A 144,179-nucleotide genomic window follows, 5' to 3' on the forward strand; every position below is an offset into this window, starting at 1 on the left:
GAAGAAGCCGGATGTCTCATTCTTCTGGGTGTTTAGTTGCAAATGCTACATCTACAAGAAGCAGCAATACCTAGGGAAGTTTCAAAGACATTGTGATATTGGCTTTCTTGTTGGTTACTCATCAAAGTCCAAAGCATATCGAGTATTTAATCATGCCACCAGCTTGGTTGAAGAAACATATGATGTGGAATTTGATGAATCTAATGGCTCCTAGGGAGCACATGAGAATCTTGATGATGTATGTGATGAACCATTGAGGGAGGCTATGAAGAACATTCCAGTTAGAGACATCAAGCCTAAAGATGATGTATAAGTGATTGATCCACCTTCTTCATCAAATGTGCCACAAGATGGTGAGAAAGATGGGAGAGTACAAAATGAAGATACTCATGTCTCTCATGATCAAATGGTGGCACCAGCTCAAGATGTTGATGCTCCACAACCTCCCCCTGAAGTGGTTGATAGAAGAAATTCACCTCTACTACAAGCTCATTCACAAGATCTCATCATAGGAAGTCCTTCAAAGGGTGTAATGACTTGCTCTCAAAAACTTGCTTCATTTATTAAACATCACTCTTTTATCTCTTGTGTTGAACCTAAGAATGTAGAAGAAGCTCTTCAAGATTCAGATTGGATAAATGCCATGCATGAAAAGTTGAACAACTTCACTCGCAATGAAGATTGGACTCTTGAAGAGCGGCCATAAGGTGCAAGAGTCATTGGTGTTCTGCAATAAGCAAGATGATCAAGGCATTGTAGTGAGGAACAAGGCAAGACTAGTTGCAAAGGGGTTCTCTCAAGTTGAAGGGTTGGATTTTGGAGAGACCTTTGCACCGGTTGCAAGAATTGAAGCCATTCGTATCCTCCTTGCATATGCATCACATCATGAAATGAAATTATATCAAATGGATGTTAAAAGTGCATTTTAAATGACTTCATAAATGAACTAGTCTATGTTGATCAGCCTCCCAGGTTTGAAAACCCTAGATATCCTAATCATGTTTATAGGTTGTCTAAGGCACTACATGGGCTTAAGCAAGCCCCAAGAGCTTGGTATGAACGCCTTAGGGATTTCTTCATTGAGAAGGGCTTCAATATTGGGAAGGTCAACACCACACTATTCACCAAGAAGTTTGATGGAGAAATCTTCATTTGTCAAGTATATGTTGATGATATCATCTTTGGATCATCAAATGAAGATTATTGCAAAGAGTTTGGTGAATTGATGTTGAAGGAGTTCGAGATGTCTATGATTGGAGAGCTTACATTCTTTCTTGGTTTTCAAGTCAAGCAAATGAGAGAAGGGATTTTCATCTCTCAAGAAAAGTATACCAAGGATCTTCTCAAGAGGTTCAATATGGATGAATGTAAGCCAATCAAGACAACAATGCCATCTAATGGACATCTTGACCTAGATGAGGGAGATAAAACGGTTGATCAAACTCTCTATCGCTCTATGATTGGTAGGTTGATATATTTAACCGCATCTAGGACCGACATCATATTTAGTGTGTGTATGTGTGCTAGATTTCAAGCTAATCCTAAGGAAGCTCATTTAGTTGCTGTTAAAAGAATTCTTAGGTACCTTAAGCACACACCAAGCATTGGTCTTTGGTATCCCAAAGGAGCTAGATTTCAACTAGTTGGCTATTCTGATTCGGATTATGCTGGTTACAAAATTGATAGAAAAAGCACATCAGGAGGGTGCCATTTGCTTGGTAGATTACTAGTGTCTTGGTCCTCCAAGAACCAAAATAGTGTGGCTTTGTCCCTCGCCAAAGCGGCAAACATTGCCACGGGTGCTTGTTGTGCACAAATACTTTACATGAAGCAAACTTTGCTAGACTATGGTGTAGTTCTAGAAAAGGTACCTCTTTTGTGTGACAATGAGAGTGTAGTAAAGCTTCCTAATAATCTGGTTCAACACTCTTGCACTAAGCACATAGATATCCATCATCACTTTCTTAGAGATCATGTTGCTAAAAATGATATACCACTAGAAGGTGTAAGGACCGAGGATCAATTGTTGGATATTTTCACTAAACCGCTAGATGAGGCGACATTTTGTCGGTTGAGAAATGAGCTCAATGTGCTTGATTTTAGTAACTTCACTAGAAAATGAGCTTGTGTTGTCCCTTACATTGCATTGTAATATACAACATATTTAATGTTTGGTAATGCATTTAGGGCTTGTCTAACATGGTTAAGATAACCGCCGAAAAGCCTCTAAAGAAGCTTAACCTTGGATCAAACTTGACAAGCAACTAGAATTACTTTCAAGTATTGCATTGCATATGCATGTGTGTTGTTTTGTCGTTTCCTTTCGATTACCCTTTTATTGCCTATTTTCTTAAAAAGAATTATAGCCTAAGGCAAAATACTTTGAAAATTTTGAGGGTTCAAGAGAGGTCACTCACATCAGTCGTAATTAGTGTTTAATTGGGTCTTATTGAAGTTGGGACTTGATTGGGAACAGGCAGAGTGAAGGAACATTGAAGATTTGCTGAAAAAGGGCGACCGGGAGCTGCACCGGACTCTGGACTCCAGCGTCCAGTTAGTTCACAGGAGGTGAACAAAAGCGCAAAGGAGTGACTGAATGCTAAAACAGTACCTTTCCTATGTCCGGTCAGATGGTGGTCCTATGTCCGGTCAAGCGAAGAAGGCGTTGTTAGGATCGACCAGACTCTGGCTATGTCCGGTCAAGGGTAACTGGATGCGTCCGATCACGACTTGAGGGGATTTGGACCTCTCTATAGTCGACCATACTCTGGGTGGCAGCGTCTGGTCATTGCCACCAGAGCGTCTGGTCAATAGAAAACGGGTGGATCTAATACTTCTTTCCTTATCCACACGTGGGGGCCACCATAAATAGTTTTCACACCCGTGCCACCCGTACCATCTTCGCCTGTGCCCTAGCCAAACCTCCACCATCACGCGTGCCTCCGTCGTCGTGTCTCTGCCTGCCCGTGCCACCAGCACACATCGCCTACTCGCATCCATGCCCGTGCCACGCCTTGCTCCACGCCATCACGCACTGCTCGCGCCGTGCCTGTGCCGCCAGCCCTAGTCATCGTGCCGTCTCACCCATGTCGTGCCTTGCTCCATGCCACCACACCATGCAGCAGCGCCAAGTGCCCATGCCCTAGCACCACCATAGAAGCACCTCTGCCTCACCGTGCATTAGCCACGCCAAGTAGACCCATCCACCGTGTCTACATTGCATTGCTCGGCCGCAGCACCACTTTGCATCGTAAACCCCAACCCTAGACATTCAATTGCTGATTCCAGTGGTGCCCCATGATCCATTCCTTTGCTCTCTAGTCGCCGATTCATTAGGTAGCAAGTCATCGCCTCTAATTTCGTATCCATTGCTTGCTTCTTAGGGTTTCACATCTCTAGATGTATATTATTATTATTTATATATCCTATCTATTCTATCGTGCAGTGAGTCAGTGCTTTTTTGGTTCTCTTTGTAGTTTTCAGTGAACTTGGGGCCAAGCCCATGAGTACGGATCAAGGCCAAGCCTCGCGAGTGTTAGTGACAGTTGATTCTTGTCTATGGCAGTAGTTCGTTTCAGCTCCAGCAATGGCACAAGTCAAGAATGCCAGAGGTGGTCCTAGTGATGAGGATCCGAGGCCTCCACCTCGCATGTCTGCTAAGGTGAAAGGCAAGGCAAAGAAGACTACAATGAAGAAGCATAAGTTTGCAGATGCTAATACTGAGAGAGCAGTAGCAGTGGTAGCCACCGCAGAACATGCAGAGAGAGGAGGGGCTCAAAGTGGTGTCCTTATTGTAGACCAGCTATCACCTGCTCAGAGGGCCACCGTCAAGAGGGTTGAGAGTCTTCATGGTAGTCTAGCTAGGACTGTCATACTTGGAGGACAACATGTCACTTTAGAGAAGAGTCATCCTCAGGGGGAGCTAGAGCAGCAGACACAGCCACCAGTGTAGTCAGAGGATACTCAGCAGGCTAAGTAGGCTGAGCAGGCTAAGCAGACCGAGGAGATAGAGCAGGCACCTCAGCCATAGCTATGATGCTCTAGTCGTACTCGTGCTCAGGTGACACCAAGGCCTAAGACACAGAGGAGGGGTTCTCGTCCGCCTCCCAGACCACAGGGTCTGCCTCCGGTGACTCACCTTGACTTGAGGGTAGCCACAACCAAGCAAGTGCAGCAGCTCCGCTTCGTGCAGTTTGAGGACTAGTTTCTGCCAAGACGGGATGAGGGTGCTTCAGAGTACTTCTATACACCACTGTAGGAGGATTCTATCATGCATATCTTAACAGTGGAGTAGCATTCAAATCATAGAGAGTGTGTTCTATTGAGTCACTTGTAGCAGCAGTAGGCGAGCAGATCTGCCCTCACCTCTCATATCTGCTAGGGTTGACAGACCTACTTAGATGGACTGGCTGATATGTTCCATCATGGGTCTGTGAGTTCTACTCTTCACTTTGGATTGACCTAGAGCACAGATTCATACACTTCGCATTCAGAGGTCGTGACTACAAGCTGTCGAGCTCAAGGGTTAGAGAGATCCTTAGGATTCTAGAGTCACCCATTTGCCTTCATGAGGTTTGCTATGGTCAGACAGAGACTCCCAGATGCCCTCACGGTGGTCTTGTGCCTCCTACAGATCTAGTTCGACCATGCTTCATAGAGCCATTCGGCAAGGGGTTGAGCAGGACACCACGGGATCTTACTCCTATAGCTCGGCTTCTTGATGCTATCGTGAGGAGGACCCTGCTCCTAAGGATGGGTTACTATGAGGGATTGACTCGCATTTAGTTATGGTTGGTGAACTCTCTGGTGTAGCAGATAATGTTTGATATTTGGGATGTCATTCTTTCAGAGATGGAGGATACACTTGCAGAGGGTTCCAGAGGTCACCGATAGCTGCCTTATGCTCACTGGATCACATTCTTGATTCACAATGCAGTTACAGTGAAGTCTCCTGAGACGATGGCAGAGTATACTGGTGCCACTACTGAGTTTCCACCATATAACATGACTTAGATGCTCCATCACAGTAGTACGAGGACACCTAGTCAGCCGAGCCATCATCTAGAGGTCCTAGAGACAGCAGCCCAGCAGGATGAGATCATTAGGGGCATTGTAGCGATAGAGGAGGAGTAGCTAGATGCTTAGCAGGAGGGTGTGGTCGAGAGTGACCCCAGTGATAGTTCTAATGATGATTATCAAGTTATTCCTTAGATGCCTCCTCGACCACATGATAGAGAGGCCAGTGGCTCTAGCTCGGCTCCACAGGCACCGCAGACAGACCCTGCTCTTCTAGCTATTCTTGAGTGGATGAGGCAGGATCAGGCATGCTAGGTCTAGGAGACTGCAACTACACTTGCATAGGTTCAGGCCAGATAGGACGAGTTCCAGAGACAGCAGCAGCAGCTCCTGCTGTAGCAGTAGTTACTTGGAATTATGTAGCATGTTATCACTACTATTGGGGTTGCTCTGCCACCGTCTACACCTTAGCTTGGCCATCCTACCACCACTTTAGTGACTCCAGTTGTATAGCCCAATGGGCTTCAGAGTTAGGGACAGCCAGCTACTTAGTTTGCTTCACCTATAGAGCATGTGTCCCAGTAGTTTGTTCGCTAGTGATAGCCTAGGGTCCTCACTTCACACCGGCTTAGAGTTCCTCGGTGCTTATGACTGACACCTCAATTTTTAGGAGCCTCAATGCTACTTTCAACGAGCTTATAGGGCAGCCTACACCACCAGAGTTGTGAGTCCCTATATCTTCCATAGTTGCTCTAGTTACTAGGACTATAGAGATGCTCCCATCACCTGTTGCATCATTAGAACCACCTGCTATAGTGATACCTGCAGAGTCATAGGCCGCGCCAGTCCTAGAGAAGACCCAGACCACTTTAGCTTCACTTCTAGCGATAGAGGATCAGACAGCTCAAAGCTCCGGATCAGAGGATGATGCTACATAGTTCAGATCACTCACCACACCTTAGCGCCTAACTCGTCTGCTCCTACTCCGCCGACCGACCCTTAGGTTTTGGTGTTTGATGCCAAAGGGGGAGAGGGATCGAGTATGTTAGATCTAGGGGGAGCACTATATCTAGGGGGAGCTTATGATTTATTACTTTTGGCTTTTTATGTGTGATACATTATTATGCATTCACGTTTACTTTCATGCATTGAACTACATACGTGTGATTGTGATACTTATGTGATATGTGACATGTGTGCTCTCTACTTTGATCTATATATATGTCATGTCACTTCATTATGCTCATTTGCTTTGCTTCTGCATTTTACTCCAATTCAAATGAGATTTATTTCTTGTACTCGTGCTTATTTCATATCTATTGAGGACACCATGTTGGCTTGGGTCATATAAGCATGTCTAACTCCTTTGCTCTTATTGTCAAAAGCTTATATGAATCAAGCATGTTGAAAACCTCATCTCTTATACATACTCGAGGTTGTATTGTCATCAAATCACCAAAAAGGGGGAGATTGAAAGCATCTAGGCCCCTAGTTGGGTTTCGGTGATTAATGATAATATGAGATTACTATGACTAACATGTGTTTTGTAGAGGTAATTAAGTTAGGTTATGGTAATAGCAATTAATTGGGCAATCATGGTTGTCATACCCCTACGATGGATATCATTTCGGTTTTTAAAGGATGGACTAGTTCTAAATATCGTTTGGTGTTGAAGAGACACTTAGAGTAGTTTAGGACTTTGTTTTTCCTTTGGCCGTAGGTATGGACCAGTAGCTTGACCTAGGTGAGTCTAGTGGGTTAGGTGTGGTGCACACTTGTCAAATCTAGCACTAGGTAGCTCAGGAGTTGCCCTAAGATCAATTGGAGCAAACTTTATTCACATATGATTTTGAGTTGGAAGTGAATGGAGGGTCAAATGACTGACCGGACGCTGGTCTGGTTGTGATCGGATGCTAAAGGGTGAGTCCGGTTAGTTTGTTTGATCAACTGGAGTCGTCTGGTTGCGACCGAACGTTGAGTGAAAAGTGACCGGACGCTGGGTTCCTGCGTTCGGTCAACTCTAGAGAGGTTCCAGAGAGGGAGTTTCCTGATCGGATGTGTCCGGTCAGGATTTGGTTACTGACCGGACTCTGGGTGCCAGCATCCGGTCAACATCAGTAAGGTTCTAGAGAGCAGTTTTCATGATCGGATGTGTCTGGTCAGTGTTGACCGGACGCAGATTAGAGTCTGATCATAACTTAACAGCTCTATGGTAGGGATAACTGACTGGAGAGTCCGGTCACCTTGACCGGAGCATCCGGTCATCCCACAGAGTGCTAACTCAACCTCCTAATGGTTTGTTTTGAATGAGGGGGTATAAATACTTTCTCTATTCATCCAAGGGAGGTCTCTTGCCCATTTGTTCAGCTAAGAAACACCCTTGAGAGTGCTAAGGAGAGCAACAGCCTAGTGAGGTGAGTGAGATTTGAGAATCCAAGATTAAAGCCTCATTAGTGCAAGGAGCGTAGCAAGTGTGCATCCACCCTTCTCATTAGGTTTGTTGTGGTCAAGTGAGAGTTCATGCTTGTTACTCTTGGTGATCGCCATCACCTAGACGGCTTGGTGGTGATCATCCGGCGGAGCTTGTGGGTGACCCAACTCAAGTTGTGAGCGGTTGTGGGCGATTCACCGCGATGGAGTGTTGAAGGACCAGCCTATAGAGAGCACTTGATTCTTGCGCGAATCAAGGGGGAGCTACACCCTTGCGTGGGTGCTAAAACGAGGACTAGTGGGGAGTTGTGACTCTCCGATACCTCGGCAAAATATCGCTGCGTTCCTTCTCCTCTCTTTACTTTAAGCATTTACATTTGAGCAATTCATTTCTTGTCTTTACATTCTTAGAATTGCCATGCTAGAGTAGGATTGGAATATAGGGTACAAAACTTTTATGCGGTAGAACAATAGGAACACATTCTAGACACAAAGGGTGAAGTGGGCTAAGCGTAGGGTTTAATTATTGCAAAGAATTTTAGAATTAGCCTAATTCACCCCCCCTCTTGGGCATCTTGATCTTTTTAGCCCACACTGATTCCTTAGGCTTCTGGAAAACCTGTTTCTCCTGGTACACCTTCTTCTTAGGCTTAGTTTGACCAGGAGAAGAATTGGTAGTCTTTCCATTTTTACGGGGCGTGGCACTACCGCCCTTCACCATGGCACTGCTGCTCGGGGACACTACACTGCCACAGTCTGTGTAGGCTGATTTGTACCAATTTTGCCCTTTCTCTCAAACTGCACACACTCATAGCCATTCACTATCCTTCTTCCATTTATCTTGGCTCCTTTTGTGTGTCCAAGCCCATGCTTGATTGAGGGATGTCTTTCTTGTTTGAATTGTGGCCCTTTTGATTCATCATTCTTCTTGTCATTGGATTGGATCTCACCCATCCATCTTTTTCTAATGATTTCATTGAGCCTAGCAATCTCCTTTCTCATAGTCTCCATGTTTGCAAGGTTAGTGGAATAGGCATTCAAATCAAGATTAAAACATTTTCCATAACCTTGAGTAGTGGAGGGAGTAGAGGTTTCCTTTGCCTTAGGGAGATGTGAGTTGCTATCCCAAAGAATGACATGTTGCATCTCGAGTTCTTTGTGCTTTTCATCCAAGTCACAATACTTTTTCTTAAGAGCTTTATTTGCTTTCTTTGTAATAGCATGGTCCTCTTGCTCTTTGGCCAAAGCCTTGCGTAAGGATTCCACCTCACTTCTCTTTAATGCAAGCACTTCTTTGCTAGCAATGTAGAGATCCTCTTATTGGATAAGAGTCTCTTCTCTAGATTCTAGCTTAGCTTGGACACTCTCTAAATTCTTCATTAGCTTAGTGATGAATAATTTGGTCTTTCCATCCAAATTTTTAGTTATCATGTTTATTTCTTCATCACTAGATTCATCATCACTAGAGCTATCACTAATATCACTACTAGAGATATCACTAGGAGGTGGAGGAGATTTGGCCTTCGATTTGGATTTTACCTTCTCACCCTTTGCCATGAGATAAATGTGAGGGGAGTAGTAGTCATCGTTGGACATGTTGTTGAAGAGCCTTGGTGTAGGGGATTACTTGTGAACAGCAACGGTTGGAACATTCTCATTCTCCTCACTTGTGCTCTCTCTAGTTGAGTCCCATTCATACCCAATATGAGCCTCTCCCATGTACTTCTTGCTCTTTCAATGGTCGGCCTTCTCTTCTTTTTTGTCCTTCTTGTATTTGTTGTCTTTGATCTCATATGGACACTTGGCAATGAAGTGATCGGTGCTTCCATAATTGTAGCATGTCATCTTTTTCTTGTTTGGAAAGATTATCTTCACTACCTTGTAGCCTTGCTTCTTTAGCGCCTTATGAAATCTCTTCATAAAGAGAGCAACATCATCAATCTTCTCATATTGATCATCATCATTTTCACTTTCACTTGAAGATGATGTGGTCTCTACTCTTTCTTGAACTTGCTTGCTTGTTTTGGGCTTGCTAGTTGAAGCTTGTTGGTTGATCTTGGACTTGCTTGTAGAGCCTTGCTTGCTTGATTTGTTGGCCTTGAGAGCTACATCTTTGATCTTGATGCCCTCTAGCTTTGCTTGTAATTCTCCAAGTTTCTTCCTCTCATTTGCTTCTTCTCTTTGCATGTCAAAGGTCAAGATCCTTCCAAGTACATCATTTGATGTGAAGTACTCAAATTTCTTCTTGTCTCTAATTAGAGTCACTACGATCTCATTTCTAGGTGAATAAGTCTCCAACATAATCTTGACAAGTTAATGATCATCTAGCTCATCACAACCATAGCCTCTAATCTTGCCCACCATTGTCATCAACCTATCAAACATCTCTCGTGGTCCCTCTCCATCCAAGATTATAAACCGATTGAGCTTTGACATCAACAAGTCAATTCTTGCATTTCTCACTTTGTCAACCCCTTCATGCGCTAGGTGCAAATTTTCCTATATTTGCTTGGCAACATCAACTCCAATCACTCTATTGTACTCATCACCATCCAAGGCACTAAGCAACACACTGGTGGCTTGACCATTGAGGCGAATGATTCTCATCTCTTCTAGTGTTGGGTTCTTGGGATCAACCGGTGACTCAAATCTATTGCAAATAATCTCCCAAATGCCAGGGTGAAGACCTATAAGATAGGCTCTCATCAAGTGCTTCCACTTAGCAAAGTTAGTCCCATTAAAATAAGGAAACTTGCCCATGGCCACATCGATAAAAGACCTCCAATCATGGTTAGAGGATACAGCGGCATATTTGTTGTTGTCGGCCTTGCCCTTTCCTTTCTTCTCCTTCTTGTTCCCCTTCGACACTTGGTATGACTCATCATCATCTCCATCTTTGGAACTACTTGAAATGCTTGATGATGCACTTGTTGCCTTCTCTTCGTCTTCCTTCTTCTTCCTACCTTCTCTTCTTTTTCTTCTTGCTTCTCTCTTGAGCCTTCTTTCTTCTTTCCTTTGCTTCTTCTCCTCTAACCACTGCTTCTCCTTCTTCTTTCTTGCTTCTCTTTTTAGCTTTCTTGCCTCCTTCCTTCTCTCATTCTCATTAAGAGCTCTTTTGACATTGGTAGCCTTAAGATGTGGTGGCGTGGTGTTGCTTGCTATCGATGCACTTCGCTCGCTGCTGTCCATGTTGACATCCACCCGCTTCATGCCACTAGTTTCTCCTCTAGGCTCCATACCTCACGTGGTGAAGCATATATGAGGTAACCCGCTCTGATACCACTTGTAGGATCTCTAGTTGACCTAGAGGGGTGAATAGGCATGTCAAAATAAACACTCAAACTTTTATCAAATTCACCCTGTGGCACTGCCGCTCTAGAGGGTGGCACTACCGGACTATGGCACTGCCAGACCAGAACAGCGGCATTGCCGCACCTACAGATAACTTCAAGTCATAATTTAAAATCAGTGAATGGAAGCTTAGATCAGAGAAACTTCTTAGCCTACTACAGGTATGATAGTCACAGATCAAGAGTTAGAAGTTGTAGGAACACCACACATAAATAGATCGACTAGAAACCCTAGAAAACACCTCAACCAACAATATGAAATGTAAGTAATGTAAATCAAGCATAAGTGACACAATGATTTATCCCGTGGTTCGGCTCACCACCAAGGCTTGCCTACCTCTATGTTGTTGAGATTAGCCACTGAGGCTTAGGGCTTTTCAACCCTTCCTCGTTCTCAACTTAAGAGACTTGACTCTTAAGATGAGGGGTGAGTTTACTAGCTTTAAGAGATAGTTACAAATCTTCTGGGGCTATCACACAAGTTGGCAAGCTCTACGGGAGACGCTCTAGCCAGCTAGGAGCTAAGCTCCAAGAGTAACAAACACAACTGTCGGCCAAAACATGAACCAAGTGCTCTTTTGAGTTAAGGAATCAATAGAGCTGCTCTCTAATCGAGTTTTGGACCCTTTTCTCTCAAGAATTGATGGAGAAATCAATAGATTTGCTTGAGGGCTCAAGGTCACTAATGGAGGAAGAGAGAGAGGCTCCTTTTTGTTTTGGATGAGCTAGAGTGAGGAAGAAGAGGTAGAGAGCCATTGGAGAGGAAGGGGAAGGGTATAAATATCCCTAGCCCCCAACGGTCACTTAAGTCGTGGCAGTGCCACACTGCGGCAGTGTCTCTCTTCAAATGCGGCAGTGTCACACCACGCAAGACAACAAGGGTAAGAGTGAAGTGTAGACTGTCTTAGTTGTGAATCTGAGGATGCATGTGTATGTTTGAGCACTTGGTAGCACATATTAGCTTAAGCATTGTGTCCCCATTTATAGTACGGCTTTTCCTATACTCAAATTCAAAATATAAAAGAATTTAAACCTCCTTTGAGTTTGAAGCCATCTACATTTGTAATTGGGGGCTCTTCCATTTCGTGTAGCATCCACGAACATGAATTCTCTGCTTGTCATCTCGATAAATCTCATTAGTTCTCCTTTGAGTTTGAAGCCATCTACATTTATAATTGGGGGCTCTTCCATTTCGTGTAGCATCCACGAACATGAATTCTCTGCTTGTCATCTCGATAAATCTCATTAGTTCTCTAATTGCGTGGTCATTATCATAAAAACCCACAATTATGGCTTGATTGCACTTTCACAATGTTTCATCTATTTTTTAGACGTATGTTACAAGTGTGTTTATTTTGATGTTGCATATGTCTCACACATATATTGCAAGTGTTTGATCTGGATGTTGACTATGTTTTGCAATGGTTTTGAGGTATTTTTGTAAATGCTTCATATGCATGTTCCAAGTATTCCATCTGTCTTGAGATGTATGTTGCAAGTGTTATATTTGGATGTTTCAAAAGTAGATCGAGTGTTGCATCTTGCTCCTTCCTCGCCTTCGGCTGCCTCGCCTCGGTGTCTCCACCTTCTCTCAGTGTCAGTTGGGCATCTAAGCCAGAGGCCAGGCGGGCTCCACCCCCTCCCCTTCTTCTCAATGTTGGTGGTGCGTCGTGGGATGGCGGCGCGGTGGGGACGAGCCGCCACGAGTGCACGCTGGGGTAGGGGGGTCCGTTATGTGGGGAAGGGATAGGTGTGCTTGTTTCTTCTGAGTTCGGACGGCTCATGTTCCTTAAATCGAATGGGCCCGAGCTACGTCCGGACACGTCCTCGGACCGGGTGTCCGAGCGCTACTCGTCCTGTGAATGAATTGAATTGGACATGTGTTACAATTATGCGTTAAGAAGGTGGCCCGGATTGAGCATGCGCAAAGGATTGTGCTTGAAGTCTAAATTATATTGATCATATCTTAATATTACTAAACCTATTTGGAAATAAATGCATGATTGTTCAGGCAATGTTGCTTCTTCCCAGCATGTTTGTCACCGCAATTCACGATTTCTATCTTTTGCACTTGCTAGATTCTTGCGTGTCGACCGTGTCGTCTAACGTCAAGGATTGATCCGATCCATGCCATCCATCTGCCACCTGTACACTTGGGCCCAGCCCACTGGATCGAAACCGATAGAAAAAAGAAGAGTTAAATGCATCGTAGTTCCATTAAATTTTGGTGGTGTGTTATCTAGTTCCATTAACTTTTAAACTATATTTTTGAGTCCATTAACTTTTGGTGGTGTATCATCCAGGTCCATTAACTTTTAAACTGTATTTTTTGGTACATTAACTTTTGGTGGTGCGTCATCCAGGTCCATCAACTTTCAAATTATATTTTTGAGTCCCTAAACTTTTTAACTGGTTCACCGTAGGTCCATACCCCTTCGTTTAGTGAATAGATATGATATGACACGCCAAATAAGTAGCCACCGTGGAGTAGGTGATGAGTCCATAGCTCCTCAACATGTTCATGAAGACTTCTCTAGCAATAATTCAAATGTAGCAGCTGTAATTCATTAATATCATCTGGTCTTAAATTTAGGACTATTATTTTTAAGAATAAATATATTGTGAATATAGAGAAATTTACAACTGTTGAACTATCATCAAAGATATTTCATAGAGGTACCTTATTATAGTGTGGAAAGGAGGAGAAAATAAAGTCAACAAAATACATCAGTATTAATTCTAAAGAGGTGAAGATCATCAATGGAATTTTCCCAACGTGATTAGCATCCTTGTCGTAGTATTTTATTATTTCTATATATTAGTTTTCTATCAAGTTGTGATACACGATCTTTTATCTTGCATCTAGCTTTTAGTGTCTACGTGCACCTGTGTACGTGAATTAAATTGGTGGCTGCGTTTGACGTGCCATGCATGTTAGCTGAATCAAAGACTCAGGGTCAATCGGTCCTAGTTGGGTTTCCGAGTTTTGTTTGGGTTAGGTGGCCGCGTGCCTATACCAATAGCCTTCGACCTTGTACCGGATAGATTAGACTGGATTTTATCGTGGAGTTTATTCTTCGTCGAGCCGCCACTTGAGAAACCCTAGATGGTGATCCCATCAGGTTCATCGTATTGAAGATTATCTTTGGACGATGATCTCGTCCTGTACTCTATGGTGGCTGTTTTTTGACGTGTCATATCAGATCTGTTCGTTAAACAAAGGGGTATGGACCTACGATGAACTAGTTAAAAAGTTTAGAACCCGAAAATGCAATTTAAAAGTTGATGAAACTGAATGACACATCACCAAAATTTAATAGACTAAAAAATATATTTTAAAAGTTGATGAACCTGAATGACACGTCATCAAAAATTAATAGACCCAAACATATAATTTAAAAGTTGACCTACGTAACACGTCACCAAAAGTTAATGAACCTGCATTTAACTCAAGAAAAGAAAACAAAATATAGTTGCAAAAGCATCGCCCGGAATCAAACCGCACCACGTCGTAACTCACGCTCACGCAAACACGACAAGCGGAGGAAAAGAGGGCGGAGCACCAAAGCGAAGCAGCAGTTGCGGTTGCGGCGGCGGCGGCGGCAGTGGCAGTGGCGACGGCGATGGCGATGACCGCGAAGCGAGGCCCAAGCGGCGATGAGATGCGCTGCTCTGGTCACCGCGCGCGCGCCCGCCGCGTCGAGGAAGGAGAGACGGACCATCCTTCCGCCGCGGAGCTCGGAGCCAGCCTCTCCACCAGGGATCAGGTGCGTGCGTGCGTGCGGTGTGCGCCTGCGCGCGCGCGTGTTTTGCAATGTCGCCTCCTACCTTGCGTGAATAAGGACTCGCTCGAGCGATTAAGGTCTCGTATCGTTTGCTTTGGTACGGCAGTGCTTATGCGTGTTAGGGTATTGTGTGGGCTGCACGAGATTGAAGAAATGAGGAGGCGGCTGCGGGAGTTGGAGAAACTCGAGTTTGAGATACCACCCGCCCCATCGCATGGTAATTCGTTTTGCTAATAAACACACCATCTCTGTTTGCCTTGTTGGTGTAAGTTGACCACTGAAGTAAACTGCGGGTACCGGAATTTTATTTATTTATTTATTTTTGCCAGACATCATGCTAATTTAACCATTTTAGTGGTCTGTGACTGAATTTTTGGTGTGGTTTGTTTGCCAGAGCATGTAGTTTGTTCTGGTGCTATGTAGTTGGCTTCAGTTTACTGCCTATAAGTGACTACCTTATTCTATTTTTAGCCTGTTTGAGGAGATGTTGTGTTATGTGGTTGCAGTAAGAGCGGTGGATGATGCATATCGGCATTCTCATGTGTTGTGTGGATTGACGAACATTGTCTTTTTGCCTCCATCATTTGTTATGTTGGTCAGTGGTAGTATTTTGTACTGAAATACATAATGGTTGATATATTGTGATCAAAGCATGATTAGTATTGTTACAATTCAGCAAGTAAGCTTGGTTACTTATCGAATGCTTGTGCTACAGCTAATCATTACTTTGAGTGGCTGTCATAAGTGATCAGCCAGACTGTCGGCGATGCTTTTTGCAACCACATTCTGGCATTGAACATCTCAATTGTGTTACAATGTTGTTCATGTGGTCAATTATTGCATTTCTAGATAGAGTAATCGGCGACATCAGGCCTAAGCTGCATTTTGATGTTTGCATAGTGTTACTTGCAGAAGCGGAACCAACAACTTTGATTAGGGGGGGCCGGACAAACATAATGACACATCGTATGTGTGATAAATATGTACATAAGTGTACATTTCAACATATTTTTCTATGCTTCTACATATGTAGTTAGTGTTCATAACAAAAAATCACAACATTATGATAAAATACGAGTTAAAATGGGCTAAATATGCTTTGTATTGTATTATTAATAAAGGTATTTAAAAAAATCACTGTTTGCGCGCGGGGGGGGGGGGGGGGGGGGGGGGGCCTGGTTCCGCCTCTGGTTACTTGAGTCTAGGATTGAATTATGAGCCCTGTACTACTAGGAAATATGTGTGAGCTCAGAACTGCTAGCAAAGAGAGTCCCATCTTAATCCATTATGGCTCTTGCAGCCAAACTTTTTATTTGATACAGAGTTCAGTGCATACTCTCATGAGGTTACACTGAAAAAAAAAAGAAAAATGCCATTTGGCGGAGGTGGTTTGATCATTGCGCAAGAGGCGAGTGCGCCATAAGTGCTGCTCTGCATGCTTGGAGGAGGCAACTGATGGATGGTTCTTTGTTCTTGAAGACTACTTCATTCTGGATCTTCCAAAGCTGCCTACAGCATAGAAGGACGAGGCATGCAGCATGTTTTAGCAGCATGCATTGGGTATCTGGTTCCTGCTAACAGCATTTTAAGTAAACACTGAAAAAGATTATTGTGATGTATTTTGTCCCTTAGCTACAGTTTATTGATGTGATAGTTGATATTTCCATCAGATGAACTATATATGGTTTTTCTCTCATGTGGGCATGGGCACCCTAAGCTACAAGTTTTCTTTTCTGATAATACAAGTATTTTTGCATACAACTATTCTTGCATAGGGCACCACAATGATGCTAATGCTATATGCCTATATTCCATAGAAAGAACAATTTGTACACATAGAGACAATGTGACTAAAGCAAGCAGTAAAGCTTATGCTCAGCTGAATTACTTGCAGACATCTTTTTCACCTCATTAGTACTTCTACAGTTCTACTTCTGAAAATTTATAGGCAGTGAAGACAAACTTTCAGATGATCTTGTTTAGAAAGTGAGTTCTGCAAATATTCTGAAAATAGTATTGTGTATAAAGTATATGCCACATACCATACCTCTGCTTATATATCTACTACTTAATTTGTAAGTCCATCTATATTTTATACAATCATGGGTACTGATTACATAGCTTTGTTGCTGTGCTTGAAGTATCTTTTTCTTGTTACAGGCTTCATAATTTCTGATTGCGAGTATGGTGCAGTAGTTTCATTTTTCTCAGCCCCACTGCTTCAATGGAATACTGCTCCCATTTTCCCACTAAGCTATATAGCTGTTTACCTCTCTTTTTATTTGTTTGTATTTGCATTCACAGAAGATGAATCTGAAACAGCTGTGGCAGCAACAACAGTTGACAAGGCAGAGGTGGATGTTCGCTCCATCTATGTTGGGAATGTGAGTTTTCTTCTCTTGTCCTAGTGCTATTCAAGCATGTCCTAAACACCTGACAAATGTTCTGCAGCTCTTGAGCAATGATTATGTCACTAAAATGAACTCCAGTTGTTGTTGAACTTTGACTGCCTATGTTCTTTAGTTACTGTCACTGTTTCTTCCTGTGGCTGGGGTTTGTGGCATCTTATATAAAAAAAGGGCGTACCCAGTGCAGAGAGCTCCCGCTATGAGGGGTTTGGGGAAGGGTGTCAGTGGCAAGCCTTACCCTCGCCTGTGCAATGCGAGGAGACCGCGACTCGAACCCGGGACCTTCCAGTCACAGGCGGTAAGAGACTACCGCTTGCACCAGGCCCGCCCTTCTTGTGGCATCTTATATGTTTTGAAAAAAAAATACTTGTCCCTTAAAAATGCATTAAAATCGGCAACATGTAGTTCTTAGTTTGCTACAATTGTGGGTATGATGTAAACCATGTGCCACCTTGCTTCAGGTTGATTATGCTTGCTTGCCGGAGGAAGTTCAGCAGCATTTTCAGCATTGTGGAACTATCAACAGGGTGACAATCTTGACAGACAGCTTTGGTCAACCCAAAGGGTTTGCTTATGTGGAGTTTGATGAAGTTGAGGCTGTCCAGAATGCTCTCCTTTTGAATGAAACAGAACTTCATGGTCGTCCTTTGAAGGTCCAAAGGACTTGGTTTCAACTTTCTAACATTTATTTTGTCAATTTTTGTCTAATCTTCATTCTGCATGTAGGTTTGTCCAAAAAGAACCAACATTCCAGGAATGAAGCAATCTAGGGGAAGGCACTCAGTTCATCCTTTCTATCCATCGTATGGGTAAGGAGTTTTTCTTCATGAAGATACATTAGACGTGGATGTGGAAAGATGGTAAACATGGAAGCGCTATTTTGATTAGTTGCAATCAATACATTATCACTTTTTGAGGTACTTGAGCTTCTCTACCATTGAATCTGGGCCAAATGACTAGGACTGTCATTTGTGGCATCTCAAACTTAACACCCCCCCCCCCCCCCCCCCCCCCCCCCCCGCCTCTCTCCCTACCTCTCATCTTTTAGAGCTCACATTTATGAAACACCATATCCATTTGTGTGTGAAAATCATGCCTTATGAGTCATCCTGGGGAAAACATGACTGAAAAGTTCGAAGAAGTTGACCTGAATCCTGGGGAAAGCATGACTAAAATGTTTTTAGTGAAGTTGACCTGGGAAAGCAAGCCTTATGATTTATGAAATGTGGATGGTTTCCTGATTCATCCTGAATGTTATTTCTAATGTTTGTTTTATTTGCTCTGCAGGAAGGTACCAAGATTCAGGAGGTTCCTGGGGTACAGCTACAGCCCTTACTACTAATCCTACTGGGTTGATGTGATTCACTGAGCCACTCAGTTTTCTAAAGCTAGCAAATGTCCCCAACATATCGTGGTACAGAACTATAGTTCCAGTATTGTGCATCCTGAATAGGCAGGGCCCGGAAGACTCAGGCCTTACATAGTTTTTTCGTTGTCGTAGCTCCCTTGAAGACCGACCTGTAATAACATGTTGACAACCTTCTACCTTAGAAAACGGTGTGTTCGCTTATGCTGAAATGTCGTGAGAGGAAAACACTGTTCCGTGGCTGAAAAGTAGTGTTGTATAAGCTCAAGCGAACAGATGTTGGACCGTACTTTTTGTTGAGAGCCCTCTGTTTGATCAGGAAGTTGCAATGGAGTCTATTTTCTGATATCCAATGCACGTGATGTATGCCTTTTGGTTTTAAGTTAGGTTCCCTTTTGAACGTTGATTTCTTTTTTTTTTCTGTTTTCTGTGTTTTTCAATTCATGTGTTCCAAATGGGCTGTTAATCCAAATGTTCTATTGTTCTATATGCCCCGTTTGGCTTGTAGAAACTGACTGAAAACACTGTTCTACCTAAATTGTTGTTACTGTTCCAGCTGAAAGCCAAACGGGGCCTATCGACGGCTGTGTTGCACTACGTACTTACTGAGTTAAATGGGTGCAAATTTGCTCTCTTTTTTTCACCTTCAGGATTTTAAAGGTTCTGTCCACGTGTGCTTAGATACGTCGAATACTTCTGAGCTTAAATATTTCTACGTCGAATACTCGTGTGCTTAGATATTTCATATTTCCAGGGTTCCTACGTCGAATACTTCTGAGCTTCTTACTTTCTGGGATTTCAAACTTCCTTTTCTGAAGTGAGATTTCGGATTTCATATGCCCGAAAGCTGCGCTACATCAGCAATAAGCTTTCTGATTTGCGGTTTGCCATCGTAATGCTTCTCTGTTTCTACGGCTGTGCTTCGCTTGTGACAGATCTGAGGCATTTCCTTAGCCATATGGAATGGCATTCATGCAACACAGTGTCAACTAGATGCACGCTTCAAAGCCTGATACAAGCTGTAGAATTCCCGTTAGCGCTGCATCTTAGGAAACATTCCTGACTGACTGCAACATGTAGTATTGCAGCTCACAAAATAGGGTGAACCTCAGTGAAATATAGAGATTCCATATGCTTGCTCACCGAATATCTCGAATGCAGCGTTAAACTAATCTAGCAACTGGACGGTCACAACAACAAGAGTCTAGCAAGCAAACTCAGCAACAAAATTGACAACGAGCAGATGCCATTTGAACAAAGCTGCAGTGTTTCAACATAACAGCAGCAGCTCATCATAAATTCATAATTCATAACACGAGTAATTCACTGATTACACCTGAGACTTTCTAATTTCTAATTAAAACCTCGTCCTTCCCCCTTACCATATCCCTACACCTACATCCTTTGCCCCAAACCCCTTGCTCGGTTCAATTCACCATCCATACACAATAAGATTAAATTGCTACTAACATCATCATAGTCAACAACTGCTAGCATGCACAGCAGTTAACACAGAGCGAGCAAGCATGCACACAAGGTTCACAGAGCAGCCGGGCTACATGGATCGATCAGTCCTCTTCCATTGCGGCAGAGGAAGGGGAGACCCTGGCCTTCATGTTCTGCTGCTGCTTACCGAGGAAGGCCTCCAGGAAGAGCTGCTGGGCGTCGAGCATCGTCTGGGTGCGCTTCATCTCCGACTCCATCCGTTCCTTCTCCATCTGCAGCGAGAGCTCCAGCCTGCGCTCCTCCATACGCAGGAACCCCTCCCCGACCTCCCGCAGTGCGGCAGCCACCTCCGCCATGGCCTCTGACTCGGCGTCGTCCTCGCCGCCGCCGCCCCTCTCCGGCTTCACAGCTGCCACGGCGGCGGGCTTCGTGCGGGAGGCCTTGGGGATGGTGAAGCGCAGCCCGCTCCCGGCCCCGCCGTTAGAGATGAGCCCGTGCAGGCTCCTGCTCCGCACAGCCTCCTCGGAGGAGGAAGGGGAGGACACGGGGGAAGGCGGGGACGCCGGCGGGGCGGGGCCCATGGTCTTGATCTTGACGATGGCGTTGGGGCTCGGGTCCGGCACGCCGCCACCGGCGAGGTCGTGCAGGAGCGGGAAGAATGGCCACTTGGGCCTCTTGGACCGCCCCGCGGCGCGCGACCGCTCAGCGCGGTATCGCTTCCGAAGCTTCTCGATCTTGTGGCGGCACTGCACGCCGGACTTGTGCGCGGCGGTGGGGAACCGCCCGCAGCGCGCGGTGACGGTGTTGGCCACGGCGTCCCAGTCCGCGGCCCGCAGGTTGCCCTTCCGCAGCGCCACCCACCTGTCGCGGTACGCCTCGATGAGCGCGAGGGTCTCCTCGTGCGTCCAGCACGGCGGCGGCAGCCTCCGGCTGGAGCCCCCGCCCCCGAGCCCTATGCCTCCCCCCGAGGAGGCCGCTGCCGCCGCCGCAGCCGCCGCCGCGGCGACGGGCGCGGCCAGAGGGGGCAGGTCGGGAGATGAGACGGCGTCGTCCCTGGCCGCGTCGGAGGACGAGGATGACATGGCCGGTCAGCTGCGGCGGCGGCAGGCGGCTAGGGTTTGGTGGTGGTGCTGGTGGAGATGCGGAACGGAGGCGGAGGTGGGGAACCGGTCATAAAAGGAGGAGGAGGCGGGGCAGGGCGGGGCGGTGCGGTGGTGGGCCGCGGGCGTGGGCGTGGGCCGCGCCCCCGCGGTGAAATGACCGGCTGGGGAGGGCATCGCCCACCGCTGCGGCCGCGTGGGCGGGCGGAGCGGAGCGGTGGTTTTGCTTGCGGGGTTTGCCGCAGAGTCGCGTACTCGCGGCGCGCGGCGGATGGATGAGGTGAGGGGCTGACCGGCTGAGGGCATGAGGCCACGAGGGAAGGGGGCGCGATGGAACGGCACCAGGCCACGGGAGTACGGCGTCGCATCGTGCGGAGCCCGTCCCGTGGTGGCCGTGGGCGCGGGAGCCCACCTCCGCTGCTCCGCAGCCGCGCGGCGTGGCCGTGTGCCGTGTTGGATCGGGATGGGTGGTTTGGGTGGGTGGCGAGTGGCGAGGGCGGCTATAGATGGCCAACGGGCCTGCCCGGCTCGGCTCGGCATGGGCCTGTGCCAGGCATGGCTCGATGAGGGTCGGGCCGGTACGGCACGTTGTGCCTCTCGGGCCGTGCCAAAGCAGGCCTCGTGCCTGGCCAGCAGCTCAAGCACGGTCTGTCGGGCCGATTTTTAGGCTGTGCTGGCCCGAAAAGCACGGTCCGCGCCATGGGTCGGGCTAGCCCGCAGCCCGAAACAGGTGAGAAAGAGAGGGGGGAAGGGGAGGGTGCCGCTCGAGCTGGATCAGGTGGAGGAGGCCGACGTCATCGAGCTTGATCTGAAGGAGGCGAGGAGGAGCGGCTCGAGGCCTTCACTGCGCTCGACGCATGTGTGCTCGACGCCACCGCTCCGGAAGAGGCGGCCGGTGGAAGCGAGATCGGCCAGTGGTGTGTGGGGCGATACGACTGGAAGAGACGCCTGCGTGCTCCACGGTGTTGAGGAGACGCCACCGCGAGGATGGTGTGAAGGAGGCGGCTAGTGCTGCCGGGTACGGGGCCGTGACGCACGAGCGGAGCCGGGGGGGCGAGGAGTCGCACGACGTGACTCATGACCGCGACCGCAAGAATCCAAAGGGTGTGCGGCATGCCGCGTGCAGGGATAGGAGAGTGAGAGATGAAGTTAGGGTTAGGGAATACGAGGGGGAGTGGTTGGGTTGTTAGCAGGCTGCAGTAGTGCGGTTGGCTGTTAGCAGGTTGTGGTAGTCACCGGACCAACTTTGTGCCTACCTATAATTTTAGTCCAGGCCGAGGCGCCCAGCGTGCTTGAGTAGTGGCCTAGACACGACCCTAGGCATCGGGCCGGGCTGGCCCGAGCCCGTGAAACACCGTGTCGTGTCATGCTCGTGTCGGATCAAAATAGCAGACTTCGTGCCTTGCTAATGGGGTGCGGGCTGCATAGACATCTATAGTGCCGGCCGCCCTGCCTTTTTCCCTCGGCTCTACGTGGCCTCGGCCTGATCTTTATTCTTTTCGAAAAATCCAGCCAGGTGCGTTGTTCAGTTCACGTGAGTGCGTGACGAAGTGGGTGCCGGCCACGTGCCTATGCCAATCGATCTGTAGCCTGTTCGGGAGGCCGTAAACGATCGTGGATTATTTACTGCTGGCTAGTTTGGTGTGAGAGAAAAACACTGTTCTCGGCTGGAAATTTACGATCGTTTACGAGCAAACGAACATGCTGCTAATCAGCATCAGGAACCCGCGGGCCGCAGCCCGCAGCAATACAGTAAACAATCACTCATAACAGTGTTCATTCCCTAAAAAAACTCAATAACAGTGTTCATGTAAGTTAGTACTATAGATTACTTATATATGATAAATCTATATCTAATTCTACTCCATCGATTTTAAAATAAGTGTTATTCTCACTTCTTAAAAAGTCAATTATTTTTAGCTTTAACCAAAGTACATATAAGAAAATACTAATATTTACAGTGCATAATTAATATCACTAGCAAATACGCTCGTGTGTTGGAACAGAACGTACACCTTGCTGTACCACCCCTGAAACACACGACTTATAGCTTGGAAATTTATATAATGGCTGCATCATTTGTTTCGATGTATACGGGGGAATTGGACTCGTACCATTGCTTGCCATGCCTTGCAATCATACTTCGTATGGAGTAGTCCTAAATTTGAGTAGGATGGCTAGTTGTCTAATGCGGGTATTTATTACCCACGAGTAAGAGGTCGTAGATAGTATATACCCACACCCGCACCTGCTTACGCGACTGGTAGACGATTTCGCCCCATAAAATACCTGTGGGTACGTAAAACTATTTATGCTCATCTATTTTTTATTGGGTAAAATTCATCGAGTATTCGGTACCTTTGTCGTCTCTAGCTATAGTTGTTGCCGTTGCAAGTCACTACCCCGCGCTAGGCCACTAGGTCCAGTCGCCTGTCGGGCCATCGCTAGCCGCTCGCACTGGCCACTGGTGCTAGCGTGCTATGTGCCTGGAAGCGCGGCGCTGGTTGCCTAGGTCTGGTCACCGCGTCGTTGGGGCTTCAAATCGAAGGAGAACATGAGATTAGAGAAGGACAATTGCATTCCGGCAGGTTGGTGCAACAACTAGGTGGTGATTTTCAAATTGCCAATTCTAATCCAAAAATCCCCATGAAGCCATGAATGAATGATTATGTGCCTTTGTCCATTTATGTAGAAGGACTACATGAATTTGGAGCACCACAAAAATAGATACACAAAAGGTAAAATTTCAAATTCTCAATTCCTGAATAAAAAATAATCATTATCTCAAAGTAGGGCAAGTGGTATGTTGTCAATTTTTTCATTAATCAATTGTATTTTATAAGACTACATTACTAAGATTTTTAAACTCCAAACTGATGTGTAGGTTCAAATTTACATACTATTGTAAACGAAGATACGAGAAGCGAAGGCAAACCAAACCACCATTCACTATGGCTAGGTATTTTTCACCACATTCATGTGTTTTATCAATTATGTTGTAAATTTAATCATAGAATTGAAATATTGTCGAAATGTATGTGTTTATGAGCTAGTTTTGTTACCTATCAATATTAAACCGGTATCAATGGTATTTTGACTCAGTACATGTGCTACATACAAAGTAATACTAGGAATAAAATTGACCAGCTCCGTCACTGATCCACGTACATTAAACTTAGAGCATCCTCTCTTTGGACTACTATAAACTCCATCTAGATATGCTACTCCCATCCATCAAACTTGAGGTCATTTTACAAAATATAGTTAAAAAAAGTCAAGAAAAATAGTCAAATTGAAAAGAAAAACACTCGCACTAAAACTGTTGGAGGCCACTTCTCCGGCTTTTCTTCTGCCTCAACTGACGTGCCCGCTCTCTTTCTGGTGCGGCAATTGGGCGACCGCTGACGCCCCTACGCCAGGTGCCCGGGTCGTCGTCGGTGTCTTCGTCACTTTCTTCGCCGGCGGCAAACCGCCAACAGGTATGCGCACCCTTTCTCTTCCGTTCTTGCTGTGCGAAACCGGGCACCCGAACCCTAACTTAAGCTATTTGGCTTTATATTTATTCGGATCTGATCTAATTACAAATCCTTTTGCAAGAATTACTGGCTTTACTGGGTCTGCCCTGGTTCAACTGATCGAACCCCCATGACCGACGTCGAGTCCAACCCTGGCGCAGGGGGGAAGCCGCCGCTTTACAAGGATCCTGACAATGGGAGTCAGCGGTTCCTACTCGAGTTGGAGTTCGTGCAGTGCCTCGCCAACCCTACCTACATCCACTGTACTGTACTCCTCCGTCTCTTGTTTCATCTCACCTCGTTAGGATTAACTAATCTGATGTTGCACGCATCCATGGAACTAATATAATGTTAAATGAGGACGTGTTGCTGCATCGGGTGGTGACTGCTAGTAACTAGCAATCCATTGCAACGGACAGAAAAATTTCGTAGTAGTGTGCGTTTCTCAGTTAGTTCCTGCTTGAGAAAGGAGGGATGATTGCTTAGGAATTTTTAGCACTAGCTTAAATCCCATTTCCCCCTATTCAAACTGGCCCTATCTGCTCGGGCCTCATGAGCGATTTCCTATCATTAAGGTATGATTGCTAAGCTAAGGCTGTGATATTGTTAGTAGTATTGCTTGAATTTCATCATTTTTGCGCGCCTCATTGCTCCTTGTTTTTTCCTTGAACTTTCTTGTGCAATGCATATTTGTTTGTACTGCATGGAATATTTGAATGCTCTTTTTTTCCCTAATAGATCTAGCACAGAATAGATATTTCGAGGATGAGGCATTTATCGGGTACCTCAAGTACCAAAAATACTGGCAGCAGTCGGAGTATATGAAATACATAATGTGAGTGAGACCATATTCAGTAGTTTTGTCTGCAACTGAGAAAATTGCTTGCTCATTGTTTTTGCTGATGATGCAGGTATCCACACTGCCTTTTCTTTCTTGAGCTCCTCCTCCAAAATGCCAATTTCCGAAATGCCATGGCACATCCAACAAGCAAGGTGATATTTTGACCTAAAATCAGACATTCACACTTGAGCACCAGTTTTTAGCTTTTGTTTACCGGCTTGCAGCGTCATCCCTCCTTTCAAAACCTAGCTGAAGTTGCTCTGTTGAGCCATATTATTTTGACTTGCTTGCTAGAAACTATGAAAAAAACAGAAAGTCGCACAAACTTGATATTAGTGCTTGTGTAGAATATGGTTGATATATTTATTTGTGTAGGAACTGTTGAAGGAAAGAGCTTTTGCATGGTTTATAAATGTTCATAATTTTACTTTTTGCTATATTATTTTAATTAATTAAGACTACTTGTATGAAACTAGTATAATGCCCGTGCTAACGCCACGGCTTTTGTCATGTGCGGGCGCACATACAGCCGGCGCAGAAGAGCCCGCGACGTCCGTAGGGACGCTGAGCGCGCGGCCATGAGCCAGGAGGGACAGGCGCGCGCGGCCATGAGCCAGGAGGGGCAGGCGAGTGGCTAGGAGGAAAGCTAGGTGGCTGTTGCCTTGTGTGGCTGGTGGTTGTTTCCTTGTTAGGCTGATCCTAGAATTAAGGAGAACTTTCTCCATTTGTTTAGGCCAAGGGCCATATATGCTGTACGTGAGAACCATCTTGGATTAAGCAGAAAAGTTATCCCTAACCTCCCTATCTCTCTACAAGCCGACGGCTGAGGGGCATAACCTCGCCGGCGTGACGGACGGCGGCTACGAACTGCGCAGCCGAGGTCCGGCCAGTCAGGGGTTTGAGGCCCTTGACAACCTGGTATCACGGTCTCGTCGATCCTCACCCACGCGCGCCGATCCCTCGCCCACCACAGCCTCCCCCACGCCGCCATCGCAAAGCTCCACCACAGCCATGGCCGAACCCACCCTCGCCGACTTGCTCGCTGAACTAAAGTCCCTCCGCACCGAGGTGACCTCCCTGAAGTCCGACATGGCGGCCATGAAGGACAAGTCCGCGTCGACCTCGGACAACGACGGCGGCCGTCGCCCGAACGATTTGCGAGATCAAGATCCGTTCTTCAAGCACAAAAAGTGGGATTTTCCCCGCTTTGATGGCACGGTAGATCCAATGCTCTTCCTCAACAAATGCGAGTCGTATTTCCGCCACCATCGCACCATGGGGGAGGAACGCGTTCGGACGGCCTCGTACCATCTGGACGACGTCGCCCAGCTGTGGTACAACCAGCTCGAGGAGGAGGACGGCGCACCATCTTGGGGTCGGTTCAAGGACCTCCTCAACGAACGTTTCGGGCCGCCCCTCCGGTCCGCCCCGATGTTCGAGCTCTCCGAGTGCCGCCGCACCGGGACCGTCGAGGAGTACGCCAATCGCTTCCAAGCCCTCCTGCCACGCGCCGGGCGGCTGGCTGAGGCCCAACGGGTCCAGCTCTTCACCGGTGGTCTTCGGCCACCCCTGAGTCATGCGGTGCGCATCCATAACCCCGACACGCTCTCCGCCGCGATGAGTCTGGCGCGTCAGGTGGAGCTCATGGAGCTCGACAGGGCTCCTCCGGCCCAAGCCCGGCCAGGCGCCCGTGGTCTGTTGCCGCCGCCACCGCCTCGTCCGGTCTTGCCTGTGCCGCCACAGCAGCTCGCCCTGCCCGCCCCCCCGGCGGCTGCCGATCCGGGTCATCGCGAGGGCAACCAGCGGCGTCTCTCCACGGCGGAGCAGGCGGAACGTCGTCGCCTTGGCTTATGTTTTAACTGTGACGAGAAATATTCCCGTGGTCATAACAGGTTTTGCAAACGAATCTTCTTCGTCGACGGTGTCGAAATCGAGGACGCCGCCGACCCTGCTGCACCGGGGGACACGGAGGCGCCCTGTTTCTCACTGCAGGCTGTGGCGGGCGTGCCCGTGGCAGACACCATGCAGCTGGCCGTGCAGCTGGGGGCCGCATCGCTCGTCGCGCTCCTGGACTCGGGCAGCACCCACAGCTTCATCTCCGAGGAGGCCGCGCGGCGCTCGGGTCTGCCTCTCCGCCACCATCCCCGTCTCACGGCCATGGTGGCCAACGGCGAGAAGATCACCTGTGCGGGCGTCATCCGCGACGCGCCCCTGCTCATCGCCGGCGCCAGTTTCCCGGCGGAGCTCTTCGTCATGCCCTTGGCCGGGTACGACATCGTCCTGGGCACCAAGTGGCTGGGAGCCTTGGGACCAATCGTATGGGACCTGGCCAACCGGCGCATGTCCTTCCAGCGCGGGGGCTGCACCGTCTCCTGGACGGGCGTGGCTGGGGCGGCCGGCTCGGCTGTACGCGCCCTGGTGGCCGGCGAGACGCTACTGGAGGCCCTCCTCGGCTCGTTCGCAGACGTGTTCGCCACTCCAGCTGGCCTTCCGCCCAAGCGCGCCCACGACCACCGCATCTTGCTGAAGCCCGACGCGCAGCCGGTGGCCGTACGTCCATATCGGTACCCGGCTGCCCATAAGGACGAGCTGGAGCGGCAGTGTGCGGCCATGATGGAGCAGGGGATCGTCCGCCGCAGCGACTCGCCGTTCTCGTCGCCCGTCCTCCTTGTGAAGAAGCCCGACGGCTCATGGCGTTTCTGCGTCGACTACCGCGCCCTGAACGCCATGACCGTCAAGGACGCCTTCCCGATCCCGGTGGTCGACGAGCTGTTGGATGAGCTCAACGGCGCCAAGTTCTTCACCAAGCTCGACTTGAGGTCGGGTTACCACCAGGTCCGCATGCGGCCCGAAGACATCCACAAGACGGCCTTCCGTACGCATGAAGGCTTGTACGAGTTCCTGGTCATGGCGTTCGGCTTGTGCAACGCGCCGGCCACCTTCCAAGCTCTGATGAATGACACCCTCCGGCCGTTTCTCCGCCGTTTCGTCCTGGTATTTTTTGATGATATTTTGGTTTACAGCAGTACGTGGGCTGATCACCTGCGGCACCTGCGCGCGGTCCTCGACGAGCTTCGCCGCCACCAGCTCTTCGTCAAGCGCACCAAATGCTCCTTTGGTGCCACCGCCGTCGCGTACCTCGGCCACGTCATCTCCGCAGCGGGGGTTGCCATGGATCCGGCCAAGGTGCAGGCCATCCACGACTGGCCGACCCCGCGCTCCGCCCGTGCTGTTCGCGGGTTCCTCGGACTAGCGGGATACTACCGCAAGTTCGTGCATAACTACGGCACGGTGGCTGCGCCCCTCACGGCGCTCCTCAAGAAGGATGGCTTCACTTGGGATGAAGCCACGGCAAAGGCGTTCTCAGCGCTCAAGGCAGCGGTCACGTCGGCACCCGTCCTCGCCATGCCCGACTTCGCCAAGATGTTCATCGTCGAGTGCGACGCGTCGACGGCGGGCTTCGGCGCCGTTCTGGTCCAGGAGGGCCACCCGCTGGCCTACTTCAGCCGGCCAGTGGCGCCTCGCCACCGCGCCCTAGCAGCGTATGAACGCGAGCTTATTGGGCTGGTTCAAGCCGTCCGGCATTGGAGGCCCTACCTCTGGGGGCGCCGCTTCCTCGTCAAGACGGATCACTACAGTTTGAAGTATCTCCTCGACCAGCGCCTCGCTACGATTCCGCAGCACCACTGGGTCGGCAAGATCTTGGGCTTCGACTTCGCAGTGGAGTACCGCTCCGGCGCCACGAACACGGTCGCCGACGCTCTCTCCCGCCGTGACGTCGAGGATGGCGAGCTGCTGGCCATCTCCGCGCCCCGTTTCGACTTCATCGAGCGACTTCGCCACGCCCAAGCGACGGACCCCGCGCTGGTCGCTATCCACGACGAGCTCCGAGCAGGCACCCGCGCGGCGCCGTGGGCCATCACCGACGGCTTGGTTGCCCTCGCGGGCCGCCTCTACATCCCCCCGGCGTCGCCGCTTCTACAGGAGATCCTGGCCGCGGTCCACGAGGACGGCCACGAGGGCATCCACCGCACCCTGCACCGCCTCCGACGTGATTTCCATTTTCCCAACATGAAACGTTTGGTGCAGGAGTTTGTGAAGGCATGTGCCACCTGCCAGAAGTACAAGTCAGACCATCTGCGCCCGGCCGGTCTGCTCCAGCCGCTGCCCATTCCTTCCAGCGTGTGGGCGGATGTCGGCATTGATTTCATTGAGGCGCTGCCCAAGGTGCAGGGCAAGACGGTCATCCTCTCCGTCGTCGATCGCTTCAGCAAATACTGCCACTTTCTACCGCTAGCCCACCCGTACACCGCCGAGTCCGTCGCCCAAGCCTTCTTCGGCGACATCGTCCGCCTTCATGGCGTACCGCAGTCCATCGTCTCGGACCGCGACCCGGTGTTCACATCGGCGTTCTGGACTGAGCTCATGCGGCTCACCGGGACCAAGCTCTTCATGTCGTCCGCGTTCCACCCGCAGACGGACGGGCAGACGGAGGCCGCCAACAGGGTGATCGTCATGTACCTCCGCTGCTTTGCCGGTGACCGTCCTCGCCAGTGGCTCCGTTGGCTCCCGTGGGCGGAGTACATCTACAACACGGCCTTCCAGTCGTCGCTGCGGGAGACGCCGTTCCGCGTGGTCTACGGCCGCGAACCGCCGACCATCCGCTCGTATGAGCCCGGCGAGACGCGCGTGGCTGCGGTGGCCCAGGAGATGGAGGAACGTGCAGCCTTCCTGGACGACGTCCGTTACCGTCTCGAGCAGGCCCAGGCGGTCCAAAAGCGTGTTTACGACCAGCATCACCGGCAGGTGGAGTACCAAGTCGATGATTGGGCTCTCCTTCGGCTTAGGCAGCGTCAAGCGGCATCCCTGCCACGTACCACCTCCGGCAAGCTCAAGCCCCGGTTCGTCGGGCCGTACCGCGTGGTGGAGATCATCAACGCCGCGGCTGTTCGGCTCGAGCTGCCTCCGGGGGCACGTCTCCATGATGTGTTTCACGTCGGGGTGCTCAAGAAGTTCGTCGGCACGCCGCCCTCTTCGCCCCCGGCGCTGCCGGCCACCCACAACGGCGCTGTGCTGCCGGTGCCCGACAAGATAGCTGCTGCTCGGCTCGCGCGCGGTGTGCGTCAGGTGCTGGTCCAATGGAAGGATGAACCAGCGGCGTCCGCAAGCTGGGAGGACTTCGACGATTTCCGTCTTCGGTTTCCTGATTTTCAGCTCGAGGACGAGCTGGTCTTCGACGGCGGGAGAGATGTCATGTGCGGGCGCACATACAGCCGGCGCAGAAGAGCCCGCGACGTCCGTAGGGACGCTGAGCGCGCGGCCATGAGCCAGGAGGGACAGGCGCGCGCGGCCATGAGCCAGGAGGGGCAGGCGAGTGGCTAGGAGGAAAGCTAGGTGGCTGTTGCCTTGTGTGGCTGGTGGTTGTTTCCTTGTTAGGCTGATCCTAGAATTAAGGAGAACTTTCTCCATTTGTTTAGGCCAAGGGCCATATATGCTGTACGTGAGAACCATCTTGGATTAAGCAGAAAAGTTATCCCTAACCTCCCTATCTCTCTACAAGCCGACGGCTGAGGGGCATAACCTCGCCGGCGTGACGGACGGCGGCTACGAACTGCGCAGCCGAGGTCCGGCCAGTCAGGGGTTTGAGGCCCTTGACAGCTTTATCTTGGGGATGCACATGAAACAACCTAACAATGAATTTTTTTCATAGTTCAACTTTTCCACAATAGTATATTGCATGTGCTAACGCTATGGTGTTATGATCATAAAACTACATAATGCTCCTGAATCATGACAAAACTACCTAAAGCTCCTGTAGGTTTAGCACTGAAATCTTATATGAATAGTATAATGCCCGTGCTAACGCCACGGCTTTATCTTGGGAATGCACATGAAACAACCTAACAATGAATTTTTTTCATAGTTCAACTTTTCCACAATAGTATATTGCATGTGCTAACGCTATGGTGTTATGATCATAAAACTACATAATGCTCCTGAATCATGACAAAACTACCTAAAGCTCCTGTAGGTTTAGCACTGAAATCTTATATGAATATACAGAAGCCACAGTACCACAAAGAAGAAGTGAACCTGCTGGAAGCCCTAACCTGAGTAGAGGATAACATTCATAGCCCCACACTGCAAGTAATCTACTACTACCAAATAGCAAATTCTTGATCTGCTCCCTGCAGACCAAGACCTTGCCTATATTTTTCATACCTAATAAAGTTAACAGGAACTGCACAGCCCACAACCAAAACAATATTATGATTCAAACTAAGAACTTGAGACTTCAAAATAACCCCTGCCCCCAGTCTAGGATAAACTCCTGCCTAAAATATGACATGACCAATAATTAGCAAGGCCTTCTAATATCTGGTATTCCTTGAGTAAAATCATGGAACAGAAGGCACGCACAACAAAATTTTGGTTAAGTGGCCCAGCATAAGCAAGCTGTGATTAAATTGAATAGACCCTGCTAAGCCTCACAAAAATCAGTGTGTCGCTCCTTCACTGAACCTGATCGATGCATTCTGGTGCTTCTGTTCATGAAACATTATCGTTTCAGAAACAACACAGGAAACAGAAGCTAACCAATCTGCACCAAAACAAAATTCCAGAAACTGGAATTTGGATCACATCCTCACACCATCACGAGAAACCAAACCCAACTTGATCCATCCAGAAGTATTGAAACTTTCTCACAAATTTCGGAATCGAGGAAAAACGGGGAAAAAATACAGTTTTACATTCAAGTTAGCATCCATTGTCTATATTTATTGTTCAAAAAAAATTAAATAGTGCAAAAAATGAGCTAGCATGAAGTTCAAGAACTTCACAAATTGTTAGTTAATTTCCTGATGTAAATAATCCAAGTACTATTGTAGCAAAAACATCTTGTTGCAGTGTCGGCGGCGATTAGTCAGCTGTACAAATGCAATTAAAGACTCATGACTCATCTCTCACTGATGTAGGCTGTTGAAAATTATGGTTCACCGCCACAGAGCATATCTCTTCAGTGCTTTGTACAAATTCTGTGAGCGAGGTGAATCAAAGTCCGTAATGACTGTATGCTCTTATGTAGATCCAGTTTTCAGTAGTGCATTGTTGCAGTCACCAAGGAAACTTTTCGGTAGCAGCTAGTCATTCTGCTTGCCAACCCTTGTGCTAAATTGCATGGTGATTACTAAGCAATATATAGATACTCCTTTCAGAAGACAAAATCCTCTTAGATATTGAAGAAATATAACCACTTTGTTGAGGGTGCAGAGCCCTTCAAATGAGTCACACATGTATGGGAAAGGCAGAGGATAAACTAAAGCACAGCCATAGGGTAAGAATTGATTTTAGACTGATTCGATAATCAACAGTTTCAAGTCCTCTAATAATTGTACATAAATAAATCGTCTACATTATAAAAAAAATATATGAGGAAGCTATTTGATTATCTCTAAATCTGAGTATTTTTTATACATCTAATGAAGTCTTGAACTCCATTAGGTAAGTTGTCTTCACATTTATTTTCCTTCAAAGTCTATGTCCCAAAAATTGTTTTCTGAGTTATAGCCATCGCGTTTGTAATAAATGATTATTTAACATATAAGCATCGTCTACGTGAGAAAACTATTATATATAAAACTAATATAAATATTTATGGTTTTTACCTTTCTTGGTGGCAATTGTAGTTATTCATCTTTCCATGCAGACATGATCTCTTTAAATGTCGGACATCTAAATTTTCAACAGTGTCTGATTTAATATTGAAAGAATCCATATTCTGCAAAACCAACAAAAGCTAAAATTAGTACATTGTAAAACCAAGATATAATGCAATATAATGCTAAGCTCCAAATAAACACCAGCTCCAATTTGAATAGAGAGAACACACATCAATTATAGCCTATCCTATAAAAAAAATTAGACTTGTACATTAGAAATCCATCACAGAAATACATCTTTAATGACATAGAACACACACTAAAATGAACACCTAGAAATTAAAGATCTAAGCATAAACTAATGAAGTCCCCTTACACAACAAACCAATCTAGCAAAATATGAAGCCGTAGGTAAAAGAGGTAGAAATAATCAGAGAAAAAAATATAGCAACAAATCTTACCTAAGAATAGCAAATAGCAGATCCGGATGAAGTTTGGATCCCTGTTGTCATTTCCAATCCAGCGAGACCAAGATTCATAACTGGCAAGATTGACTTCGCTGTCAACAAGGATTATATTAGTTTTGATTGACAAGGAGATTTGTGGGCTATAATATCTAAGGGGAAAACAGGGAAAAGAGAGAAACCTGCATCGAATACATCATGGAAATCGCTGACCCAAGCCGATTCCGTTCTGCCTACAAATTTTCTCACCAACACAGAGCAACGGGAGTGCTGGCGCCGTTCAGAGAGATACTGGAGGCGAAGCCGATTCCGTTCTGTCTTCCAATTTCCTGGACGGAATCCTAGTGCCGCTTGGATAGATCACTGAAGCGCAAAATTCCTGCCGCCGCTACCCATCGACCGCCGCACGCAACAGTGGCTGGCTCGCCACGCCTCCAGCCGCCCAGCTCACGAGGCCCCAGCCCGCCACTGACGGACGCCAGACGTCCTCCCCTGCTCCGCATCAAGGCCCTGTGCTGCTATGCAGCCGTTGCCGCCGCCCGCGTCACATGATTCCACAAGTGCTAGCTGCAGATTGCTCCCAATCTCAACAGAAGGAAATTAGAAAACGAAATCTTTAATTTTTTACTCTGAATAATGGATCTGACCCTGGTGTCCTCTCCTTGCCACGGCCGAGGGACTCGAGCTAGGAACTTGGGACAGGGAGGGCTAGAGTGGGCCGACGGCCAAGGGCGATCCGGTGAGCGCGTGGCCGGCGCAGAGCCACGGCGCGTCGGGTTCGACGCGTGGGGTGCGGCCGGGCTCGCGCGGGCAGGGCTCACAGCCGGCCACCGGAGCTCGTGCGGCCTGGGCTCAGGGCCGGCCATGGCGGACGCGGCCAGAGGAAGAGGCTCGCGCGACGGCCATGGCCCAGTAGGGATTCAGGATCTCCTCCACTGAGAAGACGGCCTGCCCTATCACGCGCGTGTGTGGGAGAGATCACGGCCTCGTCCCCGGCGGCGGCGGCGGCGGCGCCGTCCTGGGGGCGGCGCTCTGCCTCCATCCCTCCATCCAGGCAGCGCGGTGGCAGATCCAGGCCGCCCCGACCTCCTGGCCGCGGCACCATCGCCTCGCCCGCTACTTCTCCTCCAATGCCGTGGAGGCGCTGCCGCCGTCTCCTGACCCCGGCTTGCATTGTTTTTTTTTTGGGAAAAAGCGTGGTGGCTGCGGCAAAAGAAAACCTGAGGCGGGATCGAACCGTGGTCGGGGAACGCGGGCGTTGGCAGCTGGGGCGCGGGGGTTGCTGGTTCCTGGAGATCCATTGAAGGATGATCGTCGGATATGGTCGAGTAAAGAGAGAGAATGGAGGAGAGTTAATCTGGTTCTTACGTTTTTAGGGTGGTGTATTTCTGGGGGCATATACTGGTGTGGACGTAGTTAAGGTCATGACTATAGAGTGGGTAATTGTTGGGTGGATCTAGGATAATTTGAAGTAGTGTATTATAAGGGTAGAGATTAACACCTACCAACTCATTGTTTGACAGGAGCTTGCTCATAGTCAGCAATATTTCTTCTGGAAAAACTACAGGAATAACAGACTGAAGCACATCCTACCACGCCCTCCTCCTGAACCAACTCCTGCACCTGCACCATCACAAGCGCCTGCTACATTGCCCTTACCAGCATCAGTGCCGACACCTGTAGCTCCACCTGTTCCTGCACCAACATCGTCTATGCCACCTGTGGTAGCAGGTGGTGCATCTGCAATGTCTCCTATGCAATTTGTGGGAACTCCAGGCACTAATATGCCGAAGAATGACATGAGAAATGCTATGGGCAACAGAAAGAGGAAGTATGCACCTCCCTTGCAATCATTCAACAATTTGTTTTATGAAGTTATCTGTCCTTGCACTGTTTTCTTTCCTTGCTATTTTGTCTGTGCTATGAAATCATTGGTGAACTATTATTTTCAAAGGACACGATCCAATTCAGTTTGATTTATGGCCACTCTTCCAATATAGATTATGAAGATCCTCGTCTCCACTGCAGTTACTCTTCTTCATTGAAGACAGTGGAGAACAGTTTTACTTTTACTTCTCTGATCTTTGGCCCATTGTTTGAGTAAATTTATCTGAAATTTTGTCAACAATGATATTGATTCAAGCAATATAAATTTTACTTCAGCTTTGTTAAAGATTGTAGTCAATTGAAATGTGGACTTCATGTAACTGCAAGTGACTGCATATTTCCTTTTGCTGCCCTCAGAGCTTAGTCAGGGCTCGGGGTAGTGTGATATGAATGTTCCATAAAACTACTGTCGGGGACCATAGTAAGGGGTCCCCTAAGCGAGAGCCGAAAAAAATCGCTTAGACCCTTTAAAAATCAAAGCCAAAAGACAACTACCGGCAAACCCCCACCTTATCCGAAGCTCGGCTGGACCGATCGGCCCACCTTGAACAGTATCTCGACTCACCCGAGGCCCCGCCCGTAAGGCCTCGGACGAAGTACCGATTCTCCGCCTCACTCGAGGCCTCGCACGTAAGGCCTCAGATGGGGAACCGATTCTCCGCCTCGCTTGAGGCCTTGCGCGTAAGACCTCGGATGGGGTATCGATTCTCCGTCTCGCTCGAGGCCCCGCGCGTAAGGCCTCGGACAGAGAACCGATTCTTTGTCTCGCTTGAGGCCGGCTCGGCGACAACCCTGTCGCCTCCGCCTCGACCGGTTTCCCTGACAGAACGTCATGTCCAACTAGCGCGCCCAACCACTCCCGCGACGTCAGCCGAACGACGGCTCGACACAGCAGAGTGATCGACGAGATAGGAGTCGCATCAGCACCATGCCGTCCGGGACAGGACGGGGCAGGGGTTACCGGCCGCTGTGCTCGGCACTGTGCCCACGACTGACACTCGTACTGCGTTGTGCTACCTAACCCCTACTCCGAGGACAGTGCGGCGTGGGGAGTCAAGTCCGGGTACCTGTAGCCTCGGAATCAGTGTACAGGACCAACTGCTCCCTCCGAGTCTCGGCCATCCGCTTCAGGGGTCTCGACAGCCTCGGGATTCGCACCCGTCGAGCCCCCCACGATGGTTCGGCCTCTGCACCAACTAGGCCTCGGCTCTCTACGTTGTCAACATACAGCGACCGGCACGTCGTCCATAGCGTGTGCCATGCCCTGCGTCAAGCTATCACTGGAGCTCCCACGTCGTACAGGATCGGGCGTGACCGGCGCGTCGCTCCAGTGCATCAAGGACAAGACCGCTCTATCGACCATGCCACCACATTGACAAGCTACAGGGCTCGGACACACCATCTCCGCTCACAAAACGCCATGTGACGAACACATGTATCGTCCCTGTCCTCCCTTTAACTATAAAAGGGAGTGACCAGGGCCGTCTCCAGGGACGAGAGGACGAACTCACGAACACGGACGAACACAGATAGACGCTCACACGCACAGACATAGCCTGAGACACACACAGACAGACGAACGAGTGACTGACGCCACTACGCAGAGACCTGGGGCTAGCTCCCTCTCTCGCCCTACTTGTAACCCCCTACTACGAGCATCTCGGTGCAAGAAATACAAGATCGATCTCTCAGACTAGACGTAGGGCACCTATCGCCTGAACCAGTATAAACCTTGTGTCTCTTTGCATCACCATCCGGGATTAGGGGCACGCAGTACATTTCACTAGTTGGTTGAGGACCCTCCGGGTCCAAAACACCGACAGTTGGCGCGCCAGGTAGGGGCTATACTGCATGTCAGCTTCGTCATCCCAACAAGTTCCGGATGGCAGACCCCGTACGACCAATGCGTCTTGGCACGGTGATCTGGTTCGGGAGCCTAGAGTTCATGTCTTTAGGATCTGAGTACGATATGGTACTTCTCACACCTAGAGCCCCACCAACCGACAACATCACGCACCAGCAGCCCAGGCGCAGACGGCGCTCGAGTCGCCGCTCTCGTCGCGCTCGCCAGGCACAATGTGAGCGGGACCACCCTGACACCACGCAAGCTCAGGGTGACACACCGCGCTCCGTCGGTATCCCATGCTCGGCTGTTGGTATGGGGTCCCTGGTTGGGAACCTGTCCAGCTTAAGCCTAGGCAAGGGAAAGATGCCGATGGCACGCGGTGATGCCCCGTCATCAAGCTCTGCCCCGCCACGTCCTGAGGAGTCGCCTCCGGCGGAGCGGAGCCCGGCGACGGCACCATCCCCGTACCCCTTCGGGTTTGGCAATACCACCGCCACCTACGCTTCTGCCTACGCTTTCACTCACGCGGAGTCCTCAGGACGCCACCAGCGCTTCGCCCTCGACCTCGACGCCACAACCTCGACCCACACCCACGCTAACTCCTCGGAGGAGGATGAGGCGTGGGCCGAAGCGGACTTCTTTGGGCTTCGCGACCCTAAAACCATGCGTCGCTTCATGGCCGCAAGCGACTACTGCTTCGGCTACTCCGACTCCGATGACGAAGGCACCTACGACCCCACTCGTGAGTGCTTCCACATCGGGCTCGGGATGCCGAGAGCGAGCGATGAGGACGAAGGGGCACACAACCGCTCCCCGCTCCGCGAGGGGGCAGGCGACGCCACACCTCCACACGACGAGCTCCTGGTGGTGCGGAACGAGAACCCCGCCCACGAGGAACTTTGATGCCTTGACTTGGAGCAGCTCCGTGAGCTCCAGGCCAAGGTCGAGCAAGACCGACTCCTTCTGCAGCAGCTTCGAGACACCCTCGAGCGAGAGCAGCGTGGTCATGGTGATGGCGGACTAGCCTGGCGGAGGGCTCGCGACGTCAACCACCGCATCAACAACGATGTAGGGGGCGAGCAACCCCCTATCTTCAATTGCGCTAGCCAGAACGTCGCGACAGCGGCGATGCTACTCCGGACTATGCCCGAGCCCTCTACCACGAAGGGGCGACTGGCCCACGGCGAGCTCCGCGAGCTCCGAGACCTCCTTGAGACCACCGCGGTACAACAGGCCGAAAGCTCCGCCTCTAGATGCCATGGAGGCACCCCAGAACTACCTGTGGCATCGCCTCGGCAGGGTAGAGAGGCCTCGGTTCGTCCCGAGCCTGCTTGGGCACCAACGGCCAATAGGCCCCCCTCGGTGCACGATCGCCTTGGCGACCAACGTGAGGCACAAGGCAACCACGATGTGGTCAGCAGGCGACGGCGCCACGACAACGAGGGGCCTACCCGAGGCTACCACCCGCACCGAGGCGGTCGCTACGACAGTGGGGAGGACCGCAGCCCCTCTCTTAGGCCACCTGGTCCTTGAGTCTTTAGCAGGGCCATCCGCGGCGCTCACTTCCCGGCCTAGTTTCGCCAACCGGCCAACCTCATGAAGTACAGCGGTGAGACCAACCCTGAGCTGTGGCTGGCCTATTACCGCCTGGCTTGTCAGCTAGGCGGTGCGGACGATGACCTGCTCATCATCCACAACCTCCCCTTGTTCCTGTCAGACTCGGCGCGAGCCTGGCTCGAACACCTCCCTCCCTCACAGATCCATAACTGGCGTGACTTGGTAAAGGTCTTCGTCGGGAATTTCTAGGGCACATACGTGCGCCCCGGGAACTCCTAGGACCTCAAGAGTTGTCGCCAGGGGCCAGACGAGTCTCTCCGAGACTTCATCCGACGTTTCTCCAAGCAATGCACCGAGTTGCCCAGCAACGGTGACTCGGAAATTGTCCAGGCTTTCCTCTCTGGCACCACCTGCCGAGACTTGGTCCGAGAGTTAGGCCGGAACGTGCCGACCTCGGCTGCCGTGCTCCTCGACATCGCCACCAACTTCGCCTCGGGCAAAGAGGCCGTCGGGGCCATCTTCCCCGACTACGATGCCAAGGGGAAGCAGAGGGACGAGGCCCCCGGGGCCTCAGCTCCCCACCTCCCCAAGAAAAAGAAAAAGGGTCGCCAGAGGAAGCAGGAGGTCCTCAAGGCCGCAGAGCGCAAGAATCCCCGAGGCCCTAGGGGCCCCGGGCTCTTCGACAATATGCTTAAGAAGCCCTGCCCTTGCCACCAGGGCCCGGTGAAGCATACCCTCGAAGAGTGCACCATGCTCCGACGCTACTATGCCAAGCTCGGGCTCCCCTACGACGATGCCAAGAAGAAGGGCGCCGGTGACAGGGACAACGATAAGGACGATGGGTTCCCCGAGGTGCACAATGCCTTCATGATCTTTGGTGGGCCTTCAGCGTGCCTCACGGCACGCCAGCGAAAGAGGGAATGCCGGGAGGTCTTCTCGGTGAAGGTGGCCGCTCCCTGGTACCTCGACTGGTCTCAGGAGGCGATCACCTTTGATCAGGATGATCACCCGGATTATGTCCTGAACCCAGGGCAGTACCCACTCGTCGTCGACCCCATCATCAGCAACACTCGGCTCACCAAGGTGTTGATGGACGGAGGCAGCGGCCTCAACATCCTCTACGCCAACACCCTGGAGCTCGACCAGTCGCAACTCCGGGGTGATGCCGCGCCTTTTCCACGGCATCGTGCCGGGGAAACGCATGCGACCCCTCAGGCGCATCGACTTGCCCGTTTGCTTCAGCACTCCCTCCAACTACCACAAGGAGGTCCTCACCTTCGAGGTGGTCGGGTTCAAGGGGGCCTACCACGCCTTCCTGGGGTGTCCGTGCTACGCCAAGTTCATGGTGATCCCCAACTACACCTACCTCAAGCTCAAGATGTCAGGTCCCAACGGCGTCATCACTGTCGAGTCCACGTACGAGCATGTATACGACTGCGACGTCGAGTGCATCGAGTACGCCGAGGCTCTCGTGGAGGCCGAGACCCTCATCGTCAACCTCGACCAGCTTGGTAGCGAGGCACCTGACTCCAAGCGTCACGCCGGGACTTTCGAGCCCACGGAGGCCGTCAAACTCGTCCCGGTCGACCCCACCTAATCTAACGAACAGGCCCTGAGGATCAGCGCCACCCTCGACATCAAATAGGAAGCCGTGCTCGTCGACTTTCTTTGTGCGAATGCCGATGTATTCGCGTGGAGTCCCTCAGACATGCTGGGCATACCGAGGGAAGTCACCGAGCACGCCTTGGACATCTGGGTCGGCTCCAGACTGGTGAAGCAGCGCCTATGCCGATTCGACGAGGAAAACCGCAGGGCCATCGGCGAGGAGGTACAGAAGCTTTTGGTGGCCGGATTTATCAAGGAAGTGTCCCATCCAGAGTGGTTAGCTAATCCTGTATTAGTCAAGAAGAAAAATGGGAAGTGGAGGATGTGTGTAGACTACACCGGTTTGAATAAAGCCTATCCAAAAGTCCCTTTTCCATTACCTCGAATCGACCAAATCATTGACTCCACTGCGGGATGCGAAACCCTATCTTTCCTTGATGCGTATTCTGGTTACCATCAAATCAAGATGAAAGAGTCCGACCAGCTCACGACTTCTTTTATCACACCATTCGGCATGTACTGCTATGTGACTATGCCATTCAGCCTTAGAAACACAGGGGCCACATACCAGCGGTGCATGACCCAGGTCTTTGGCGAGCACATCGGGCGAACCATCGAGGCCTACGTGGACGACATCGTGGTCAAATCTAGAAAGGCCAGTGATCTCGTCAATGACTTGGAGATAACCTTCAAATGCCTCAGAGAGAAGGGCATCAAGCTCAACCCCGAGAAGTGTGTCTTCGGGGTCCCCTGAGGCATGCTCTTAGGATTCATAGTCTCGGAGCGTGGCATCGAGGCCAACCCGAAGAAGGTCTCGATCATGACCAACATGGGACCAATCCGAGATCTCAAAGGAGTGCAGAGGGTTATGGGATGCCTTGTGGCCCTGAGTCGCTTCATCTCGCGCCTTGGCGAAAAAGGCTTGCCTCTGTACCGCCTCTTGAGGAAATCCGAACGCTTTTCTTGGACCCCCGAGGCCGAAGGAGCTCTCGCCAAACTCAAGGCACTACTCACCAATCCTCTCGTCCTGGTACCGTCGGCCAAGGGTGAGACCCTCTTACTCTACATCGCTGCAACGACCCAAGTGGTCAGCGTGGCCGTAGTAGTCGAGAGGCACGAAGAAGGGCATGCTCTACCCATCCAACGACCTGTTTACTTCATCAGCGAAGTGCTCTCCGAGACCAAAACACGCTACCCCCACATCTAGAAACTGATCTACGCCGTAGTCTTGGCTCGACGCAAGCTGTGTCACTACTTCGAGTCCCACTCGGTGACCGTGGTGTCGTCTTTCCCCCTAGGAGAGATAATCCATAACCGGGAGGCCTCGGGTAGGATAGCCAAGTGGGTCGTCGAACTCATGGGGAAAGCCCTATCTTTTGCGCCTCGGAAAGCAATTAAATCTTAGGTCTTGGCCGATTTTGTGGCTGAGTGGACCGACACCCAACTGCCACCTGCTCAAGTCTAGGCGGAATGCTGGACCATGTACTTCGACGGGTCCCTGATGAAGACCGGGGCAGGCGTGGGTCTGCTCTTCATCTCACCCCTCGGAGTACACATGTGCTACATGGTTCGGCTCCACTTCGCCACCTCCAACAATACAGCTGAGTACGAAGCCCTCGTCAACGGCTTGCAGATCGCCATTGAACTTGGAGTACGGCGTCTCGACGTATGGGGCGATTCGCAGCTCGTCGTCGATCAAGTGATGAAGGATTTGAACTGCCATGACCCCAAAATGGAGGCGTACTGCAAGTTGGTACATCGCCTAGAAGACAAGTGATGGTCTCGAACTCAACCACATCGCGCAAAAATTCAACGAGGCCACGGACGAACTGGCAAAGATGGCATCGGCATGGGCCCTAGTCCCCCCGATCGTCTTCGCCAGAGACCTCCACAAGCCTTCCATCGACTACGCCTCGGCGACGGAAGAGGGCCCACCGGTTGAGCCCACCATAGGGCCCGAGCCCCCCTGTCACTAAGACCCCTTTGGCCGAGCCCGAGGTCATGGAAGTCAACGCGGAGCCTCCCGAGGCCAACTAGGGCACGGATTGGCGAGTCCCGTTCCTTGATTGCCTCGTTCGAGGAGAGCTTCCTGCTGACAGGACCAAAGCCCGATGGCTTGCGCGACGAGCCAAAACTTATGTCCTCAGCAACGGCGAGTTGTATAGGCGAAGCCCATCTAGTGTCCTCCAACGATGCATCACCACCGAGGCAGGCCAAGCCCTACTTTGGGATTTGCACGCGGGAGCCTGCGAGCACCATGCAGCGCCTCGGACGCTCGTCGGAAACGCCTTCCGCCAAGGGTTCTACTGGCCAATGGCGGTTGCTGACGCCACCAAGTTGGTACGCTCCTACGAGGGATGCCAGTACTACACGTGGTAGACGCATCTCCCGGCCCAAGCCCTCCAAACCATCCCCATTACATGGCCATTCACCGTGTGGGGGCTCGACATGGTTGGGCCTCTGCAGAAGGCCCCCGGGGGCTACACCCATTTGCTAGTAGCGATCGATAAGTTCTCCAAGTGGATCGAGGCTCGTCCGATCAATCGAATCAAATCCGAGCAAGCGATGTTGTTTTTCACTAATATCATCCACAGGTTCGGGGTTCCAAACACCATCATCACTGACAACGGGACACAATTCATCGGCCACAAGTTCCTGACGTTCTGCAATGATCACCACATCCGTGTGGCCTGGTCGGCCGTAGGACACCCTAGGACAAACGGCCAAGTAGAACATGCCAACGGCATGATCCTACAGGGCCTCAAGCCAAGAATATACAACCGGTTGAAGAAATTTGGCAAGAAATGGCTTGCCGAACTCCCATCGGTCATCTGGAGTCTCAGGAACACTTCGAGTTGAGCCACGGGGTTCACACCGTTCTTCCTGGTCTATGGGGCCGAGGCCATCCTCCCCACTGACTTGGAGTATGGTTCCTCGAGGCTTCAGGCCTACAACGAGCAAAGCAACCGTACTGCCCGCGAGGACGCCCTCGACCAACTTGAGGAAGCCCGAGATGTTGCGCTACTACATTCGGCCAAGTACCAGCAAGCTCTACGACGCTATCAAGCCCGGCGCATTCGAAGCCAAGACCTGAAGGTAGGTGACCTGGTGCTGAGACTGAGGTAGAGCAACAAGGGCCGCCACAAGCTGACCCCGCCATGGGAAGGGCCGTACATCATCGCCCAAGTGCTGAAGCCCGGGACCTACAAGCTAGCCAATGAGAAGGGCAAAATCCTCACCAACGCTTGGAACATAGAATAGCTACGTCGCTTCTACCCTTAAATTCCCAAGCATTCTATACATTGTTTCTCGAAATACAATAAAGAAGCGTTCTTTAGTTGTTTTAATTTTTGAGAAACCCCCAAGCCCATCAATGGGGGATCGGCGTTACGATAACGCTATAAGGGAGACTCGGCTCTGCCTCTGCAGAGGTGCCCACCACGGGGCTCGAACAAGACTCAGCTCTGCCTCTATAGAACCGAGCCTCCCTCGGGGGCTAGAAGGGGGGACCCCCCCGAAGTCCCATGCACCATTTTTTAATCGTTTTTTGAAAAAATTTCTACGCCAAACTCTCTAGCGTGCCATGACAAATCGATTGTAAAAAACCTAAGGACCGAAAGTCTGTCTCAGGGCCAAAAGGCCGGCCGAGCCGCGAGACGGCTACGCCTCTGGGCTATGGCACTCCCTCACCACCTTTTGCCCGAGGGGCAGCTTAGGCTTCGAGGAAGTTTTTTGCAAGCGATATGTTCAGAGACGAGGCAGAGGGCAAAGGCTCGGAAATGCAGTAAAAAACGATTAAAAAGCGCATACACATGAGTACTTTAAAAAGGCCTCGACGGCCACAAGCGTTACGATACAATAATCTAAATCCTAATCTGTTTACATGGCCCCATTGGCCCAGGTCAGAACTCAGGGTTGCCAGCGTCGGTAGACGGCGTAGGAGGAACCACCTCCTCTTCAAACAGCTTGGCCAGCGCCGTGCCACGGGCCTCAGCCGCCTCTGCCAGCTTCATGACCTCCTCCTCGGCCTCCTCGTCATCCTCAGCCAAGACGTAGCCATCGCTGATGGCCTCGAGGTCGATGCTGGCGTAGTGCGGGAGACGACGGCTAGGGCACGCTTGACGCCCGTGTGCAGCGCCCCTCGGAGTCGCTCGCGCACTTGGCCGCTCAACGTGGTCAAGCGGCTCCCAAGGGAGCTGCCCGACTGGACCCCCTCAACCTCCAGGGACTCGCAGGTGGTATGGGCGGCGCTCTGCAGTGCATTGTGCTCCCCGATCTCGGCCTCGAGCACTGCCTGCACCATGACGGAAGCCTCGACTGCCTGGGTGACCTCCTTCTCCAACCCTGCGCTAAGACAAGCAGGATGGGGTTAAGCGCAAAAGGAAATAAGCCAAACAGGGGCAAAGGCCTACGGGACTCACCCTCAGTTTTCTCTTTCCAGCGCTGGACCACGACTCGAGAGACCTCGGCTTTCTCTTTCCAGCGCTAGACCTCGACCCGAGAGGCCTCGGCCGCCCTAGAAGCCTCCTTCTCCAGCTCTGCATCACATCGGGGGGTTAGGGGTCGAACGCAAGAAAAACAAATAAAACGAGGGGAACAGGACTCACCCTCGGCCTTTTCCTTCAAAGCTAGGGCCTCGACCACCTTGAGGGCCTCGGCCAAGGCACCTTTCGTCAGTAGGTGCGCGCCCTGCTCAGCCCCTAGCTGCCCGGCGACGGCCTTGGCAGAGACCTCTGCTTGTTTGGCCCGAGACCTAAAGGTGTCCCACTCGCCAGCCACCTGGGTCAGCTCCTCCTGTAGCTCCTTGATCCACGCCGCCAAAGGGGTGGCCTGCTCCCAAGCCGTGGCCACCTCGGCCTTCGCATCAGCACAGCGAAGGCGGAGGTCCTCCACCTTCGCGCTCCGCGCCGATAGAAGCTCGTTGGCACCAGCAAGTAGGTCCTTCTGCTGCCGGAGCTGGTCCCAGACGCCCCTCTCCCATCAGAGGAACAATGACTTCCCAAGGGACCGGTCCTCGAGCTCCTGGATAGGCAGAACGGACGTCAAGCGCTGCGAGTGAACTTGGGAAAAAGACAACACCACACGAGAAAAGAAGGCGAGTACCTGGGCGACGCCGGGTAGATCGTCAGCCATGACGGACAGCGCTGTCCGCAGCGACCGCTCCACTAGACGGCGGTATTGCTCGAAAGTGCTCAGGCGCCCCCTCGGCCACATCCTCGAGAGCGAACAGAGGCTCCCCCTCAGGGTCGTCCTGGCTCCGCCACAAGACACACGGGTGATCCCACCCGCGGGGCTCGGGTTGTATCCACACGAGGGCCAAGCTTCCCTCGCCAGAGGTTGGAGCCGGCTGCTCCACGGTGTTGGCCGCCTCGGCATCCGCCACCTCCTTCCCCTGGGAAGTATCATCGGAGGAGATCGAATGGACCTCCACTTCCTGGGCGCTCTCCTACGACGGCGGCGGGCCTTGGACCGGGGGCAGTATTGAAGCTTGCCCCGCCTCCATCTCCGCTTGCTGGGCCGCTGGCTTCGTCGCGCTCACGCTGGCCTCCGCCACCCCGGCCTCGGTGGTCCCAAGAGCTCCGGCCTCCGCCACCTCAGCCTCGGTGGTCCTGGGTGCCCCGGCCTCCGTCGCCTTGGCCTCGGAAGTCCGAGGGGCCTCGGCGACTGAGGGCGCCTTGGCCCTATTTGACTCGCGGGCCTCGGCCTCGTAGGGCGTCGGCTCCTCCTCCTTTGCTTGCTTCGTGGCCGCCTCGGTAGCCTCTCCCTAGGCGATCGGCTCCTTCGGGTCAGCCCTCGCCGACGCCACGCCACGTTGTATGGTGGCTTGCGCCTCCATTGCCCAATGGCTGGTGCTCACCTTGAGCGCCTTACGTGGCGCCAGGGTGGGCACTTCCGCCTTACGCTTCCGGCTGAGGGCAGAGCACTGACAAGGTCAACATGCGACCAAGGAACAACCGGGAGATGCTGCAACTCCGCTGATAAGACACTTACCTCGATCGGGGACACAACCGCCTTGGCATTGTGTCCCTCCACCTCTGCAACGGCGGTGGCGGCGGCGGTGGCGCGGCCCCCATGTCCGTCGGTGTCGGTCAGCCCTCGTCGGACCCTAGCGCCGCCTCGACCCTCTGCGGAGGTTGTTGGGTCTCCTCCGCCGCCTGCTCCACCTCCACCGTTGAGCCCACCGGGCTGACGGCGTGCTTACCTAACGCCCGTACCTCGGGCGTGTCAGCCTCAGCCTTGGGGCGGGTGATCGCCGGCCCCGAGGCGTCCTCTCCTCCTCCTCCTAGGAACGCCGGGCTGCTCGCCGACGCCCCGGGCACCATCCTCCTGACGTCAGGGAGATGGTCCAAGGTACCCCGCCCCGCCTCGCTCTCGTCGTCATCACTCGTGGAGTCCAACAACGACGGTGACGGGGACGACTCCACCGGGAGGCCATCGTGCCTCTGCTGCCAGTGACGTTTCTCAGCTTTTCGTGCTCAAAGTTTTTCCTCTTGCGCTTTGCCTCATCGGCGTCCTTCCGCTTCTTTTGCGCCTCGGCGTGCGCCCAGTTCATCGCCTGCCGCTCTGTGTCCTCGGGAACGGGCGGCGGGGAGGCTCGCACATCCCTCATCCCCTATGGGAACGGCGAACAGACATGAGGGAACAGGAAACAATGAGGAACGAGGAGGCCTCGGGGGCCACAGCGGCGTGTGACTTACCAGGGAGAGGTACCCCCGTGATGGGCACATCGCGAATAGGATCAGACCACCGCTCTTCAGCCGCCCATCCACCGTCTCTCTCACCCGACGTAGAATCTCCTTGTCGGAGACGGCGATGGTAGACATCCGGATGCCCTCGATCGGCTCATCCGGTGTCATGTCGAATAGGCGCCACCACCGAGCCATCAGCGGCAACAGCCTCCGGCGGTGGAAGGCAGCCACGACCACAGCCGCCGTAAGGCCATGGCTCCGCAGCCTCTCTAGTCCCTCTAGGAGCGGCTGTAGCTTGGGCTGATCAACCACCAGGACGCCGTACCTCCACTTCTCCGGCGGGCTCTCCAGGACCCACCCAGTATAGGGGGGAAGTCCGTCGTCGTCGTTGCGAAGGTAGAACCAGCTGTTGTACCAGCGACGGTTGGACGACGCGAGCTGGGCCGGGATGTAGAGGTACTGCCGGTCTTGGTGCACTTCGAGAGTGTAGCCGCCGGCCCTCATCACCTTCCGCGTGCCCGTCGTGCCCGTCGGCTTGGTGGTGAGCCCTGCCCGGAAGAGGTGGAGCCACAACTCCCAGTGGGGGGCAATGCCCAGGTACCCGTCGCAGACGACGACGAAGATGGCCGCCTGTGCGATGGAGTTGGGGTTGAAGTTGTGGAGCTCCACGCCGTAGTAGTGCGGGAGCGCCCGCATGAACCGGTCCACCGCCAGGTCGAGACCACGCTCGTGGAAGGACACGAAGCTCATGATGTAGCCATCGTGTGGCCTTGGCTCTGGCTCGCCCCTCGGAACAATCCACTCCGGTCTGTTGGGGTCGGTAACCGGGCGGAGGAGGCCGTCGTCGACGAGCAACTGCAGCATCTCCACGGATACATCAGATAGACCCCAAGGGTCCGCCTAGAGGACAACAGCGCCGCCGGCCATTGTATGGTGGAGAATGCGGCTACGGCGGTAAGGCTTGCTCTCTCCCTCTCTTCCTCCCCCTTCTCCCTTCTTCTCCCCGGCGCTCTCTGTTCTTAGTGACGGCTCGAGGGTAGAAAAGGTGAATACAGGCAAGGTAAGGAGGAGAGGGGTGAGGCTCATCACGTATTTATGCAGGAAGGGGGTGAAATGGACGAGCGACGAAATTGGGGAACTTTCCCTCAGATCTGGCATAGTTAATCCGGATCCGATTAAACCGCCCACGCGTCCACCTCTTCCTTATTAATCGCGCGCGTGGTAACGTCCCATCCGCAGACACTGCGTCGCTTCCAACCGCAGCGACAGCAGGCGCCATTCCGTCTCCCTAAGAAACGACCCCAAAAGGCATGCCCGCCATTGTTTGCCAATGGGAGGGGAATATCCCCCACCCGATTCCTTTCAGACGAAGGAACTAGGCACCGAGCCCGTTACGGTCTAGGGGTTCGAAGGCTAGGCCCCTGAGGGTCTCGACAGCCACCCCAGGGCAACAGAGTCAGGGATGACTATGGGCGAGCCCATACATGGCCAAGGCCCAAGCAAGCGATCGCTTGGGACACCCTAAGTCGTGTCTGAGACCGGCAGGAAGGTCTGTGAATGGGATCCCACCGTAGGGAGGCACCGAGCCCCTGGGGCCAATCGAACGGCCCTAGGACCCACTAGAGAAGCCCTCTGGTACTTTTGGAGTACGTCTCTGGACCGCTAGCCGACCCCTATTGAATGGGGCACGGGCCTCCACTCGGACTTACCCGATAATAGCTCACCAGAAGTGTCACCGCTCGCGCCCACCGAGGGTAGCCTGGCATATTCCACCCCTCCTTCTAAACGAAAAGGATGCGCGAGGGTCGCACAAAAAGCCAGGGGAACTCCTGATCGTCCTCTCGCTCCGTGCAGAGGCTTAGGGGCTCTTCCTGTAACCAAGCCGAGACCCAGCGACCTAGGTTCGCACTCGAGGGCTCGGCAAACAACCCCTCCTTCTGAACGAAAACGATGCGCGAGGGTCGCATAAAAAGCCAGGGGAACTCCTAATCGCCCTCTCGCTCCGTGCAGAGGCTCGGGGGCTCTCCCTACAACCAAGCCAAGACCCAGCAACCTAGGCTCGCACTCGAGGGCTCGGCAAACAACCCCACCTTCCGAACAAAAAGGATGCGCGAGGGTCGCACATAAAGCCAGGGGAACTCTTGATCGCCCTCTCGCTCCGTGTAGAGGCTCGGGGGCTCTTCTTGCAACCAAGCCGAGACCCAGCGACTTAGGCTCGCACTCGAGGGCTCGGCAAACAACCCCTCCTTCCAAACAAAAAGGATGCACGAGGGTCACACAAAAAGCCAGGGGAACTCCTGATCGCCCTCTTGCTCCGAGCAGAGGCTCGGGGCTCTTCCTACAACCAGGTCGAAGACAAGCAACTCGAACTCGCAGGGAAAACGTGATAAAAGGCACCGAGCCTATTACGATCTAGGGGTTCGAAGGCTAGGCCCCTGAGGGTTTCGACAGCCGCCCCAGGACAAACAGAGTCAGGGACGACTATGGGCAAGCCCGTACATGGCCAAGGCCTAAGCAAGCGATCGCTTGGGACGTCCTAAGTCGTGTCCATGACCGGCAGGGAGGTCTCTGAATGGGATCCCACCGTAGGGCGGCACCGAGCCCCCGGGGCCAATCGAACGGCCCTAGGACCCACTAGAGAAGCCCTCTAGAACTTTTGGAGTGCGTCTCTAGACCGCTAGCCGACCCCTATTGAATGGAGCACGGGCCTCCACTCGGACTTACCCGATAACAGCTCACCGGAAGTGTCACCGCTCACGCCCACCGAGGGTAGCCTGACATATTCCACCCCTCCTTCTGAGCGAAAAGGATGCGCGAGGGTCGCACAAAAAGCCAGGGGAACTCCTGATCGCCCTCTCACTCTGTGCAGAGGCTCGGGGGCTCTTCCTGCAACCAAGCCAAGGCCTAGCGACCTAGGATCGCACTCGAGGGCTCGGCAAACAACCCCTCATTTAGAACAAAAAGGATGCGCGAGGGTCACACAAAAAGCCAGGGGAACTTCTGATCGCCTTCTTGCTCCGCGTAGAGGCTCGGGGACTCTTCCTGCAACCAAGCTGAGACCCAGCGACCCGAACTCGCACTCATGGATTCGGCAAACGCAATAAAAACCCTTCGATCAACATGAGAAAAGCCCCTAGAGAAATAAATCCACTCCTCCAGGGCCTCAGGGGCTACACCCGGCGGGTGCGCTCACGCGCACCCACCGAGGCCTCGAGTACAAAATATCATCCCATCAGGAGCTGCCGTGAGCCAAGTCTCGTCGAAACCTCAAGAAGAGCGCTCACACTCTCCCTGAGGCTCGGGGGCTACTGTCGGGGACCATAGTAAGGGATCCCCTAATGAAAGCTCTAGTTTGGTTTTCATGAATTGATAAAACCCTACGTGCTAACCTAGTTTATCAAGTGATCATGAGATAGGTAGCACACTTCAAGTGGAGAAGCTAATGAAGATCATAGCATGGCAATGGTGATGGAATGGTGATGATCAAGGGCTTAAACTTGAATGGAAGAATGAGAAAAACAAAAAACTCAAGGCAAAGGTATAAACCATAGGAGCTATTTTGTTTTGGTGATCAAGACACTTAGAGAGTGTGATCACATTTAGGTTTGATAGCCGTACTATTATGAGGGGTGAAACTCGTATCGGAATGCGGTTATCAAAGTGCCACTAGATGCTCTAACTCATTGCATATGCATTTAGGATCTAGTGGAGTGCTAACACCCTTGATAATATTTGTGAAAATATGCTACCACATGTGCACAAGGTGATACACTTGGTGGTTGGCACATTGGAGCAAGGGTGAAGAAGTTAGAAGTGAAAACAGAGGAGATGCCAGCGTCGGTCAAGTGACCGGACGCTGGATCCAAAAGTACCGGACGCTGACTGCCTGCGTTTGGTCGCATTGACTGGCGGTACAGAGGCTAGGGTTTACCACCGGACGCTGGGCTGTGTCCGGTCGAGGTGGACCGGACGCATCCGGTCGAGGAAAACCGGTTTTTGACCTTACTGTACTCGACCGGACGCTGAGGCTCCAGCGTCCGGTCAGTTTTGCCAGAGCATCCGGTCAGCTTCGTAGCCGTTGAAATCTGACGAACAGCATTTGAAGCTGGTGACATGTGGCGTCCATCAGTGGACTGGACGCTGAGTCCAGGGTTCGGTCAATTGGACCGGTGCGTCCGGTCAGAGCGCTGTGTGCCCAGTGAAGGGGTACAACGGCTCTATTTTATGGGGGCTTCTATTTAAGCCCCATGGCCAGCTGTGGCTCACATCTTTGGCCATTTTCATTGACATAGCAACCTTGTGAGCCTAGCCAAAGTCCTCCCACTGATCTCCATCATTGATTCATCATTATAGTGAGATTGAGAGTGATCCAAGTGCATTGCTTGAGTGATTGCATCTAGAGGCACTTGGTGTTCATGTTTTGCTGTGGATTTCGCTTGTTACTCTTGGTGGTTGCTGCCACCTAGATGGCTTGGAGCAGCAAGGATCGTTGAGCGGAGGGTGGTGATTATCTCCGGCTCTGATCGTGGTGATTGTGAGGGGTTCTTGACCTTTCCCCGGTGGAGCGCCAAAAGGTACTCTAGTGGATTGCTCGTGGCTTGTGTGATCCTCATCTTGTGTTAGTTGTGCGGCACCCTATTGAGGGTTTGGCGTGTGAAGCCAATTAGCACGTGAACCTCCAAGTGAGTGAATCGCCACAACGAGGACTAGCTTGCCGGCAAGCAAGTGAACCTCGGTAAAAATCATTGTGTTCATTATTGATTCCGAGGTGATTGGTCTTCATTGTTATTTATTCCTGTGATTGATTGGTTCCTTCCTCTACACGATGGTATAACCTTCTTGATCACTCTCTTTACTTTACCGCAAACTAGTTGTCAAGCTCTTTAGTGTAACTAGTTGTGAGAGCTTATTTGCTTGGTTGGTGTGGCTCTTTAGTTAGCCTTTGAGAGCACACCAACATAGGGTAGTGTCATAGCTATTGTGTGAATAGACACTATCTAAACTAGAATTGTGGTAGGTGGCTTGCATTTTGAGTAGGCTAGCGCAACACTTGCTTCGCCTCATAATTGTCTAACCATTTTGTTAAGTGTTGTTGTAGAAATTTTTATTAGACTATTCACCCCCCTCTAGCCATTAGGACCTTTCAAGTGGTATCAGAGCTGAGGTCACCGTTAATTGAGGCTTAACAACCTTCGGTGTAAAAATAGCTCAAATCAACAACACCAAGAAGCCACCCCAATTTGATGGTACAAATTATCTTTATTGGAAGTCAAAGATGACCACACACATTAAGTCAATCAATAGAAAAGTGTGAAGGTAGTTGAAACCAAAATTGAGATTGGTGATCCGGAGAATCCCACCACCGCCGAAGAAGTGCTTCTCCAAAACAATGACATTGCTCTAAGTGCTATTCATGATGCAATTGATGAAAGAACATTTGAACAAATCAAGAATATTGAGATGGCTCATGAGGCTTGGGAAAAGTTGGAAGAATCATTTGAGGGCACTCAAGCCGTGAAAGGTGCAAAGGCTTATATTCTCAAGGAGAAGTTTGCAAGCTTCAAGATAAAGGAGGATGAGAGTGTGCCGGAGATGTTTCATAGGCTTCAAGTGCTTATCAATGATCTCAAAGCACTTGGAGAAGAGGTGAAGGACAAGGACTTCTCCCACAAGTTCTTGAGATGCTTACCTTCAAGATTTGGCACATTGGTCACAATTCTAGCGAGGAGTGGTTTGGACGCCATGACACCAAATCAAGTGTTGGGAGACATCATGACCGATGATACATATAGAGATATAGATGAGAAGGAAGAAAAGAAGGAGAAGAAAGATGAGAAGAAGAAGAGCGTGGCATTTAAGGCCACATCATCCAAGGGCAAAGCAAAGCAAGAAACATCAAGTGAGGATGGTGATTCACGGGATGATGATGATGAGAAGATGGCTCTCTTTGTCAAGAGATTTGGCAAGTTCATGGTGAAGAAGGGCTACCATGCTAGAAGAAAGAAGTCTTCATCCAAGAACAAAGAAGAGTCAAGAAGGTGCTTCAAGTGGGGAAGCAAAGATCATCTTGTTGCTCAATGCCCATACAATAGCGACAATGATGATGACAACAAGAAGAACAAGAAGAAAGACAAGAAGGAAAAGAAAGAGAAGAAGGACAAGATGGCCTTCAAGAAGAAGGGTGGATCATATGTGGTCACTTGGGATAGCGATGCTTCCTCAAGTGATGATGATGATGATAGTGATGATAACAAGACCACCAAGAAGAAGGTTCTTGCAAGCATTGCTATCAATGAGAAGCCTTCTCTCTTCGAATCTTCATCATGCTTCATGGCTAAGGCCACTAAGGTACAATCTTATGACAATAAAAGTGATAAAGAACATATTGATAATAATGAACATGAAAATAAAAATGATAGTGATAGTGATGATGATGAACCTACTAAGGATGAATTATTTGACATGCTAGAGGATGCTAAAGAACACTTTGACATTAAGAGAAGGGAATGCAAGAGCTTGAATAAGGAGGTAAAAGCCCTTAAGCAAGCCCTTGATGAGCTCAAAGCAACTCATGAGAAGCTATAGGTAGCCCATAAGAAGCTTGGCAAGGTTCACAAAAAGCTTGAAAAAGCTCATTCCACTTTGCTTAATGAACAAGATAAAAGAAAGCATGTTGAAACTTGTGATGTAGGTGTAACTTGAGATTTAATTGATACATCATTATCTATGCCTATCATTGTTGCTACTACTAACCCTTATTGTAGCACTTCCACTTCTATCTCATCTAGTAGTGATGGTATCACTTGTGATGCCTCACTAGTGGTTGAGAATGAGAACCTCAAGAAGGAGGTCACTAAGCTCACTCACACCTTAGCTAAGGCTTATGGTGGTGAGGACCGCTTGCTTATGTGCTTGGGTAGCCAAAGAGCTTCTCTCTACAAAGAGGAATTGGGCTATACCCCCAAGAAAGGCAAGGCAGCCTTTGCTCCTCACAAGACAAGTTTTGTGAAGAATAATGGTCGGTTTTGTACTAGTTGCAAGCAAGTTGGTCATAGAGAGCATGAATGCACCAACAAAAGCAAAAATGCTAATATATCCTCCATTAAGCTTAACTCTTCCTATATGCTTGTTAAGGGTACAAATGGTGTGAAGGCTAAGTTCATTGGCAAACCATGGATGGGCTCAAAGAAGAAAGCCATTTGAGTGCCAAAGAGCTTGGTTACTAACCTTCAAGGACCCAAGCAAGTTTGGGTACCTAAAAAGAATTGATTTTCTTTTGTAGGTTAATTACAAAGCCAGAGGAAGGCATTGGGTTCTTGATAGTGGGTGCACTCAACACATGACCGGTGATGCAAGAATGTTTAACTCAATCAACACCAATGGCAATGATGGTTATGATAGTATCACATTTGGTGACAATGGCAAAGGCAAGGTCAAAGGGCTTGGTAAGATTGCAATATCCAATGACTTGAGCATATCCAATGTATTGCTAGTAGAGAGCTTGAACTTCAATTTGCTATCCGTGGCTCAATTGTGTGATCTTGGATTCAAATGCATATTTGGGGTAGATGATGTAGAGATCATAAGTGTAGATGGCTCTAATTTGATCTTCAAAGGTTTTAGATATGAGAATCTATACTTGGTTGATTTCAATGCTAGTGAAGCTAAATTATCTACATGCTTGTTCACTAAGTCTAGCATGGGTTGGTTATGGCATAGAAGGCTTGGTCATGTTGGAATAAAACAATTGAATAGATTGATTAAGCATGACTTAGTTAAAGGTTTGAAAGATGTTGTGTTTGAAAAGGATAAGCTTTATAGCTCTTGTCAAGCCGGCAAACAAGTTGGAAACACCCATCCTAAGAAAAGCATGATGAGCACTAGTAAAGCATTTGAGTTATTGCACATGGATTTGTTTGGGCCAACACAATATACTAGTATCGGTGGAAACAAATATGGATTTGTGATAGTTGATGATTACACTAGATACACATGGGTATTCTTTCTAGTGGACAAAAGTGATGTATTTGCAACATTCAAATCATTTGTCAAGGGCATTCACAATGAGTTTGAAACAACCATCAAGAGAGTTAGAAGTGATAATGGTAGTGAGTTCAAGAATACTAGAATTGATGAGTTATGTGATGAATTTGGAATTAGACATCAATTCTCGGCCAAGTACACACCCCAATCAAATGGCCTTGTTGAGAGGAAGAATAGAACACTTATTGATATGGCAAGGTCTATGTTTAGTGAGTACAATGTGAGTCAATCCTTTTGGGCCGAAGCTATCAACACGGCTTGCTATTGTAGCAACCGCCTCTATTGTCACCGATTGAAAGAGAAGACACCATATGAGCTCTTGAATGGTAGAAAGCCCAACATTACATATTTTTGAGTCTTTGGTTGCAAATGCTATATTTTGAAGAAAGGCACTAGATTGGGCAAGTTTGACAAGAAATGTGATGAAGGATTCCTACTTGGCTATTCCACTACAAGCAAAGCATATAGAGTTTGGAATTTGGATAGTGGTACTCTTGAGGAAGTTCATGATGTTGAATTTGATGAAACCAAGGGTTCACAAGTAGAGAATGAGAACTTGGAAGATGTTAGAGGCATTCAACTTTCAAATGCTATGAAGAACATGTATATTGGTGAATTGAGGCCTAGACAAGTGATTGATGATGAATATGATCAAGTGCAAGTGCTCTCAAACTCAAATATGCAAGATGATACAAATCAAGTTAGTGCAAGTGACTCTCATGACAATGAACAAGATTAAGTGGCTAGTACATCATCTCAACCCAATGATCAAGCTAGTGCAAGCAATCAAGTTCCATTGCTTCAACCAACAAGCATTGCAAGAGATCATCCTTTGGATACAATCATTGGTGATATTTTTAGAGGTGTATAAACAAGATCAAGATTGGCATCATTTTGTGAACACTTCTCATTTATGTCATCCATTGAACCAAAGAAGATAGATGAAGCTTTGAGGGATGTTGATTGGGTGAATGCTATGCATGAAGAATTGAACAACTTCACAAGAAATCAAGTATAGGAATTAGTAGAGAGACCAAAGGGACACAATGTGATTGGAACCAAATGGGTCTTTAGAAATAAGCAAGATCAAGATGGGATAGTAGTGAGTAAAAAACAAGTTTGGTAGCACAAGGCTATACTCAAGTAGAAGGTCTTGACTTTGGAAAAACATATGCCCCGGTTGCTAGATTGGAAGCAATTAGAATCTTGCTAGCCTATGCTTATGCCCACAACATCAAGCTCTATCAAATGGATGTTAAGAGTGCATTTCTAAATGGCTACATCAATGAAGAAGTATATGTTGAGCAACCTCCCGGTTTTGAAAATGGTAAGAAGCCCAACCATGTGTACAAGTTGAAAAAGGCTTTGTATGGCTTAAAGCAAGCACCTAGAGCATGGTATGAGAGATTGAGAGATTTCCTACTCTCTAAAGGGTTCACCATGGGCAAGGTTGACACCACTCTTTTCATCAAGAAGATTGAAAAAGATCTATTTGTATTGTAAATCTATGTTGATGACATCATATTTGGATCAACCAATCAAGAATTTTATGATGAGTTTGGAAAGATGATGGCTAATGAGTTTGAAATGTCCATGATTGGCGAGTTAAGTTACTTCTTTGGTCTTCAAATCAAGCAATTGAAAAATGGTACATTTGTGAGTCAAGGCAAGTACATCAAGGACATGATCAAGAAGTTTGGCATGATTGATAGCAAAGTCATTAGCACACCAATGGGAACCAATGGCAACTTGGATAGTGATGCAAGTGGAAACATGGTAGATCAAAAGTTGTATCGGTCTATGATTGGAAGCCTACTCTATGTGACCGCATCAAGGCCAGATGTCATGTTTAGTGTATGCATGTGTGCAAGATTTCAATCCTCACCAAGAGAAAGTCATTTAAAGACTACAAAGAGAATTTTGAGGTACTTGAAGCATACACCAAATGTTGGTTTGTGGTATCCCAAAGGAGCAAAGTTTGAGCTAGTTGGTTACTCCGACTTGGATTATGCGGGATGCAAGGTAGAAAGGAAGAGCACCTCGGGCACATGTTAATTGTTGGGAAGATCACTTGTTTCATGGTCATCAAAGAAGCAAAATAGTGTTGCATTATCAACCGTCAAAGCCGAATACATATCCGCCGGTAGTTGTTGTGCACAAATACTTTGGATGAAGGCCACTTTGAGTGACTTTGGAATCAAGTTCAAGAAAGTGCCATTGCTATGTGACAATGAGAGTGCAATCAAGTTAACCAACAATTCGGTGCAACATGCAAGAACAAAGCACATTGATGTCCGCCGCCATTTCATAAGAGATCACCAACAAAAAGGTAACATTTGCATTGAGAGTGTAGGCACCGAAGATCAACTTGCCAATATATTCACCAAGCCATTGGATGAGAAAAAGTTTTGCAAGCTAAGGAATGAGTTGAACATATTAGATTTCTCAAATATGTGTTGATGCACCCCCACCAATATGACATGCCTCTCCTTCGAGCATCCCAAGGTAAAAGTTGATTGGCATGACATACATCCTTGCTAAGGACATGTTTAGTGCATCTAGTCATATTTTCAATCCTATGAGGAACTTTCAAATGGTTCTATTTTATTAGGCTCATTCATGAAAATCAAACGAATTTGATGTTTATATGGTATCACTATTGCTCATATGCTTGACTTGATCTTGTGATAGCATATGACATGTTTATGGGCTTGTAAACCTAGTGTTTAATCTAGAAAATGAGCTATAAGTGTTTAACTCAACATGGTACAAGATAACCCTTATTTGGAGGTGTGAAGAAGCTTGTCCTTGGATTCAAACCGAGTTAAATATCTTTGGTAAATGATCTAGACTAGATCAAATTTGGGAAAATGATCCTCACCCCATTGATTGACATTGATAATCTCGACCCTACAAGTAATACTATCTATATTTAAAACCTTTGTGGTCATTGATGACAAAGGGGGAGAGAAACAAAGATAGTAGTAAAAATAGTGAAAAAGTGAAAAAGGGGGAGAAATATCATAAAAGGAGAGAAACATAAAGATATATTGATATATGAGAGAAATGAACACAGGAAAGGGATCAACTAAAAGTTTGAGCACACAAGTAGGGGGAGCAAGCTCATGAACTTATATGGTGCATTTGAATGTGCATTTCATATGTTTTCTTGCATGGCACAAGTATTAAATTTAAACATCCATGCTTGTGTGATGAAGGTTAGTTGTAAGATTGAATGATGAAATGAAATCACTAGATAACTTTCATTCCCAAGTAAGTCTTTACAAGTGATATCTTTCCAAAAGTATGTTTTCAAGTGATATTAAGCTAACCATGGTGCTAAGGAAGGTATAATGGTGCACTCCAATTGGTATCACGCTTCAAAGGTCCATCTTTTATACCTTAGCATCATGTGGTAGACATTGACTTCTATATTTCCTATCTAAGCATATGTGAAAGCTACAATCCAAACTCTTAGCACATATGTAGGGGGAGCAATTGCTACCATTTGGGGTTCATGAAACTTGTCCATATTCTTTTACACATGGTAAATATGCTTGGGCAAGCAACATGGATTCAATTGAATTTTATTTCATATCTTTGTATAAGGGTTGTCATCAATTACCAAAAAGGGGGAGATTGAAAGCTCTAGTTTGGTTTTGGTGAACTGATGAAACCCTGCGTGCTAACCTAGTTTATCAAGTGATCATGAGATAGGTAGCACACTTCAAGTGGAGAAGCTAATGAAGATCATAGCATGGCAATGGTGATGGCATGGTGATGATCAAGGGCTTAAACTTGAATGGAAGAATGAGAAAAATAAAAAGCTTAAGGCAAAGGTATAAACCATAGGAACTGTTTTGTTTTGGTGATCAAGACACTTAGAGAGTGTGATCACATTTAGGTTTGATAGCCATACTATTAAGAGGGGTGAAACTCGTATCGGAATGCGGTTATCAAAGTGCCACTGATGCTCTAACTCATTGCATATGCATTTAGGATCTAGTGGAGTGCTAACACCCTTGATAATATTTGTGAAAATATGCTAACACATGTGTATAAGGTGATACACTTGGTGGTTGGCACATTGGAGTGGAGCAAGGGTGAAGAAGTTAGAAGTGAAAATAGAGGAGATGCCAGCGTCGGTCAAGTGACCGAACGCTGGATCCAAAAGCACCGGACGCTGACTGCCTGCGTCCGGTCGCATTGACTGGCAGTACAGAGGCTAGGGTTTATCATCGGACGTTGGGCTGTGTCCGGTCGAGGTGGACCGGTTTTTGACCCTTACTGTACTCGACCGGACGCTGAGGCTCCAGCGTTCGGTCAGTTTTGCCGCAGCGTCCGGTCAGCTTCGTAGCCGTTGAAATCTGACGAACAGCATTTGAAGCTGGTGACACGTGGCGTCAATCAGTGGACCTGGACGCTGAGTCCTAGGGTCCGGTCAATTGGACCGGTGCGTCCGGTCAGAGCGTTGTGTGCCCAGTGAAGGGGTACAACGGCTCTAGGCTCACATCTTTGGCCATTTTCATTGACATAGCAACCTTGTGAGCCTAGCCAAAGTCCTCCCACTCATCTCCATCATTGATTCATCATCATAGTGAGATTGGGAGTGATCTAAGTGCATTGCTTAAGTGATTGCATCTAGAGGCACTTGGTGTTCGTGTTTCACTGTGGATTTCGCTTGTTACTCTTGGTGGTTGCCGCCACCTAGACGGCTTGGAGCAGCAAGGATCGTTGAGCGGAGGGTGGTGATTGTCTCCGGCTCTGATCGTGGTGATTGTGAGGGGTTCTTGATATTTCCCCGGCGGAGCGCCAAAATGTACTATAGTGGATTGCTCGTGGCTTGTGTGATCCTCATCTTGTGTTGGTTGTGCGGCACCCTATTGAGGGTTTGGCGTGTGAAGCCAATTAGCACGTGAACCTCCAAGTGAGTGAATCGCCACAACGAGGACTAGCTTGCCGGCAAGCAAGTGAACCTCGGTAAAAATCATTGTGTTCATTATTGATTTCGAGGTGATGATCTTTATTGTTATTCATTCCTGTGATTGATTGGTTCCTTCCTCTACATGACGGTATAACCTTATTGATCACTCTCTTTACTTTACCACAAACTAGTTGTCAAGCTCTTTAGTGTAACTAGTTGTGAGAGCTTGTTTGCTTGGTTGGTGTGGCTCTTTAGTTAGCCTTTGAGAGCACACCAACATAGAGTAGTGTCATAGCTATTGTGTGAATAGACACTATCTAAACTAGAATTGTGGTATGTGGCTTGCATTTTGAGTAGGCTAGCGCAACACTTCGCCTCATAATTGTCTAACCATTTTGTTAAGTGTTGTTGTAGAAATTTTTATTAGGCTATTCACCCCCTTCTAGCCATTAGGACCTTTCACCTAAGCGAGAGCCGAAAAAAAATCGCTTAGATCCTTTAAAAATCAAAGCCAAAAAACAACTACCGGCAAACCCCCACCTTATCTGAAGCTCGGCTGGACCGACCGGCCCACCTTGAACAGTATCCCGACTCACCCGAGACCCTGCCTGTAAGGCCTCGGACGAAGTACCGATTCTCCGCCTCGCTCGAGGCCTCGCACGTAAGGCCTCGGATGGGGAACCGATTCTCCGCCTTGCTCGAGGCCTCGCACGTAAGGCCTCGGACGGGGTATCGATTCTCCGTCTCGCTCGAGGCCCTACGCGTAAGGCCTCGGACAGAGAACCGATTCTCCATCTCGCTCGAGGTCGGCTCGGCGACAACCCCGTCGCCTCCGCCTCGACCGGTTTCCCTGACAGAACGTCACGTCCAACTAGCGCGCCCAACCACTCCCGCGACGTCAGCCGAACGACGGCTCGACACAGCAGAGTGACCGACGAGATGGGAGTCGCATCAGCACCATGCCGTCCGGGACAGGACAGGACAGGGCAGGGGTTACCGGCTGCTGTGCTCGGCACTGTGCCCACGACTGACACTCGTACTGCGATGTGCTATCTAACCCCTGCTCCGAGGACAGCGCGGCGTGGGGAGTCAAGTCCGGGTACCTGTAGCCTCGGAATCAGTGTACAGGACCAACTGCTCCCTCCGAGCCTCGGCCATCCGCTTCAGGGGTATCGACAGCCTCGGGAGTCGCGCCCGCCGAGCCCCCCACGATGGTTCGGCCTCTGCACCAACTAGGCCTCGGCTCTCTACGTTGTCAACATACAGCGACCGGCACGTCGTCCACGGCGTGTGCCATGCCCTGCGTCAAGCTATCACTGGAGCTCCCACGTCGCACAGGATCGGGCGTGATCGGCGCGTCGCTCCAGTACATCAAGGATAAGACCGCTCCATCGACCATGCCGCCACAGTGACAAGCTACAGGGCTCGGACACACCATCTCCGCTCACAAAACGCCGCGTGACGAACACATGTATCGCTCCTGTCCTCCCTTTAACTATAAAAGGGAGTGACCGGAATCGTCTCCAGGGACGAGAGGACGAACACGGACGAACACAGATAGACGCTCACACGCACAGACATAGCCTGAGACACACACAGACAGATGAACGAGCGACTCACGCCACTACGCAGAGACCTGGGGTTAGCTCCCTCTCTCGTCCTGCTTGTAACCCCCTACTACGAGCACCTCGGTGTAAGGAATACAAGATCGATCTCTCAGACTGGACGTAGGGCACCTATCGCCTGAACTAGTATAAACCTTGTGTCTCTTTGTATCACCATCTGGGATTAGGGCACGCAATATATTTTACTAGTTGGTTGAGGACTCCCGGGTCCGAAACACCGACAACTACCATTTGACTGATGATATGTGTACATCATCGCAGGGGGGCTAGTTGAACATCTTGCGTGACTCATCAATGGACAATTCTGGATTCAAGCGCAGTTGCTGCCTCTGGAGCCTTATTATTTCCTTTTGCTTAAGTGTTGGTTATTTGGCCTTGTAGTTGAGGGTTGCTGAGTTTTTAGAATGGAAGCTTCTGACTTAGAGAGAAGTAAGAACAAATACTGCGTGTTGTAAGAGCTTGCAGATGTCAACATTTTCCTGAATGATCATACCATTTACCTTACTGTTTCGTAATACTGGCAGCTGTAAACATGCACTGTTGGTCCCAGATCCGAGGCTGACATTTTGGCAATATTCTAGTCATGCAAAACCACAGTACATTTTTCTGCATTTTTTACTACCTCCGTCTCCCGAAAGAATGCAATTTTAGCACAGTATTACTACGTTTTAGTACCAAGTTCGACCAATTATAAATAAAAAAGAATTCATATTTATAATACCAAATAAATACCATTAGATTAATTATAAAATGTATTTTCATAATAAATTAATTTAAAGACATAACCGTAAATATTATTCACCATAAACTTAGTTAAACATGAACCACTTTTCGTGGCACGAAACCCCTTAGTTGCATTCTTTTTAAGACGGAGGTAATATATAATAGTAATTTTAAAGATTTTTGACTTAAAACAAAGCTAAGTAACCTATATTTGTTATGGGTGTTGTGATTTAACAGCATGAATATACTGGAGACAGATGCAAGCATCGAATTAGATCTCTTACACAAATAAACTGCAGCGCTAACAAAAACAGGCACTAGTAAACAAGTACAATTTCCGATTCCATGAAAGGGAAAAATCTATAAAACCAATCGTTTGTCAAAACAAAGCAGACCCCGAAGTCTGGTTACTGGGATACAGTATGATCTACCAGATCTCTGCTCGGAAGCATACAAAGCAGAAAACTTGCTGACTTGTACAATGATCACCCAGGAATGGATACAAGGTGCCATCAAGCATTCAAGCCTAAGGACGAACTACTACTAGTACCGGTAACTCGACCCATAGCCACCAAGACCTGAAGACGGGTATCTACTAACATCATCGATGCTAGAATAAGATGGCAGTGATGACGAAGGATAGGTGGAGCTGCCATATTGCGAGTAGCTGGACCTATACACTGAATCTAATCCTGCTCCCACATAACTGCTTCTGACAGGTTCTCGGTGTGCAGCCAACGAGTCCTGGATAAGGAGATGGTGTCAAAATGTTTACAGTAGTGGAAATCGAAACCTGCAAAGAAGAATGACGTGCTATTACCTGGATGAGCTGCTGTGCAGCTTGTACCTGTGAAGATGTCCCCTTTATTTCAACAGTAATATCATCAGGACTACCCAAACTCTCCTGAATTGTAACAACAGCCCCACTGTTAGCTCGTATGTACGCAATATTTGCTCCTTTAACTCCTATAATGTCTTCAGCATAGGTAAGTGGGATTTGCATGGTTTGGGTTATCTGCATATGATAAGTTCTTGTCAGCAAGATAGCAACAATTCAAGGTCAAAAAGAGAAGCTATGCTTCCAAGTAGGAATTATTAAGTAACTTGTAAAAGGATCAATGTATGGAATGCACAATAACCAGGCAATAAAGAATTCAATTGTGCTTATTCCACTAAATGTCTTATGAAAAAGGAATGAAAATTCATACAAAGCCATAGATAACTCAGACCTGCGTAAGTAGCGGGCCAGCACCATATATTCCAGAGGGTCGTAGTGTTGACAAGGCTGGATCCCGCCCATAAAGTGATACACCTGAGCGATGAATGTTATGATCTACCAAAGATTCTCGTTCAAGATACAAAGGATCCCTCTTCACTGGGAGAATATATTCATCTACCACTGAAGGTGATTGATTCACTTGTGCAGAACCAATTGAAGGATGTGACATATCACTCCATCCATCACCATTGCGATTTTGGCTCACTGTAGTATTCTGGGGGAAAAAAAGGTAAAAACGGTGAATCAAAAATGATATAAAGGGTAAAAGGGTGCACTAGTGAAGTTTAGCGTGAGTTGGAAATGCATCCTTACAGTTTTTTCAAATAATGGAAGTACACTATGGTCAACCAAAAACTTCCGAAGATGGTTAGAAACTGCTTGCAGTGCTTTTAGAACTTTCTCTGTATCGCCCTGTATCTCAACTATCCTTTCATCGTCAGTTACATAGAATGGTCGCTCCCGTTCATCTGCAGATATTTATAACCCAAAAACCATTATTAAGGAGAACTTCAAATTTACAACTTTTCTAATGCCATAATGATCTGTGTGGGATGCTAATTTTATAACTTATCAAAGTGTTTTTACCTTCTATAACCAAGAGTTCAATACAGCTAACCCAATCATGCAAGATTAAAAACATGCAGTTGAAATAAGGGTAGAGCTCCTAGCCACATTAACAACAACCACCTAATAAAATCAGTTTTAAAAGTGGAAGTTCTCCTCTCACAAGAATGATAATATTTATTTATTAAGTCCAGTCAAATGTCTAGTACTCTAAAAACAATGGCACCCATTTTGCTAAAATGTAAGGAAGACAGCATCGTTTTGCAAGTGTTATGCATCATAACAGCTAAAGCTTGCCAGAAATTCAACAGTTACATTGGAAGCAGGGAAAGAAGACAAGATATTAAGTCCAACACAAGACGATCAACTGTGCTACAATTTACAAAATTTACAAAATTAACTGTGTATCAAGTATCAACACACAATACATCAGTCCAGAGAAACACCTCACCTACTGATATTACCCGTATTGTAGCACCTGTGCTCTCCTGGATTGCTTTGATAGTGGCACCTTGCTTCCCAATTAGATTAATTGCCTGAGCTCCAGGAACCAACAATCGGGCAGCGCATACACCAGGAGTAGCAGCGGCCTGAGTGCCCTCAGCAGCTCCATCTGTTATCCCAATGACACGCTTAAAAACTCTCATGAGAGCACCAATGGCTGGAGGTAGCTCCAAGCCTGGATCTTCTTTTCCAGAAACCAAAACCTGGAATATCCGACATCCATGATTCAGTGAAATTATCCAAAGAGAACATGAAACATGATATACTATATTAAGAATATCGCTGAACAAGACTAGCGAAAAAGAGCTATCCAATATCAAATTTAAATTCATTGAAGGGACAAACACAATGAAGATAGTTACCCTGCTTAATTGTGCCAAAAGAAAAGACAGCTACCATCGACCATTATAACCCAAATGGCCATATAGTAAATCTCTACATGTATCGCACAACATATATAAGCATAAAAGCATATTGAAGGCTCACATTAATCATACCCTCCTCAGTACATAACTGTCTCGTGTACTAGCATTAAACATTCTGGTATCTGAATAGATACACCTTTTTCGATATTTACAGTCATCACAACAAATACAGCACACACTAAATATCACAAGAAACAACATCGATGCGTAGTATGACCAGAATTTCCAACCATAAGAAGTTGATTTTCACTCCCGTCCTAGTGTCCTATCTATTTAGGATAATAACCAAATCAGCAAACACTTGCAGTACCGCAGAGAGCCAATTAGGCCACTCCACCGCTGAGATATTTGTGAACTCATGCACATCCCAACTTTCTTTTTCCCAAGAGCACAGCGACTGTATCTCACATTTAGGGCGGGTTTGGCTGGCGTCCTCACCGCACCGCACCGCAACAGAGGCGACACCAGAAGTGATGCGCTCGATTCGCTCGCCAGACTTTTGGCAGGTTGTGGCGCAAAAATATACTACGGAGCTGTGGTCGCGCCGCGGCACGCCGCAAGTGCGGACGCGAACCAAACGCGCGCCAAAATTGTGGCGCGAAAGGTGCGGCACAATGTGGATGCCAACCAAACGCGCCCTTATTGCCAGGTCATACAGGTAAAACATAAATAATAATAACAATAACAATAACAATAACAATAACAATAACAATAAAAAAATAGCTCATAATACCAAGCAACCTCAATAATTCACAGTACAAAGCATCCTAATTTTGAATTTGTTAACATCCCTTCGCGTCAGAGAAGACATAAACCCATCATCAATCATCAGCAAAAGTAGCGCTACTCACGATACGCTCGGTGGCGCCGACGGGGCCCTCGAGGATGCGGACCCTGGCCTTGGTCTCCTCGACGAGGCGCTTGATGAGCTCGCCCTTCCGCCCGATTATACTTCCGACCTTGAGCACTGGCACCACCAGCCGGAACACGCTGTCCCCGGGCCACCCAGGCCACCTCTTCGCGGCCGCCGCGGCCTCCTCCATCGCGGCGGCGTCGGCCTCCTCGGCGACCGGCTGTGGCAACGAAGCCGGCGCCCCGACCTCAGCTGCGGCGGCGGCGGCGGCGGCGGCGGGTGGTTCGGCCATGACGGTGGCGGTGACGGTGGAGGGGGCTAGGGTTTGGGTCGCGGGGGCGTGGGGCAGGGGCCGCGGAAGCAGTTAGCAAAGGCGTCGCGAGTCGCGAGCCTCGGCGAGTGGAGGGGACTGGGAGGAGGGGAGCACGAGATCAGCCACCTGGCCGGGTGGGTTCGCGATTTGGTTTCTCACGGGCTCACCTCGTGCTCGTGCCCACGCCTAGATGGGCCGGAAGTTTAGTGCCAGAAAAAAAAAAGTGTTCCTGCTCCCTCAACTATCTGCTGTGGACCGACATTGGATCAAAAGAATACGAAATAGAGGAGCAGAACAAACCGTATAAAAAAAAAACGTGCAGTAGCAAAACGGAGGAATGAAAAAAGTATAGAAATAAGATAGGTGTTTGAAATGCATGAAAACTATACTGTAGGGTTATAAAAGTAATTGGCTTGATAAAAGGCATTTTTTTTTTGTATTAAATTATGTACACACCTGTCTTTCTACTCGCAACATCTGAAAGCTATTGACGAGTTAACGCGCAACTGCCTTGGGCTTCCACACACGAAGAGAAAACTAGAGGTTGGGATAGATGTTTGTTTCCCGTGAAACTGTGAAGACGATATAGTATTATGGAGGAAAGGAATTGGAGTTTTCCTTATTTCCAAACATTCCTCTCATCTTTCCTTTGTTTTTGTTTCCTCCGTTTTTCCAATAAAATTCCTTTGATCCAAATGCGACCTAGATTTTTTATTGTGGTCCGATTAAGCTCCTTTCAAACTAAAAAAAAGATGTTTTAGCTACTTTAACTATTGTAACCGGTTTTTTCTTCTTGGGTGATTTTCAATGTAGTTTAATTTGACGTGGCGTCATGCCAGGCGTCCTCTACATGGTGCCACATCAACCACGAGGGAGGCAAATCGGACTATGCTGATAGTTTAGGAGTCAAATGGACTTTACTAAAACAGTTATATAATTAAATCTTCAAAAACTACCCATTTTTTAAAGAAAAAATGGAATATAAAATTCCAAAATCTGGACTAACCTTAAAAAATTCATAGGAGAATTATTTTAGCTTAGAAAATATGTAAATTTAGTTTTTTTCTTTCTAAAATCATGTTCTATATTATGGTAACTCTACCTATGTTGTCTCAACATAACAGGTTTCAAGCCCTGGTAAAGGAGGAGGGTTATGATAGGCGTGGCGAGCCAACGTTAAATCTACCCATTCTAATGGAGATGAAACCCGAAAGAAAATTATTGGGACATAATCCTCCTAGCGACGCGCCATATCGGAACCCGCCATATCGGAACCCGGGTATGGTGTTAAATGGGCAAGGGCCGGGTCGGCACCCCCTTGGTGACACGCCGTGTCGCGATCTGGGCATGGTGTCAAGTGAGCAAGGATCGGGTCATCGCTTCCTTAGTGGCACGCTACATCGGCGCCCGGGTGTAGTGAAAAATGAGCAAAGGTCTTTGTAGGGTCGAGATGACGACCAGAGGGGGGGTGAATAGTCGTTTCTAAAACTTAGTCACGTCGGCTAACTGAAACAAGTGCGGAATTAAAACTATCGGTCTAGCTAAGACTACACCCCTCTATCAATGTTCTCTAGCACCTTGCAAAGATCCTAATTAAGCAACAAAGGTGTTGGGCTAGCTAGAACTCACCTAATCAATTCTAGAAGCAATGTCACACAAACATATGCCACTAGTACTTTAAGCAACGGGGAGCTCCTACACATGCTAGTAAGCAAAAGCACAAAGCTAACTATGCCCACTAGCAATGTTCAATAACAAGGCAACCAATGCCAAATTAGAGAGCGCAAATACTTAGCTACACAAACTAACCAATGTGATTAACAAGGTTACACAAAACCAAATTAGTCACGCAAGGGCGCTACTTCTATGCTACACAAGCAAGAAGGTAACTAGTGAGCTATACAAGCAAACTAATTACAAGAGCAACTACACAAGCACAATATATATGAAAGTAATTACAAGCTTGTGTAACGAGGATGCAAATCAACGGGAAGAATAAAGTTGACACGGTGATTTTTCTCCTGAGGTTCACGTGCTTGCCAACATGCTAGTCTCCGTTGTGTCGACCGCTCACTTGGTGGTTCGGTGGCTAATTGGCATCACCCGCCAAGCCCGCACGTCAGGCACCATAAGAACCTACCCCAAAAGTGAGGATAGCTCAATGACACGCTTTACTAGAGTTGCTCTGCGTGGCTCCCGCAGGACGAGCACAATGCCCCTCACAAAGCTCTTCTCCGGAGCACCACACAAGCTTCTTGCGGGCTTCGACGGAGAGCACCACCAAGCCGTCTAGGAGGTGGCAACCTCCAAGAGTAATAAGCACCACCGGCTTACAACTCGATAACCTAGTGCCACTCGATGCAACCTCACGATGCAATCGCACTAGAATCGCTCTCTCACACAATTGGATGATCACTATCAAGCATATGTGAGATGGAGGGCTCCCAAGCACTCACAAGCATAGACACAAAGTCCCCCGAGGTGCTCAACCCTATCCATGGCCGAGACCCCCCTCTTATTTATAGCCCCATGGGCTAAAATAGTCATTACCCTTTTACTGGGTGTTTTTCGGATTGACTGGATGCGTCGGTCATATCGACTGGATGTAGGACCTCAGTGTTCGGTCAATGGATGCTTGCCACATGTCGCCTCCGTTCAACCTCATTCGCTTGATCCCAACGGTCAAGTGATGACCAGACGCAGCTGCTCAAAGTGACCGGATGTAGGACCCCAGCGTCCAGTCACTTACAGTAAGCTTCCAGAGGTGAAAATTCATGACCGGATGCGTCCGGTCGGTCACGATCATACGCAGCATCAGCGTCCAGTCATTTCTCCTCTTCTCTATGCTGCCACATCAGTGGGACTGGATGCAGCTACCCAGCGTCCGATCATGAAGTGACCCAGCATCCGGTCAAAGACCGACGCCTGCGCCTTCACTGCTGCCACTGACCAGACGTAGGACCCCAGCGTTCGGTCACTGCGTGACCAGCGTCCGGTGCACACTGTGAAATCCTATCTTTTCTATATAGGGCACCGGTGACATCGTTGGACTATCCGCACTCCACTGGTGGAGTTTTGAACCTTTCTCGCCTCTGTTCCATCGCTGAGTTGATCCACATCAACTCCAACTTTATCTCCTTTGTAAATATGCCAACACCACCATGTGTACATCACCATATGTATGTGTGTTAGCATTTTCACAATCATTTCCCAAAGGATTAGCCACTTGAAAAGATCAAGATGCCCAAGAGGGGGGGGGTGAATTGGGCTAATTCTAAATTTCTTTGCAATAATTAAACTCTACGGTTAGCCCAATTAGCCCCTTGTGCCTAGAAAGTGTTCCTATTAATCTAACGCATAAAAGTTTAGCACCATAAGTTCCAATCCTACTCTAGCATGGCAATTCTAGGAATGTAAATGACAAGAATTGAATTGCTCAAAGTAAAGAGAGGAGGAACGCGGCGATGTTTTGCCGAGGTATCGGAGAGTCGCCACTCCCCACTAGTCCTCATTGGAGCACCCACGCAAGGGTGTAGCTCCCCCTTGATCCGCGCAAGGATCAAGTGCTCTCTACGGATTGATTCTTTGACACTCCGTCATGGCGAATCACCCACAACCGCTCACAACTTGAGTTGGGTCATCCACAAGCTCCGCCGAATGATCACCAAGCTCTCCAATCACCACCAAGCCATCTAGGTGATGGCGATCACCAAGAGTAACCAGCACGAACTCTCACTTGACCACGACAAGCCTAATGAGAAGGGTGGATGCACACTTTGCTACTCTTGATCTCACTAATAAGGGCTCTCTTTGGGATTCTCAAATCTCAATCACCTTACTAGGACCTTGCTCTTCTTGGCACTCTCAAAGGTGTTTCTCAGTTGTTGGAATAAGCAAAAGTACCCCCACACATAAATGGAGGTGGTATTTATAACATGGACTGAAAAACGAACCGTTATGTGCCTCTACAGGATGACCGGATGCTCCAATTATGTTGACCATACGCGCCGGTCAGTTCACTCTGAACTCCAGTGTTTAAGTGTTGACCAGACGCATCCGGTCACAATTTTCCCTCACTGGAACCTTACTGATGTCGACCGGACGCTGGTCCTCCAACGTCCGGTCACTTGCTGAGCAGCGTCCGGTCAATAGCCGGCACCTGACCAGCGTCTGGTCAGCACTGACCGGACGCGTTCGATCAAGATTCTCCCTCTCTGGGACCTTACTGGAGTTGACCGAACGTTGGCCCTCAGTGTCCGGTCACTTCACTTCTCAGCGTCCGGTCACTTCCAGACGACTTCACCTTGATCAAATGAACTGAACGAACTCTAAGACAGTGTCCGATCACACCGAAGCCAGCGTCCGGTTAGTATTTGACCCTCCATTCACTTTTAACTCTCGATCATATGTAAGTGAACTTTGCTCCATTGGATCTAAGGGCTATTTTGGAGCTACCTAGTGCTAGTTTTAGCAAGTGTGCACCACACTTAACGCACTAGACTCATCTAGGTCAAGCTACCCGTCCATACCCCCTTAATAGTACAGCCAAAGGAAAAACAAAGTCCTAAACTACTCTAAGTGTCTCTTCAACTCCAAACGACACTTAGAACTAGTCCTTCCTTAACCTTGTCGTCCATCCTTTGAAAACCGAAACGATTTCCATCATAGGGGCATGACCACCATGATTGCCCAATCGATCTCCATTACCGTGACCTAACTTAACTGCCTCTGTAAAACACACGTTAGTCACAGTAATCACGTACTATCATTAATCACCAAAACCTAACTAGGGGCCTAGATGCTTTCACCACTCAACTTGCCACGCCACTCATTCCTAGCGCCGATGCAAAGTTAGATCACTCTAGTGGCACTAGATGACCGATATGCAAACAAGTTTGCCCCTCTTGATAGTATGGCCATCTATCCTAAACCTAGTCATCAACTTCTCTACACACCTATGACCGGTGAAATGAAATGCCCTAGGTTATACCTTTACCTTGCACATTCTATTCCATCTTCTCCAATGTCGATGCAACACATGCACCAACACGATCAACAATGATATGATCCACTTCATATCATCACATGATCATATTGGTTCATCGATCTTGACTTCACTTGCTTCTCACCGTTGCCTTCGTCCATCGGTGCCAAGTCTTGCTCAAGCTTCACCGTCATGCGGTCCATCGCTCCAAAGCCTCCAACTTGCACTTCACGCTTGCAACCAGTCCATCAAGCCAAGCCTTGTCTTGATCTTCTCCACCTTGATCACATGACTCAATATCATGTCTCATTTGTAATGAGCTCCTTCATCATCACATGTGTGAGCTTTGCAACATCTCCAAGCCATTTTCACATTCATGGCATATGTTGCTCATATACATGTACCTGTGGACTAATCATCTGTGTATCTTACATAAACACAATTAGTCCACCTAGGTTGTCACTCAATTACCAAAACCACACAAGGACCTTTCAGTCTCCCCCTTCTTAGTAATTGATGACAACTCTACAAAGATATGGAAATTAAGCTCTTTTGGATTCATGTTGCTTGCCCAAGCAATTTCACCATATGAAAATGATTTTGAACAAGTACCACAAACCTGAGATGGTAGTATTAGCTCCCCCTACATTTGTGCTAGAGTGTTTGGTTTGAAGTTCGCACATATGCATAGATTGGAACTGTGGGAGAGTAATTACTACCGAATGATGCTAAGGTGTATAGAGTAAACCTTTGAAGTGTGATACCAATTGGAGTTGCACCTTTAAGTTCATCCTTAGCACCATGGTTAGCTAGATAACACTTGGAAAAATAAAAAGCACTAGATACCTCGTGAGATCAACATTAAAAGAAAGGTACTAGCATTACTTGAAAAACATACCAAGTGTCTAGCTATCATCCTATGCATGCTAGTTTTCATTTCATCAATCAAATTTTACAACTAGCATACATCACACAAGCATGCATATTGAATTTTAAGAACTTATGCAATGCACACAAGCACATGAATATGCACATATCAAATGCAATCAATTAAAGTTCATAAGCTTGCTCCCCCTACTTGTGTGCTTCTCTTGTCCAAGAATTTTGATCCATCTCTTTTCTTCAATGTTGCTCCCTTTTTATCCATTTCCATGTCCATGTCCAACCTCTACTTCTTTGTCTTAATCCTCTTCCAAAGCTTTCATATCTTATCTCTCCCCCTTGTACAATCTCAATCTTAAGGCTTTCATATCTTTGTACAATCTCTCCCCATTTGTCATTAATTTTCATAAAAGGTGTGCTTCTCATTGATGCAAAGGTATGCATTTGGGGTAGATGGTTGTGGCTTGAATCTTGTATTTTTTATGGACATCACTTGATTGTTGGAATGACACCACTTGTAGATACCACTTGTAACTTGTACTACTTGTATCTTGTGTAGGACTTCTTGAGATACCACACATAGAATCTTTGATCTTGATATCAATTTGTGTGACACCTCCCCCTATGTGATAGCGTGGGTCATCCATTTGATACACTTGAGCTCTTGTAGGCAAGGGATGCATTCTTCATTTGATGATCACTTAAAGTTGAGGATCACTTGTGGAACCATTGTCTTGTATGATTGATACCATGTGTAGATGTGATACCACTTGAAAGCATTTTCTAGTATGAAACCACTTGTTGGATTTATCAATAAAAATCATTTCTTGAACATTTGCTATCTTCATGAGTACCCTTTCAATCAAAGTGACTCTAGATCAATCCAACATTTATCACTTTTCTGACAGATTCTGTACCCTTCAAAGAAATAAGCATATCTCCCAAAGTACAAATCCAAATACCACGAAATTTGGTGGAGATATGCTTCACTAAGTTATCTAGCAGCTGTAAAAATTTGAATTTTGTTGGACTTCTAGATTGCTACCAGATTTAAATTCATCCACCACTGCTACATGTTAAAAACTGCTGCACTATAGCTGACAAGATCTACTCCAAAACCGAAGCATCTCTTATCCAATTATCATGAAATTTATACAGAATCTTATACCATAAGTTTAGAGAATGTACACCAATTTTTATGCCAAACCAATAAGTTTTGATCACTCAAACATGGCTAAGATCACAGCTCACTTAGATTTTCAATATAGGACAGATTTCAATCACTTGAGCTATACTTCATCAAATATGAATGAAACTTAAAACTAACTCGTTTGAATACTTTCACAAGACATAAATCCATTCAATCCACTTACTAAATGTAATCTTATGAACTTATCCAACACAAATCAATCCAAACTTAACTACTAATCAATTATCCATTCAATCATCTCATAGCAAGCAACATTACATATTTATCCAATTCAATCAACTCATATGCACCCAAATAAAATGATCAACAAGAGATATACCTTGGCTAACTCATAATCACCTAACTAGCAAGCTTCAACTCAATTATTTACAAGTCATCAAATATATCCAATGAATCACCAACTACTTGAATTATAACACTTGTATGCTGATAGCACTTGGACTTCACTCAATTTTCACTTGGCATTGGGTTTGGATGTGCACTAAGCTTCATAGCTTGATTCAACATATGATGAACAATGTAAGATCAATTGAATCAAGTCTCCAATGCCGATGCTACCTACAAACAATCATCCACTTTTTGATGGTACCCAAATAATTTTGGGTCCTCTCAAGTTAGGTGCAACATACTTAGGTATAGCCTTAATATGAATAGCGGGATGTTTTATAATAGCAACCATAGAGGTACCATTACCACCCTTCCTAAGCATAGAATCATCATTAATTGAAATAGGCTTAGGGGTATTACCTAGAGGACATGAATGTGCCATGTGTCCCCTTTCCCGGCATAAGTAGCACTTTTTCTTTGATTGAGCCTTCTCTTCCTTGCTCATGTGGTGCTTCTCATTGCCTTGCCTCTCATGGATTGCTTGAGCCTTTTTCTCAAGCTTGGTAGGACACTTAGAGGCAAAAATGTCTCATACTTCCACACTTAAAGCACTTGATATGAGCATAATTTTTCTTCTCATCTTCATTCTTGCTCATCATCTTGGCATCTTGAGTTTGCATTGGATGCCTTGCCTTTCCACCCCTTCTTGTTTTCTTCTTCTTTATCATCAAATCACCACCATCTTCATGGTTGATCTTGATTTGCTCTTGGGATGTCTTCTCTTGCTCAACTTGTGGCTTTGGTTGAGGCTCTTCTAGTTGCTTCACCAATTGTTTGGTTGGGCACATTGAGGTAAGGTGACCCCAAGTACGACACTTGAAGCACTTCACATGCTTGAGACTCTCTTCTTCTTTTATCTTCTTGAGCTTCTCAATGTTAGGGCAACCATTTACAAGGTGTCCTGCTTCATGACACCGGTAGCACATGGTATGAGAGAGCTTTCTTTGTTGTAGCTTCTTCATCTTTCTTTCTCTCTTTATTTCACCCTTTGTCATCTTCTTCTTGAAGCCAAGGCCACACTTGTCACCATAGTTTCTTTGAGTCTTCAACATATGCTCAAAGGTGACTTTTGAGTTGTAGCACCTCTCTAACTTGTTGCTCAATTTCTTCACTTCATTTTTGATCTCATTGTTCTCCTTTAAAAGGTTAGTCTCACAAGACATAGAAGTAGGACAATCATCTATTTGTGAAGAATATGTCATTTCTAATAAATCATCACAAGAGGTGGATACATGCTTCTTGGCTACATCACAAGGGTTAGCAACAATATGTGATTGATCAATTGACCTATGTGATGAGCTCTCACTAGTTTTAGTTTTTTCATTAGAAATATCCTTATTGAGAAAAGCATGATCTTGTACCAAGTTATCATGAGCAACACTAAGTTCCTCATGAGCCAATTTGAGCTCCTCATGTGAACAAGTAGTAACATAAAGTAGATGCTTTTGTTGTTCACATGCGTTCTTTAGAAAAGAGTTTTCATTTGTCAATTTCTCGGTTTTAGCCATCTCTTTTTCTAAAGCATTGATCATGCAACCATATCTATCTAGAAGCTCCTCATATGAATCAAGATCAATCACATTTGCATTAGATACCTTAGTGTCACCTTGTAACATGAAGCACTGTGATGTAGTTGGAAAGCTTGAAGAAACATCACTCTCATTCCCCGAGCATGATCCATCATTATCACCATCAAGTGTGCATGGAGTAGCATCATCATCAATCTTGTCAAGTGGTCTTGTGATATGATCATTATCATCACTTGACCATGAGGTGGAGCAATCTTTCTCAAACACCACATTGTGATCATGCTCGACATACTCATGCGCATCCTTCTTGGGCTCGTCATCATCATCGGAGACCGTCCCATACTTCTCATTGAGATAACTCCAAATCTCATGGGCGGTCTTCATGTCAATGATCTCTCCAAAGATGTTATCATGCAAGGATCTATACATGATGTTAGTAGCTTGGATGTCGAGATCTAGGCATTTCTCTTATGCTTGAGTTAGATTATCTTCATCCAACACATGAGAAAAGCCTACATCTACCATCCACCATATTTGAGGGCAAATAAACTTAAAATTGCATATCATCCAAAATTTCCATCATATAAAGTGTGTGCCATAAAAAATGTATGGACAATCAACATCTAGCCTATAAGCTACTGTCGATGTTTCACCACCGATAGCCTGCCACGGGGGTATCCGGGGCAGTATGTTTGGGCTTCGGCGTATGCTGAACTCGATGGTTAACGCAAGAGATAGTCGATTTATCCTGGTTCAGGCCCTCGATCGTAGATCGAGTAATAACCTTATGTCCAGTCGGCGTTAGTCTTTGCGTTGGATTGATTGTGATATGTTGTGTTGTACAATTGTCGTCCTCCTCTCTCAGGAGCCCTGCCCTCCTTTATATAGTCAGGAAGCCAGAGTCCTAGTCGGTTTACAATGAGATTTCCTAGTAGGATTACTTAATAGTTCTACTACTAAGATTACATGGGAAGAATCCTAGTTGGACTAGATCTTCTCTCTCCCTTGTGGGGTATCCTGTGGGTCCTGCATCGACAAGCCCCTGAGCACTTCATGGTTGAGCTCTAAAAGTCTCGCTTTGCTCCTTCAAGTCTTGTTGAGTAGGAACAAAATGTCATCCGAGTGCTTTCTGGAGTGAAACCTTATAGCGCTTCTTGAGATCTTTGAGTGGTGAGTGTTTTTTGAAGAAAAAGTACATCCATCTGGTTGTAGCCCCCGAGCCTCTTGCTATTTGGAACAAGGACCTGGAGGATATTGTCTTAAAGTTGCTCTGATTATTCATTGAAGTTTTATAAAAAAGAACTCGAATATGGCTCGTTCCGGGTTCTTTTTGTCGTAACGTCTTGAAGTGGTCTGCGTTGAGGAAGTCTTTTGGTGACGTGCGCTTTTTCAAAGAAAAAGTGCACTCATTGAGTGTAGCCCCTGAGCCTTTTGCTATTTGGAACAAAAAGTTAGAGGGTCTTGATCCTTTATGTTGTTCAAAAATTTGTGTCCTGAAGTAGTCCCCGAGACTTGGATTATGTCATCATCCGAGTAGTTTTGCGGCATCTTTCCAAAGCGGCCCTTTAGTCTTGGATTAAACCATCATCCGAGTAGTTTCGTGGCATGCAGCCTCCGAGCTTATGTCTAGGTTCTTTTTGGGTGGGTACAATTTTTCGTAAAAATTGCACTCACTGAGTGTAGCCCCCGAGCCTCTTGCTTTTGCTTGCAAAAGTTGGAGGGTCCGGATTCTTGTTTTCAAAAAATTCTGGGGCTATGTATCCCGCAGCCCCGTGCTTTCTCCGAGTTCTCCTCTTTAGAAAAGAAGTCAGATGAAGAGTCTTGATGTGTCGTCATCGTTGTAGTCTTGAGTTTCTTGTATTCTTGGTCCTTTGCGCACCAGCTGTCGATGTTTCACCACCGATAGCCTACCACAGGGGTATCCGGGGTAGTATGTTTGGGCTTCAGCGTATGCGGAACTTGATGGTTAACGCAAGAGACAGTCGATTTATCCTGGTTCAGGCCCTCGATCGTAGATCAAGTAATAACCTTACGTCCAGTCGGCGTTAGTCTTTGCGTTGGATTGATTGTGATATGTTGTGTTGTACAATTGTCGTCCTCCTCTCTCAGGAGCCCTGCCCTCCTTTACATAGTCAGGAAGCCAGAGTCCTAGTCGGTTTACAATGAGATTTCCTAGTAGGATTACTTAATAGTTCTACTACTAAGATTACATGGGAAGAATCCTAGTTGGACTAGATCTTCTCTCTCCCTTGCGGGGTATCCTGTGGGTCCCGCATCGACAGCCGCCATCCTCTTAGGTCGATGAAGACCACAAATGAGAGACCTAGATCTAATACCACTTGTAGGGTCGAGATGGCGACTAGAGGGGGGGTGAATAGTCATTTCTAAAACTTAATTGCATCGGCTAACTGAAATAAGTGCGAAATTAAAACTATCGGTCTAGCTAAGACTACACCCCTATATCAATGTTCTTTAGCACCTTGCAAAGATCCTAATTAAGCAACAAAGGTGCCGGGCTAGCTAGAGCTCACCTAATCAATTCTAGAAGCAAGGTCACACAAACATATGGTACTAGTACTTTAAGCAACGGGAGCTCCTACACATGCTAGTAAGCAAAAGCACAAAACAACTAAGCTCACTAGCAATGCTCAATAACAAGGCAACCAATGCCAAATTAGAGAGCATAAATACTTAGCTACACAAACTAACCAATGTGATTAACATGGTTACAAAAACCAAATTAGTCACGTAAGGGCGCTACTTCTATGCTACACAAGCAAGAAGGTAACAAGTAAGCTATACAAGCAAACTAATTACAAGAGCAACTACACAAGCACAATGTATATGAAAGTAATTACAAGCTTGTGTAACAAGGATGAAAACCAACGGGAAGAATAAAGTTGACACGGTGATTTTTCTCTCGAGGTTCACGTGTTTGCCAACACGCTAGTCCCCGCTGTGTCGACCGCTCACTTGGTGGTTCGGTGGCTAATTAGCATCACCCGCCAAGCCCTCACATCGGGCACCGTAAGAACCTACCCTGAAAGTGAGGGTAGCTCAATGACATGCTTTACTAGAGTTGCTCTTCGTAGCTCCCGTGGGGCGAGCACAATGCCCCTCACAAAGCTCTTCTCTAGAGCACCGCACAAACTTCTTGCGGGCTTCGACTGAGACCACCACTAAGTTATCTAGGAGGTGGCAACCTCCAAGAGTAACAAGCACTACCAGCTTGCAACTAGATCACCTAGGGCCACTCGATGCAACCTCATGATGCAATCGCACTAGAATCGCTCTCTCACACAATCGGATGATCACTATCAAGCATATATGAGATAGAGGGCTCCCAAGCACTCACAAGCATGGACACAAAGTCCCCCGAGGTGCTCAACCCTAGCCATGGCCGAGACCCCCTTCTATTTATAGCCCCACGGGCTAAAATAGCCGTTACCCCTTTACTGGGCGTTTTTCGGGTTGACCGAACACGCTGGTCATATCGATCGGATGCAGGACCTCAGCGTTCGGTCAATGGATGCTCATCATGTGTCACCTCCGTTCAACCTCATTCGCTTGATCTCAATGGTCAAGTGATGATCGGATGCAGCTGCTCAAAGTGATCGAACACAGGACCCCATCGTCCGGTCACTTCCAGTAAGCTTCTAGTGGTGAAAATTCATGACCGAACGCGTTCGGTCGGTCACAATCGTATGCAGCATCAGCATTCGGTCATTTCTCCTCTTCTTGGTGCTGCCACATCAGTGGGACCGGACGTAGCTACCCAGCGTCCGATCATGAAGTGACCCAGCGTTCGGTCAAAGACCAACGCCTGCGCCTTCACTGCTGCCACTGTCCGAACGCAGGACCCCAGCGTCTGGTCACTGTGTGACCAGCATCCGGTGCACACTATGAAACCCTGTCTTTTCTATATAGGGCGCCGGTGTCACCGTCGGACTGTCCGCACTCCACCAGTGGCACCGTCGGACTGTCCGCGCTCCGCTGGTGGCACCGTCGGACTGTCTGCACTCTATGGGCGGACACTCTACCAGTGGAGTTTTGAACCTTTCTCGCCTCCGTTCCATCGCCGAGTTGATCCACATCAACTCCAACTTTATCTCCTTTGTAAATATGCCAACACCACCAAGTGTACACCACCATGTGTATGTGTGTTAGCATTTTCACAATTATTTCCCAAAGGATTAGCCACTCAACTTGCCACGCCACTCATTCCTAGCGCCGATGCAAAGTTAGATTACTCTAGTGGCACTAGATGACCGATATGCAAACAAGTTTGCCCCTCTTGATAGTATGGTCATCTATCCTAAACCCAGTCATCAACTTCTCTACATACCTATGACCGATGAAATGAAATGCCCTAGGTTATACTTTTGCCTTGCACATTCCATTCCATCTTCTCCAATGCTGATGCAACACATGCACCAACATGATCAACAATGATATGATCCACTTCATATCATCACGTGATCATATTGGTTCATCGATCTTGACTTCACTTGCTTCTCACCGTTGTCTTCGTCCATCAGCACTAAGTCTTGCTCAAGCTTCACCACCACGCGGTCCATTGCTCCAAAGCCTCCAACTTGCCCTTCACGCTTGCAATCGGTCCATCAAGCCAAGTCATGTCTTGATCTTCTCCACCTTGATCACATGACTCAATGTCATGTCTCATTTGCAATGAGCTCCTTCATCACATGTGTGAGCTTTGCAACATCTCTAAGCCATTTTCACCTTCATGGCATATGTTGCTCACACACATGTACTAGTGGACTAATCACCTGTGTATCTTACATAAACATAATTAGTCCACCTAGGTTGTCACTCAATTACCAAAACCACACAAGGACCTTTCAATCTTCACATCTGAGTCGACGGGTGCAAAGGGTAAGGTAGCTAGTCAAACCAACTAGGATCCGTTTAGGTAGTTGGAATGTAGGGTCGCTTATAGGTAAGTTAAGAGAATTAGTTGATACCATGACTAGGAGGCGTGTAAATATATTATGCGTTCAAGAGACTAAATGGAAGCGTCAGAAGGCGAAGGAGGTGGACAATATAGGTTTCAAGCTTTGGTACACAGGGACAGTCGCGAATAAAAATGGTGTAGGAGTTTTGATTGATAAGAGCCTCAAGAATAGTGTGGTGGGAATGAGAAGGCAAGGAGATAGGATTATCTTAGTCAAGCTTATCGTTGGTGATATGGTCTTGAACGTAATTAGTGCGTATGCCCCCCAAGTAGGCCTCGACGAGAGTGCTAAGAGATAGTTCTAGGAAGACTTAGATGGCCTGATTAGAGCTATACCTAGTAGTGAAAAGCTTTTTATAGGAGGAGATCTTAATGGGCATGTAGGTACTATAAGCGCAGGTTTCGAGACAGTTCATGGAGGTTTTGGGTATGGTAGTAGGAATCAAGAGGGGGAGGAAGTTCTAGACTTCGTGGTAGCTTTTGACCTGATGATAGCCAACACTTTCTTTAGAAAGAGAGAATCTGATCTAGTGACCTTCAGTAGCAGACAACACTCTAGCTAGATTGACTTTGTCCTCACAAGAAGAAAGGACAAACGAGCATGCTTGGGTTGCAAGGTGATACCAGGGGAGTGTGTTGTTTCTCAACATAAGCTTTTGGTAGCAGACTTTCATTTTCAGGTGCGTGCCCGTAGGGATAAATAAGCTAAGATTGAAAGAACAAAGTGATGGAAACTGAAAGGAGAGACGTCAAAGGTATTTAGAGAAATGGTTATCAAAGAGGGCTCTTGAAAGGAAGAAGAGGACATAAACAACATGTGGGAGAAGATGGCAACCAACATTTGGAAGGTGGCCTCAAAGGTGTGTGGAGTAACCAAAGGAAGTGGAGGCGAGGCTAAAGATACTTGGTGGTGGAATGAGGAAGTTCAAAGGGCTATTAAGGAGAAGAAAGAATGCTATAGACGCTTGTACCATGGCAGGAGTGTGGACAACATAGAGAAATACAAGGTGGCAAAGAAGACTGCAAAGCGAGCTATAAGTGTGGCAAAGGGTAGAGCGTATGAGGATCTTTACCAACATTTGAGTATGAAGGAAGGGGAGAAGTACATTTATAGGATGACTAGGGTTCGTGAGAGAAAGACAAGGGACTTCAACCAAGTTAAGTGCATTAAGGATGAAATGGAGCATCTCTTGGTGAAGGAGGATGAGATCCGACATTGATGGCAAGAGTATTTTGATAAATTGTTCAATGGTGAGAATACGAACACAATCTTTTAGTTGGATGACTCTTTTGATGACACCAATAGGCGCTTTATGCGGAGAATCTAAGAATCTGAGGTTAGAGAGGCGTTGAAAAGGATGAAAGGAGGTAAGGCGATGGGACCGGATGGTATCCCAATCGAGGTGTGGAGATGCCTCGGGGACATAGCTATAGTATGGCTAACCAAGCTATTCAACCATATTTTTCAATCGAACAAGATGCCTGATGAGTGGGGAAGTATATTTATACCGATCTATAAGAATAAAGGGGATATTCAAAGTTGTACTAATTACCAGGGAATTAAGTTGATGAGCCATACTATGAAGCTATGGGAGAGAGTTATCGAGCATCGCTTGAGAGCAATAACGCGGGTCTCTATGAACCAATTTGGTTTCATGCTTAGAAGGTCAACCATGGAAGCCATTTTCTTAATAAGACAAGTTATGGAGCGGTATAGGGAGAAGAAGAATGACCTACACATGGTTTTTATTGACTTGAAGAAGGCTTATGATAAAATACCAAAAAATGTTATGTGGTGGGCTTTAGACAAACATAAAGTCCCAACAAAGTATGTCGGGCTCATTAAGGACATGTACAACAATGTTGTGACTAGTGTCCGAACAAGTGATGGAGACACGGATGACTTTCCGATTAGGATATGACTACATCAAGGATCAGCTTTGAGCCCTTATCTGTTTGCCTTAGTGATGGATGAGGTCACAAGGGACATACAAGGGGACATCTCTTGGTATATGCTTGTCGCGGATGATGTAGTGCTAGTTGATGAAAGCCGGATAAGTGTGAATCAGAAACTGGAGTTATGGCGGGAGACTTTAGAGTCCAAAGGTTTTAGACTCAGTAGAACTAAAACTGAGTATATGAGATATGACTTCGGCACTACTACTCAGGAGGAGGAATATATTAGTTTAGAAGGTCAAGTAGTGCCTAGGAAGGATATCTTTCGATATTTAGGATTAGTGTATAGGGAAACGGGGATATTGATGAAGGTGTTAGCTATAGAATCAAAGCAGGGTGGATGAAGTGGCGCCAAGCATCTGGTGTCCTATGTGACAAAAGAATACCACAGAAGCCAAAAGGCAAGTTTTATAGGATGACAATTAGACCTGCTATGTTGTATGGTGCAGAATATTGGCCTACAAAAAGACAACATATTCAACAGATAAGTGTCGCGGAAATGCGTATGTTGCGTTGGATTTATGGTCATACAAGAAGGGATCAAGTTTGGAACGATGGTATACGTGATAGATTAGGGGTAGCACCAATTAAAGAAAAGCTTGTCCAACACCGGTTGAGATGGTTTGGACATGTCCAAAGGAAGACCTCCAAAGACACCGGTGTATAGTGAAGTCCTAAGCCAGGATAATAACATGAAGAGAGACAGAGGAAGACCGAAGTTGACTTGGATAGAGGCAATAAAATGAGACTTGAAAGGATGGAATATATCCAAAGACTTAGCCTTAGATAGGAGTGCTTGAAAAACAGCTATTCACGTGCCTAAACCTTGATTGCTTCTATTGGGTTTCAACTCTAGCCTACCCCAACTTGTTTGGGACTTAAATGCTTTATTGTTGTTGTTGTTGGTGCTGCTGCTACATGTTCTATATTATGGTGTATGGATTAGAATTATTTGGCTCTTATATGGTCTCATTTTGATGTTTATTTACTAAATATATTCTTGCTATCTGTTATACTTAATCTATGCTGATAAATCATACTACGTAGAAGTTTGAGCACCATTCTTTTTTTCATATTTGGAGATAATCTAGTCTCTATTCTCGATAGGTTATAAGAGTAAAAGCCTGTGGCTGGTGAATCATGTAACCTTATTCAACAAATGATTAAGGGCTTTGCTACAGTACTTTTAAGTAAGTGTGGGTATTGATTTGGATAATAACTACCACATATTACCTATCAGGGGTAATAGAAAAACTATTTTAATTATTTAGTTTGGAAAAATAGGAAAATATTAGACAACATATCATGCAATGAGATATTTTAACCAAAATATCCTGCAATAAGATATATTAGCCAGAATATCTTGCAATTGATGTGTTAATGTGACACCTTAACATGTTGCGTATACATGTGCATTTTTCCTAAAAGAAATACTAGCAATTTTATCACTCAATATATCTATAGGCATTTCACATATTACAATTTCAATATATTCGCTAGAGCTTCACTACGAACTAGTACCTATTCATTTGATTCGATAGCTCTGCTCGGCTGTGATTGCTGCAGCAACATACATGCATTTATATATATATTCTTATCAAAGTAGAAGACTTTGGCCGCCAACCCACCCAAAATTATCTCCTCCGTCCGATCTTGTCTCGTGTGGCTCAGATTTGATGGACCCACTTTCGTCTGAAGCTGCTTCTCGTGCTTCCGGTTGCCTTGTCCGACTTCTCCTCTGCTTCCCATTCACTTCTCCAGCTTCTCCTCAGAATCCAGAGACACGAATATATACTCGAGCTTCTACTTCTTCTAGATTCTTCTCCTCTCTCCCGAGTACCGGTGTGGGTAAGAGCGACGGCGGCTGGCTCCGGCGGGACGCGGCGGCTGCGGTCGCCCTCCGCTTCCTCCTCCTCCCCCTCGCGCCCTTGGTCGCCGGCGCGCCTCCTCCTCCCCCTCGTGGCCTCCTCCCACCGATCCACGCGTGCTTGACGAAACCCTAGCTGCTCCTTCATCGCTGCCAATGGCGGCGGCGGCGTCTCAGCTCGTCAGCTCGATCTGCCGGTACATCACCCCTTCTCTTCTCCCTCGTGGACGCGCGGTTGCCGACCTGCGGGTTGCGGCAGCACTGGGGCCTGGGCTGCACCCCGGGAGGTGGGGGAAGGAGGGCCTCTTTGGCCTGCAGCTGTTGGTCTGCCCCTGCTATGCAAATTTCTTTGGTTTTTTTATGTTGGATTTTTAGGGTTTTTTTTGGGTGAATCAATGTATCTGAACCTGTGTTGTGATGAAGACGTGGCTACGTATCTGAATTGTGTTTGTTGATGGATGGGGAACGAAATGAAGCCGTGGGTATAGGATATGAACCTCGAGCTGGCGAATGGGTCCAGAGAGGTGTGGATGGGGAACGACATGATGCCATGTCAGGTGTTCTTGGTTCTCAGTCTTGCCTTTCTTTATCAGCTTTACTTTTACGTATGATTCTCTTTTTTTTTACTAACACAATTTTGTTTTGTTTACATGCTCCACCTGCTTCGCCCTTTGTGATTGACTGACATTTTGTTATGGCAGCATATTATTTTTGGGTTTCAGTACAACCCTTGTCTTGACCTCTTCTTATTTGTTTTGCAAGGATCTGCAGGATGGTGTTCGTGTCTAGGTTCTTCCTTATACTCTACCACATCACGTGTGTGTGATTTTGTCAAGGTTAGATAGCTCTCTACCTATCTTACCATTTCATCGTTTCAGTTTAATCCCTTTAACATTTTGTCACGCTTTCTGTTTTATTCAGGTGAGGTCTGCCACAGAAAGACAAAGGTAATTTTTATTTCTAAGCTTTCCCTTCTACATGCTGTGGATGAGTTATGAAATTAAGAAAACATAACAAATTTAAGTATGGACACGACCATTTCATGATTCATGGAGTTAGAACCTGCTGTTTCAGTGATAAGCAAATTTTAATATGGACACGATCATCTAATCATTTCATGATTACTACCTTTGCCTTGCAGTCTTTTGTAGCTGTCATGATAGTTCACATATCCACATTGCAGCTACATAGTTAAAACATCTTTGTGTTGCGCTTTTCCCTTTGCATTGCCTTTGCTTGTGATGGACCTGCATATTTTTTGGTTGGCACTGCCTGTGATTAAATGTAACTCTCAGCGTCCTTTTTCCCTAGGTTACGATACAAAGGATTAGTGAGAGGATGGGGGATACACATGCATCAGTCTCTGTCTATGATAAGGTGAACTTTCTTGGCTCATCCTTCAGAAGATGCCTTGGTTAACTTTGAGAACAAAGATTCCTATACATGCAGGTTCTAGCTTTTGAAAATAGGATGGTGGTGGACGATTTCACAGCAGCAATGTGAAAATTATGAAATGGAAGGTGTCCGCTTCTCTCCATTAATATACAAAGATATTGTATATGTAACCCCTTTTATTAGGATGGCAACAAACAAAGTTGGAATTAAGTTTTAGTTTTTATACGGTTTTACCTTTTGTGAAAATTTGCAAGAACCTTGCATATTTAGAATAATATCGCCCCCACCACACACACATGTTGTTTTCCAGTGATTCTCGCTTCTTCGCTCATGTCTACTTTGCATGGTTAATGAAGTGCTCAAAATAATGGTACATGCTTGTTAGGTTGCTACTCTATTTTTAGAGGTTTGTTTCACTGCTTCTCTTCTGTCTACAGATATAAATTGGAGGACATATAATTGGCCTTCTTATATTCCATGCATTGGATACTGATGTTTTTAGTTTGGTGCTGTGCTTCATTTCCCAGTTCCCAATATGTACGGCGCAACAGTGTAGTGCCAAACCCAAAAGCAGCCTCCCGAATCATCACTTCACTACAGGTCGATCTACATAAAACTCTGTCATCAGAAATTAGCTAAGGGTGTTTTGTTTACATGTTTGCAACTGGTTTCATGTCCTATTTATATCAGATTTGCTTCAATGCTTATACATAGTTATTAAGACTCCAATACATGTATTTTACAGAGATAATGAAGTGCTGAAAATAATGGTACATGCTTGCTACATTGCTACTCTATTTTTTTAGGTCGGTTTCACTGTATGCTCTCGTCTGTACAGATATCAATTGGGACATATAATTGCCCATGTTATTTTCTACGCATTGGATACTGATGTTTGCAGTTTATTGCTGCACTTTATTTTTCAGTTCCCAATATGTAAGGCGCAACAGTGGATTGCCTGGTCCAGAAGCAGTCTACTGAAGCATCACTTCGCTACAGAAGCCACATGGCATTATTTGACGGACATAAGACTCCCACCAGCAATAAGCTAAAGCTGTTTTATTTACAGGTTTGCAACTGGTTTGATGTCCTATTTACATCAGATTAGCTTCCATGCTTATGCATAGTTACTAAAACTCTAATACATCTGTCGTACCTGATTGGCTGCTATGCATATCAATAGGATGCCAAAGTTCAGAATAATGAGTCTATGGTTACATTGCAGAATCATGTAGATATGTTTGCGATTTCCCCTATTGGACATCCAGTTTAACTAAATAGATCATTGATCTTGGTTTGATATCTTTAAAATACAAGTTTAGATTGTACTCACTTCTGTGAATTTTCTTTCATGGCATGTTTATTAAACAAGAGACCAAAATTGCTCCTTCTGTAATATGTAGATCCGCTCCTTTTGGAGTTGTTTTCATAATCATAGTATTTTTTTTGGTCGAATATTGCTTTACTGTCTCCTTTGTACCAGATCATTGTTGTGTCTTTGTGGACCGGCAACATAGAGCCTGACATTCTCTGCAAACATACATGGACATTCATCTTGCCTAAATAAATTTGCACACGAATTAGAAAAAAGGAAATGCTATTACTTTCGGTGCCACGTGAACCATTATTTTCCACCTTACAAAAATTTTATCATGCTTCTGTTATCCTCTTCTATCCCATGCGTTACCATGCCAACATCCTAGAGTGTGTAGCCAAATGGGAAAAAAGTTAGTTCAAACTCCAGTTTTACAAATATACTTAGATTTAGATGTGGCTTTCTTGAGTATCTCTACCTGGCTTTGAATATTTGGAAAGGGTATTGTTGTATCCAATAAACAGTGTGCCTTCAGACCAGCAGGCCATAGCTGCTTCCTCACACGGTCCAGCATAGGGTGTCTAGCATGAGTCAACCAACGATACCGTACATCTTAATATTTCATTGCATACAATTTGTCTCTTTCATTCATTCCCATTTACACTTCACCATTTTCAGTTATAACTTGATTTTGCTGCCATAGACACCACAACCGAGTGTTCGCCTTGAATGAACACTCCTTAAAGATGCCACCGGTAAGTTCATAGGCCACCAAATCTTAATCCTCTGACATGTTTCTACATACATAGTTATGACAGATTTTTCCATCTCTCATAACCAGGTTCCTTCAGGACAGAAAGGATGTCCGCAGGTCACTCTTCCACTCTGCAGCGACTGATGATGAGGTGCGTAGCTGCTGTTCTCCCTTCATTACCTTGATTCTATATCCCTTCATAGAAGACGTTCGCTACACTCCGCTATTTGTGCATGCATTCATTTTTTGCTTTTCCACATACAGAGCAAAACAGCCTCCAAAGAAACTGACATTGGAAGGGCCGGCAGCAACAGCCAAAAAAACAGCCCTGACTCATCGTTGGACAACCCGTCCTAGAAGTAAGCTCAAAACATGAACCTTCTTTGTGACAATTGCCTTGAGTATTGTAAATGATGCAGGCCAAAACTTTGGGGGTTCCAACCATGAAACAAAAAGGGCCAACCGCAAATGTCGCTAACAACATTGGTGCAGTTTGATCAGGTCCGAACATACTTACACTATGACCCCATCACTCTGACGTTGCATTTTCCCTAAGTTGTTATTTCAACTGCTATTATAATTATATTACTTACTTTCATCCTACCTATATGTTATAGATACTGTTAAATTAATATCATCATTTTGTACGACAAAAATTGACCCATAAGGCATCTGTGACATTATTTAAACCTTAATACTCAACCAAAGAAACTTACAGTTGCTCACCAACAAGAGACCATCACCTTGTTCAGTGATCGCCCAGTAATTGAATTTACGTTCATTTCCATCGAATTTGCTAACCATATATTGTTCCTCAAACAAACCAAAAAAATCAAACATCTTGTGTAGAAGTCGTGGAAATCTGATATGACTTTCTTATTACATGTGTCCTGCACCATATAAAAAAAGCTCCAATTTTTCAGTTCTTGTGCATGACATATCTATATTAAACTCCTAATATTGTTTTCATGCTAAGATTAAACATGTTTTTTTACTTGCACCTTAACCAGGCGATTTGCCGGCGCGCGCGAGGGCGCGTGTAATGGACTAGTACTTTTCATATCAGAAGAAATGGCAGCAGCGTCAGCGCTACAGTGCTGCAAGCCAAGCACCCTGAATGACCATGTAGTTGACTCCTGTCGACGAAATATGGTCGGCAGTCTACCTAGGGGTATACCCAAGGTAGTAGATTATCGGCAGACAGATGCGCAAGCCCCAAACAAGACGGTGACGCAAGACAGACACGAGTTTTTATCCAGGTTCGGCCGCCAAGAAGGCGTAATACCTACGTCCTGCGTCTGATTTGTATTGCTGTATATTAATGAAAGATGTCCTTTTAGAGGGGTCCCCTGCCCGCCTTATATAGTCCGGGGGGCAGGGTTACAGATCTGAAAACTAATCCTAGTCAGTTACAATTGCCATATGTGGCCGGATAAGGATTCCTATTCTAACCGACCAGGATCCTGCTTGGTCACCAAATTCGTCTTGATTCCTTGTGCGGGACTCCGATCAGGCTAACTGGGCCGCACATCATCTTTCGAGTGAACTGAAACCATCGATCCGGGCCAGCCCAAGCTTAGCCGTAAGGGTATAGGGGTTAATACCCCCACAGCTAGTCCCCGAGCATCATGTATTATGCTGTGATACGCCATTTTAACCTTCTCCGACAAGCGAGGCTTGAATCCTTGACGCCTCCGACCAACGTCATCACCGGAGAAGTAGGTTGTCCGAAAAATGTATGGTGCTCTTAAGAAAAAAGAAAAAGATTTCTGTCCTGAGAAGTATGCCCACTTGTATTTCTGAAAAGAAATGTAAGTGGTCTTGAAGCATAGCGTCCTTAAACATCAGAAGCGTAGGGGTCGAAAAACAAACACATTCACCGCAAGGTGAAGTGTGCCCACTTAGTCCCCGAGCCTGGTAGTAGGTGACGTAGGCACGTGGTGCCAGGGTCTAAAAAGAAATTCCGCTGAAGTTAAGAATCCAATTGCCGTACAGGCAAAACAAGATACACCGGCAGGTGCATCGTACCGACGTAGTCCCCGAGCTTGCTGGAAGGCAAAGTATGAGCCTTGTAGCAAGGTCCAAATAAATGTCTCTCATCTGTATGTGAGTACAAATCACATGTAGCCGAGGAGAGCAAAACTATAAGAAGTTATCGGGACAGTCCTCGAGCACATTGGTGGTCATAGTAGTTCCTGACTATGGTAATGGTCGGAGCTGTCCCCGGGCACGGCCGTGGTCGGAGCAGTCCCCGAGCACAAAAGTGGTCTGGGCAGTATCCAAGCACAGTAGTGGTCTGGGCAGTCCCCGAGCACAATAGTGGTCTAGGCAGTCCCCGAGCACAGTAGTGGTCTGGGCAGTCCCCGAGCACAGCTGTGGTCTGGGCAGTTCCTGAGCACAGTAGTGGTCAGGGCAAATCCACGATCACTTGCGCTGCTTATACTATTATTTGGAGTACTTATTTTTCTCTATGCTCTGCCAAGTCCAGTCTGACACGTCTGGTCAAAAAAGTAAATAGGTATAGTACGTCATTCTGTCTTCTTTTTCTTTTTTTTTTGGCAAACAGTCGGTTGACACCTGTATTGAGGTGTGTTAGTGTAGGCCCTCTAACACCATCAACGAAGAGGCGCGTACACTGTTAACGAAGGAGCGCGTTTATTGGCGCAGATTTCGAGGTTGTGTGAACAACCGTCTGCGGCGCGTGCGCACGACTCCCAATATTCTCGGGCGAACGAAACGACGGTGCTCTTTGTTTTATATAATGTAGATCTGGTAAGTTACTCATACCGTTCCCCATTGTCATCCGCCGCCGCAACCTTCTTCTTCCTCCTGCCGAACCCTATTCCCCCAAAAATCATCTCCAATCCCCTCGGTCTCCCGCATCCACCCACTTAGTAAGGACGAACTAATGGTGAAGAGAGACGTCCAGAAGAAAGGCGGGGTCATGGCGAAGGAATGGTGGAAGTCGCGGAGCAATGAGCAGACCATCGAGGACCTCGTCGCCATGGGGGTGCTCCACAACAAGGCTCTTGCGGGATGGCGTGCGCCGGAAGGAGAAAGCTTCCCTGATCCACAACCAGGTGAGATTGTGGTCTTTGAAGACTTTTTCAAACGGGGTTTTGGGATTCCAGTGCACCCTTTCCTTCAGGGTCTCTGCTTGTACTACGAGATTGGGATTTGCAATCTGCATCCCAACTCGATTCTTCTTGTCTCCACCTTCATCCATCTCTGCGAGGCTTATGGTGGCTTCCAGCCCCATTTCGACCTCTTTCGCCACCTGTTCTGTCTTCGGAAGAAAGGGAGCGGTGGCTCGAAGATTGCCGGAGGCGTCTACCTGAACCTGCGTGACGGCATGAAAGCTCAATACATGCACTGCCCCTGGAACACCTCATTGGACGAGTGGTACAAGAAGTGGTTCTACATCTGTGAAGAACCGAACACCATCACTCTGTGCGATGTGGGGCTGATTCCAGAGAAGAAGAGTAGCTGGTCGGAGAAGCCCGAGAACTTGGATCAGATCGCCGAACTGCTCGGGATGATCCCGTGGGGAAGGCTTGATGGCCCGAGCGTTGTCGGCAACTTCATCAGCCGAAGAATTTAGCCCTGCCAGAAAAGGATTCATCCTGGCTTCGAGTACCAAGGAGGCGCTGATCCAACGAGGACCAGGAAGGAGCCGCTCGACAAGATGGAAATCAAGGCCAGGATTGGAGAGCTGTTCAACCTGGCCGATCCCAATTATGTCGCGCTACCCGCCATCGAGCACGCCTTCAAGTTAGCACGACCTCCCCCAAAGGTAAATGATGCCTCCTTTTAACTGTAGAGTCATGTTGTAGCAAGAAAATAACTGTTTGTCTCCATTTTGTGTCTTAGTGTAATGGTCGTGACCAGGCAGCAGTGTTCGTGTCAACCCCTCCTGGTGTAGAATGGCCGCAAGCTACCAGCCCAGCCGCCCAGACCAGCGCCAGGACGGACGGCGTCCACTGGGCGGTACTCGAGAATGTGGATGATGCATCAACTAGAGCCGCTGGCAAGCGTCCGGCTGCCGGCAAACGACGCCAAGCCATCTTCCCTCTGTCAGACGATGAAGCAGAGGATGCGGACATCTTCCAGCTCGTCCCTCGAAAGAGGAGAAGGGAAGTGGGACCCACGGAGCAGGGTGGCTCTTCTAGGCCAGCAGTGGTCACAGCACCGACCACTGCAACCCAGAGGACAGACGAAGGAAACATCAAGCATCATACCCCATCGCCTGTGCCGGAGGTGGAAAGAGTCCCATCGGAAACTGTCGAGCAAGCAGAGCAGGGGCAGTCGAGAAGACGTTCTTTTGCCACATCATTCCGCAAGTCGAAGCTGTAAGTATCCATACTTTTGATGTAAGCTTACATTTTGCATTATATACTATTATCTTCTGAGTATGTCTCCGATGCATTAGATCGGCATCCACCGAGAGCCCCGACCAGCTAGCTGGGTGCGGCACGTCTTCGCCAACAACGGCGGGTCAAACTGCCCAGCAGCCAGCCGTGGAGGAGCCCATAGTAGAGACTCCGCTTGGGCCTCAGCAGGCAGATGACCAGACGCCTATCCCCGAGCAACTGGTCAAGGGAACAACCGAGCAGAGTACAAGTGCTCCGAGCACGAACCCTGCTGAGGCGAATACCATGGCGCCAAGGGAGCTAGATCTAACCGAGGAGCAGCAGCCAAAAGTGGCCCAGAACGCTTTTTCCGACGTGACGGCTCGTGGAAAAGCCCTAGTGGTCATGGAGTCTGCAAACTCCAGACCAGCGCCGCCTCCTGAACAGGAGGCTGAAGAAGAAGAAGTGGAAGAGGTCCTGGGCCGCCCCTAAGATAGGCGACAACATGTATATGTGTCGCGCTATCGGAACGATGAATGGGTCATGCACGAGGAAATCCCAGAGGTCGAAGAGACCTTAAGAGTCGAACGGGCGGCCAAGCGTCTGGTGACAGAAGTCCAGGTACATTTTGGCTTGAGTCCTTGACCCTGTTTTGTAGTTGAACTGTCTGACGTAGCTTGTCTGTATGCAGGATTTGATGAAAACTGCAAGATACCGAAAAAGGTGCTTCGACCAGATAGAAGGAATCACAACGACCAATAAGGAGCTGACGGCTGAAGTGGAACGCCTACGGCGCCAACTTGAAGCCGCCGACCAGAAGAGGACAGACCGAGAAACACAGAACCAAAACCTGGTCGGCCAGCTCAATAACAAAGAGCGGGAGAGAACAAGTAAGCTTTCACCGTATCATAGCAAGTGCGGGACTTGTGTTATTGTGTTCTTGGCAGTAATAGCTGTAATGCAGGTTTAGAAGCCAAAGTGACCTGCCTCCAGGGGGAGAACAGTTGTGTGCTTGCAGAATGTGGTCGCCTGAAGGAGGACAACGAGAAACTGGCGCGTAGCCAGTCAGAACTCCAAAACCACACTACCAGAATGAAGGACGACCTGAAAAGTAAGCACTCCAGACCACCTTTCTCATCCTATTGCCCACCTTGCCTTGTCGTGTCATCATGTTTGATGTCTTGTACTGTTTTCAGTTTTGAAAGTAAATGCCAAGAGGCACCTGGAGGCCGTGATCAAGGAACGTGACGACTGGAAAGCACAATGCCTTAAGGCCAGCGAGGAGCGGGACACGTGGAACAAGCGGTGCCAAGAAATGGCAACTGGCATTGTGCCCGTCCTCGACCTTATCGACCCGACGCTCACAGAGGAAGAGCTAAGGACACCCCAGCTCGGACTGGTCGAGAGATGCAAGCAAGCGTGGGGATGGTTCCAAGACTTTGTGAAGGAGGCGGGTGAGTACACGGGTGCCCATGTGCTAAGCATGGTGCGTGCTCACTATCCCCTGATCGATCTCAAACGCTTGGAGGCTGGGTACCCGAAGGAGATAGACCCAGACAAGGCCAAAGAGCTTCGGACGGCCTAGCTGGACTTGTCATCAAAGATAATTGGCGATATTAACCTGTGCGGAGGTGTGACAGCACCTATGCAGGGTATGCCATCGACAAGCCAGCTGGAAATGCCATCAGCTGCAAGCCAACCAACGAAGCCTGTAGTCTCGACCAGCCAGGCACCGGCGGGGCCATCCCCTTCAGCTTGACTAGCTCAAGAGTCCCCGAGACTCGAGTAGGTTATCAAAGGCGGCGAGCAGTAAATGCTATGCGCCCCGATCAGCCAATGTAATAGGCTTAGAGCTGTAGAAGGAGGACATAGTTGTGTTATTGTAAACTTGAGCCTCTTCAGGCAAGCTTGTAATAACGTAACTGTATATCATTATAAGCTTGTTTGTTTTATACAAAACGCACTTTAAGCTTAAAATTTTTTGTTGGTGTAACTAAGTGGGAACGTGTTAACGTTCTGTTTAGTTGTACCGTTTTGCTCGACACGTCATCCTGAAAAGTTTTTGCGGCCCTAGTCTAGCATGTGGTCGGAGTGTGAGGTACTATGACCTGTGCACACGTGGACGCAGACAAGTTAGACCAGGGGGGACCTGCCGATCACCTGCAACGTAGAGAGCGGATCCCGTGCACGTGTTGGGAGGAACCGAAGACAGGGCCTGCTTCGAAAAACCGTAGAAGGAGTGGTGGTCGGCTTGTACTGGCTTAAGTTGGAATAACCATAAAATTCGGAGTGACACATTGGAGTGGTCGGAGAAATCATAGTTGCTTTAGTAAAGTAAATCGAAAATACAAGTAGAGTACATATCTCAATAGTTAAGCATAGAAACGTCTAAGCTTGTCGATGTGCCATGAGTTCGGTACGTCCGTGTCGTCCAGATGAGCTAACCTGTAAGACGTTGGACGTGTGACTTCCTTGATCATGAAGAGTCCCTCCCATGGGGTTGCGAGTTTGTGGACACCAGCCTGGTTCGACTTCCACTTCAGGACTAAGTCCCCGACTACGAAGAAACGCTCTTTAATGTTCTTGTTGTAGTACCTACGCAAAACAGCAAGGTATTTGGCCATGCGTACGCAAGAATCTAGCCTTTTCTCCTCTGCGCTGTTGACTTCTAGCTCCTGTACTTCATTGACCTTGCCTTCATCGAAGTTCTCTACCCATGCTGATCTGAAAGCTATATCTGGTGGGAGGACTGCCTCAGCGCCGTAAACCATAAAGTATGGCGAGACGTCGGTGTTACGACTGGGCTGAGTTCAGAGGCCCCAGACCACGGCTGGTAACTCCTTGAGCCATCTTCCAGGAGCTTTATCGTTTTCTCTGTACATCCTCTTCCTCAATGCGTCCAAGATCATGCCATTTGCCCGCTCGACTTGTCCATTAGCTCTAGGATGCGCCACCGAGACGTATTTTACAACTATGCTCCTTTCATCGTAGAAGTCCCAAAAAGCGTTCCCGGTGAATTGAGTACCCAGATCAGTAATGATGCTGTTGGGCACGCCGAAACGGTGGATGACTTGGTCGAGGAATGTGATAGCTTTCTCTAAGGATGCCTGTACCAGAGGCATGTATTCTATCCACTTAGAAAACTTATCAATTAGCACGAAGACACATGTAAATTTCCCAGGAGCTGGTTTGAAAGGCCCGATCATGTCCAGTCCCCAGCATGCGAAGGGCCAAGAGGCTAGAATCATCTGGATCTCATGTGCTGGTACGTGGATTCTCTTGGAGAAGAACTGACAACCCTCACAGCGGCGGACTAGCTTCTCTGCGTCGGCCACTGCTGACGGCCAATAGAACCCTGCTCGGAAAGCCTTACCGACCAGTGTTCTTGAGGCCGCGTGGTTGCCACAGGAGCCAGAGTGGATTTGGTCTAGGAGATGCTCGCCTTCCTCCTGGGTTATACACTTCATCAAGATTTCCTCCTTAGCGTTTTTACGCCACAACTTGCCGTCGACGAGCAGATACTGCTTACTACGACGCATCAGGCGCTCATTTTCTGTTCGATCGATATAACCGCTACCATCTGTTAAGTACTTGATGAAAGGTGTTCTCCAGTCCGGCTCATGAGTGGTCGGAAGCGGCTCGGTTGTGCTCGGCACCGGAACCGTAGCCACTAATTGCTGGTCTGAAACTTTGTCGGTCGTTGAATCTTCGTCTTCAATGGAAGGCATGAGCAGGTCTTGGACGAATACGCCATGTGGGATTTTGGCGCGGGATGATCCTAACTTTGACAACGCATCCGCTGCCTGGTTCTTGTCCCAGACCACGTGTATGTACTCGATGCCATAGAACCTGCCTTCCAGCTTTCTTATCGATTTGCAATATGCGTCCATCTTTTCACTGGTCGTGTCCCAGTCCTTGTTGAGTTGGTTGATGACCAGAGCCGAATCTCCGTAGACATAGAGACGTTTAACTCCAAGTTCAACCGCAATGCGTAGACCATGCAGGCATGCTTCATACTCGGCGGCATTATTAGATGCTGGGAAATAAATCCTGAGGACGTACCGGAGCTGCTCCTTGGACGGTGACACGAAAAGAACTCCTGCTCCCGCACCGTCGATGTTGAGAGAACCATCGAAGTACATCGTCCAATATTCGTTGGATCCTGGAGAGGCAGGCGTGCTTAAGTCTGTCCACTCGACGATGAAATCGACGAGTGCCTGAGACTTGATTGTAGTACGGCTTGCAAATTCCAAGGAAAGGGGGCATAGCTCCATTGCCCATTTGATGATGCGCCCGTTCGCATCCTTATTGCGAATGATGTCCGCCAAAGGATACTCGGTTATCACCACCACACGATATCCGTCGAAGTAATGTCTCAACTTTCGGGATGTTATCAGTATGGCGTAGAGCAGTTTCTGAATCTGTGGGTACCTGGTCTTGGATTCGTTGAGTACCTCACTAATGAAATAAATTGGCCGCTGTACCTTGTAGGCGTGGCCCGGCTCGTCACGCTCGACCACCATTGTAGTGGAAACCACCCGGTCGGTTGCCGCAATGTAAAGTAGGAGAGTTTCATCTTCTCTAGGAGCAGTGAGTACCGGAGGTGATGTGAGGTATTGTTTTAGCTGCGTGAAGGCGGCGTCCGCTTCCTCCGACCACTCAAACTTCTCGGATGCTTTGAGCAGTTTGAAGAATGGTAGTCCTTTTTCTCCTAATCTTGATATGAAACGGCTTAGAGCAGCCATGCAGCCGGTAAGCTTCTGGACATCCTTCACCTTTTTTGGGGGCTTCATGTCTAAGACAGCTTTGACTTTCTCCGGGTTAGGGCGTATGCCGTCATAACTGACAACGTTGCCGAGCAATATGCCAGAAGGGACACCAAAGATGCACTTCTTTGGGTTTAATTTCCATTGGAACGTTTTAAGGGCTGTGAAGGTGCGTTCCAGATTGTCAACAAGGGTATGTGCTTCCTTGGTTTTGACAACTACATCGTCGACATAAGCCTCGACAAGGCCATCTCTTATCTCGTTGTTGAGGCAGGCCTGTATAGCGCGTTGGTAGGTAGCCCCAGCGTTTTTCAGCTCGAACGACATAGTCGTGTAGCAGTAGGCACCGAAAGGCGTGATGAAAGATGTCTTGATCTGGTCGTCCTTTTTGAGAGCGATCTGGTGATAACCAGAGTAGCAATCGAGAAAGGAAAGCAGCTCGCAACCGGCGGTTGAATCTATGACCTCATCTATGCGAGGTAAGCCGAAGGGGTCCTTAGGGCAGTGTTTGTTGAGATCAGTGTAATCAACGCACATTCTCCATTCATTATTCTTTTTGCGTACAAGAACCGGGTTGGCTAACCATTCCAGATGATACACTTCTTTGATAAATCCGGCTGCCAAAAGCCGTGTAACTTCTACCCTAATCGCCTCCTTTTTGTCGCGAGCGAACCGTCGTAGCTTCTGCTTGATTGGTTTGGCCTTGCTGTTGACATTTAAGGAGTGCTCAATCAAGTTCCGAGGTACACCGGGCATGTCGGAAGGTTTCCATGCAAACACATCCACGTTGCCCCTCAAGAACCTGACGAGCGCGTCTTCCTATTTGGGATCCAGGTCGGCCCCGATGAGGGCCGTTTTGCTGGGATCGCCCTCGACCAGCTGGATCGTCTTGTGTTCCCCCGCGTCATTAGGCTTGTTGGACGTATCCGGAGCCTGTTGACGCGTGTAGATAGTCTTGAGGACGCGGCAATTCTCCATGGTGTGGTTCGACTTAGGATGGAGCTGGCAGGGCCCCTTCAATGCTTTGGCGTAGTCGTCCTCGTAGTTATGACGTCCGCCGCCCTTTTTCACAGTATTGACCTCGCCGTCGTCTTCCCGAGTGCGCTTGCTCCTGTAATCGTCACGGCGGTTGCGCCGCTGATTACGTTGATCACGGTGGTCGCGGGAGTCGTTGCGCTGGTTGTGGCAGTCAAAATTGTCGTTCCGACCACGATTGCCACAGTAATCGTCGTGGTGTGGTGGGTGGTCGGAGCGTGGAACCCTTGCTGCTTCTTCAACGATTATCTTTTTAGCGTCGTCAGCGTTCGCGTATTTCTTAGCGGTGGCCAAAAGTGCTGTGACCGATTCTGGTCTCTTCCGGAGGAGCTTGTCTCTTAGGGCGTCGTGGAAACGGAGGCCGGTGACGAAAGCCTCGATTGCTTCGTTGTCGGAGATTGATGGGACCTTGTTGCGCATCTCCGAAAAACGCCGAACGTACTCGCGCAGTGGTTCATCCTTCCGATCTCGGATCCATTGCAGATCGTACTTGTTGCCGGGTTGTTCACAAGTAGCGATGAAATTGTCAGTGAAGGCCTGCTTGAGCTCCTGCCAAGAGTCAAAATAGTTCGCTGGCAAGCTAACCAGCCATTGGTGACCTGCATGACCAACAGCGACTGGGAAGTAGTTAGACATGACGTGCTCGTCAGCCATGGCTGAGCGGCACGCAGTTTCATAGAGCATGACCCATAATTCGGGGTTTTCCTTGCCGTCGTACTTCTGAAGTTTCTCGAGTTTGAAATTCTTGGGCCATATGACTTGGCGAAGGTGTGGAGTGAACTGCTTTAAACCCGGCGGGCCGTGGGCAGTGTCATATTCCATACGGCGATAGCTTTCATGGGATGCACAATCATTGGCTCTCTGGTTGATGCGAGCGCGCAGATCACGTCCGACGAGGTAATGGCGGAGATCGTTATTGCCATCGCGGCGATCTCGATTGCCATCTGGATTAGCCCTGCGACCGTGGTTATCATGGCGATTGTTGCGGTTATCTCGGCGGTTGTCGCCTCGAACGTCGTGGCGGTTATCCTCCCGGCGGCGGTTGTCGTCCCGACCACCATCATGACCGCCGTTTCTGCCTTGACGGTTGTCCGATGGGTCGTTGTTGCGCGAGCCACGTTGGTTGAGTGGCTGTGAGCGACTTGAGTATTGGCGGCTGTGGCTTGATTCGACAGAAACGGATGGAGCCCGAGCTTGATTCATCTCTACGGTCTGAGCCATAGCAGCCGTCAGATAAGCTTGTATGTCATCACGGATTGCTTGGGTTTCGGGAGTGTTGGGCAGCCGCTGCATTGTCGCCATGGCGACGGCTACATTGGCGCTTGGGGTCTTGAAGACTTGTTTGTCCCCCACCCTGTCGAAAGCATTGTTGAGGTCACGTGGTTGGACCCTTATGCGTCGTGCCTCCTGGTCTGCTTCAGCTTCGATTTGCCGGCGATTAAACCGGTCAATATTGCGTGCTTCGCGTGCAGTCTTTTCTTGTTCTGTTTCGCCAACTGCTGGCGGCTCGTCGTTGCTGACAACATGGACCAAATCCCCTCGTCTTGGCGGGAAAGACGGAAATTGGGGGAAACCTGGGGCGTGGTCTGGTATATCCAAATCGTATTTGACGCCTTCATCTTCGTGACGCTGAAGCTCGGTGTGGACAGATGCGTTGGATGCGATGCCGGATGAGGAGCTGGAGTCACCCTCTCGGACTGTGTGGATGGATCCTTCTTGATAATCTTCAATCCGGACCATGTTGACGATGTTGCATGGCTTCGGCCGAGATCGGTGTATAGGACACAGATCTGAGCAGCGTTGCAGGTTGTACGCGTAGCTGGAGGCAGCGTTTTGCAGGCCATAGGGCTGGACCTGGTGGTTCTCCGTCGGGACTTCGTACTCGCAGAGTCGGAGACCTGTCGCGACGGCTGGCCGGCGACGAGCGAAACGCCCCTCAGGAGTTGATACGACCACAAGATCTGTTCCAAGTCGCGCAGGACGACTGGTCCGAGCTGGTCGGATAGATCTGTTGTGGGGAGCTGTTACCTGCTTGTTAGGTTGGCTTTGAATCGTACTTACCAGAGCCAGGGTTTCAGCGAGTTGGATGCCGACCCGATCAACGGAGTCGAGCAGGTCGGTGTTGTCGATCTGCTTTCCTCTGTAGCAGGGAAGCGGATGACGAGTTATCGGCGTGGCTGTAGGCGTGGTCGGAGCCAGATGTCCCGTGGTCGGAGCCAGGTCCATCGTGGTTGGAGCCGTATTCACCGTGGTCGGAGCCGTGTTCACCGTGGTCGGATCTGTTTTCACCGTGGTCGGAGCCGTAGCCGATGCAGGTGAAGTAGTCGTCGGCGCAGGCTGAATCCACGCCTCCTCCGTGGTCATGGCGATGGAGTCTTCGGAGCCGGTGGTCCAGGTGATCTGGCCGACGGTGAACGTGAGGCCGTTGGGCGTAGCCATGGAGCCGGAGATGATGACCATCTTGTTTGCTTGGAGAGCAGTACGCACACCCCCTACTTGGCGCGCCACTATCGACGAAATATGGTCGGCAGTCTACCTAGGGGTATACCCAAGGTAGTAGATTATCGGCAGACAGATGCGCAAGCCCCAAACAAGACGGTGACGCAAGACAGACACGAGTTTTTATCCAGGTTCGGCCGCCAAGAAGGCGTAATACCTACGTCCTGCGTCTGATTTGTATTGCTGTATATTAATGAAAGATGTCCTTTTAGAGGCGTCCACTGCCCGCCTTATATAGTCCGGGGGGCAGGGTTACAGATCTGGAAACTAATCCTAGTCAGTTACAATTGCCATATGTGGCCGGATAAGGATTCCTATTCTAACCGACCAGGATCCTGCTTGGTCACCAAATCCGTCTTGATTCCTTGTGCGGGACTCCGATCAGGCTAACTGGGCCGCACATCATCTTTCGAGTGAACTGAAACCATCGATCCGGGCCAGCCCAAGCTTAGCCGTAAGGGTATAGGGGTTAATACCCCCACAACTCCCAATTCACCCGCCAACGCAATAGCAAGATTAGCATGTAATGATGTAATCCAATTGTACTTGCTCATGACGCATGAGAACATATACCTCATCCACACCATTGCTATGTTCGTTTGGCTGATAAGCCATGACTGAAAATACCGGTGACTGATTTATTGTGAGAAAAAAATACTGTTCGTTGGCTGAAAAATTATGGCTTATAAGCCAAATGAACAGGGCGAAACCGGATTTTTTGCGCTGCACCGGGGGAAGAGAAGATGTCGTCAGATGGGAAGGAGAAACCGGATTTTTACCTTCTTTATTTGTTGGGAGCTACAATATTTCAGGTGCCTGAAATTTGCTTCTTTTCAGGCAACAGTTAACAGCCCTTATGGTTCACATCCGAACCCGATAAAAACTCAACACAGATACCATCGTACCAGCCACCGACGGACACAACATCGCCTGAACTCAACACAAAAACCAGGCGACTGATGAATATGAATTGTGTTATTTGTTTGCTTGTTATTTTTTTTTCTTTTTTCTTTGTTTTCAAATTATTTTCATTATTCAACTACTTCATCTATTCCAAAAGAAATTAAGCGTTATGATTCATTCAATCTCTTACCACGTAAGTGACAATTAGAGTAGTGTAGTGTAGCAAAGCCCGGCGATTAAAGACACACACATGTAGATAGGCTCCAAAGTACGTGGAAAAATACATCTCCATATCACAAGGAAACATCCAGCATTTGAGAACCTTTTATAAAAGAAAGAAAGAAAGCAGCACCCAGGGAATCATCAGTGTCCCCAAATAGTTTACTTCCTGTGATTCCCTTAGGCTATAGATTCCCCTGCATGGGGGGTAGGAATCACAAGGTTCATATGCCACTGGCTTTACTTTGGCACCACTTGATTGAGTGCCCACATGCCAGTTCCCAAAACCCATCTGGAAATACAGCAAGCTTCTTCAGACCTGATCCCAGTGTATGCAGGTAGTATGCACCAATCGGAATAGAGGGACTTCAGTTTTTTTTCTTTATCCTCTCTCTCCAACTTGCCTGTTTCGTTTACCCTTCACTAGTTTTATTACAAGGAGTATCGGGGCTCACATTTCAGCGACATTAAAATCAGGAGAACCATGAAAAGAAACCTACCACCACACAATTTTCAGACAATGCATGGTCGGATGCACAGCTGTTGTGCCAACAACTGGCTTAATTATACGTATAGAACATTACATTAGAACCTTCTCGTCTTGATGAAGATTTCCAATGTACAGCAGAGGGACTCTCATTTGCTGCTAGCAATTCTCATCTGACTTTTTCAAGTCTCCTCGCTCCCTCGTGCTCGCTCGCTTATCCTGCCCTGCCTCACCGGACACTCACCATTGGCAGCTGCACCGCGGAACTTCAACTTCCCGTGGCCCTCCCTCCCTCTTCTTCCTTCCATCCGCCCATGTTCTTGGCCAGCTCACCGCATTAGTGCCCGAGGCGTTGTATATTGCGACGCTACAGCGCAAAAGGTGGCGCGCGGCGGCAAGGTGCTTGCATTTCCCCCTCCACAACCGCAAGCAAGCCCTACATCTACATGCCCACCACGTTCAGATCCTTGTTCTTTACTGGCATCCCTATGCGTTCGCATCTACAGGACCGACCACTACTGTTCCGGATCGATCGAGTGAGGAGTCTCGTGTCCTGCTCACCGCACCCAACTGCGACTCATGCATGTTGCTTGCACCGTGCCGTGCCTCCACGAAAGGTGTCACATGGCTTGCCAATCAGATTTTACTTTTGCTCTCTTCTGAAGGCACCACAGACAAAACTAAGATTATTGGCATTTCATCAGTCACTTGCCCTTCTACAGATATCGGAGATAAAATTTGTCACCATTTACTTCTTTTTAGATAATGGATTTTTACTTGTGTTCCATCCTGGAGCAAATCGAGTTCCTTGGCAGTCGTCCATGTTTTCGTAGTAACCTTGCTGTATAACTACTGCCTGTTTCTGGTCTGAAGATAACTAACTGAATTACGAACAAGACGGCAAAACTTGGTGCTTTCCTTTTGGGTTACGCAACAAACCACAATGGTCCACTATATATAGCAGGTCTACTGAGATTTCTGACTGAAACTTCCACTGACGCTCTGCAGTTTCAACCTCTCGATCTGTGCATTCATTCAGAGGTCTCAGGTTACTGAGAAGTAACTGAACGCACGTATTCTTCCTGTTCCGACGACGCACACACCAGTTTTGGGATGGACAGCCGAGAAACATGCCATGTTCTGACTAATAATCACCCGTTTCATTGCCTCCACTCCACCATCCCACGATGTCCAATCCGAATTTACGTGGCGCTCTGCTCTCCCGCTCCCGCTGCGGCCTGCAGCGGCGAATAATCTCCACTGACTGGAGTAATAAAAGGCGGGAAAGGGGGAAAAAAAAAGAGAGACGGCAGGAGACAAGCAGTGTGCTGTGACTCACATGCGCCACGCACAGCGGAACAGCACAGGCGAGGCGAGCACTCACCGGACCGGAATAACAATCGCCGATCGAACCGAATCCCGAGCCGATCCATCCATTTCTCATTGATCCATGCATGATCCGTCGAACAATGGCAAAAATCCCGAGAATCCTGACCCCATCCACCACGATCCAATCCACCTAACCAACTACACACCACGAGCTCAGCTCACTAGGGACGACCAACACCTATGTACCAAGAACAGCAGCAGCATGAAGGGAGAAGAAGACGAATTGACACCACCAGCACCAGGAAAAAAAAAAAAAAAGAAACGGTTCCATCGATCAGACGGTGAGCTGCGACTGACTGTGACGGTGTCAGCCGGCTGCCGCTGCCCCGACCGCGCCGGCGGGGTCGTCGTGGTGGTGATCGGACGTGCCGACGGCGGCGTAGCAGTGGTGCAGCCGGGGCGCCTCGACGGGCGTGTCCAGGTAGGCCATCTCGCTCTGGAGCACGGCGCAGTAGGAGGTGAAGGCGGCGGGCGTGACGTTGAGGTCGAAGGCGATGCCGAAGAGGAAGTCCACCTCCAGGTAGTTCATCTCCACCAGGCTGATCCCGCCCACCCGCGCGAAGTAGGCGTTGTTGTAGCATCTGCAGCAACGATGATGGCACCGCCACCAGCAGGGAGAAAAAAAATCAGATGAAGCTAGTACAAACAAAACAACAGAGCACACACAGACAGGACAATAGCGTATCGAAGCGACAAACTATGGACCCGTTTTGGAACCCACGACAGGAATCGTAGGAGTATATGTTTTTTTTTACCAATAAAATGGATAAAATTCAGGCATTTCAGCTGTAGAACCTGTATGTAGCTTGTTTTCGAAGGCGGTGTTAGTACTCCAGTATAAGACAGACAGACAGGTTGGGTAGGACAATGCAAGGTGAATGTGCTTTGGTAAGAGCGGTGGATCGGCAGCCGCTGCTGCGCTGCGAGTGTGCTGTGGGCGCATCAGCCTCGGGTTCGACAACTGTCCTTGTGACCAATCCAGTGGCTTGTCTTTGATGCAATGCCAGTTGTGACAGAGAAGAAAAGGTTACCCAATTCCAATTCCAGCCCTGGCTGGTTGCACACAGTGACAATCACGCCAACGCCGGCAAGGGGATCATCGCCAGAGTCGGATTCAAATAAAGGCCAGACGACGAAAACTATAGTTACCGAATCACCCCGATCATGCATTTTTCGAAGCTCACTGCTCACCTATCTGACGACCATGACCCTGAATTTATAGTTGCACATAATGTACTACATGTCGTTTTCAGAACAAATTGTTTTCCTGAATTCTGAAGTCAACAGTTGTGCGGAATTCAACTTGATCGACAGTTGTGCTGAAGCACTATGTTTTTATTTTTGTTTCCGTATTTTGAAGTCAACAGTTGAGCAGAATTCAACTTGATCCGTACCTTTTCTGTAAATTTTGCATTTAATCAGCTATAATATCTGGCCAATTCTGTATCGCTACTAGTGAATTCTGGTCCTTCCTGACGATCGTTAGCAGTTTACCAACGCCAAAACACAGGTGAATGAAAGGGAGCTAGTAGGCAGCGCGAGCACGTACATGTCGTCGACGAACTTGACGGCGGTGAGGACGGAGGTGATGAGGAGGCGGTGGACGTTGAAGGAGTCGACGGCGAGCGCGGGGCGGCGGCGCAGGAAGCGGTCGAGGTAGATGTAGGCGATGACGTAGCAGGACGGGCTGCAGCTGGCGAAGCGGAAGATGCGCTCCAGGTAGCCGCCGATGGAGATGGCCGGCTTCGTGAGCCCCTGGAACGCCGACACCGGGCGACCAGCAGCCTGCGCCGGCGCCGCCACCGCGCCCTCCTCCGCCGCGGCGTCGTTGCGCTCCGCCACCCGCTGCAGCAGCGCCGACAGGATGGAGACCACCCGCGGCACGGGCGCCGCCTCTGTCCCCAGATCCCCCGTCGTCATGGATGGATCGATCGGAATTCAGATGGTGAGTTCTTGGCTGCTTCTTCTTCTTCGTGATACTAGTAGATTGCTAGTGGCCGCTTGCTTGCCTTGGGACTTCTTGCGACTTTGGAGTTGGAGAGAGGAGAGGTGATGGTGGTGGTTATAAAGGGTGGGAGGGAAAACGCTAGGAAGGCCGCCGTCGTAACAAAAAAAGAAGAAGAAGAAGAAAAGATTTGAGCTTTGCAAGTTGGCATGATTAGCCAGCCAACCAAGCCATCTCCCTCCCTCTCCCTGTCATGGTCTCATGGATGATAGAAGGTCACTTTCTTTTTTCACCTCTGCCCTACGCACTGTACTGCAGATGGAGGATTTGTCGGCTGCCAGCAGTAATAAAGCCTGGCAGCAGGCCCTCTGGTATCCATGGAGTTGGATCGCGTGTCAGGTTGCCTGGATGGACGATGGAGTGATGGACAGGTCTCGTGGCCTCCACGGACCCGGCGCACCCGAGGCTCGCTCTGAATTTAAACAAATCAAATCATCACGGGGCCGGGGCCGTGCCGCCCGTGCGTGCGCGCAGCCGCACGGCTGCATGTCGCTGTTACAGAGAGATGAGAACGGAGAAGACGGCAGTTTCAGAGTTGGGTAGCCAGCCTGATGACGATGTCTGTTTCCATGTCATTTCCACAGCTGTTAGTGTGTTACTGTTAGGTAAGTAGGCAGTGAGTGATCTCGATGCTGCGCGCTCCGGTTCACAGAGAATTAGGTGTTCCGCAGTAGTAGTAGTTTCGGCGGCCAGGTACCGTCGGTGTCTGTGCAATTTCTCCTGTTTTTTTTTTTTTCCAGAAGTGCTAACTCCCAACCGAATGATTTTGGTCCATTCCTCAACCGAATTCTGAGCTGTTGGATCTTACACGTGTCGGCATCTGCTCGGGCTCCTTCGCCGCTCCTCTGCCACCGCCCCAAGGCCGCTCCTCTGCTCGGGCGGGCGTGCGCTCCTTTGTCACTCCTTTGCCGCCGCCCTAAGCTGTCGTTGTCGCCCCGACGCGGACGTCCCCGGCGGGTAGGCCGCCGCCGTTGCCCCAGTGTGGACGCGGGTGGAGCGTCCCTAACGGGCGTCCCCAGCGCGGGTGTCCCCAATGCGGGCGTCGCCGTCCTCTGCTTTTTGTCCCTTTTCTGCTGCTGGAAGACGAGATGTGCTCTCGGGTGTCTATTCTTCTTTGCTCTCTCTCCGTTCTTCTATTTGTAAATTTGTATATTTATGAACAATTTGACGATATTTGTGAATAATTCGACATATATTTCTCTGGTATCTAGAATCCATAGAAAAAAATTATATATTTTTTTTGAAAATTTGGCTTATATTTGTCTGAGATCTTAGGTTATTCTCCAATTACACCACTTTGTCCTATATATTACACTGAAGAAATTAGTGTAAATATAGTAATAGAAGAGTGTAAATATAGCTAGATGATAGTGTAAGTGCATGAAAAAATTTAGTTAACAGAAAGAGCCAAATCAACGGAATGTCTTATAGACAGATTTTTTTCATTCACACGCCCATCTCGTGCGTCCTAGCGCGGGCACGGCTGCCGAACATTTTCCATGCGCGGCTCACCGCCGGGTTCAGTGTTCCACTCCTAGTAGCGCTTCAGACGGTACAACGTTTTCCTAATGGATTTCGTGTTGGACAGACAACAGGTCTATGGCAGAATCGTCCAAAATAACACGCTTAGGAGGTGCTCGTCTTCCACCAGACTCTAAACACCCTGGAAGCAAGCTATGATGAGTACAGGCCCGATCTTCCGAGAGGTAGCCGGTAAGTTCGATTTGTGGAGATCTCGACGTTGGCGATCCGGCTTCAAATCAGACACGATTCGAACCCTGCAACCATTACACCACCGCTCCGTTGGTTATCAACCAAGCACAACTTGATTGACCTCGCCAAGAAGGCTTTTCCTGCAAGCGAATCGAAGAGCACAAGCAAGAAGGTAAAACACGCAATCTGAAATTGCAAATATGAATGACGCGAATATCAATAGAGGGTTCAAGAACTCGGTTCCAAAGGACTAATCGACACAGTGGAGGAGATCAAGAACGGGGGCCCTGGATCACTGTAAAAGGATTTGTCACCACAGTTACAATGAACGATTCAGTTTCTCGAGGGAAAACTAAACTCTAAACAAAACCCAATTGTGTAGCAGCGGCGGCGGCTGTATTTATAGTCTAAGACTCGACCTAGGGTTGGGGACGGCCAGGGGTTGGGCGCCCACAACTTGGGCTTAAGGCCCGACACGATACATGGCCAAGTTGGCCCAAATAGGTGACGCAGCACCTTGCCGTGGTCACATAGAATGATCCACGAACCTTCTGGAGCTGGGACCAGATCCAAAACGACGGCATCGTCGTCCCCTTTCCAACGCATCCAAGAACGGCCCGTTTCGATGTCGTATGAGGAAGTTATGACCGAAACAGTAACGACATGTCTGCTGAATCCGAGGACGACGTGGCAGCTGAGTTGGAAACGAATTGCAACTTGGGGAAGACCATGGCGTCGGTGTGTCCAGCGTGGCGATGTCCTCATCAAGCTATAGCGGGCGCCATTCATCGGGCACATCCCAAGGGAGAACCCGAAAGATCCACATTTTTTCTAAGGATCCAATAATGAGAACGAGTTACAATACTTATTCATTTCATACATCAGAAGTTCTTAAAAATTACATTATTACGAAATGTCAGAGTGCAGAATAATAAACAACGAAATTTAAAAATAAACATCTAGCGATAAGGGACGAGGATCCATCTGAGCCCACCAGAAGAATCCTCCACACAAAGGTACTTCTCATGCATTACCTGCAACAGGGGTAAATAAACCGTGAGTACACAATGTACTCGTAAGATTTATCCGACTAGTGGGAATAATGTCCCGACTCCAAGGAATATGATAGGCTTTATGGTTGCTGGTTTCCATTTTTGACAGAAAGCAATACTATTAGTGAGTCCTTACTTATGATATTATTCATAGCCGTATTAATTTATTATCTATCTATTCTATGTAAGCACATGTTCTACTTTCAAGCAAGAGTTGAGCAATCAGTTTCATTTTATCACCTTTCATTTTTCAGTTCTTACTATGATGCAAGAGTTGAGACAAGCCGTACTGACTCGGTGGCGATTCACGAATCAATGTTCCTAGCTGGATACCCCAAAAACATATGCCCCACTTGTACCCCAGGCACAAATATGACTAACCCATCACCCTCCTATCCTGGGTGTCTAGGTCCCCGTCCAAACTTGGACTCCAAGCCCCCACTCCTGAGTCCCGGACTCAGTGCGGTGCAAGGACCTCTACCATCCCCGCCTCCAATCAGTCGGTTCGGAAAGAGTCGGATCCACGACAAGAGAGCAACAAGTCTTCCCTATGCCCATACCTAAGTATGTGCTTGGGATAATAGATCTGTGACTTGCCTAGCGTCCATTACAACGATCGATCCTTAACCGACACAGACAGGGAAAAAGTGTAACCGAGCTATGCCCTATTGGCCGCAGGACACAACCCCTTACACCCACCAGTACCCAAACCATATCCCTGCTCGGTCACCATTTTTCTTTCCACCATTTTATCTTGAGTGATCATATTTATCACCTATTTACGAGTAACGGTAGGTTACTCACGCTACTGATATCATGAGCATAGAAGCTACTCGACCTATACTAGTAGGACTCATAGGTAGATATATTTATGCATGTAGTCTCCATAAAATGCCTATAACTTAAATGCACATCATACACACACACACACACACACACACACACACACACACACACATACATATATATATATATATATATATATATATATATATATATATATATATATATATATATATATATATATATATATATATATATATATATTCAGTGATTATAAAATAGGGGTTATGCACCGGGGCTTGCCTTGGGCAGGCGACGGGTCAGCAAAGTCAGCACGAAAAGGCTCCGGGGCTCCCTCCTGCGCAAGGATCTCCTCCTCGTACTTGTCAATGACTTCTTCATACTCTTGTTCGTCCGCGGACACGAACTCTACAAACTCACGATCTACATGCATGAAATGATGATGTAATACTTAGTAATATGGCAACAACAACTCTTAAAATAAAAATACATCTGTCTAACTACTAGCTAGTGCTACCGGCTAAGGTACTAAGTTTCCTACTGTTACCACTAACAAGTAAGAAGCATGACATACATTATCGCAGCAACTAAAGGTATTCTTACTCCTACTACCGAATTAATCTATATATGATAAAACAAGGATAGTAGCTACTCTATTTATTAACTTACTCTAGGGCTACAAAATTTTCAGCAAGTATGAAAGCTCTAGTTTGGTTTTGGTAAATTGATGAAACCCTAAGTGCTAACCTAGTTTATCAAGTGATCATGAGATAGGTAGCACATTCCAAGTGGTGAAAGCAAATGAAGATCATAGCATGATGATGATGCCATGGTGATGATCAAGTGCTTGGACTTGGAAAGAAGAAAGAGAGAAACAAAAAGCTCAAGGCAAAGGTATAAACCATAGGAGCTATTTTAGTTTCGGTGATCAAGACACTTAGAGAGTGTGATCACATTTAGGTTTGATAGCCGTACTATTAAGAGAGGGTGAAACTCGTATCGAGATGCGGTTACCAAAGTGCCACTAGATGCTCTAACTCATTGCATATGCATTTAGGATCTAGTGGAATGTTACACCCTTGAAAATGTTTGTGAAAATATGCTAACACATGTGCACAAGGTGATACACTTGGTGATTAGGCACATTTGAGCAAGGGTGAAGAAGTTAGAGGTGAAAAGGAGTTAGTCTTGCTAGTCACTAAGCGACCGGACGTTGGTCTCAGTAGGACCGGCGTGTCCGGTCAAGTGTGGCAGCATAGACGCCAGTGTCGGTCAATCGACCGGACGCTGGGTCATGGACTGACCGGACGCTGGCGAGGTGAGTCCGGTCCTATTGTCAGACAACGCTAAGAGGCTAGGGTCTCTGACCGGACATTGGTAGGGTCCGATCGTGCATGACCGGACGCGTCCGGTGGACGATTTGTGTTTCTACAACCTTATTGGAAATGATCAGACACTGGTGGCTCAACGTCCGGTCAGTTATAGCGCAGTGTCCGGTGAACACAAGTTACCATTAAAGTCGGGACACGTGGCGGTCGTCGGGCGACCAGACGCTGAGGTCCAGCGTCCGGTCAACTTGACCGGAGCATCCGGTCAACCCACGTTGTGCCCAGTGAAGGGGTACAATGGCTCTATTTCGTGGGGGCGTCTATTTAAGCCCCATGGCCAGTTGAAGCTCACACCTTTGGCAATTTTCATTGACATAGTAACCTTGTGAGCTTAGCCAAAGCCCTCCCACTCATCTCCATCATTGATTCATCATCTTTGTGAGATTGGGAGAGAATCCAAGTGCATTGATTGAGTGTTTGCATCTAGAGGACACTTGTTGTTCGTGTTTCGCTACGGGTTTTCGCTTGTTACTCTTGGTGGTTGCCGCCATCCTAGATGGCTTGGAGCAGCGAGGATCGCTAAGCATAGATTGGTGATTGTCTCTGGCTCCGATCAGTGGTGATTGTGAGGGGTTCTTGACCTTTTCCCGGTGGAGAGCCAAAAGGTACTCTAGTGGATTGCTCGTGGCTTGTGTGATCCTCATCTTGTGTTGGTTGTGCGGCACCCTATTGAGGGTTTGGCGTGTGATGCCAATTAGCGCGTGAACCTCCAAGTGAGTGAATCGCCACAACGAGGAGTAGCTTGCCTGGCAAGCAAGTGAACCTCGGTAAAAATCATTGTGTTCATTATTTGATTCCTAGGTGATTGGTCTTCACTTGTTATTCATTCTTGTGATTGATTGGCTCTTCCTCGACACTGATGGTATAACCTTCTTGATCACTCTCTTTACTTTATGCACAAACTAGTTGACAAGCTCTTTAGTGTAGCTAGTTGTGAGAGCTTATTGCTTGGTTCGGTGTGGCTCTTTAGTTAGCCTTTGAGAGCACACTAACATAGGGTAGTGTCATAGCTATTGTGTGAATAGACACTATCTAAACTAGAATTGTGGTAGGTGGCTTGCATTTTGAGTAGGCTAGCGTAACACTTGCCTTAGCCTCATAATTATCTAACCATTTTATTAAGTGTTGTTGTAGAAATTTTTATTAGGCTATTCACCCCCACTCTAGCCATTAGGACCTTTCAAGTGGTATCAGAGCCAAGGTCCATCGTGATTTGAGGCTTAAAAACCTTCGGTGTAAAAATGGCTCAAATCAACAATACTAAGAAGCCACCCTAATTTGATGGCACAAATTATCCCTATTGGAAGTAAAAAAATGACCACACACTATCAAGTCAATCAATAGAAAGGTGTGGAAGGTAGTAGAAATCAAAATTGAGATTGGTGATCCGGAGAATTCCCACCGTAGGCCGAAGAAGTGCTTCTCCAAAACAATGACATTGCTCTAAGTGCTATTCATGATGCAATTGATGAGAGGACATTTGAGCAAATCAAGAATATTGAGATGGCTCATGAGGCTTGGAAGAAGTTGGAAGAATCATTTGAGGGTACTCAAGCATGAAGGGTGCAAAGGCTTACATTCTCAAGGAGAAGTTTGCAAGCTTCAAGATGAAGGAGGATGAGAGTGTGCCTGGAGATGTTTCATAGGCTTCAAGTGCTTATCAATGATCTCAAAGCACTTGGAGAAGAGGTGAAGGACAAGGACTTCTACCACAAGTTCTTGAGATGCTTACCTTCAAGATTTGGCATATTGGTCACTATTCTAGTAAGGAGTGGTTTGGACACCATGACACCAAACCAAGTGTTGGGAGATATCATGATCGATGATACATATAGAGGATGAAGATGAGAAGGAATAAAAGAAGGAGAAGAAAGATGAGAAGAAGAAGAGTGTGGCATTCAAGGCCACATCATCCAAGGGCAAAGCTAAGCAAGAAACATCAAGTGAAGAATATGAATCATGGGATGATGATGATGATGAGAAGATGGCTCTCTTTGTCAAGAGATTTAGCAAGTTCATGGTGAAGAAGGGCTATCATACTAGAAGAAAGAAGTCTTCATCCAAGAACAAAGAAGAGTCAAGAAGGTGCTTTAAGTGTGGAATCAAAGATCATCTTGTTGCTCAATGCCCATACAATAGCAACAATGATGATGACAACAACAAGAACAAAAAGAAGGACAAGAAGGAAAAGAAAGAGAAGAAGGACAAGATGGCATTCAAGAAGAATAAGGGTGGTTCATATGTGGTCACTTGGGATAGTGATGCTTCCTCAAGTGATGATGATGATAGTGATGATAACAAGACCACCAAGAAGAAGGCATTTGCAAGCATTGCAATCAATGAGAAGCCTTCTCTCTTGAAATCTTCATCACTGCTTCATGGCTAAGGCCACTAAGGTACAAACTAGTGATGATGAAAGCGATGAAGAACATGAAAATGAAAATAACCATGATAGTGATAGTGATGATGATGAACCCACCAAAGATGAATTATTTGACATGCTAGAGGATGCTAGAGAACCTTTGACATCAAGAGAAGGGAATGCAAAAGCTTGCAGTAAGGAACTAAAAGCCCTTAAGCAAGCCTTTGATGAGCTCAATGCATCTCATGAGAGGCTAGAGGAAGCCAATGAGAAGCTTAGCAAAGCTCACAAAAAGCTTGAAAAGGCTCATTCCTCTTTGCTTGATGAGCAAAATAAAAAGAAGCATGTTGAAACTTGCAATGTAGGTTTAACTTGTGATATAATTGATGAATCACTATCTATGCCTATCATTGTTCCTCGCACTAACCCTTCTTGTAGCACTTCCACTTCTACCTCATCTAGTAGTGATGGTTTCACTTGTGATGCCTCACTAATAGGTTGAGAATGAGAATCTCAAGAAGGAGGTCAACTAAGCTCACTTACACATTTGGCTAAAGTCTATGGTGGTGAGGACCGCTTGCTTATGTGCTTGGGTAGCCAAAGAGCTTCTCTCTACAAAGAGGGATTGGGCTATACCCCCAAGAAAGGCAAGGCGACCTTTGCTCCTCACAAGACTAGTTTTGTGAAGAACAATGGTCAGGTTTTGCACTAGTTGCAAGCAAGTTGGTCATAAAGAGCATGAATGCAAGAACAAAAGCAAAAATGCTAATGTATCCTCCCTTAAGCTTGATTCATGCTATATGCTTACTAAGGGTACAAATGGTGTGAAGGCTAAGTTTATTGGTAAACCATGGATGGGCTCAAAGAAGAAAGCCATTTGAGTACCAAAGAGCTTAGTGACTAACCTTCAAGGACCCAAGCAAGTTTGGGTACCTAAAAGGAATTGATCTTCTTTTGTAGGTCAATTACAAAGCCGGGGGAAGGCATTGGGTTCTTGATAGTGGGTGCACTCAACACATGACCGATGATGCAAGAATGTTCAACTCAATCAACACCAATGGCAATGATGGTTATGATAGTATCACATTTGGTGACAATGGCAAAGGCAAAGGCAAAGGGCTTGGTAAGATTGCAATATCCAATGACATGAGCATATCCAATGTGTTGCTAGTAGAGAGCTTGAATTTCAACTTACTATCCATGGCTCAATTGTGTGATCTTGGATTCAAATGCATATTTGGGGTAGATATGTTATAGAGATCATAAGTATAGATGGCTCTAACTTGATCTTCAAAGGCTTTAGATATGAGAATCTATACTTGATTGATTTCAATGCTAGTGATGCTAGTGAAGCTAGATTATATACATGCTTGTTCACTAAGTCTAGCATGGGTTGGTTATGGCATAGAAGGCTTGGTCATGTTGGAATGAAACAATTGAATAGATTGGTTAAGCATGACTTGGTTAGAGGCTTGAAAGATGTTGTGTTTGAGAAGGATAAACTTTGTAGCTCTTGTCAAGCCGGCAAACAAATTGGAAACACCCATCCTAAGAAAAGCATGATGAACACTAGTAAAGCATTTGAGTTATTGCATATGGACTTTTTTGGGCCAACACAATACACTAGCATTGGTGGAAACAAATATGGCTTTGTGATTATGGATGATTATACTAGATACACTTGGGTATTCTTTCTAGTGGACAAAAGTGATGTGTTTGCAACATTCAAATCATTTGTCAAGGGCATTCACAATGAGTTTGAAACAACCATCAAGAGAGTAAGAAGTGATAATGGTAGTGAGTTCAAGAACACTAGAATTGATGAGTTGTGTGATGAATCTAGAATTAGACATCAATTCTTGGCCAAGTACACACCCCAATCAAATGGCCTTGTTGAGAGGAAGAATAGAACACTTATTGATATTGCAAGGTCTATGCTTAGTGAGTACAATGTGAGTCAATCTTTTTGGGTTGAAGCTATCAACATGACTTGCTATTGTAGCAATCGCCTCTATTGTCACCCATTGAAAGAGAAGACACCATATGAGTTCTTGAATGGTAGAAAGCCCAACATTGCATATTTTCAGGTCTTTGGTTGCAAATGCTATATCTTGAAGAAAGGCACTAGATTGGGCAAGTTTGACAAGAAATGTGATGAAGAATTTCTACTTGGTTACTCCACTACAAGCAAAGCATATAGTGTTTGGAATTTGGATAGTGGTACTCTTGAGGAAGTTCATGATGTTAAATTTGATGAAACCAAGGGTTCACAAGTAGAGAATGAGAACTTGGAAGATGTTAGAGGCATTCAACTTTTAAATGCCATGAAGAACATGGATATTGATGAATTGAGGCCTAGGCAAGTGAATGATGATGAAGATAATCAAGTGCAAGTGCTCTCTAACTCAAATGTGCAAGATGATACAAATCAAGTTAGTGCAAGTGGCTCTCATGACAATGAACAAGATCAAGTGGCTAGTACATCATCTCAACCCAATGATCAAGCAAGTGCAAACAATCAAGTTCCAATCCTCCAACCAACCAATATTGCAAGAAATCATCCATTGGACACTATCATTGGTGATATTTCAAGAGGTGTACAAACAAGATCAAGATTGGCTTCATTTTGTGAACACTTCTCATTTGTGTCATCTACTGAACCAAAGAAGATAGATGAAGCATTGAAGGATGTTGATTGGGTGAATACTATGCATGAAGAATTGAATAACTTCATAAGAAATCAAGTATGAGAATTAGTAGAGAGACCAAAGGGACACAATGTGATTGGAACCAAATGGGTCTTTAGAAACAAGCAAGATCAAGATGGGATAGTAGTAAGGAACAAAGCAAGATTAGTAGCACAAGGCTATACACAAGTTGAAGGTCTTGACTTTGGAGAAACATATGCCCCAGTTGCTAGATTGGAAGCAATTAGAATCTTGCTAGCCTATGCTTGTGCCCACAACATCAAGCTCTATCAAATGGATGTTAAGAGTGCATTTCTCAATGGCTACATCAATGAAGAAGTATATGTTGAGCAACCTCCTGATTTTGAAGATGGTAAGAAGCCCAACCATGTATACAAGTTGAAGAAAGCTTTGTATGGCTTGAAGCAAGCACCTAGAGCATGGTATGAGAGATTGAGGGATTTTCTACTCTCTAAAGGGTTCGCAATGGGCAAGGTTGACACCACTCTTTTCATCAAGAAGATTAGAAAAGATTGTCGTAGAACCAACCAATTTATAAGAGTACAAGTACAATGGTAGCCCGCAAGTGGTCGCACGGTCATACTTGAACCCATATAAACCCGGTAGTCCGTCGAGTACCACGATGGGTCTCGATAAACGATTTACAACAACCAAGATCATATAGGATTCAACATACATGCCACATATTACATAAAGTTCACAAATACATTTTATCATCAGAGTACGAATAAAAGTTATTACAAACTGAGTTTGATAAATAAAGCGAAAGCAATTAAGTTCGAAAATCAAGTTTCCAACATAGTTTGATACAGTGCCAAGTCGGATCACGGTCCACAAAAGCAAGGATAGGAATTAATAAAGAAGCTTGCCCAAGGCTTACTCCTCATCCATAGCGGGATAGAAGCAACTCTTGCAATAACCATGATACACAGTGCCATCTGCAACAATAGGAAAATAAACCCTGAGTACGAGAAGGTACCCAGCTAGACTTACCCGTCATGAACCAAAAATAAAATAACTCCAAGGATTATGCAAGGCTGTATAAGTGGACATAACTTGACAACATTTTGCATAAAAGGCAATTGACCCATTGTACAATTATGATTCCTTTATTAAGTTAATTATAACTATCCATTTCTAGATTAGCAACTATCCTGTGCCAAACATGTGGTACATCATTTAGAAGCATACAACAGTAACCCTAGCAGGTATTGTAATTCCATATTCATCTGAACCATCATGTTTCATAACACAGTTACTACGATGTTGGAGCTAGTCAAGTTTCTCACTATCCGGGAGAGACGGTGATTCGAATCGATTTCAACCAGCTGGGAATTTGTTCCTAACACAAACCCAGGTCTACCAGCCACGATAGCCTTAGGTCACCTTTGGTACAACTCAGGTACACATTTTGCGGGTTCGTACCGCGCCGCACAATCTGGAACACCAGATGCCAGGATGCTTAGGCCAAGCCTGCCCTTGGGCTCAGTCCGATCGTTCCCCGGAAGGAGCGCACAATAGAACGGGTCCTAGCCTGAGTTGAATTACTTGGCTTCACGGTCGGAACGAGTTATCCAGCCAGCTAAGTGAGAGGCATGCGTTCAATCTTGTCAGAAGTTCCAACAATGGTACGGTCCTTGATCGACACAGATGGGGATAGATCCACACCCAAGACCTCCATGTCTTGTTGCTTCTCTATCGACCTCCCGTCCAGTCTTGATTTACTTTTACCTCATGGTTCTGTTCCACGATGGCAGATATAGCCAACCGTGCTCCGGTATCCACCTATATCTCGCAGGTGACAGGACATCACCCGACTTCTACCGGTCTAAGCATGGCTAAGCATATATTCGATCCTGGACCTATATCGGTTAAAGGTGTAATATCTGGACAAGGAATTTATGTGCATCAAGTGGTTCCATTCAACTCTTATAACCTAATGCATCAATCATAAGTACTTAAGTAAACAGTTGTAAATTACTAGGAGACTTATAATGCTCCGGGGCTTGCCTCGCAGAAAGGAAGTAGGGCGGTGGTCAGGACACTCTGGAAGCATTTCAGGGTTATGCTCCACGCCTTCGGGAGCTGCGGCTTGTGGATTCTCCTGTTGGTCCCCTTCCTCTGCTTCTTCGAATTCCAACAATTTGATCTCTTCCTCCGATCCTAGATGCATGAATGTGGCATAAGTATTACGAATGCATATATGTTAACAAGTGCATCATGTTTATTGAGTAGGTGCATATCTCTTCTCGATTATTAATTAACTACTTCTACAATGCATCGACTATGCCACAAAACAGTAGTTACTTGTTTTACTCATAATTGGAGTTCTACTAATCCAAATACAGTGATCCTAGACTTTCTGGAAAGCTTATCAAATTCTCTACAACTTTGTTATTAACCATTTTTACAGTACACATCATTTTCAACATGCAACTCATCAAACTCCAGAATCAGTCCGGAAACTATTCAATATGCAATAAAAAGTAACAATACTTCTACTTCATGTAATCATTCAAAATTTGACAACATAAAACCTACCAACAGTTTAAGCATACCAAATACATTTAAGGTAATGTAAGGGTGAAGCCCAAACTATTTATTTAAATGCCTTTATTATTTTATTTAGATATCTAGGTTAAATAATAAACATATAACAGATGTACTTCATAAATTCTCAAAAATTTACAGTGCCTTACTAATGCTATCGAAGGACTACTATAAAAATTTCATGTCATTTTACCTAGTAGAACATCCTATACAAAAATGATAAGTCAGCAAGGCTTGAAATAGCATAAATGGAAAACCCTATTGAAATGTGTCAAGCAACAGATTTCCTATTTTTCTTAGCATCCATATACTACTAGGATTACCTCCAAAAATTTTCATGAATTTTGGATTTATAAATAATTTATGAAAATTTACACAAGGATTAACCATTCATAAAAGAAAAATCTATAACTACAAATCTACACATGCACTAGTCCTCAAATTTTTACCAAAGTTCATATATGCTAAGACTAGCTTACCACAAAAATTTTATAATTTTTGGAGCACAGGAACTCTGGATATAAAATAAACAAATTTGAATGCATTCAAAAGCACATTTCAAATCCCTATTTAAATCTCCAAAATTTTCTACTGTAAATGTCAAGGACATATTTTTCCTAAATACTACACTTCCTAAGGAACACTAACAAATTTATTTCACAATTTTTGATGCTACCAAACTGAAGATACAAAATTTACAAAACATATGAAATCTGCATTCAAAATGAACTAGCTTTAATATATGGAGTCGCTGACACATGGGACCCACTGGTCAGTTGACCCCACCGGTCAGCGAGACAAAATAGAGCCGGCGGCGCTACTCTACGGATGCGGCCAGAGCTCGCCGACGGTGAACCTACCGGCGGTAACATCTTCACGGCGTGACCTACTCGATCTAGCGCATCTAATGAGCCACTTGGCCGGCCCTATCGTCGACACGAGTGACGACGATGGCGGCAATGGCGGAGCGGCGAGGCGGGACCACGGTGGTACACCGATGGAGGCCATGGCGAAGCACAAAAGGGCGCAGACGAGCTTCCCAGGGCTCAGGCGAACCTATCGCGCAAGGTTGCACGGTCTACGGTGGAGGGAGGTGCCCCAGCCACGGTGACGGGCGCGGCGGGGATGCTCCGACGAGCTAGCGCACGGCGCTGCTGCTTACCAAGTGCGGTCAGCAAGCAAGTGCGGGCATGGTGAGTCACTGGAGGTTAGGTGGAGGTGTTGTAGTGGAAGAGAAACGGCGAGGGCAAGCCGGCGTTGGCTAAGGCGACGGCGGAGCTGCTCAGTGCTGTGGGAGCTCAGCGGCTGCGCGTGAGGATGAAGGAGGAGCAGAGGAAATGCAAAAGGGAGCACAAAAGGGGTTGGGCGGGCGCTAGTGGTGTTAAGGCCACGCTCTGGCGCGTCACTGCCATGACGGGCAGAACGCCAGTGACGCGCGGCCATTTCCCGTGCCACGCGGCGGCCATGGCCTGAACCAGTCGGCCACTGAAGATTGCGATTCAGTTCGTTCAGTCCAGCGAGGAGCAGCTTGACAGCGTGTTTTGGAGTTGATCAAACTCCTAATCCATGGACTTCTAGCCAAAACTTCCTAAACCAAAGTTGAAGACCAAAGTACTAGCTACAATTCTTGTTCAAAGAACTAGTTCTAATTCGCAACAGAAATAGAGTAAAATCACCCCAAACATCGGCTATCAGTCAGTCAAGGTTCATGACTTAGCAAAATTTTGCTAAGTGTTGCAAATGTTGATTTCTGTGATTTTTGTGATCCAAATTCACACATGTTAGGAGCTGAATCAGTCAAAGACCCAAAAATAAAAGTTGTTCCCTATGTCAAACACTACAACTTTGCTTTAGTGACCTCCTCCATGCAAGGTCTCTAACACCTAGTTCAAACTTGGTCAAACAAGCTACATTCAAATGATGATACATACCCAAACTATGACATAATGACCAAATTAGCCCTAGCCCTAAATACCAAATTTGTTCATGATAATATTCTAAACATGTTTAAGCTATTTGCAAGGTCACACAATCATCTACATGTTTACACTCATGATCATATGCATAGACACATGGAGACATGAAATAATAAGGATGCTGCATATGTTTCAAATGTCAAAGCTTGTATATGAATGCTTTATGATCAAGCTCATGCTATGCGAGTCAAGTTATGCAAGGCTAACACCCGAGGTGTTATAGCCCCTCCCCCTTATAAAAATCTCATCCCGAGATTTGCAAGACCTACCATTCTTGGAAAAAGGCGGGATAAACTTCTCGCAGATAATCTTCTCTTTCCCACATAGCATCTTGTTCACTATGATTGTTCCACACCACCTTATAGAACTTAATAATCTTACTCCTTGTTACTCTCTCCAATTCCTCTAATACTCGAATTGGCTTTTCTTCATAGGTCAAATCTGATTGAAGCTGCACGTTGGTGGGTGCAATAGCTTCTTCAGGTACTCGAAGACATTTCTTTAGTTGAGAAACATGGAACACATCAAATATTGCACTTATTTTTGGTGGAAGTTGTAACTTATACGCAACATTTCCTTTTCATTCCACAATTTTGTATGGCCCTACATATCTTGGTGAAAGCTTCTTTTTCATCCCAAATCTTTTCACACCTTTCATGGGTGATACTCTCAAGTATACATAGTCACCTATTTCAAAAGTTAGTGGTCTTCTTCTTCTGTCGGCATAACTCTTTTGTCTTGATTGAGCTACCTTCATATGTTGTTGGATGATACGTACTTGCTCTTCGGCTTCATTGACAAAATCAATACCAAAGTATCTCCTTTCACCTGGCTCAATCTAATTCAATGGAGTTCTACATTTTCTGCCATACAAGGCTTCAAATGGAGCCATCTTGATACTTGCTTGATAACTGTTGTTATAGGAGAATTCAGCTAAAGGTAACCACTTCTCCCATGAACCTTTTGAAGATATTACACAAGCTCTAAGTAAATCTTCTAGGATTTCGTTCACTCGCTCTGTCTGTCCTGAAGTTTGTGGATGATATGCCGAACTTCTGATTAGCTTGGTCCCCAAAGCCTGGTGTAAGTGCTCCCAGAAATGAGCTATGAATTGTGGTCCTCGATCTGAGATTATAGTCCTAGGTACTCCATGCAATCTCATGATCTGGGAAACATATAACTTAGAGTATTTCCCTACGTGATATGTTGTGTGAACTGGTACAAAATGTGCTGACTTGGTGAGACGGTCAACAATTACCCATATTGAATCGTGACCTTGTGGCGTCATTGGAAGGCCTGTGATAAAGTCCATGCTGATTTTCTCCCATTTCCATCCTAGAATAGGCAATGGCTGAAGTAGTCCTACAGTTTTCATATGGACAACTTTTACTCTACTGCAGTTATCACACCTAGCAACATAGGCTACGATCTCTTTCTTCATCTTAGTCCACCAAAAATGGGGTTTTAAATCTTGATAAATTTTACTACTACTCGAATGGATGGACAATTTGGACGAGTGAGCTTCAGCTAAAATTTGGTTCCTTAGCTCACGGTCTTTTGGTACCACTAGTTGGCCCTCAAACCATAAAACACCTCTTTCATCCAATCTGAAATGTTTGGTTTCCTGCTCTTGCATTTTTCTCTTGATGTGACTTATTCCTACATCTGTCTGCTGTAGCTCTATGATTTTGCCCTCAAGTGAACAACTGATTATGATATTGTGTAGTACAGCAGGATGTAACAAGTTGAATCCATCTTCCAACAATGCTTCCACAGTGTTGCAATGGGACTTTTGACTGAGTGCATCTGCTACTACATTAGCTTTACCTGGATGGTAATGCACTTCTAAATTATAGTCCTTAATCAATTCTAACCATCTTCGTTGTCTTGTGTTCAATTCTGGCTAGGTAAAGATATACTTGAGACTTTTGTGGTCAGTATAGATATGACATACATTGCCCAACATGTAATGTCTCCATATCTTTAATGCATGGACAACGGCTGCAAGTTCCAAATCATGTGTAGGGTAGTTGACTTCATGTTTTCTCAATTGCCGAGAAGCATATGCAATTACTCTTCCTTCTTGTATAAGCACACATCCCAAACCTATTCCTGACGCATCACAAAATACATCAAAAAGCTTTTCAATGTCCGGTTGTGCTAGCACAGGTGCTGTAGTCAATAAGGTTCTGAGGGTGTGAAAAGCGGCTTCACATTTTGGTGTCCATTTGTACTTCTCATCTTTCTGTAGTAGTCTGGTCATAGGCTTAGCTATCTTTGAGAAATCTAGAATAAACCGACGATAGTATCCTGCTAACCCTAGAAAACTCTGAACTTCATGAACCGAAGTTGGGGCTTTCCAATCCATGACCTCTTGTACTTTTGATGGGTCTACTGAGATTCCATCTCTTGATAAAATGTGACCTAAGAAAGGTACTTTGCTCATCCAAAATTCACATTTGCTAAACTTGGCATATAGCTTATGCTCCCTCAATCTGGATAGGACAATCCTCAAATGCTCTTCATGATCTAACTCATTTTCTGAATAAATCAATATGTCATCGATAAACACGACCACGAACCTGTCAAGTTCGGGCATGAATACCGAGTTCATCAGGTACATGAAGTAGGCTGAAGCATTTGTTAGTTCGAAAGACATAACCAAATACTCATATAAGCCGTACCTGGTAGAGAAAGCAGTTTTAGGTATATCCTCTGGTCTGATCTTTATCTAATGGTAGCTTGATCTCAAGTCAATTTTGGAGAATACCTTTGCCTTCGCTAGCTGATCGAACAAGATGTCGATGCGGGGCAACGGATATTTGTTCTTGATGGTCACAGCATTGAGGGGTCTATAATCTACACACATTCTCAGTGACTTGTCCTTCTTTTTCACAAACAAGGCTGGATATCCCCATGGAGATGAGCTAGGTTGGATAAGACCCTTGTCCAATAGATCTTGTAATTGAACCTTAAGTTCCGCTAACTCATTGGGTGACATTCTATAGGGCCTTCTGGATATGGGTGCCGTACCTGGCACTAATTCGATCTTAAATTCCACGTCCCTATCTAGGGGTAGACCTAGTAATTCCTCAGGAAATACATCTGGAAAATCACAAACCACGGGGATATCACATATTGTGGTGGTTTGGATAGCACAGGCTAAATGTTGGGGTTTGAAATCGCGGGAGAGTGGTACTAGAAAAGCATTCCCTCCCGTGGGTTCCCTCAACATAATAGTGTGGGTGCTAGTGTCAATAAGAACACCATGATCCTTCATCCAATTCATGCCTAAGATTACACTTATCGATAACCCGGGCAATATTATCAAATCTATTGTGTACTCCCTCCCTTGTATGGAGATGAGCACATTTTGACTATCTTTTTGGTAATAATAGTTCCCCCTGCTGAACTTATGTTAAAACCCCCTTTGCTTACTTCAATTATTTCTTGATCATGTCTAGATGCAAATGCTTGACTCATAAATGAATGAGAAGCTCCTGAATCAAATAAAACAATAGTGGGATGCTTGTTGACGAGAAACATACCAGCCGTGACAACTTCTCCGACGGGCACTTCCTCCACAGCGGTATAATGCACTTGTCCCTGACGTGCCCTGACATTCACCTATCTCTGATTGTTCTGATTCTGGTTGCTATTCTTCTTGGGGTGGGGGCACTCCTTGGACCAATGACCCAGTTGGTTGCAGTTGAAACATGGTTGATTACTTCTGAATCCGGTGGAGCTGTCCTGACTGCCATTTCCTTTTGGTAAGGCAATAGTGAATGCCTTATGGAATGGTTTCTATGGCCTATTATTCTGAGCTTTCGGTGGTAGAGGCCTAAACTTGGGTGCAGGTGGACGGAATTGTGGCCTAGCTGTGATAGGCGCTTTTGACTGGAAAGATCCGGATGCACCGGCCTCATATGCCATCTTGCGACCCTTGGCAACTGCATGCATGTTGTTGTGGTTTTCTTGAGTCAAGGCATCACTAATAAACTCATTGTACGTGTGAAGGGTCGAGATGGCGACTAGAGGGGGGGTGAATAGTCTTTTCTAAAACTTAATTGCGTCGGCTAACCGATACAAATGCGGAATTAAAACTATCGGTCTAGCCAAGACTATACCCCACTATATATGTTCACTAGCACCTTGCAAAGATAACAATTATGCAACAAAGGTGCCGGGCTAGCTAGAGCTCTCCTAAACAATTCTAGGAGCAAGGTTACACAAACCTATGCCACTAGTACTTTAAGCAACAAGGGAGCTCCTACACATGCTAGTAAGCAAAAGCACAAAGCTAACTAAGCTCACTAGCAATGCTCAATAACAAGGCAACCAATGCCTAATTAGAGAGCGCAAATACTTAGCTACACAAACTAAGCAATGTGACTAACAAGGTTACTAAAACCAAATTAGCCACGCAAGGGAGCTACTTCTATGCTACACAAGCAAGAAGGTAATTAGCAAGCTACGCAAGCTATCTAATTACAAGAGCAACTACACAAGCTTAATATGTATAAAAGTAATTGCAAGCTTGTGTAATGGGGATGCAAACCAACGGGAAGAACAAGGTTGACACGATGATTTTTCTCCTGAGGTTCACGTGTTTGCCAACACGCTAGTCCCCGTTGTGTCGACCGCTCACTTGGTGGTTCGGCGGCTAATTAGCATCACCCGCTAAGCCCGCACGTCGGGCACCACAAGAACCTAACCCCTTGAGTGAGGGTAGCTCAATGACACGCTTTTACTAAAGTTGCTCTTCACGGCTCCCGTGGGGCGAGCACAATGCCCCTCACAAGCACTTCTCAGAGCGCCGCACAAGCTTCTTGCGCGCTTCGATGGAGACCACCACCAAGCCGTCTAGGAGGTGGCAACCTCCAAGAGTAACAAGCACCACCGGCTTGCAACTCGATCACCTAGTGCCACTCGATGCAACCTCACGATGCAATCGCACTAGAATCGCTCACTCACACAATCGAATGATCACTATCAAGTATATGTGTGATGGAGGGCTCCCAAGCACTCACAAGCATGGACACTAAGTCCCTTGAGGTGCTCCACACCAGCCATGGCCGAAGGCCACTTCTATTTATAGCCCCAAGGGCTAAACTAGCCGTTACCCCTTCACTGGGCAACGGTCGGGCTGACCGGACGCTCCGGTCATGTTGACCGGACGCTGGACCTCAGCGTCCGGTCGCTCATAGACGACCACGTGTCCCGGTTCCAACGGTCACTTGACTTGACCAGACACAGCAGCACTCAACTGACCGGACGCTGAACCCCCAGCGTCTGGTCGTTTCCAGTAAGCTCCCGAGCATGACTGGACTTGTCCGGTCGAACACGATCGGACGTAGCCAGCGTCCGGTCACACTCCAGTTACTTTGTCACCGTACGTCAGCCTGACCAGATGCAGCCTTCCAGCGTCTGGTGCATTCAGATCCAGCGTCTGGTCAGTTGACCGACACCGGCATCTTCGCGACCAACTCATTTTCACTTCTAACTTCTTCACCCTTGCACCAATGTGCTAACCACCAGAATTTGCATCCGGTGCAATAGAAAATAGACATTCCATTTTCCCGAAAGCGCCGAATCCCGCCGAGCAAGCTTGGTAGGAGGGAGAGAGGGACCCAAACCCATCTCACTCCTGCAAACACCACCTCCTTTGTAAATGTGCCAATCACCACCAAGTGTACACCACCATGTGTATGTGTGTTAGCATTTTCACAATCATTTCTCAAAGGATGTTAGCTACTCAACTTGCCACGCCACTCGATCCTAGCGACAATGCAAAGTTAGATCACTCGAGTGGCACTAGATGACCGATATGCAAACAAGTTTGCCCCTCTTGATAGTATGGCCATCTATCCTAAACCCGGTCATAAACTTCTCTACACACCTATGACCGGTGAAATGAAATGCCCTAGGTTATACCTTTGCCTTGCGCATTCCATTCCATCTCCTCCAATGTTGATGCAACACATGCACCAACACGATCAACAATGATATGATCCACTTCATATCATCACATGATCATATTGGTTCATCGATCTTGACTCTACTTGCTCTTCACCGTTGCCATCGTCCATCGGCTGCCAAGTCTTGCTCAAGCTTCACCGCCACGCGGTCCATCACTCCAAAGCCTTCGACTTGCCCTTCACTGCTTGCAACCGGTCCATCAAGCCAAGTCTTGTCTTGATCTTCTCCACCTTGATCACATGACTCAATGTCATGTCTCATGTGCAATAAGCTCCTTCATCATCACATGTGTGAGCTTTGCAACATCTCCAAGCCATTTTCACCTTCATGGCATATGTTGCTCACACACATGTACCTGTGGACTAATCACCTGTGTATCTCACATAAACACAATTAGTCCACCTAGGTTGTCACTCAATTACCAAAACCAAACAAGGACCTTTCAATCTCCCCCTTTTTGGTAATTGATGACAACTCTACAAAGATATGGAAATTAAGCTCTTTTGGATTCATGTTGCTTGCCCAAGCAATTTTACCATGTCAAAATGATTTTGGACAAGTACCATAAACCCGAAATGGTAGTATTAGCTCCCCCTACATATGTGCTAGAGTATTTAATTTGAAGCTTGCACATATGCATAGATTGAAATTGTGGGAGAGTAAATACTACAAAATGATGCTAAGGTGTATAGAATAAACCTTTGAAGCGTGATACCAATCGGAGTTGCACCTTTAAGTTCATCCTTAGCACCATGGTTAGCTAGATATCACTTGATAATAAAACACTAGATACCTTGTGAGATCAACATTAAAAGCAAGGTACTAGCATTACTTGAAAAGCATACCAAGTGTCTAGCTATCATCCTATGCATGCTAGTTATCAAATCATCATCCAAGTTCTACAACTAGCATACACCACACAAGCATGCATATTGAATTTAAAAGCTTATGCAATGCAAGCAAGCACATGATTATGCACATATCAAATGCAATCAATCAAAGTTCATGAGCTTGCTCCCCCTACTTGTGTGCTTCTCTTGTCCAAGACTTTTGATCCATCTCTTTTCTCCAATGTTGCTCCCTCTTTGTCCATGTCCAACCTCTATTTCTTTTGTATCTCATCTCTCCCATTGTACAATCTCACTCCCATTCAATCAAGCTTCATATCTTTGTACAATCTCTCCCCCTTTGTCATCAATTTCCATAAAAGGTGTGCTTCTTATTGATGCAAAGGTATGTTCTTTGGGGTAGATGGTTGAGACTAGAATTTTACATTTTTGATGGACATTACTTAGAATATTGGAATGACACCTCATGTAGATACCATTTAGAAGTTGTAACTTGTATTACATGTATCTTATCATTCTATGCATGGGTCATCCATTTTATGCACTTAAGCTCTTGTAGGTGAGGGATGCAGTTCTTCATTTGATGATCACTTAAAGTTGAGGATCACTTGTGGAACCATCATCTACTATGTATAGATACCACTTGTAGGAAGTGAATACCATTTGAAAGAATCTTCTAGTATGGAACCACTTGAGTTGATTTATCAATAAAGACCATTTCTTGAACATTTGCTATCTTCATGAGTACCACTTATAGGATATCACTTGTGAGTTGAAACATACAAACTAGATATCCATTTGCATTGTTGTCTTGTGCTTGTACTCTTATCACTATCATGAGCTTCTATGATTGACTTGAACTAAATTGTTTTGCCTAAGCTTTCCAAGTCCGGTTTGAACCAATGACAAGCTTCTTCACACCTCTTACAAGGGTTATCTTGCCAATGTTGTACTTGTCACTTGTTGGCAATCCAAATTAAGTCAAGTACTTGGGTTCACTAGCTCATGAACAAATTCATGTACTAACCACTAGATCAAGTAATCATTCAAGCAATAGTGGTAGGCTATGAATTTCAAACATTTCATTTGTAATGCATGATCCTATGAAGCTATGTACTATATGCACTAACCGCATACTAGTAAGGGATGAAATGATCATGCACATTACAATGATACCTTTGCTATGTTGGAGTAGAGGATAGTCACATAGATTCCAATTCATTACTCCAATAGCAATGTGAAGTCCAATTATAAGCTTGGTGAAGACCAATAGATACCGTTTGAATTCCATTCTTCACCCATATGAAATGAATACCACTTATGATCAAGTGCACTTTCTTGTTGTGGTTGACTTGCTTCATCTTTTGATCTTAGCTTGCATGAGAGCATCAATATGAGAATACCACTTGAAATATCATGACTAGCTCTCTTTTGGGTGTTGCTTGCTTTTCTTGATCAATCCTTTTGATTGCTTCAACTAAGCATCTCAAATGTTCCTCGGATCACCACTTCCATGTTAGCCTTCCAAGTACCACACTTGGTTTACCTACTACATAGGCGGCAAGCCCCTACACTAGGGAGAAGTGACCTCTCTCCAAGAACCATTCTTGATACTCACTTGAAATGACTTGATTGATTGATCCAAGTGATGGACTTAACTTGATGAGTAACCTTGATTCCTTCTTTAAGTCCTTTTCTTTCTTACTTGTTTAAGTTCTTTTCTTTCTACCAAATGATTTCCAATAGTCACTAGAACTTAAACTTCATCTTCATCTTGAGTTTGATCTTGATCTTCTAATTTGAGTACCAAAAGTGTGCAAAGTACACTCCTCAATCAAATGGCCTTGTACTCTTTGTTTAACATGTTACTAGATCATCTCAAAACCAAACTTAGGTACCTCAATCACTTGTAAACATGTTTCCAACTTGAGGACCTTTCAATCAAAGTGACTCTAGATCAATCCAATACTTGTCACTTTTATGGCAGATTCTGTACTCTCCAAAGAACTAAGCATATTTCTCAAAGTACAAATCTAAATACCTATGAAATTTGGTGGAGATGAGCTTCACTAAGTTATCTAGCAGCCATAAAAATTTTAGCTTCATTTGATCTCATATGAACTGCCAAATTTTAATTCTTCCACCACTGCTACATGCTGAAAACTGCTGCACTATAGCTGACAAGAACCACTCCAAAACCGAAGCATTTCTTATCCAATTTTCATGAAATTTCTACAGCATCTTATACCATAAGTCTAGAGCATGTACACTAATTTTCATGCCAATCCAATAAGTTTTCAATACTCAAACATGGCTATGATCACAGCTAGCTCAGATTTTGAATATAGGACAGATTTCAAGCAATTGAGCTATACTTGCATCAAATATGAATCAAACTTGATACTAACTTGTTTGAATACTTCCATAAGACATATATCCTATTCAAACCACTTACTAAATGTCATCTCATGAATTTATCCAACACAAATCAATTCCAAACTTGATTACTAAGCAATTATCCATTCAAACATCTCATAGCAAGCAACATTGCATATTTATCTAATTCAATCAACTCATATGCACCCAAATGAAATGATCAACTAGAGATATACCTTGGTTAGCTCATGATCATCCAACTAGCAAGCTTCAACTCAATTATTTGCAAGTCATCAAATATTCCAATAAATCACCACAACTTGAAATTTACACTTGTATGTTGTAGCATATTTGGACTTCACTTAATTTGTCATGGCATTGGGATTGGATGTGCACTAAGCTTCATATCTTGATTCAACATATGATGATCACTATGAAGACAATTGAATCAAGCCTCCAATGCCGATGGTACCTACAACAATCATCCACTTTTTGATGGTACCCAAACAACTTTGGGTCCTCTCAAGTTAGGAGCAACATACTTAGGCAATGCCTTAGTATGAATAGCGGGATGTTTTGCAATTGCAACCAATGAGGTACCATTACCATCCTTTCTAAGCATATCATGATCATCAATTGAAATAGGCTTAGAAATTTTACCTAGGGGACATGAATGTGCCATGTGTCCCCTTTCCCGGCATGAGTAGCACTTTCTCTTTGCTTGAGCCTTCTCTTCTTTGCTCATGTGGTGCTTCTCATTGCCTTGCCTCTCATGGATTGCTTGAGCCTTCTTCTCAAGCTTGTTAGGACACTTAGAGGCAAAGTGTCCCATACTTCCACACTTGAAGCACTTGATGTGAGCATAGACTTTCTTCTCATTGTCATTCTTGCTCATCATCTTGGCATCTTGAATTTGCATTGGATGCCTTGCCTTTCCACCCCTTCTTGTTTTCTTCTTCTTGATCATCAAATCATCACCATCTTCATGGTTGATCTTGATTTGCTCTTGGGGTGTCTTCTCTTGCTCAACTTGTGGCTTTGGTTGAGGCTTCACTTGTTGCTTCACCAATTCCTTGGTTGGGCACATCGAGGTAAGATGACCCCAAGTGCCGCACTTGAAGCACTTGACATGCTTAAGCCTCTCTTCTTCTTTTAGCTTCACTTGAGCTTCTCGATGTTAGGGCAACCATTTGCAAAGTGTCCCACTTCATGACACCGGAAGCACATGGTATGAGAGAGCTTTCTTTGTTGTAGCTTCTTCATCTTTCTTTCTCTCTTCATTTCGCCCTTTGTCATCTTCTTTCTGAAGCCAAGGCCACACTTGTCACCATAGTTTCTTTGAGTCTTCAACATATGCTCAAAGGTGACTTTGAGAGTTGTAGCACCTCTCTAACTTGTTGCTCAATTTCTTCACTTCATTTTTGAGCTCATTGTTCTCCTTCAAAATGTTAGTCTCACAAGACATAGAAGTAGAACAAGCATCTATATGTGAAGAGCATGGCATATCTAATAAATCATCACAAGAGGTGGATACATGCTTCTTGCCTACATCACAAGGGTTAGCAACAACATGTGATTGATCATTTGACCCATGTGATGAGCTCTCATTATTTTTAAGTTTCTTTGTAAATATTTTAATGAGAGAAGCTTGTTTTTCTAATAATTCATCATGAGATGCAAGTAGTGTCTCATGATTCAATTTAAGCTCATCAAGTGAAGATTTATAAGCATTATTTAATTTCTTATGTTCTTCACAAGAGTTCTTTAGAAATGAGTTTTCATTTTCTAATTTCAATGTTTTAGCTTTCTCATTTTCTAAAGACATGGTCATGCTAGCAAGTCTACTAACAAGCTCATCATATGAATCAACATGATCAACCACATTATCATTTGATACCTTAGTGTCACCTTGTGACATGAAGCAATGTGGTGTAGTGGATGGAGCTTGTAGTAGCATCATCATGGCTTGAGCATGAACCATCATCACCATCAAGTGTGCATGGGGTAGCATCATCACTTGCAACACTTGTGGCATCATCATCAACCTTGTCAAGTGAACTTGTAGTGGATTGATCATCATCATCCTCACTTGACAATGAGGTGGAGCAATCTTCCACAATCACCAAATTGTGGTTATGCTCAACACACTCATGTGTCTCCTTCTTGGGCTCATCCTCCTTCTTGAATTTTCCATCATCCCATGTGGAGGAATCACCGAAGGTGTCCTTGATGGAGTCCCATATCTCACGAGCGGTCCCCTTGTAGTTTACTTGCTTCATCAAATCAAAATGTAAAGCATCCAATAGAAAACAACAAGCATTTGCATCAAGTTCATAGAGGACTCTTTGAGCTTTGGTTAGAGTTCTATGATCCAAGACATGGGAGAGACCACTAGTGACAACCCACCAAAATTTAGGTCCCTTTGCACGAAAATGATCAAGCATATGATTTTTCCAAAGTGCAAAGTTAGTGCCATTAAAAATGTGATTCTCACAACCATCTAGCCCATTAGACGCCATCCTCTCGGGTCGGTGAAGACCACAAATGAGAGGACCGGGCTCTGATACCACTTGAAGGGTCGAGATGGCGACTAGAGGGGGGGTGAATAGTCTTTTCTAAAACTTAATCGCGTCGGCTAACCGATACAAATGCGGAATTAAAACTATCGGTCTAGCCAAGACTATACCCCACTATATATGTTCACTAGCACCTTGCAAAGATAACAATTATGCAACAAAGGTGCCGGGCTAGCTAGAGCTCTCCTAAACAATTCTAGGAGCAAGGTTACACAAACCTATGCCACTAGTACTTTAAGCAACAAGGGAGCTCCTACACATGCTAGTAAGCAAAAGCACAAAGCTAACTAAGCTCACTAGCAATGCTCAATAACAAGGCAACCAATGCCTAATTAGAGAGCGCAAATACTTAGCTACACAAACTAAGCAATGTGACTAACAAGGTTACTAAAACCAAATTAGCCACGCAAGGGAGCTACTTCTATGCTACACAAGCAAGAAGGTAATTAGCAAGCTACACAAGCTATCTAATTACAAGAGCAACTACACAAGCTTAATATGTATAAAAGTAATTGCAAGCTTGTGTAATGGGGATGCAAACCAACGGGAAGAACAAGGTTGACACGATGATTTTTCTCCCGAGGTTCACGTGTTTGCCAACACGCTAGTCCCCGTTGTGTCGACCGCTCACTTGGTGGTTCGGCGGCTAATTAGCATCACCCGCTAAGCCCGCACGTCGGGCGCCGCAAGAACCTACCCCTTGAGTGAGGGTAGCTCAATGACACGCTTTACTAGAGTTGCTCTTCGCGGCTCCCGCGGGGCGAGCACAATGCCCCTCACAAGCACTTCTCCGGAGCGCCGCACAAGCTTCTTGCGCGCTTCGACGGAGACCACCACCAAGCCGTCTAGGAGGTGGCAACCTCCAAGAGTAACAAGCACCACCGGCTTGCAACTCGATCACCTAGTGCCACTCGATGCAACCTCACGATGCAATCGCACTAGAATCGCTCACTCACACAATCGAATGATCACTATCAAGTATATGTGTGATGGAGGGCTCCCAAGCACTCACAAGCATGGACACTAAGTCCCTTGAGGTGCTCCACACCAGCCATGGCCGAAGGCCACTTCTATTTATAGCCCCAAGGGCTAAACTAGCCGTTACCCCTTCACTGGGCAACGGTCGGGCCGACCGGACGCTCCGGTCGTGTTGACCGGACGCTGGACCTCAGCGTCCGGTCGCTCATAGACGACCACGTGTCCCGGTTCCAACGGTCACTTGACTTGACCAGACACAGCAGCACTCAACTGACCGGACGCTGAACCCCCAGCGTCTGGTCGTTTCCAGTAAGCTCCCGAGCATGACTGGACTTGTCCGGTCGAACACGATCGGACGTAGCCAGCGTCCGGTCACACTCCAGTTACTTTGTCACCGTACGTCAGCCTGACCAGATGCAGCCTTCCAGCGTCTGGTGCATTCAGATCCAGCGTCTGGTCAGTTGACCGACACCGGCATCTTCGCGACCAACTCATTTTCACTTCTAACTTCTTCACCCTTGCACCAATGTGCTAACCACCAGAATTTGCATCCGGTGCAATAGAAAATAGACATTCCATTTTCCCGAAAGCGCCGAATCCCGCCGAGCAAGCTTGGTAGGAGGGAGAGAGGGACCCAAACCCATCTCACTCCTGCAAACACCACCTCCTTTGTAAATGTGCCAATCACCACCAAGTGTACACCACCATGTGTATGTGTGTTAGCATTTTCACAATCATTTCCCAAAGGATGTTAGCCACTCAACTTGCCACGCCACTCGATCCTAGCGACAATGCAAAGTTAGATCACTCGAGTGGCACTAGATGACCGATATGCAAACAAGTTTGCCCCTCTTGATAGTACGGCCATCTATCCTAAACCCGGTCATAAACTTCTCTACACACCTATGACCGGTGAAATGAAATGCCCTAGGTTATACCTTTGCCTTGCGCATTCCATTCCATCTCCTCCAATGTTGATGCAACACATGCACCAACACGATCAACAATGATATGATCCACTTCATATCATCACATGATCATATTGGTTCATCGATCTTGACTCTACTTGCTCTTCACCAGTTGCCATCGTCCATCGGCGCCAAGTCTTGCTCAAGCTTCACCGCCACGCGGTCCATCACTCCAAAGCCTTCGACTTGCCCTTCACGCTTGCAACCGGTCCATCAAGCCAAGTCTTGTCTTGATCTTCTCCACCTTGATCACATGACTCAATGTCATGTCTCATGTGCAATTAAGCTCCTTCATCATCACATGTGTGAGCTTTGCAACATCTCCAAGCCATTTTCACCTTCATGGCATATGTTGCTCACACACATGTACCTGTGGACTAATCACCTGTGTATCTCACATAAACACAATTAGTCCACCTAGGTTGTCACTCAATTACCAAAACCAAACAAGGACCTTTCAATGTGGCACACCTAGAATTGGCCATGGTCTTCATCAGTTTAGTACCCAAACCTCGCTTAAAACTCTCTATCTTTTTCTCCTCAGTATCCATGAAACTTGGAGCATATCTTGACAAGTTGTTGAATTCATGCATATATTCTGTGAGTGACTTTGTTCCCTGAGTGAGCCTCATAAATTCGACCGCTTTCATGCACATTAGGCCTGGGGGAATATGGTGTCCCCTAAAAGCTAGCTTGAACTATTCCTAGGTAACTCGCGCATTAGCAGGCAAGGACGATAGGAAATGTGTCCACTACATCCCTGCTGGTCCTTGCAATTGATGAGAAGCATACTCTGCTTTCAGATGCTCCGTGACCCTTAGCAGACGGAATTTCTGCTCAATGGTATTCAACCACTCATCGGCCTGCAGTGGTTCCTCAGCCACCTTGAAGATTGGAGGCTTCGTATCTAGAAACTCCTTGAATGTACTGTGCTGATTTGGCTCGGCCCCTGGTTGATGTGGGTGGCCACGAGCAGTGTTTTGCGTGATAAGGCACAAAGCTTCCTCCATTGTCCTTTGGCTCCCCAGGAACTAGGTAAAGAACTCCTGAGCAGACGATGGCGGTGGGGGTGGCAAGTCATCATGGTTGCCATCCTAGCTGCCACCAGCTCCAGCACGGGTGCACGTCATCTGTGATGTTGCGACAATAAGCGATTATTGGTTGATGTCAAGAGATTGCAGATGAATTAGGTACTCATGCCAAACTGAAATTATTGGAGAAAATTCTCAAAATCACAATAAAAACAGAGGCATAACAATTCATTCTCGCAACATGACATCCCCAAATTGACCACTCATCGTGCTCATAACGCATGCAAATTTAAATCGTGATTACCAACAAAGGACTGGAATTGCATTGATGTTCAACCAAACGTGCGATAATCAACATTACATGATAGTCGGGTCACTAATGCCAAACTCGAACTGCAGGTCCATTACATGAATAAAGGTGATATATTAGACCTTCCACTAAGTACTAATCGATCTAATCCACATCATGATCACTATCGAGGTCAGACGTAGGATCATCTCCTTCCTTAGGCTCCACTTCTTCTTTAGGCTCTACTTCTTCTTCTTCCTTGTCCCCTTCTAGATCCATCTCTGTGGCTCCAGGTGGGACATAAGGGTGGAGCTGGTTGTTCAGTAGGTGAACCTCTTCATGTAGATTATCGTTGTATTCTTCTGCATTAGCCAGCTGCTGTCCTAGCTTGAACTGTCGAGCTCTTAGAACATCTTCCATGGACCAGGCCACATTCCTTTGGTGAGTTAACCGAGTCATCTCTTCAGTGAGCCTCTCAATCTTGGCGTCATGCTCCCTCTGAAGCTGACGTCGATCCTCACGGGCATGACCAAGGGCACCAGACACATGTTTGAGGCTACCTTCTACTCCATCTAACACTCTCATCATTGCGAACATGGCGCTCATGGCAGGGTTATCACTGTTCTGCCCTTCTGCTGCACCAACCTCTAAGGGTCTTCCTCTTGCCTACTGCCATGAGTCAGTGGAGGGGTTGCCCCTCGAAAAAACTCCAACCAAAGCAGCTGCCAGCTCCTGAGGAAAACGATCCATGATATCCCTCAGGATCCCAAAGGCTGCCCTGCCAGCTGCTTCTTCAGCAGTCATGCCAGTTGACTCATAACACCAGCCTATCCACTCAGAATTGTCACCTTGGGGATGAACAACGGCCTCCACTGTAACTAAGAGACCTTCTCCCAACTGCTCATTCACCCAGAAGTAGCGAGGTTCCATTCCATCGGGATAGCCTACATAGCTAAGCACTCTCCACAAGAGTGTAGGCATCCCAAACTCTCCAAGGAACGTGTGACATTGATGGGTACGTGGAGCAAGCTGACGGTTGGGAGCTCTACCTCTGGTGGACTTGCGAGCAGTCTGCTTGGTGCGTGCCATCTGCACCATTAACATGTACCCTTTGGTGAGACAATGCCATAATGGATAAGAGTTACATAACCGAGTAAGAATTTTATAAGGGGAGGAACAATGCAATTATGTGAATGATAATTATCATGATGCATGCTCGTTCCGTATGTCCTCACAAACTTAGGAAAAATTTGTTTCTAACGGTAGACACAGTGGCATACATATGTTCTCTCATAACTAGCGTAACTAGTCGAGCTACACGTTTCATTGTTAGTGTACCTACATAAAATTTCATTTCAGCCCTAAACCCATAATGAAATATGCAGAATGTAATTGTAAATACTTCCATATATGTATACCCATACATATACTTCCATATCAATCTACCCGACAATAATTTAAACCCACAATTAAATACGTACCATATACACATGCAAGCATGCATACATAGCCGTACCAAAGCTAACTCTTCCCGACCGCACTCTCACATCTTGTGGTCATACACTCATCATCTTACCTTGGCGTAGAGGTATTTGATCCATACATTACCACTCAACTGAATGGTATCCATACAATAGCACGCCGTATGGACGACGAAGTAAAAACCCCCATGTTAGTACTTAAATAGCCACCTAAAAGTCCTTAATTTGGGCATAAGGAAAGTGATCATTGGCACACTTTAGATTTCAAATACCTATTATATAACTATTAGTTACTAGGAAGGGTTTTTTGGAAAACAAAAACTTTTGTTTTAAATACACTTGTGACAATTAACGTTGAATCTTGCTCTGATGCCAGCTATCGTAGAACCGACCAATTTATAAGAGTACAAGTACAATGGTAGCCCACAAGCGGTCGCACGGTTATACTTGAACCCATATAAACCCGGTAGTCCATCGAGTACCACGACGGGTCTCGATAAATGATTTACAACAACCCAGATCGTACAGGATTCAACATACATGCCACATATTACATAAAGTTCACAGATACATTTTATCATTAGAGTATGAATAAAAGTTATTACAAACCGAGTTTGATAAATAAAGCAGAAGCAATTAAGTTCGAAAATCAAGTTTCCAACATAGTTTGATACAGTGCCAAGTCGGATCACGGTCCACAAAAGCAAGGATAGGAATTAATAAAGAAGCTTGCCCAAGGCTTACTCCTCATCCACAGTGGGATAGAAGCAACTCTTGCAATAACCATGATACACAGTGCCATCTGCAACAATGGGAAAATAAACCCTGAGTACGAGAAGGTACTCAGCTAGACTTACCCATCATGAACCAGAAATAAAATAACTCCAAGGATTATGCAAGGCTGTATAAGTGGACGTAACTTGACAACATTTTGCGTAAAAGGCAATTGACCCATTGTACAATTATGACTCCTTTATCAAGTTAATTATAACTATCCATTTCTAGATTAGCAACTATCCTGTGCCAAACATGTGGTACATCATTTAGAAGCATACAATAGTAACCCTAGTAGGTATTGTAATTCCATATTCATCTGAACCATCTTGTTTTATAACACAGTTACTATGATGTTGGAGCTAGTCAAGTTTCTCACTATCCGGGAGAGACGGTGATTCGAATCGATTTCAACCAGCTGGGAATTTATTCCTAACACAAACCTAGGTCTACCAGCCATGATAGCCTTAGGTCACCTTTGGTACAACTTAGGTACACATTTCGCGGGTCCGTACCACGCCACACAATCTGGAACACTAGATGCCAGGATGCTCAGGCCAAGCCTGCCCTTAGGCTCAGTATGATCGTTCCCCAGAAGGAGCGCACAACAGAATGGGTCCTGGCCTGAGTTGAATTACTCGGCTTTGCGGTCGGAACAAGTTATCCGGCCAGCTAGGTGAGAGGCATGCGTTCAATCTTGCTAGAAGTTCCAACAATGGTACGGTCCTTGATCGACACAGACAAGGATAGATCCACACCCAAGACCTCCATGTCTTGTTGCTTCTCTATTGACCTCCCGTCCAGTCTTGATTTACTTTTACCTCATGGTTCTGTTCCATGATGGCAGATATAGCCAACCGTGCTCCGATATCCACCTATATCTCACAGGTGACAGGACATCACCCGACTTCTACCGGTCTAAGATTGGCTAAGCATATATTCGATCCTGGACCAATACTGGTTAAAGGTGTAATATCTGGACAAGGAATTTATGTGCATCAAGTGGTTCCATTCAACTCTTATAACCTAATGCATCAATCATAAGTACTTAAGTAAATAGTTGTAAATTACTAGGAGACTTATAATGCTCTAGGGCTTGCCTCATAGAAAGGAAGTAGGGCGGTGGTTAGGACACTCCAGAAGCTCTTCAGGGTTCTGCTCTACGCCTTCGGGAGCTGTGGCTTGTGGATTCTCCTGCTGGTCCCCTTCCTCTGCTTCTTCGAATTCCAACAACGTGATCTCTTCCTCCGATCCTAGATGCATGAATGTGGCATAAGTATTACGAATGCATATATGTTAACAAGTGCATCATGTTTATTGAGTAGGTGCATATCTCTTCTCGATTATTAATTAACTACTTCTACAATGCATCGACTATGCCACAAAATAGTAGTTACTTGTTTTACTCATAATTGGAGTTCTACTAATCCAAATACAGTGATCCTAAACTTTCTGGAAAGCTTATCAAATTCTCTACAACTTTGTTATTAACCATTTTTATAGTACACATCATTTTCAACATGCAACTCATCAAACTCCAGAATCAGTCCGGAAACTATTCAATATGCAATAAAAAGTAACAATACTTCTACTTCTTGTAATCATTCAAAATTTGACAACATAAAACCTACCAACAGTTTAAGCATACCAAATACATTTAAGGTAATGTAAGGGTGAAGCCCAAACTATTTATTTAAATGCCTTTATTATTTTATTTAGATATCTAGGTTAAATAATAAACATATACCAGATTTACTTCATAAATTCTCAACAATTTACAGTGCCTTACTAATGCTATCAAAGGACTACTATAAAAATTTCATGCCATTTTACCTAGTAGAACATCCTATACAAAAATGATAAGTCAGCAAGGCTTGAAATAGCATAAATGGAAAACCCTATTGAAAAGTGTCAACCAACAGATTTCCTATTTTTCTTAGCATCCATATACTACTAGGATTACCTCCAAAACTTTTCATGAATTTTGGATTTATAAATAATTTATGAAAATTTACACAATGATTAACCATTCATAAAAGAAAAATCTATAACTACAAATCTACACACCAGAGTTCATATATGCTTAGACTAGCTTACCACAAAAATTTCATAATTTTTGGAGCACAGGAACTCAAGATATAAAATAAACAAATTTGAATGCATTCAAAAGCACATTTCAAATCCCTATTTAAATCTCCAAAATTTTCTACTGTAAATGTCAAGAACATATTTTTCCTAAATACTACACTTCCTAAGGAACACTAACAAATTTATTTCACAATTTTTGAAGCTACCAAACTGAAAATACAAAATTTACAAAACATATGAAATCTGCATTCAAAATGAACTAGCTTTAATACATGGAGTCGCTGACACGCGGGACCCGCTAGTCAGTTGACCCCACCGGTCAGCGAGACAAAACAGAGTCGGCGGCACTACTCTACGGATGCGGCCCGAGCTCGTCGACGGCGAACCTGTCGGCGGTAACATCTTCACGGCGTGACCTACTCGACCTAGCGCATCTAATGAGCCACTTGGCCGGCCCTATCGTCGACGCGAGTGATGACGGCGGTGGCAATGGCGGAGCAGCGCGGCGGGACCATGGCGGTACGTCAGTGGAGGCCACGACGAAGCACAAAAGGGCGCGGACGAGCTTCCCAGGGCTCAGGCGAACCTATCGCGCAAGGTTGCACGGTCTACGGTGGAGGGAGGTGCCCTAGCCACGGTGATGGGCGCGGCGGGGATGCTCCGGCGAGCTAGCGCACGGCGCTGCTGCTTACCAAGTGTGGTCAGCGAGCAAGTGCGGGCGCGGTGAGTCATTGGAGGTCAGGTGGAGGTGTTGCAGTGGAAGAGAAACGGTGAGGGCAAGCCGGCGTTGGCTAAGGCGACGGTGGAGCTACTCGGTGCTGTGGGAGCTCGGCGGCTGCGCGCGAGGATGAAGGAGGAGGAGAGGAAATGCAAAAGGGAGCGCAGAAGGGGTCGAGCAGGCGCTGGTGGTGTTAAGGCCACACTCTGGCACGTCACTACCGCGACGGGCAGAACGCCGGCGATGCACGGCCATTTCCTGCGCCATGCGGCAGCCATGGCCTGAACCGGTCGGCCACTGAAGATTGCGATTCAGTTCGTTCAGTCCAGCGAGGAGCAGCCTGACAGCATGTTTTGGAGTAGATCAAACTCCTAATCCGTGGACTTCTAGCCAAAACTTCCTAAACCAAAGTTGAAGACCAAAGTACCAGCTACAATTCTTGTTCAAAGAACTAGTTCTAATTCGCAACAAAAACGGAGTAAAATCACCCCAAACATCGGCTGTCAGTCAGTCAAGGTTCATGACTTAGCAAAATTTTGCTAAGTGTTGCAAATGTTGATTTCTCTGATTTTTGTGATCCCAATTCACACATGTTAGGGGCTGAATCAGTCAAAGACCCAAAAATAAAAGTTGTTCCCTATGTCAAACACTACAACTTTGCTTTAGTGATCTCCTCCATGCAAGGTCTCTAACACCTAGTTCAAACTTGGTCAAACAAGCTACATTCAAATGATGATACATACCCAAACTATGACATAATGACCAAATTAGCCCTAGCCCTAAATACCAAAGTTGTTCATGATGATATTCTAAACATGTTTAAGCTATTTGCAAGGTCACACAGTCATCTACATGTTTACACTCATGATCATATGCATAGACACATGGAGACATGAAATAATAAGGATGTTGCATATGTTTCAAATGTCAAAGCCTGTATATGAATGCTTTATGATCATGCTCATGCTATGCGAGTCAAGTTATGCAAGGCTAACACCTAAGGTGTTACAAAGATCTATTTGTATTACAAATATATGTTGATGACATCATATTTGGATCAACAAATCAAGATTTTTGTGATGAGTTTGGAAAGATGATGGCTAATGAGTTTGAGATGTCCATGATTGGAGAGTTGAGTTACTTCCTTGGTCTTCAAATCAAGCAATTGAAGAATAGTACAATTGTAAGTCAAGGCAAGTACATCAAGGACATGATCAAGAAGTTTGGAATGATTGATAGCAATGTCATTAGCACACCAATGGGAACAAATGGCAACTTGGATAGTGATGCAAGTGGAAACATGGTGGATCAAATGTTGTATCGGTCTATGATTGGAAGCCTACTCTATGTGACTGCATCAAGGCCGGATGTCATGTTTAGTGTATGCATGTGTGCAATATTTCAAGCCTCACCAAGAAAAAGTCATTTAAAGGCTACTAAGAGAATATTGAGGTACTTGAAGCATACACCAAATGTTGGTTTATGGTATCCCAAAGGAGCAAAATTTGAGCTAGTTGGTTACTCCAACTCGGATTATGCGGGATGCATGGTTGAAAGGAAGAGCACCTCAGGCACATGTCAATTGTTGGGAAGATCACTTGTTTCATGGTCATCAAAGAAGTAAAATATCGTTGCATTATCAACCACCGAAGCCAATTACATATCCACCGGTAGTTGTTGTGCACAAGTACTTTGGATGAAGGCCACTTTGAGTGACTTTGGAATCAAGTTCAAGAAAGTGCCATTGCTATGTGACAATGAGAGTGCAATCAAGTTGACCAACAATCTGGTTCAACATGCAAGAACAAAGCATATTGATGTCCGCCACCACTTCATAAGAGATCACCAGCAAAAAGGGGACATTTGCATTGAGAGTGTAGGCACCGAAGATCAACTTGCTGACATATTCACCAAGCCATTGGATGAGAAAAGGTTTTGCAAGCTAAGGAATGAGTTGAACATATTGGATTTCTCAAATATGTGTTGGTGCACTCCCCACTTATATGACACGCCTCTCCTTCGAGCAATCCAAGGTAAAAATTGATTGGCATGGCATACATCCTTGCTAAGGACATGTTTAGTGCATCTAGTCATCTCTTCATTTTATTAGGCTCATTCATGAAAATCAAATGATTTTGATGACTATATGGTATCACTATTGCTTCTATGCTTGACTTGATCTAGTGATAGCATATGACTTGTTTATGAGCTTGTAAACCTAGTGTTTAATCTAGAAAATGAGCTCTAAGTGTTTAACTCAACATGGTACAAGATAACCCTTATTTGGAGGTGTGAAGAAGCTTGTCCTTCGATCAAACCGAGTTAAATATCTTTGGTAAATGATCTAGACTAGACCAAATTTGGGAAAATAATCCTCACCCCATTGATTGACGTTGATAATCTCAACCCTACAAGTAATACTATCTATATTTAGAACCTTTGTGGTCATTGATGACAAAGGGGGAGAGAAACAAAGATATAAGTGAGACAAAGACATAAGTGACAAAGGGGGAGAGATAGTGCACAAAAATAAGTGAAAAGACAACACAAAGGGGAAGAGAAATAAAGATACAAGCGATAGAGGGAGAACTTGACATAAGAGGAGAGATATGACAAAGGAAAGGAATCAATTAAAATTTTGAGCACACAAGTAGGGGGAGCAAGCTCATGAACTTGTATGGTGCATTTGAATGTGCATTTCACATGTTTGCTTGCATGGCATAAGTTTTAAATTTCAAAATCCATGCTTGTGTGATGTATGCTAGTTGTAGGTTTGAGTGATAAAATGAAAAACTAGCATGCATAGGATATCTAATGATTTCATTTCCAAGTATTTCCAAGTGGTATCTTTTCAAAGCATGTATACAAGTGGTATCAAGCTAACCATGGTGCTAAGGATGGTATAATAGTGCACTCCGATTGGTATCACACTTCAAAGGTCCATCTTTTATACCTTAGCATCATTTGATAGACAATGACTCCTATATTTCCTATCTAAGCATATGTGCAAGCTTCAATCCAAACTCTTAGCACATATGTAGGGGGAGCAATTGCTACCATTTATGGTTCATGAAACTTGTCCATATTCTTTTACACATGGTAAATATGCTTAGGCAAGCAACATGGATTCAATTGAATTTTATTTCATATCTTTGTATAAGGGTTGTCATCAATTATCAAAAAGGGGGAGATTGAAAGCTCTAGTTTGGTTTTGGTAAATTGATGAAACCCTAAGTGCTAACCTAGTTTATCAAGTGATCATGAGATAGGTAGCACATTCCAAGTGGTGAAGCAAATAAAGATCATAGCATGATGATGATGCCATGGTGATGATCAAGTGCTTGGACTTGGAAAGAAGAAAGAGAGAAACAAAAAGCTCAAGGCAAAGGTATAAACTATATGAGCTATTTTGTTTCGGTGATCAAGACACTTAGAGAGTGTGATCACATTTAGGTTTGATAGCCGTACTATTAAGAGGGGTGAAACTCGTATCGAGATGCGGTTACCAAAGTGCCACTAGATGCTCTAACTCATTGCATATGCATTTAGGATCTAGTGGAATGTTAACACCCTTGAAAATGTTTGTGAAAATATGCTAACATATGTGCACAAGGTGATACACTTGGTGATTGGCACATATCTTAGTAGAGGTGAAAAGGAGTTAGTCTTGCTGGTCACTAAGCGACTGGACGCTGGTCTCAGTAGGACCGGTGCGTCTGGTCAAGTGTGGCAGCATAGATGCTAGTGTCGGTCAATCGACCAGACGCTGGGTCATGGACTGACCGGACGCTAGCGAGGTGAGTCCGGTCCTATTGTCGGACAGCGCTCAGAGGCTAGGGTCTCTGACCAAACATTGGTAGGGTCCGGTCGTGCATGACCGGACGCGTCCAGTGGACGATTTGCATTTCTAGAACCTTACTAGAAATGACCGTACACTGGTGGCTCAGTGTTCGGTTAATTATAGCACAGCGTCTGGTGAACACAAGTTACCCTTAAAGTCGGGACACGTGGCGGTCGTCGGGCGACTAGACGCTGAGGTCCAGCGTCTGGTCAACTTGACCAGAGCGTCCGGTCAACCCGTGTTGTGCCCAGTGAAGGGGTACAACGGCTCTATTTCGTGGGGGCGTCTATTTAAGCCCCATGGCCAGTTGAAGCTCACACCTTTGGCAATTTTTATTGACATAGCAACCTTGTGAGCTTAGCCAAAGCCCTCCCACTCATCTCCATCATTGATTCACCATCTTTGTGAGATTGGGAGAGAATCCAAGTGCATTGATTGAGTGTTTGCATCTAGAGGCACTTGTTGTTCGTGTTTCACTGCGGGTTTTGCTTGTTACTCTTGGTGGTTGCCACCACCTAGACGGCTTGGAGCAGCGAGGATCATTGAGCGGAGAG

General features: G+C 46.7%; 5 protein-coding genes across 8 annotated transcripts; 2 read left to right on the forward strand and 3 right to left on the reverse strand.

Annotated features, from left to right (window-relative positions):
• The first annotated feature begins 14,329 nt into the window (after positions 1-14,329).
• Positions 14,330-18,700, forward strand: LOC136527695 (polyadenylate-binding protein 1-like). Of its 3 annotated transcripts, XR_010776909.1 has the most exons (7): positions 14,330-14,798; positions 16,886-16,965; positions 17,177-17,287; positions 17,451-17,642; positions 17,716-17,798; positions 18,277-18,403; positions 18,491-18,700. XR_010776909.1 is itself a non-coding variant. In XM_066520503.1 (6 exons), exons 1-6 carry the CDS (start codon positions 14,420-14,422, stop codon positions 18,329-18,331), a joined length of 900 nt encoding a protein of 299 aa, XP_066376600.1. In that variant the 5' UTR covers positions 14,330-14,419; the 3' UTR covers positions 18,332-18,700. The 3 variants fall into 3 exon arrangements, 2 of the variants coding, with proteins under 2 accessions (XP_066376600.1, XP_066376609.1); XM_066520503.1 differs by having other exon boundaries at positions 18,277-18,700; XM_066520512.1 differs by lacking the exon at positions 17,177-17,287 and having other exon boundaries at positions 18,277-18,700.
• An 884-nt stretch (positions 18,701-19,584) lies between these two features.
• On the reverse strand, positions 19,585-21,197 carry LOC136539332 (trihelix transcription factor ENAP1-like). Its single transcript, XM_066531286.1, has one exon. It carries the CDS (start codon positions 20,881-20,883, stop codon positions 19,924-19,926), a length of 960 nt encoding a protein of 319 aa, XP_066387383.1. The 5' UTR covers positions 20,884-21,197; the 3' UTR covers positions 19,585-19,923.
• A 3,045-nt stretch (positions 21,198-24,242) lies between these two features.
• On the forward strand, positions 24,243-62,123 carry LOC136527711 (mediator of RNA polymerase II transcription subunit 31-like). Of its 2 annotated transcripts, none has more exons than XM_066520522.1 (6): positions 24,243-24,380; positions 24,499-24,679; positions 25,155-25,251; positions 25,328-25,409; positions 34,906-35,213; positions 61,820-62,123. In XM_066520522.1, exons 2-6 carry the CDS (start codon positions 24,547-24,549, stop codon positions 61,830-61,832), a joined length of 633 nt encoding a protein of 210 aa, XP_066376619.1. In that variant the 5' UTR covers positions 24,243-24,380; positions 24,499-24,546; the 3' UTR covers positions 61,833-62,123. The 2 variants fall into 2 exon arrangements, with proteins under 2 accessions (XP_066376619.1, XP_066376629.1); XM_066520532.1 differs by lacking the exon at positions 61,820-62,123 and adding an exon at positions 35,383-35,593.
• A 476-nt stretch (positions 62,124-62,599) lies between these two features.
• Positions 62,600-66,333, reverse strand: LOC136539334 (RNA-binding KH domain-containing protein PEPPER-like). Its single transcript, XM_066531287.1, has 6 exons — positions 65,905-66,333; positions 64,576-64,831; positions 63,873-64,027; positions 63,511-63,774; positions 63,102-63,296; positions 62,600-63,025 (listed from the first exon to the last, which is right to left on the reverse strand). The coding sequence occupies exons 1-6, from the start codon at positions 66,196-66,198 to the stop codon at positions 62,825-62,827; spliced, it is 1,365 nt and encodes a 454-aa protein (XP_066387384.1). The 5' UTR covers positions 66,199-66,333; the 3' UTR covers positions 62,600-62,824.
• A 36,813-nt stretch (positions 66,334-103,146) lies between these two features.
• Positions 103,147-105,356, reverse strand: LOC136539335 (cyclin-P4-1-like). The gene is made up of 2 exons (XM_066531288.1): positions 104,670-105,356; positions 103,147-103,701 (listed from the first exon to the last, which is right to left on the reverse strand). The coding sequence occupies exons 1-2, from the start codon at positions 105,038-105,040 to the stop codon at positions 103,428-103,430; spliced, it is 645 nt and encodes a 214-aa protein (XP_066387385.1). The 5' UTR covers positions 105,041-105,356; the 3' UTR covers positions 103,147-103,427.
• Positions 105,357-144,179: the final 38,823 nt, after the last annotated feature.

The sequence above is a fragment of the Miscanthus floridulus genome, chromosome 2 (assembly GCF_019320115.1).
Source record: "Miscanthus floridulus cultivar M001 chromosome 2, ASM1932011v1, whole genome shotgun sequence".
NCBI classification, from domain to species: Eukaryota; Viridiplantae; Streptophyta; class Magnoliopsida; order Poales; family Poaceae; genus Miscanthus; species Miscanthus floridulus.

What these genes read in the sequence shown, in the direction of transcription:
- LOC136527695 (XM_066520503.1), top strand. Translation starts at nt 14,420, where the DNA reads ATGGCGATGACCGCGAAGCGAGGCCCAAGCGGCGATGAGATGCGCTGC. An exon ending in ACCACCCGCCCCATCGCATG is followed by an intron (nt 14,799 to 16,885) that starts GTAATTCGTTTT and finishes TTGCATTCACAG; the next exon opens with AAGATGAATCTGAAACAGCT. An exon ending in GGACCTTCCAGTCACAGGCG is followed by an intron (nt 17,288 to 17,450) that starts GTAAGAGACTAC and finishes ACCTTGCTTCAG; the next exon opens with GTTGATTATGCTTGCTTGCC.
- LOC136539332 (XM_066531286.1), bottom strand. Translation starts at nt 20,883, where the DNA reads ATGTCATCCTCGTCCTCCGACGCGGCCAGGGACGACGCCGTCTCATCT.
- LOC136527711 (XM_066520522.1), top strand. Translation starts at nt 24,547, where the DNA reads ATGACCGACGTCGAGTCCAACCCTGGCGCAGGGGGGAAGCCGCCGCTT. An exon ending in CAACCCTACCTACATCCACT is followed by an intron (nt 24,680 to 25,154) that starts GTACTGTACTCC and finishes TTTCCCTAATAG; the next exon opens with ATCTAGCACAGAATAGATAT. An exon ending in GAGTATATGAAATACATAAT is followed by an intron (nt 25,252 to 25,327) that starts GTGAGTGAGACC and finishes CTGATGATGCAG; the next exon opens with GTATCCACACTGCCTTTTCT.
- LOC136539334 (XM_066531287.1), bottom strand. Translation starts at nt 66,198, where the DNA reads ATGGCCGAACCACCCGCCGCCGCCGCCGCCGCCGCCGCAGCTGAGGTC. An exon ending in TCGGCGCCACCGAGCGTATC is followed by an intron (nt 64,832 to 65,904) that starts GTGAGTAGCGCT and finishes CGGATATTCCAG; the next exon opens with GTTTTGGTTTCTGGAAAAGA. An exon ending in CTGGCCCGCTACTTACGCAG is followed by an intron (nt 63,297 to 63,510) that starts GTCTGAGTTATC and finishes TATCATATGCAG; the next exon opens with ATAACCCAAACCATGCAAAT.
- LOC136539335 (XM_066531288.1), bottom strand. Translation starts at nt 105,040, where the DNA reads ATGACGACGGGGGATCTGGGGACAGAGGCGGCGCCCGTGCCGCGGGTG. An exon ending in GTCAAGTTCGTCGACGACAT is followed by an intron (nt 103,702 to 104,669) that starts GTACGTGCTCGC and finishes TCGTTGCTGCAG; the next exon opens with ATGCTACAACAACGCCTACT.